Below are 144,179 nucleotides of genomic sequence, written 5' to 3'. Positions count from 1 at the left end.
GACTCATGTACTGTTAATATATGCAGTGATGTGGTCCCATGGCAGATCAAGGAAGGGTGTGTCATATCAATAAGGGTGTGTACACTCATCATAGCCATGGTATGGTCTGATAGTTGTCAGTGTAATAGTATTGGATTGGTCATACATGGTCCGCTGATGTTGAGATCTGTAAACCAGACATCAGGCATTCACAAATGACATCTGTCCACATATCATCCCATGTATGTGTTGCTGAAAAAGATATGGGCTGTGAGCATTAGAGCTGAAATAACTGACACAGTACTACACATTCAGCAATGGGTTGTACACCTGTGAGGTTTGGTGCACAGTACATGGCAGAGTACAGAACAGGTGCACAGCAATACTGTGTACATAGGTGCGGTGGTATTCAGGGGAAGGGGCATCAACTACTAACACAGCCCATGCATCACACACATGCATACTGTTGCTAGCATGGATTGACTATAGCTGCACTGCATGCTGTTCTGTACCATATGTTATGCATGTTGACAGATGGGTAATAGGAAGACTATGTGTACTATCTTTGTGCAACCTCACCTGTGGGTGTGTGTGTGTGTGTGTGTGTGTGTGTGTGTGGTTATTTTGTCTGTAGGGTCACTCTGGTGAAGTGGAGGGAGGTTGATGCATGTAGGATGTGTGTATGCATGCATGTGTGTATGGGTGTCTTTGTATGCACATGTGTGATTGTGGGGTTGTTCATATAGCAGTACTGCCCTTTGGGATCATGCAGTACATGGACATGGACTGACACATGACACACCAGGAATACTTGTCTGATATGTAATCACAGGACAGCCGATAGTATAATAAGGTCTGTAGCATGGAACATGCTTTGTGAGAGAAAGTAGACAACAGGTATACCCTTAATATTGCATTCAGCAGAGAGGTGACTGACAACCCACGTATGCAGCACTACAGATGCATTAGGGAATTACTAGACAACACCAGGGAGTGTATCCATATATTACAGTTGTCACATGATATGTTGATTGAGCAGCATATCTGGCATGTACTGAGCAATACATACACATGACACTCCAATGTATAACATTATGGAGTGAACGTAGTAGCCGCCTCACATATAGGGGCCATGCTCAAGATGTCCAGACATACACAGAGTGAACACTGAATGACAGCAGTGAGGCCATGTAAAACCACTCCACTCAGGTCAAGGAGGTAATGGAGTAACAGATCTTGTGTTGTGATCACTTGTCTAGGCATTTAGAGGAATGATATGTTAATGAGTGGTATTAATGAGTGTATGTTACCAAGTGTGATGCAGGATGGGGAATGTATGGGAATAAACATGAGACTGTCTGTAAAGTCACGGACAGGTAGGTATTAAGGTGGAATGTGTGTGCGTGTGTGTGTGTGTGTGTGTGTGTGTGTGTGTGTGTACTGTTATGCAATGCTCTACAGGTATTAAAGTGTGTCTCTTGTTTTCCTCCACAGGTGGCGAGGTGGGTCAGGGTCCCTCTTGCATTTAATCTGATGTTGGTATCCATACAAACACCAAAGATGATGATAGTACTCTTGAGGCACAGGTGGGGTTGTCAGGGGCCAAAGCAGCACCATCATTTGACAACCCTCTCTTAGCCACCCCAACCCCGCACACAGTTTCAGTGCCTATACATAACCCGTCACCAGTGGCCATAGTGGAGGGACAGCTGGCGGTTGGTGGCAGTACACAGAAGAGTGTGGTATCCATGCCTACTGTGTCTGGTCACAGCAGGCATAGCCAGATGTCCAGCAGGGCACCACATAGGCAGATGTCCCAGGGTGCTTGTGATAGAGCCACTGGTCATCATGCCCCTGGCAGACGCCCCACACCTGGTACCACCAGGCGCATGTTTCAGGCGGTCATGGGGGTGCAGGCACATATGAAACTGTACACCAGACAGGGCCAGAGGCTGCAGAGGGCTGCTCTCACATCTGCAAGGGTCAACTTCCATGAATTGTCTGGTGCCCTCTGTGCTCATACCAAAGTCATGGATAGATGGTTTGGTGAGATGATGGTCCTCATCGACCGGGGTTTGTCCATGCTTGAACATGTGGTGGGAGTGCAGCGATGGCTGTGTGGATGTTGGCCAACAACAGCAACAGCTGGCAGTCAACGTGGACATGCTAGGACACCAAGGCACTCCTGTAGTGGCAGTACCAGCCTCATCACTGCAGGGGGGGCACCTGTCCACACCACACCACAGCAGGCCATGAGCATGTGGTCCTGACTAGTTCCAGGAGGGACCTGGTTCCAGCAGACATCTGTCATCATCAGGGAAGATTAGCACATTGAGGCCAGTACCTGGATGTGCCCATGGAACCCCTGGCAGGCACAGTCTACGTGTCCATGGCTGGAGGAGGTGAACTGCACACCCTATCAGGTGTGGTCTGCAGCAGTCCATAAACACCTGTATAAGGCAGCCACATGGCAGAACTGTGTGCATGCATACCCACACAGTATATGAACACACCTAGGCCAACCCTATACCTACACACACACATCACCATGCCCAGTTCAACTCATTACACCCCTCCCCTGCACACATGGTGTCAAATGTATGACCCACACTCGGCCTCTGGCAAACCAGCAACACACCCTGTGCATATGATGATACCTGTGCCACATCCCTGTCATCCATAACATCGATGCAAGGATAGGCTAATATGGTTTTGATGCACACGGTGACTGTACTACAGTGTACCAAAGTATTGCAATGTAACATGTTGTCAGGAGTAATGTTTAATGCATACATGTCAGGTAGTGTAGCTGTCCAGAAATTATGCATTATAGCTGTTAGTAACACTGGTTGATTGTGGTCTCCATAATGATATCCATTTGTATTGTAGGTAAACATGTGTCAGCAGGAGGATGGTCTGCTGTCATATTCCACAAGGGGTATGGCACTGTGGTGACAGCATGACTGTGACATATCTGATGTACAGTTGAACACATGTCACAGGTTTGTATAATAGTTATTGTCTGTACCAGATGGACAGGTGACCCACTGGGACGTGTATAATCTGCAACCTGATGTAGACCCATCCACATACATGCACACTCTTACTTGGCAACACTGGGACTAGACCCTTACCTAGGTATGTAGTACTACTGAACTGTGTGGCTTTCATTGAACACACCACACAGCATTCAGGGTGAAGTGTGTTCCAGGTTACATGTTGCATGCAGAACATCCCCAGACATATACAGTATACTAATGGGGGATGTAATGGTTGTATATGGACAGTACATAGTGTGACATACCGTCATATATACATTAACAGACACATAACAGGCAGACACACATCCGAGAGATCTGGGCATATTGGTGCTAACTAACTTGCTCGTGTGTCCAATGTGTTACAGGTAGGCTGCACACAGCACATGCATAACTGGGCTGGATTATGGTATCAGTTACTTGTATGGTTGATGGTAACAGTGGCCACTATAAAGCGGTACATGGGACATATACCAGGTGTACCATGGTGTAATGACAGTGTACACAGCACCCCCATCCCACAGTGGATATTGTACTCCCTGGAACCCATGATGACACTCTGACATACCCACCATCACACATTGCCCATGACTGCGATACAACCCATTGTATATCCCAACAGTGGCACTACAGGGATATGCATCTAATGCACATGCCACAGGCATAGTCGAATGTTGCATTGTCATGCCTCACCTATGGGTAGCAACAACACTATCTGGATTATTGTGTGGCAATGCATATTATAATAGGGGTATGTGGCCTCAGAATGCTGTACCCTACAGATATACAGACATGCACACATACATACACTTGTCAGAACTCAATGGGTATCCCATGCCTATTGACCCATTTGTACAACACTGTTGTGCTGGTACTGCAAGGCTCGTATAGCCGGCAGGGAGAGGAGTGTAACATAGTGCATGTAATATCCAATACAGCAGCAGCCACAACTGACTATGGCAATGGGTGTTGCATTGGTTGTGAAGGCCCTCATGGAATTCCCAACTACAGGCGTACTAACACACATAGACACTGCTATCCTCATTAATGCACACATACACATGTGTCAGTACTGGGGTGCATCGCTGCAGGTGGTCATAGCTGTGTACCTGACTATTGTCCATGGAGAGATTGGTTGTGAAGGGGATGTGTGTACAGTGGTATCATGCCACCTGCCATGTGCCAGCAGGCAATCTATCGACAGACACCACTGTAGTGACCCTCAGGGTGAGAGTGACATGCATCAGCCAATCTTCTGGGTGCCTCCTGCACATGGCCACTGAGGTGATCCATTTGACATGTATGCAACATATATTACAACACATGGTTAGTGTCTGTGATGGAGACCTGTGCCCAAGGATGTCTGTTGACTGTGGTAGTGTAGTGGAGGTAACCATGGTATGTGGTACATACAGGGTGTTGTCTCCTATATGTGCCAGTTATTACTCAGCTGGGCAGATATGTCAGTGTCAAACAAGCATAGGTTGCCTGTACATATCCCAGCTGGATACCTGCCATCTGCGCATCTGTACAGGGACTGACAGTCATCAGCTTGGCAAGTACCTATGCAGTAGGATGTATGTGTCGACAGATAGATGTTTGACAACAATATGTATGCCGTAAGTACATGCTGGAAGCCCTCACTAACATGTACTGTACAGACGGTAGTCTGCAGTTACATTCCACATAGATCATTATCCAGTAGGGGATATATACTGCGACACAGCTCACACACCAGGAACACAATAGGGAGGCTTCAGAGTCCAGCTATGCCTGCAGGTGTGCTTGTTGTCAGTACTACATCTAGCTCTCTTCTCTTGCCTGGAAAAGCACTGTCAACAGTATTACCACCATGATACACTACATGCCAGTGTGACAGCATGGACCCTGGGTTACTACCCCTGCATGTCACACATTCACATGGGCAACAGTGCTGTACAGGTCTCATATACTTGTGTGTCCCAGACTTGACACTCACACAATTGCTACTGTAATGACAGCACATAGCCACATGTATTGTACATGGCATTACATACACTTATTACAGATGTCATTACCCTGCTATGTTATCAGACTGGGTGGCGAGAACTGGTTACCAGAGCTAAGCCATGCTTAGCAGGTGTCAACATTGCTCCAGTATAACAGCTAAGCAGATTACCGCACTGGTAAGCGAAGCCTACATGGTGTAACCACCCATAAGTTTAACCATACGTTAGTACCACTTAGCTTCACGCAAACCTGTGCAAACTCACTTAAAGCTGCTCAAAACTGCCTTAACCACTCTGTATCCGACAGCCCTTGTTCTGCCCCACAACAAAATAAGCAGCCCTTGCAGGTCTTAAACCCAGGACCCTGCACACTATACTCATAACAGTTAACCACTACACTATGATCACTGTGAAGACAGTTGCTGTTTTCCAATATATCTTTCAATACACGTATTGATTAGTATTGAACAATTGCTTTTACTTCCACAATTATGTAGTACTTGTTATTGATATTACTGTTGCATCACATGTGTTGTTATATCATAATATACAAATATCAGATACATACGGTGAGATACATCTAGGAAGATATACACAAATGTGATGTTTACACATGACAGGTATATGGATATATACATATACATATGTTAATATATGTCTACATGTACATACACCTGTATATTCATACATATGTCTCTCTCACATCTGTATAGTGCATCATATATGTGGCCATGTGTAGATCTCTTTGTATATACATATACACACACACACACACATATATATATATATATATATATATATATATATATATATATATGTGTGTGTGTATGTATATATATATATATATATATATATATATATATATATATATATATATATATGTATATACAGATATATATGCATGCATATCCTATGTGTACAGCTATATCTATTTATGCTGATATATTTGTAGATATCTATAACTATATGTGCATACATATCTATTCAGATATACCTATTACTGTTGATATATATGTAGATATCCATAAGTATATGTGCATATGTATCTATATCTGTATATGTGTAGACATATATTGCTGTGTATATGTATATATCTGAGTGTTTATATGCATATATATATATATATGTACATATATATCCATCTATGTATGTCGATATGTATATGTGTATATATCTACATAGATATATGGATAAATATATATACATATATGTTCACCATATGTCCAGAATATGGAGTGGAGTCCCAACCTCTTAGTGCAATGGGATGTCATGTATGTATTTCAGGTATATATATAGACTGCTGCTACTGTAATAGGGGTTGTCTTCTGTGTATGGGAGGTCACACCTGCTTTTTACATGTGCGCCATTGGCTACTGACAGACATCCTAAGGACATCATAGTACAGTACCACTGCAAGTACAGTAATGATCCTGTGGACTACAACAGAGATATGACCAATATATGTGGGCAGTCTGGCACTCTGTGGTCAGTACAGAGGTGTACACATATCCCCTTCATGTGAGATGTGGACCACATCTCCCAATGTGAATGTTAATAGCCATGTACATGGGTATAGCACATAAATACTGGACTACATATGCCCACACAGTTTATGCATGCACACACGCCAGTCTGTCCTGACACATAATACCTGGTGGTGCAGGGGTCACATGGCCACATACTACCCAGTAGTTAGTGACATACATCTGTACAGAATCCCACTGCTTTGTCAGAAATGCACAACAGTTATGGTGGCCTGGCAGCAGTATGTCTTGCAAATAACTGGACATAGCACACTGGGTAATTACACTAAGTTGCTAGGCATGTCACAAAGCACTGTGCAAACTACAGGTAGACTGCCACAACACTGGACTACATTTTGTATGGGGGAATACACATGTACCTGTGATTATAATGGGCTCTACACGCATGTCACAGCACAGAGTAACAGACACCTGTATGAAAGTACATTCCCACTACCAATGTAAACACAGCCTCAGCCACATATGGTACACAAGCTTAATATGACACTGTATGGACTGTCTGATAAACATCATCCTCATATGTGCCACTCACACACTGACCTTACATACACTGGGTCATGGCACTGTGTGGTCTGATGGCTGTCTGTGGTATGGGACACGTGTGCCTGGTGCTGCAGACATGTCAGACAATAGGGTACCATACACCAGAGCAGCATGTAACATCAGATAGAACAGGACCGACAATGGCATCTACCACAGTCTGTGCACAGCCCAAGGTGCTTATGTGCAATACACATACTGTTGACAATCACCCTAAGTACACAGACCCCAGTACTGTGCACACAACTGCAGAATGGCCAAGCTATGTCCTCAGAAGCAACCCCTACTATACATAACATTGCTAGCAGTCTGATATCTGACTGGCTTGTTATCAAGTATGATGTCAATAAATAATGGTGTACAGGACATATGCACCTCTTACTGCATGACATATGTACAAAGGTTGACAGACTTGTGGCTGGAGCTATTAACACTGCCCCAATATTGGCATGTTGCTGTGATAACCTCATACATTTACTGTTGTACCAGGGTTTGTTGTGACACATGTCCTATGAGGGATATGAAGTCAGTAACTCTCATGGCTGTCACCATGTACTTACTGCAATCCTCACACTATGCTTCTGCAGTTCTCAGATAGGTGTTCTGTGAGTAACACAAAAAGCAAAAGGCTCTACACACTGCCCAGTGTGCAGATGACCCTACAGATGGGAGTTTCCTCAAAAACATAGCACTGTCATGACATGTATTAAAACATACAGTCCAGCAATATCCACACACCCCCTGTTAAACCGACATTACTCCAAATGCAGAATAGCAACACTTGCATTCTGTAGTCATGTCAGGCACATCCCCCTCCTGTGTGTTGACCTGTTTCCACAGTGCATGTTGTAAGAGGTAAATCCCAAATCCATCTGTGATGCTGTTTGCCAAACACCAGATCTAGGTCCTGCTCACAGTGAATGAAAAGGCCCAAAACCAACATGATGTTCCAAGATATTGGCGTGTGTTTCCATGCAATTGGCTATGGGAATGTTACCACAGCTGTTCCACATGCAATCAGCTAGAGGAGGGTTGTAATTCATGCAGAGGCCATCGGCTGATCATGAGCATCACTTACAAGACACAAGCTGCTGCCTAAGCAAAGCAGGTGTAGTTCTCCACATCCACCATAGAGGGAGTAAGAGAGACAGACAGAGACAAATTAAGTCAGGGAGGGGGTGGGAGAGTAAAACCTAAACATGTTTGTGTCACACACCTACAAGTACAGGGTTTCAAACCCCTGACTGACTATGTATTGCTATCACATCTCTATGCAGTTATTGCATGCGCCACATAGCTTACATGTTGAGGAGTTGTCAAAACGTATATCTGATGGTGAGTGACATCTGCAACAATGATATGATAGCGATACAGTGGGTTTAGTACATGTGCCTGTCTACATGAACAGGTGTCATTGTCAACACAGCCACAGTCTCTCAGAGACTCACACACATTGACACACTTGGCAGGGTCAGGAATACACTTCCTAACTAGTTAGTTTGCCACAATACAGTTATGTGCAGGTATCACATGCACCGCAGGGGTTATCTGGAGGTTATAAGGATAAAGGATATGTAAAGGTGTCTGACATCAGACAACATGCTTCAGTATTCCAATGGGAGTTATAGTGAGTGTGAATGTGGTTGAAAGCAGCATACACCACACACACAGACACAGGGTTCCAGTACTGACATGCATGGTTGCATTGCTTCACGGGTATGTAGTGGTTGACTGTGTCAGAAGGTTATACAAGGCTAGGTGAAGGGTATACCTTGGCATCAGGTCACATGACAATAGTCTGCAGTGTGGCTCAGGGGTGTAGTATCTGGATTGGCCCACACAGGTGGATATTGTATTCACCATCCAGTCACCTGGGTAACTATTGTTTGTGGCCATTGCTGTGCAATGCTTGCCATGTATGTGTTCTGTAGTCCATGACATGGACAGTGTCTGGGATTTGCACACATCCTACATGCATGTACAGTGACATGTGGAACTGTACCTGGGCTGTCTGGCCCATGTTGTGTACACAGATTTTTTTCATCAGATGTGCCAGTCCTGGCCTCATTTGGCAGGAACTGGTAATGAACAGCAGGTTGACCCTACACCTACATTGATAGCATGATGCAGGTATTCTCTGGTGTCAGTGGCATCTGTCCATACAAGGCATGTGTTTAAGGCATGGTATGTCCTTTGTGGGTCACATTTAATGGCACCACATGTGTTGCAGGCATCCAGTGGGGAACATAGTGAAGGTGCACTGTCTGCATGTACATGCTGATTGTACTGATGGGCAGGGTGCCATGCCCTCTGTAGTCTACTGCAATCACACCATGGTTACTATCTGTGGGCAATATGCAGAGTTCTACCAACATAGCGGTTGTTGCCTAGGCAAGTGTGTTTGTGTATTAAACATGGGTTGAGAGTGTTCTCTGGGTAATACAAGGGTTGCTGACTTTGTTCTCCAGGTCTTGATGTCACGTGTAGGGGTATGGATTGGCACCACAGCCTCTTTGCTATTTCACATCTGTTATTCTTGTAAGGTGGAAATTGTGACATATGATAGGGCCACTATATAAGAAGTTTGCAAAACCCACTCCACAATGAGTTCAGTTGTTACACACTCAGCCACCTCCACACAGGATACAAATGACAAAGACACACACACTTGCCATGTCTGGGATTAGAACTCCTACCTAAATAGTTTATCACACTACAGCATTATGCAGTTATAGGATGTGCCATGGAGATTACTGGGCTATTTTTTCCCCAAAGGTGTATTTCATTGGAAATGACATCAGCAGGCTTGTCAAAGAAGGTCAATGGAGGTTGTAGTGACTGTGAATGGCTTCAAAAGCATTGCACCCTATACAGACAAAGAAACACACACACAAACATCCACACTTGCCATGTCTGGGAATAGAACCCCTACCAAAGTACTATATCACACTACAGCATTACGCAGTTATAGGATGTGCCACAGAGATTACTGGGCTACTCATTTCCCAAAGGTGCATTTCAAACTGAATGACATCAGCAAGCTTGCCAAAGTAGGCATTTGGAATATAGTGAGTGTGACTAGCCTAAAAAGCATTGCTCCCTACACAGGCAGACAGACACACACACACACACACACACACACACACACACGCACATGCACACACTCACACACACGCACACACACACACAAACACACACACATGCACATACACACACACACAGTTACTATGTCTTGGATTAGAACTCCTACCTAACTAGTTTATCACACTACAGCATTACGCAGTTATAGGACATGCCATGGGGATTTTCCAAAGGTGTATTTCAAAGTGAATGACATCAGCAGGATTGCCAAAGTAAGGCATTTTAAAAGTAGTGAGTGTGACTAGCCTAAAAAGCATTGTTCCCTACATAGACAGAGACACACACACAGTTGCCATATCTGGGATTAGAACTCCTACCTAACTAATTTATCACACTACAACATTATGCAATCATAGGATGCACCACAGACATTACTGGGCTATTCCATTCCCAAATTTCAAAGTAAGTGACATCAGCAGGCTTGCCAAAGTAAGGCATTTGAAATGTAGTGAGTGTGACTAGCCTAAAAAGCATTGCTCCCTACACAGAGGCACACACACAGTTGCTATGTCTAGGATTAGAACACCTACCTAACTAGTTTATCACACTACAGCATTACGCAGTTATAGGACATGCCATGGTGATTTTCCAAAGGTGTATTTCAAAGTGAGTGACATCAGCAGGCTTGCCAAAGTAAGGCATTTGAAATATAGTGAGTGCGTCTAGCTTAAAAAGCATTGCTCCCTACACAGACAGAGACACACGCACAGTTGCAATGTCTGGTATTAGAACTCCTACCTAACTAGTTTATCACACTACAGCACTACATAGTTATAGGACACACCATGGAGATTACTGGACTACTCCTTTCCCAAAGGTGTATTTCAAAGTGAATGACATCAGCAAGCTTGCCAATGTATGACATTTGAAAAGTAGTGAGTGTGACTAGCCTAAAAGCATTGCTGCCTATACAGACAGAAACACATACACACACAGTTGCCATGTCTGGGATTAGAACTCCTACCTAACTAGTTTATCAGACTATAGCATTACACAGTTATAGGACATGCCACATACAATACTGGGCTACTCCTTTGCCAAAGGTGTATTTCACTGGGAATGACATCAGTAGGTGTGTCATAGTAAGGCTATGGGGAGGGCAGTATGTGTGCATGAGCCATAACCCATTCATCTAGAGGTATAAACACCACACTCAGGCACACACAGGTTTATATTCTGCAGGCATGTGTATACAGCTGCTAGATGACTACTGCCTTGTACAGTCATGTTGCACACCTAGCACTTGCACCACAGAGTCTGTAATGCTGAGGGATACCAGTGGCTAATTTCTACCGTGAGTGACATTTACACATCATGTGGTTGTAGCCATTTGGCTGTGTGCTGGGTGGGACAGGCCTCATGATGGAAGGCTCTTTGTCACTGTCATTCTCTTCCACACAGTCTATGTATGTGTACTTTTGGCATATTATAGTGTGTTGTCCTTGGATATATATGTGTTTTCCTATCCAATGTGTGTGCAAAGCATGACTGGTGCATACTGAGGAGTGTATGCACTAACATCTGCAACTGTCAGATATGTATGATCCACTGTTGTTGGCAGACATGGGCTTCATTTGTTTGAGTGTGTGAGCATGCCCAGTATGTCCTTTCAGTATTTTGTTGTCTAACATTGACTTCATTTCTCTGTGTGTGTGTGAGCATGCCCAGTATGCCCTTCTGTATTGGATGTGTGGATCCATTCCAGGTAGTTTGTACTCCAGTGCAGACCTTTGTATTCTACACCTACAGCTAGCAAACTGTTTCTGCAGGATATCTGTAGATTAGTGTGCAAGAGATAGTGTGTACTGTAGGTGATTGTATCTGTGCTGCTTCTACTACATGGTATTGGTGTTAGCAGAGATATTCAGGCATGTGTACTGTTATACACTGTGATGTTTTATGTCCTCAAGTACTGTCAGGTGGACATTTTTGCTCACAGTGATGTCCTGGGGAACACAGGGAGAATGCAACTGTGTCCAGTATTGTGGTTAAATGCCTACATATTCATGGAAAGTTATGCCATTCTGGAGGGGGAGCTGCAGACACTTGCTGCTAGGTCTGTGTATCCAGTTCAGCACCTTGGTACAGTGATGGCAGAGGATTCCATACTTGACATCCATCAACGTGGCAGTATGGCCTTATCTTGCAGTGGCAATGCCTCACAGCTGTACAGAATCACACAGGTTACCCAGAGGCAGGGGTCATAAGTCAGGACATTACCCCTATTGTGGTGTATGGGCAGGTTTATAGCCACCCATTTTTGTATTTGCAGCCAGGGGTAGTATGTGCACATGGCTGTGTGTCAGAGTTTGCACATTCTATGCTGCCCATGCTCCCACCCCCCCTCTATTATTCTATCCTCTTCCATACATTATGCATACATTTTCTGATACTTTCCCTATAGTTATCACCTATGGCTTATGTGGAGTGTGTGATGTTATTTGGGTGTCCATGACATACCATACATTGGCAGTACGGTTGAGATGCATGCCTTTGGCAAAGGCCTGTAGGGCATTTGGTGGTGATGCAGGCCAGCTGTAGCAGGCCATTGCATTCTGTCAGTCCTACAGTCCAAGACTGCCATACAGTATATTCCCCTGGGGTGACAGGATAGGTGTGCTAGGTGTTCATGCCAATACTTTCTATCAGTATTGATCAGGTGGTGTGGATGCTGGCAGGGTGCTTCTTACAGCTAGGGACACACCTGCATGGGACACTTGCACTGCATGCTGCATTATTTTGCTATTGCCATACACAGGTGGGAGTTATACTGTACCCATTCCAAACAGCAGAGAGAAGAAAAGAGAGGTACCTGTGGGTGGTGTTTCGGTGAGCTGGGTGCATGTGTGGTATGGATACTACTTGCATCTGACTCACAGATTTGCATGAGGCATGCCAGTTATTCTGGCTTGTGCAGGGACATCAGCTGTTTCCCAGTACATCAGTCCTATCACCTTTGTGATCTGGGAGTGTTCGGCTAGACAACATCGTTATTCCGTACTACAAGCCCAGAAAATGTGATGCATACCTGTATGTACAATTCCAAGGGTGTGTCTATTTCATGGTTACACATTATATACTGTATGTCTGGGGTACTTTTCCCTGTGTACTGCTTGTATAGCTAGCCTAACAATCTTGCCATGTCCATCTTTCAGATGGCGACATATATTATTGCCATCCATTTACAATGGCTTACTGCTAGCATGTGCTATACTGGTGAGCATTGTCTTTGGCACTGCAGTTGTGAGGACTTGGCCCTGTCAATGGCAGTAGTGGGCAATGGCCACCAGGTCAAACCTCAACATGCATACATACTGACCACTCTCACACAATATTAAACACACACCAACCTAACACACACATACCTGCATATTGTACTAATGCTACAATCTATCCTGCTACCTTCACCACCTCAGGTCATCTGTGCTCCACTGGTATTATACCTCCACATACATGTTACTACATGCCTACATCAGATTGGAGGGGGGGGCACACTTGACTGTTACTACATTTCTACATAGGACTGGGGGGCACATCTGACTGCTACAACGTGTCTACATCAGATTGGGGAGGTACACCAGACTGTTACTACATTTCTAAATAGGATTGGAGGGGCACACCTGACTGTTACTACATTTCTACTTAGGATTGGGGAGCACACCTGACATTTGTACACATTTGCTATGACTGTACTGGTATGTCAAGTACTCCATTTCATTCTCTATTCTAACCTACCATGCTGACTAGAGGCATATCAGTGTACTACAGCTCTTAGGTTTGATTGACCTACATATCAGTTTCTGACTTACTACCCTTCAGAACTAACATCCCACTGCCTGACCTGCTGTGGTCTGTGTAGGCCTGGGGGATTACTCATAGCCATCATTCAGAGGCCTTAGCACAACCTTTGTTTGTGTTTCTCTACACCTGTCCTGCTGGCTGAGACTGTTGTTGGGTATGTGAACCTCTCTGACTGGCATGTGTGTGTCATATGGACACACATGTGGCCCAGCAGATTTCCTGCAGTGGGTTTTGTTGCCATGTGTAGTACTGGCTACTATGGTGACACCAGTATTTGTTACAGATCTCATGCTGCCACTATAGGTGTCTACTATCTTCTGGCATCCCATTCAGCCTCCTGATTCCCTTGCATGCTCACATCCATACCATAGATACAAGTAACAACACATACTACTCCATTCGGCAATTGGTAAGGAGAGTGACTTACCTTGTGGGTGTGCCAGTATTGAGGATGGTGCTGTAGGGCTGCCTATGTCAGATGCACATAGTACACTCCCTATACATGGTTGAGCACAGGTAGTGTGATGTTTGGCATCTCTTTTACTGTATTTGCAAGTCAGAGAGTGGTGTCATTCCCTGGGTCCCTCCTGTGTCAATGTATGTGCTATGCGTTGCCTCTTTGCCAAGGCCAGGGAACACTGGGCACACCTCCTTCTGCCTACTAGGGCAGACTCAGGTTGCTCCTACTCCGAGTCACTCTGTGCCTGTACAAGCCTTGGCAATGGTGGGGGGCTGTGTGGCCCTGTCCCATGCTGTTCATGCTGCAGCTGTTTCTGCAGGATCATATTGTGTAGCATGGTACATACGATGACAATTTGAGTACATGTAGCTGGTGAGTACTGCAAGGCTCCACCGGATGTGTCCAGGCACTGGAACCGTGACTTGAGCATCCCAAACACATGCTCTATTACAACTCTGGTCTGTGCGTGTGCCTCATTATGGAGTTCTTGTTCGGGCGATGCCCAGGGCATAATAATGAATGTGTGTGCTGGCTGTCCTGGAAGCTATCACGATTCTCACATCTGGCATCTGATGCAGCTGTACCAGAGATTTGCCAGTGGGGACATCCCTTACAGTAACCTAAGTGAGGGATGCTAGTTAGGTACTGGGGGCGTGGCTGATGACACACATCAGAAATGCACACACACCCGAACAAGAACACCATAATGAGGCACACGCACAGAGCAGAATTATAATAGACCATGTGTTTGGGATGCTCAAGTCATGGTTCCTGTGCCTGGGCACATCCGGTGGAGCCTTGCAGTACTCACCAGCTACATGTACCCACATTGTCATTGTATGTGACATGCTACAATATGATTCTGCAGAAACAGCTGCAGCAGGAACAGCATGGGGCAAGCCCACACAGCCCCCCACCATTGCCAAGGCCTGTACAGGCACAGAGTGACTCGGAGGAGGAACAACCTGATCCTGCCCCAGTAGGCAGAAGGAGATGTGCCCAGTATGCCCTGGCCTTGGCAAAGAGGCAACGCATAGCACATACACTGACAGAGGAGGGACCCTTGGAATAACACTCCTCTCTGACTCTCACATAGAGTAAAAGGGATGCCAAACATCACACTACCTGTTCTCAACCATGTGTAGGGAGTGTACTATGTGCATCCGACACAGGCAGCCCTGCAGCACCACCCTCAATACTGGGACACCCACAAGGTAAGTGACTCATACATGCCAGTCAGGGAGGTTGACATACCCAACAACAGTCTCAGCTAGCAGGACAGGTGTAGACAAACACAAACAAAGGCTGTGCTATGGCCTCTGAATGATGCCTATGGGTAACCTCTCCCCCAGGCCTACACAGACAGACTACAGCAGGTCAGGCAGTGAAATATAAGTTCTGAAGGGTAGGAAGTTGGAAACTAATATGTAGGTCAATAATAGCTAAGATCTGTAGTACACTGATATGCCTCTAGTCTGCATGATAAGTTACAATACAGAATGAAATGGAGTACCTGACATACCAGTACAGTCATAGTGTAAAAGTGTCAGGTGTGCCCCCCCATCCTACATAGGAATGTAATAACAGTCAGGTGTGCCGCCTCCCAACCCTGTGTAGAAATGTAGTAACAGTCAGGTGTGCCCCCCAATCATGTGCAGAAATGTAGAAACAGTCAGGTGTGCTTCCCCCAACCCTACCTATTTACGTAGTAATGTCTGGAGTGCCCCCCCCAATCCGATGTACACATGTCGTACCAGTTAGGTGTGCCCCCCCCCCACAACCCTATGTAGAAATGTAGTAACATGTATGTGGAGGTATAATACCAGTGGAGCACAAATGCACAGAGGTGGCCAAGGTAGCAGGATAGGTTGTAGCATCTGCACAATATGCAGGTATGTGTGTGTTAGGTAGGTGTGTGTTTCATATTGTGACAGTGGTTGGTATGTATGCATGTTGAGGTAAGACCTAGTGACCATTGCCCACTACCGCTGATGACAGGGACATGTTCTCACAACTGCAGTGGCAAACACAACACCCACCAGTATAACACAAGCTAGCAGTAAGCCACTGCAAATGTATGGTGGTAATATGTGTCACCATCTGAAAGACTGACATGGCATGGCTGTTGGGCTAGATATACAAGCAGTACATAGTGGAGATTCCCCCTAACATACAATATATATTGCATTACTGTGAAATGGACACACCCTTGGAATAGTACATTCAGGTATGCATCACATTATCTGGTCCTGTGAGTGTTACTATGTCTCTGTAGGGAATAATGCATTTTAGGGTAGCCACACTCACTACACTTCAAATGCCCTAGTTTGGCATTCCTGCTGATGTCATTCACTGTGAATTACACCTGTGGGGAAGGAGCACTCCAGTTCTCCCTGTGGTGCGTCCTGTAACTGCTTCATGGTGTAGTGTGATATAGAACTCTGGTAGGGTTCTGTCCCCATGCATGGCAGTTGTGGTTGTTTTGCATTTGTTATCATGTCTGTGTAGGGGGCAATACATTTTAAGGTAGTCACACTCACTACACTTCAAATGCCCTACTTTGGCAATCCTGCTGTCATTCACTGTGAATTACAGTTTTGGGGAAGGAGTACTCCAGTTCTCGTGGTGTGTCCTGTTACCACTTCTTGCTGCAGTGTGATATAGAACTCTGGTAGGGGTTCTATTCCCACACATGGCAGTTGTGGATGTTTTGCGTGTGTTACTATGTCTGTGTAGGGAGCAATGCATTTTAGGGTAGTCACACTCACTACACGTCAAATGCCCTACTTTAGAAATCCTGCTGATGTCATATACTGTGAAATACACCTTTGGGGAAAGAGTACCCCAGTAATCTCCATGGCAAATCCTATAACTGCATAGTGCTGTAGTGTACTAAACTAGTTAGGTAGAAGTTCTAATCCCAGACATGACAGGTGTGTGTGTGTTTGTGTGTGTGTCTATGTTTGTAATTCGTATCCTGTGTGGAGGTGGTTGTGAGTGTGTAACAACTGGCCTCAATGGGGAACAAGTTTTGCAAATTTTTTAAATGGAAGTCCTAGTAAATATCACAATGTCCCCATACAGGGATAACAGATGTGAAATAGCCGAGAGGCAGGGCTGCAAATCCATACTCCTACATGTGACATCACGGCCATGCAAACAAAGTGAGCAACCCTAATATTATCCAGAGAACACTCTCAACCCATGTCTCATATACACACACACACACACACACACACACACACACACACACACACACACACACACACACACACACTTGCCTAGGCAACAGCCGCTATGTTGGTAGTACCTTGCATATTGCCCACTGATATTAACCATGGTGCGATTGCAGTGGGCTACAGTGGCGATGGCACCCCGGCCATCAGTCCAATAGGCACATACATGCCGACAGTGCACCTTCCCCAAGTTCCCCAATAGACACATGCAACACCTGTGGTGCTATCAAATGTGACCCACAAAGCACATACCATGCCTGAAAACATGCCCTGTATGGACAGATGCCACTGACACCAGGGAATACTGGTATCATGTTATCAATGTAGGTGCTGGGTCAACCTGCCTTCCATTAACAGTTCCCGCAGTATGAGGTCAGGGCTGGCACATCTGATGTTAACACTTTGTGTACACAACATGGGCCAGACACCACAGGCACAGTTCCACATGTCACTGTACATGCATGTGGGAGGTGTGCACATCCCAGACACCATCCATATCATGGACTAAGGAACACATACATGGCAAACAATGCACAGCATTGGCCAGATGCAAGAGTCACCCAGGTGACTGGATGGTGAATACAATACCCACCTGTGTCATCAATTCCAGACAATACACCCATGAGCCACAATGCAAACCACTGTCATGTGGCCTAATGCCAATGTACAGCCATCTCCTAGCCTTGTATAGCCATCTGGCACAGTTGACCACTCCACACCCGTGAAGCAGTGCACCCACACATGTCAGTACTGGCACCCTGTGTCTGTGTGTGTTGTATGATGTGTATGACCACATTCACACTCACTGCAACCCCTTTGGCATACTGAAGCATGCTGTCTGGTGTCAGACACCTCCACATACCCCTTGCCCATAAAACCTCCGTATGACTCCTGTGGTGCATGTGATACCTGCATAGTAATGTGTTGCGGCAATGTCACGAGTGATGTGTTGTATTCCTGGCTCTGACAAGTGTGTCAATGTGTGTGCATCCCTGAGAGAGTGTGGTTGTGTTGATGCTGGCACCTGTTCATGCGGACAGGCAAGTGTACTACACCTACCGTATAGCTACCATATCCCTGTTGCAGATGTCACTCACCATCACATATATGTTTCAAGGGCTCCTCAACATGTAACCTATGTGGTGCATCCAGTAACTGCATAGACATGTGATAGCACTACATAGTCATCAGGGGTTTGATACCCTGTACTGGTAGTTGTGTGACACAAAGATGCTTATGTTTTACTCTCCCACCCCTCCCTGACTTTTCTTTGCCTCTGTCTGCCTGTCTCACTCCCTCTCTGGTCAATGTGGAGACTTACACCTGCTTTGCTTAGGCAGCTGCATGTGTATTTTAAGTGTTGCTCATGATCAGCTGATGGCCTCTGCATGAATTTCAGCCCTACTCTAGCTGAATGCATGTGGAACAGCTGTGGTAACATTCCCATAGCCAATTGCATGGAAACACACTTCAATATCTAGGAACATCAAGTTGGTGTTGGGCCTTTATAGTCACTGTGAGCAGGGGCTTGATCTGTTGTTTGGCAAACAGCATCTCAAATGGATTGGGGATCTACCTCTAACAACATACACTGTAGAGACAGGGTAACACACAGGAGGGGGATGTGCCTGACCTGACTACAGACTGTAAGTGCTACTATACTGCATTTGGAGTATTGTTGGTTTAACAGGATGTGTGTGGAGATGGCTGTCCTACATGTTGTAATGGCTGCCATGTCAGTTCTATGTTTATGAGGAACCCCCCATCTGTAGGGCCATCCACAGACTGGGCAATGTGTGGTGCCTTTTGCTTCATGTGTTACCCACAGAGCACCTACCTGTGAACTGCAGAAGGTAGTGTGAGGATTGCAGTCTGTAGATGGTGACAGCTGTGAGAGTTAAAGACTTCATAACCCTCATAGGACATATGTTGCAACAAACCCTGTTACAACAGTAAATATATGAGGGTATCACAGCAACATGTCAATATTGGCCCTGTGTATGTGCCTCCAGCCACAACTCTGTCAAGCGTTGTATATATGTCATGCAGTCAGTGGTGCATATGTGCTGTACACCGTAAGTAGTGTCATCATATCTGATAACAAGCCAGTGAGATATCAGACTGCTACACGTTTGTATAGTACGGGTTATATTTTATGATATAACCCAGGCATTCTGTGGTTGTGTGTACAGTACTGAGATCTGTGTACTCATCATGATTGTCAACACTGTGTGCATTGTTAATATGTACTTTGGCCTGTGTACAGACTGTGGTAGATGTCATTGTTCTTGGTCCTGTTCTATCTGATGTTACATGCTGCTCCACTGTATGTTACCCTATCAGCTTGGTTTGTTGGGCCATACACACACATGTCCCATACCACAGACAGGCTTCAGACCACACTGTGTAGTGGCCCAGTATATGTAGGGTTAGTGTGTGAGTGGCACATATGAGGATGGTGTTGAACAGATAGTTCATATGCTGTAATATTATGCTAGCTTACCATATGTGGCTGTGTTTACATTGATTGCGGTTATGCACTTTCACACAGGTGTATCATACTATGTGCTATGACATGCCTGTAGAGCCTGCTATACATGCTGGTACATGTACATTCCCCCATAGGAAATGTAGGCCAGTGTTGAGCCAGTCTGCCTGTAGCCCGCACAGTACTTTGTTACATGTCTAGCAGCTTAGTGTACTTACCCAGTGAGATGTCATGTCCAGATACTTGCCAGATGTACTGCTGCTGGGTCACCATAGCATTCATGTATTTCAGACAGAGCAGTGGGATGCTGTACAGATGTGTAATATCTAGTGGGTAGTATGTGGCCATGGCACCTCTGTAGCAGTGGTTATCATATGTCAGGACAGACAGGGGTGTGTGAATGCATAACCTATAGGGGCAAATGTATACCAGTAGTTACGTGTTATACCCATCTACATGGCTGTGAACATCCACTTTGCCATGCTTGGTCCACATGTCTTGCTCTAAGGGGTTATGTGTATACCTCTGGACTGTCCAGAGTGTGTCAGACTGTCCACATATATTGACCAATATCTCTGCTGTAGTCCACAGGAGCATTATGTGCTAGCAGTGGTGCTGTACTATGATGTCCTTAGGATGTCTGTCAGTAGCCAATGGCACACATGTTTAAAGCAGATGTGATCTCCCACACACACCATGTGTAAGCTGCCTTAAGGTATCTGGATGTACATTACCATACAATCCACCTTGGGTAAATGCGAGCCTACCGCCTCTTGCCATACAGATTGTTCTGTTTGTCAGAGTGCTTGTGATGGTGTCAGTTATGCCTTGTTATGTAACAGTTACATCCCATTGTGTCAGCTGAGGGCTTTACCCCCTAGGGATTGTGTACAGAGTGTAGATAGAGGCTGCTGAACTTTACATTTGCTGTGGCCTGGTCTGTCTTCACTATTGTACTACTTGAAGGCCTCGGCTTGGGCAACAACATTTGCAAACCTTTCCAGACTACTGTATTAGTATAACTGTTTCACAGTTGCATCACTCTGCTTATATGGATGTCAGTGTCTACACAGTTATATGACATGGCATATAGAACTGTAATAGTACACAAAAAAGCTTTCCTATTTATGCAAACCTGTGTGTGGTGTTATATCCTTTTACCTCTCTGTGGGTATATGTTGCAGGCAACAATTGACATTTGTATGGGTGGTTCATACAGTGTCCAGTTGTTAAGTTGGTAAATGTAAGCATAGTGGCTGTTCCATATTGTGTGCCCCTTCTACATATGTATCTTACTATACATATCTCTGCGTGTGTATGTGTAGTTACACATATATCTATATATATGTATATATATAGATGTATATCTGTATCTGCATATATGTGTCTGTGTATATGTATCCTAGGAATGTTGATAGCATCCACAGTGTACATCCCCTATGGGAGCCAGACTATACTGCATGATATGTTACCGATACCAGCCTGACATCATGCAGGTGGGATCGAGTACTGTTAACATCCTGTGCCCATGTTGTGTCAGGGCCTGGTTATGGGATCTGCAACAGTTGGTAGTGCATTGCAGGGCAGACATGTTTGGCTGTGGGGGGAGTATACCTATTTGTGCAAGACATATGTTGATTGGGGTCTCTCAACCCCATTAACGGTGCATGCGGACATATATGCTTTTATTATGTTCCCATTGTTATCTACAGATGTATGTCCATATATACCTATATATATATATATATATATATATATACATATATATATATATATATATATATATATATATATATACCTATAGATGTAGACATATATATCTATAATATGTTTATATATATATATATATATATATATATTACTATAGATATATATATATATATATATATATATATATATATATATATATATATATATATATATATATATATATATATATATTACTATATATATCTATATATATATATATATTACTATATATATATCTATATATATATCTACATATATAGATATGTTATACCTGTTTAGATATTAATATATATACACATACGAAACATATACATGTTAGAATACATTCCCTGTACTGTTGAATGACTGGACTGGATGATATGTTTGTGAATACATCAGGATAATGTATATCTGACATAGCTTAGTGATAAATCACTTTGCCTATGGTGTGCAGGGTTCTGGGTTCAAGTCTTACAGAGGCTGTTTATTTTTTTGTTGGGCAGAACAAGGGTCGTTGGATACAGAGTGATTAAGGCACTTTTAAGCAGTTGTAAGTGGGTTTGTGCATGTTTGCACGGAGGCAAGTACTGCTAATGTCCGGTTACAGTTTCTAATACTCAGCTACTAAATTGCTTAACCTTTGTAGGCATTGCTTACCCCCAAGCAAACAGGCTTAAACCCACTTACTGCTGCTTAAAAGTGCTTACTCCCGCTTACCCCAGCGCTAATTTCTTTAAATGAAAAGAAAAAAGGGTTGATAGGAAAGTGGTGAAAAAGGGGCACAAAGAGGGAACGACAGTAGGAAAAATAGCTAGGGATGTGCAGGAAAGGTGTTGGGAAGGTCCATAGCTGCCCATTTCTTCTACAGCAACAGCTGTGCATATACACTGAATTTGGAGGTAGATTTGGACACTCAAACCCCTGGGATAGGGGTGAGGACAACAATAATAAGTTGTGATGCCAATTACATGTGCCTAGTGGACACGTGTGTGAAATAGACAGCTATTTATGGGGTGAGATTTTTTTTTGGGAACATATTGCCTTTTTTTCATTTTTTTTTTTCAGGTGAGAGTGGGATGTTGGGGAGAGATAGTAGGTATATTTGGGGAGGTAGGTTGGGTAGGTTAACAGACAAGACAAACAAGATGCATACAGGGGTGGTATATGACATACGTGGTGGGTAAACACCTTGATGGGGAGGGATGTTGGGAAATCAGAAGCCTGTGAGCCCCCTAGTGGAAACAGTGGGACTGCAACAACTGCAACACTCACATTTCCATATGATACCAGAGTAAACAGTACCAATACAGGGTATCAAGGTTTTTATTTCTCGGCACAGTGCTTGTATCCGACGTACCTGTGGGAGCAATGTTTGTTAGCACTACCTGAATGTTGCCACACAAAGTTCCAGATTACACATTAGTATTATGCACATACATCTCACTCTGTGACTGTACAGACTCTAGTCACAGCTTGACAACATGGGGGTGTAGATAGGACATACTTGGCTTATTACTCTCCTAACAGTTTTGGGAGTTGCTACAGTGACAGGTTTGTTCACATAGATGTTGGACAATCACTTGTATTCCCTGTGTGCTGGATAAATATCTGGGATCATCCCACAGACTTACCAGGGGGACAGGGGGACATGCAGCAGATATGGGCCCATATACAGGACATTCTGGTCTCATCTGTACAGTTGTGGAGTATGATTCTGTAGGCAGCCTACTTCCACTCCCAGGATTCAGACCATGGCTGTGTCTGCTACAAGTTAAACACTGTCCATCAGAGTTGTGTGCGCTATATAGATACTGCTGTATATCTCCTATCTGCTTTCTGTCTTATAATTCTCCTGTGCTTTTGCATTCTGACCTTGTATTATGACATTCATACAGATTTCCTCGACAGTTATATTTTGTAGGACAGTGTGGCTGACAGTGATGCGTAATACCTCATAATTCAGAGCAATTGCATCACTCACAGTGCCATACAATACCAAAGTAAATAGTACCAGTACAGGGTATCATTCTTGTATTTCTGGGCACAGTGTTGGTATCTGACAGACCTGTGGGAGAGATGCTTGTTACTACTACCTGATTGTCCCCACACACAGTACCAGATTCCACATTACTATTATGCACATACATCTCACTCGGTTACTGTACACACTCTGGCCACTGCTTGACAAGATTAGGGTGCAAATGTAACGCGGCTTCTTAGTCTCATAATGTTTTGTGGACTTGCTAGTGTGCCAGCTTTGTTCTCATAGATGTGTGTCAATCAGTTGCATTTCCTGTTTGCTGCCTATACATCTGGGATCATCCCACTGATTTCCCAGGGGGACAGGTTGACAGGCAACAGATATGGGCCACTTTACTGGACATTCTGGACATATCTGTACAGTTGTGGGGTATGATTCTGTATGCAGACTACTACCACTGGCAGGATTCGAACCATGGCTGTGTGTGCTAAAAAACAACAGTTAATATCTCAGTTGCATGCGCTATTTGGGTTTTGTTGTCTGCCTTTTCCCTGTTTTCTGTCCATGTGTTCCTCAGTTGTACTAAATGGCCTCTGGGGATTACACCAGTCATATACAGGCATTCCTACACATTCTATTTATGGTGCACAGTCTGGGTAACAGTGCTTCTTACAACAGTACTATTATGTGAATGCAAATCTACATTACCATATGATACCAAAGTATACACATGCAGTCCAGCAGTTAGACCTTTATTGTCAGGCTATTACGCTTTTATTTACATACATACTATATGAGTCTTTTCCTGCTATATTCTCCAGTGTATGCAGTACTTGCCTTAAACAATACAGGTTTTATACAGTCAATTAAATTACTAATAATTTTAGATTTATTTCCTATGACAGTACATGCAAGAGTATTCTGACCTGCCTTGAGTTGCAACCTCTCCAGGCGACTGCCATGGGCCTCCTGTTTCACGGCCTACTTGATTGCAGCTGTGGAGGATATAAGAGGAATATTTAGCCATACCTATCCATGATATATATGAGCTGGCAATTATTAAATAGGTAGTGGACTGATACTTGAACACAGCTGGAACATCCCCTGCCATTCTAGCCTCTTGGCTCCACTAGTCCAAGAGGTCCCCCTTATGCTTCTTTAGGTCAGCATAGTGATGCCTGACCTGCTCACCAGTTTGGGATATGCCAGTGGCACTGGTGAGGTCATGGGCAAGACGGTCCTAGGCATCCTCCTTATACTGGGAGCCCTGGTACTGGCCCTGCAGCAGTCTCTGTTCATGGTCTTTGACAAGGAGTCCTGCCATGACTCTGGACTCCTGGATGCACCAGCACTGTGCCTGAAAGTGCACACCCTCTCCCCTTCCTGACATAGTGCCTGCAAGGGAAGCTACAACCAGTTATGAGATGTATTCCTGTCTCTTGGGTTTAAGTAGGGCCAATTTTACGCACTTTTTCGTGATTGGCCGGTTTTGAAAAGGCTAAGCTATGGGCAAACCTGCTTACCTAAGGGTGGCATTGTTTAAAGGGATATAACACTGGGCACATTGTGTTAGCTGGCCTACATATTGTTTACACCTCCTAAGCTGGCAGTGCAATGCTTAGCATTGCTTACATTTCACTTTGCATTATATTTCCTTTTTGACATTGAATTATTATTCATTACATCTTATATGCCTGGTATCCATGATTCATGTGTATGTACACTGTATGAGGTCTTTGTGTTTTATTGGGGACTTCAACACTCTATTACAGTTGCACCTGACTTCTGCGCTTACTGCTGTACTTCAGTTCACATATTTATGTTATGTAGTGGGTTATGGAACATATGTCTGTATACTGATTCCTTTCACAGGTTCAGTTTGATTTTAGTATAGTGAAGACTTGTTTGCTGATACCTCATTCTTCTGTACTGCTGTGAAGGCTTGGTGGTTAACTACTGTGACTATAGTGTATAGGGCCCTTGGTTCAAGACCTGCAAGGCTGCTTATTTTATTGATGGGCAGAACAAGGGCCATTGGATATGGAGTGATTAAGGCACTTTCGAGCATTTGTAAGTGGGGTTTGTGCAGGTTTGCGTGAGGGTAAGCAATGTTAACCTCCGGTTACATATGCTTACAGAGAGTTAGCTTCAAAATTGCTTAACCTGTATGTGCATTGCTTACCCTCATGCAAACGGGCTTAAACCCGCTTACTAGTGCTTATATATGCTTACTATTGCTTATTGGTGCGTAAACCTGCTTACTAGTGCTTTATTCATTATGACACTGACACCTCACATTTGCATTTACTGCAGTACTCCAGTTCATAAATATATGTTATTTAGTGGGTTAGGCAACAAAAATATTGGTCAAAACATGCTTTGCCATGGAAAGTGCTGCAGTGGGACTCGAACCGAGAACACCTGCTCATAAGGCGAATGTTCTGCCCACTACACTATTGCTATGCTGTTTCATTTGCATATAGCTTCCTTGTTATCCTCTTCAGCCATTTAAGCTGCATTAACCGTAGCCTAAGCGTTGGGCACCCTTGCGCACCTACGGTTAGCTTTAATCGGATTTTTAAAAAATACAAAGGGTTTGTTCATTTTATTGCTATATACTTGCTGTTGTACATGGGGGACTGTTGGTGGGGTTATGCGGACACCTATGAGCGGTCTCGCTCATTTCTTAGCTCTTTATGCTGTTCTTCATTGTGGGCGCGTGTATATTCTCAGAGCTCTGCTGTCAGACACACCCCCTGCACTCTTACACGCTCTGTGTAAAATTAGGAGCTCAGGCAGCGTGCCTCATTAATATGCATGGAACGCTGCCATCCTGGTCCTAAACGGCCGCCTCCGTGCAGGACTAAGCTAGTCCTGCACAGAGGAATAGTAAATCCAGGGGATAGTCTAAAATGAGGGTCTAAGCTATTTATAATATTTTTGTGAAGAGGATAACAAGGAAGATATATGCAAATGACAGCTAAGAAATGAAACAAAAAAAGCCATATTGTTAGACAAACAACATTTTTACTTTGAGCTCCAACAAACCCACTAAAATAAACTGCAAAAATTCTAGTCAGGCATCAATAACTCTTACACCCAGGTCTTTCAGTCACACCCATCCCTTTAGGCTCTGATCACGATAATCCCAAGCAAATAGCCAATACCTTTAACACTTTCTTCATAGAGACCATTCAGTCTCTTGCCAATCAGCTATCCCCTGACACGTCATCATCAACCACCACCTCCGTCACTAACACCCCTCCGTCATTTCACTTTCAACCTGTTCCTACATCCCTTGTCTGTACCCTTATACAAAAGCTTAAACCTACCACCCTCTCTGCAGACCTACTATTTGCAGAATACCTGCAAAAAGCTGCAAAAGCCATAGCCTATCCAATTTCCATCATGATTAATAGAACTATTACAGAAGGAACTATCCCATCAATCTGGAAAATTTCACACATTATTCCCTGGCATAAGTGTGGAAACTCAAATGAATTATCAAACTATAGACCTATAGCAATATTATCTCCACTGGCAAAAATCATGGAGAAATGCATTCATAAACAGCTGTTAAGCTACCTAATAGAAAACAACTTACTAGCCAACTGCCAACATGGTTTTAGGCCATTTCATAGCACCATCTCTACTCTCTTATCTTTCTCTGACTGCATTAATAAGAATCGCAACAACAACTCTCTGTTCTCAGCCCTCTTCATTGATCTTTTGAAAGCCTTCGATATGGTTAACCACCACATACTCTTAAACATACTCAAAAACCTTTCTCTAGACACACTGGCTTTTCAATGGTTCCAATCATACTTAGACAATAGACAGCAGGCTGTCCTATCGAAGAACAACTTATCCTCCCACCTCCCAATTGCCCTTGGTGTCCCTCAAGGCTCCATATTAGGCCCTCTCCTATTTTCTATTTTTATAAATGACCTATATTCTGTTAGACCTCGTGCTACTTGTATCCAATACGCGGATGATTCCACGTTAATATGCTCTGCCACCTCACCATCTGACCTACAGTCCCTAACCCAAAACGTGTTTTATACAGTTAAGAAATGGCTTCTACATCGATGTCTCATCCTGAACACAAAAAGAAAAAAACAAAACAAAACTGCTATTATTTACTCCCACCCATAGGGTCTCCCTACTTAATTTTACTGTGACATCAAGCAATGGTACTATTATATCTCCTGATTCTACTACTAAACTTCTTGGAGTACTAATTGACAACAACCTTACCTTTGATTCCCATATTTACAGTACTATAAAAACAGTCAACAAAAAATTAGGATCCCTATGCAGGATTAAACCCTTTTTGACTCCACTAGCCAGGACCACCATTGCCCGTACCCACTTAATCTCTACCCTTCTCTATGTCTTGCCTATATATACACTAAACTATGTAAAAACAACCTGAACAAGCTAGCAATCTCCTACAATAATATTGCCAGATTTGCAACTGGGTCTGTCTTCAGAACCCATCATTGCGATAATCTTAAGCAGCTAGGATGGCTAGAATTGCCAAATCTACTACTATTTAGCCAGTTAATGGTTGCCCACAAGATCCTGTACTAACCTACTAACACAACAATACTTACTAAGCTAATCACCCCTATAACAACCTCAAGACCCTACGCTCATCAAATAAACAACTTGTACAAATAGGTAAAGCTAACAATTTGGCTGGTGTCTCCTTGTTTGCTAACACTGTCGGCAAAACCTGGAACTCCCTCCTCAGAGACCTAACCTCCCTTACCTCAAGAACACTGTTTAAAAGCAGATTGAAACTATACCTTAAATCACAGTGGTTATGCCTTTGTACTAACCCTGACTAACTACCTCAATTTCCTCAGGGTACTAATCACCATACCTGTATAAACTAGTTACTTTTCTGTTAACTACAAAAAGAATGTATAAGCTAGTTACTTTTCTGTTAACTACAAAGAGAGTGTTCTCCTATATTTAAAAATGCTATTAGCTAAATATTTGAATGGCTAACCATAGCTGAAATGTACCATGATTATGTTGATAGAAATGCAACAAAATGCAATGAATGGCAAAATATCTGTAAATGTAGCTGCATTTTGTAAATGTCACATAGTATAATCAGTGTGTTACTTTTTGTGGAGCTTTTCTCCCCGGGCCTCTACTGAAAATGGACATATATCCAGTTGGACTAGCCCGGTCAACAAATGTAAAATAAAATAAATAAATAATAAAATTGTGGATGCCAAGCAAGACCCCTGTTATAGGATAGCTGATTAGAAAGCTGCATGATCCACCAATTAACTGACCATTGTGTAGCTGTAGACAGTCAAGAACTATATGCTTGTAAACCAAATGAATAGTTCTCCCACTCACCAATTCATCCATTTGTACTCTGATGGTGGGTAGAAACCTTCTCTTTGAGAGCTGCTGAGGCCTTCAAGACTAAGCTTTCCTATTTCTCCACCTTTATAGCTCTAATATTTTGTTGATTCTTACCCAAACCTTATAGACTGGTTGAGTTAAAAGCTAATGTCATGTTCACACAGATATATATATGTGTGTGTGTGTATTTATATATATATATATATCTATATATATATATATATATATATATATATATATATATATACATATATATATATATATATATATATATATATATGTATATGTACTGTGTGTGTGTATTTATATATATATATATATATATATATATATATATATATATATATATATATATATATATATACACACAAGTGTCTCGTGAAATATTGCATGTTCATAACAGTGAACATATCAAGAGTGACCATTTACAGTGAAATTCAAATTACTGAAAATATGGAACACTAAAATTATTTTTGCTGGGGCAAGCCCACCTGCACCTTTCTCATCCCATGCTAATTATATATATATATATATATATATATATATATACTAATTACATAGCAGAGGAGTAAGGGCAAATTCCCTTACCCCTCTGCAACACAATCCCATGCAAGCGTCTGTTGACAAAAACTTCATTTGAAGGAATGTTTGCTCATACCAACATTCACTTGTGTGTTTGCTCATATGAGTGTTTACTCTCTCAAATTTTAACCGTACACACACACTCACACACACACACACACACACACACACACACACACACACACACACACATACATGCAGATATATATATATATATATATAAAATATATTTATATTGCAGTTGATGTATATATATATACATATATATATATATATATATATATATATATATATATAGATAGAGAGAGAGAGAGAGGCAAAATAATCTAGCACTGAGCAAATGTAACTTTCCAACTTTAAAGGTAGTGAACATTTTTTTAAGGAAGAACAAAACACAAAGGGGAAATCAAAATGTATAGTAACAATTATTCTTGATATCAGTATATGAATTATTAAAATATATTATTGTCAAAAAAAACTTCTCAAGTAAGATGCATATCATAGATCAATCTGGATTTTATTGAAAATAAGAAAACAGGATTCAAGCTGACATAGCTTGTTTAAACCACAATTTAATAAGTTAAAACATGAGATGAGCACATGCTAGTTCCATTGGAACGGTCTCCCATACCAAACTTCTTGGTGTAAGTGTTGATGAAATCTTCAGATTTGATCTTCATGTTCAAAATGTTATAAGAAAAAAAAATACACCAAAAACTTGGAAGTCTGTACTGAATTTAGTCATTTGTAGCTGATTCTGCTAGAAAACTTATAGCATATCCACCCAGCTTATACCCAGTCTCTCCTTAGCCAGTTATACATTGACCAACTTAATTCAACTTAGATATCCAAACTAGAGTAACAATATCATTGAGGTTTCCAAATTCACTTCCAACTCTTCCCTCTAAACCCATCACTGTAATGTAATAAAACAGCCCAGTTGACTTAATACCTAAATGCAATCAAACTTTATCAGATAAACATTCTCACAGTATCCTATATATCCCAAAAAAGTCCTTCCTTGACATCCCTTATGGAATGCTACTCTCCCTTCATAAGCTTTGTTCATCCAAATATCTGTCAAATATTACCCCTGCTAATAACTCCCATGGTGATGTACTCTACTCCTGCAACATAACTACAGAACTTGTTCCCTCTTTACGGAAGAAAAGTAAACAATGTACAGCACTTTGAAGTTCTTTTAAAAACATATCTTCTCAACAACTGGATTTGTTACTGTTTCATCCCACATCACTAGTTAATCTCTTAACTTTAATTTTCATGTCATTATATTTTCTTTTTATCTGCTCTACAACAGACTCTAACATATATCTCTGTTATAATATTTATGCTCATACCTCCAACTCCTTAATTCTGTGCATATATTATTCTCTAATCATTTCTCCCTTCTTTTCTTTTCTGCAATCCCCCTCCCTCTGACCATATCCTGCCCTTTACATATCCTTAGTTAATTTATCTATCTTCCCACCGATATATTGCACAATCTTTACACTATTCCCACACATTTTGTAGCTGTATCTCTATCAGACTCTCTCCGTACATCTATATATTGTACATTCTGTACACTGTTTCAATACATTTTATATCACACTCTCTACATACATGCATTCTGGCCACTATTTCCATACATTTTATATCACACTCTTTACATACATACATTCTGTACACTGTTTCCATACAGTTTATCTCTATATGTATTTCATCACACTCTCTTCTTCTCCTCTTCTCTTCAGAAATGTTCCACTTCTTCTCCAGCCAAGCTCATGATTTCATAATTGCCCATAAAACAACAATATTATTAAATATTATAACATTAATATTTGTAATTCTCAAGCTGTAACTTAATATTATTGTTTTTTTTACTGCCTTATCTGCCTATATTTCAACTTTCCAAATAAGAAAACATTACTTACATTTACACAATTTCATATGTATTTGAATCTTGTAACACTTTTATTTATATCTCTGTAACACACACTTATGACTTCAACTTTGAGGGGCTACGAGTTTGCAGAACTGCATAGGGGACCAGCTAGCTATGGTTCTATGTCTGAATCCGTGTTCACAGTGATTGGTGATGATTTCTCTCTTCTTTTCCAGTTTTCTGAGTACGTATGGGTGGAAATACATACCCTGGGATTCAATAAAGTAATTTTTCCATGCAAGAACAGTGTAGCCACTCTTGCACGGAAAAAGACAGCTGTGCGATTCAGTAAACTACTGAATTAGTGTGCAGGAGCCTCTCTACACTGTTCTTGCACGGAAAACCATGCAGCATGCTAATTATCAAATTTGCTGGTGAAAACAATGCAAATGAGGTTATTTAGCAATTCAGTAAGCTGCCAAGTCTCCTTGCAAGAACAGTGTCAGTGGAGAAATGTATTCGGTTAATAACCGTGTACATTTCTGCAAATAACAAAATGGAGGCATGACAGCTCATAAAAAAGCATGTATTATGTTCATTAGGCATGCTGATGGCCAAATCTAAGGCCATTGGCATGAAAAACTGTTTAATTTTTATAAAAATCTAATTTTTTTGCCTATCACGGCTGTTTAAGCATAGGCAGTGGCGCGCAAACAGGGTCGTGCTGAAAATAAAAAAAAAGAGAAAACCTAATTTTAAGGGAAATCTGAATTTGGAATAATAGTGTATGGCATGCAGAATGAAAACAATACCAGGGAACAGTGGTTGTCATGGGCAAAGGGTCCGTTTTACTGCAGTAACTATGGACTAAGACTGAGGGGTATGCAAATGAGGGGAAATTTACTAAATCACAAAATATTCTAAGTCCAAAACCTGCACCTAACTGTGTAGGTGCTCTAACATGATCGTGTAGGCAGGAGGAACAACTAACATGAAAAGGGTGTGTGTCATGCTTGTTGTAAGCACATTGGAGCTCTGTGGCCTGTGTTTATGCTTAGATAAGCACATCTAAGCAAGGGGGTATGTCTGAGGCTGTATACCTCTGTTTACATTGCCTAAATGTGTGTGTGAGGCGCTCACTGGGTCTTAAACAAAAAAAAAAAAAAAAAAAAAAAAAAAAACAATAAATGGCAGCACTTTGTACATGTGGGTAAGGGGGTGTGTCCGAGGTTGTATAGCCGTGTTTACCTTTCCTAAATGGGTGTGCACAGTGCGCACTGGGACTTAAACCAAAAAAAAAAAAAAAACAAACCAAAAAAAAAAGGAACTAGTGGAACAAGAAAAAATAAAAGGGAAATAGCAGAATACAGCCAGTTAAATGCAAGTAATATAGCTGGCAGGTGAAATGTATTATAGTCAGCCAGTTACACAGCCAGCAGCTCTAGCACACCACTATAAACTATGCAAACACCTTTCAGTCTGTTTTTTTTCCCACAAACTCTACACCACCGGTGTACACAGATGGGGGATTTTTAACTGGCAAAAATAACTAAATATGTTAGAGACTGCTGCTGCTTTACTCCATCAATATGTGCTAGAGACTGAGGGTGGTGAGGAGGAGAATGCTGACAACTGCCCCAGACTTATGAGGAGGAGGAGAAGAGTGTTCAGGCCCAGGGTAACCAACCAGGGGCTACATGATCTGGAGATAGTAGAGTGCTACAGGGTGGACAGGGACCTACTTCAGTAAATCATTGAGCTGTGCCGGCCTCACCTCACACCCAGAGACAATAGAGGGGAACTATTCCAGTGGATACCAAGGTATGTGTAGCCTTAAGAATACTAGCTACAGGTACCTTCCAAAGGCCTACTAGGGATATCATGGGGGTCTCACAGGCATCCACATCCAGGATACTCCACCAGTTCCTGGACACCATGCGACCACATGCAGCTGAGCACATTCAATTCCCCACCACCTGTGAGGAGAGGGCTAGCAATATGCATCTTTTCCACCATGTAGCAGACTACCTGGTGGTACTGAGTGCCATAGATTGCATGCATATCCACATCAAAGCACCACCCGGTGAGCGGGGTAGAGTCTACATAAACTGCAAAGGGTTCCAATCCATCAACTGCCAGGTTGTGTGCAGTGCCTAGGGCATTATCATGAATATGCGTGCTGGCAGCCCTGGAAGCTACAATGACTCCCACATCTGGCATCTCTCACAGCTATTAAAACAAAAAATGAACAACAGAAATGTTCACTAATTTAAGTGATAAAATCAAGTACAAAAAGGAAAGCTTTCAGGTTTCCCTTTCATCACTGCATGTTGAATGACCATCTAAAACCATTTTAAATTCAAACATATAGCATAGCCAACCAATCATAATGAAACAACAATTATGTGAATTAGATGAATCAATGTAATACCATTTGTTTCTTTTGTAGAACTGGTTTTAAACTCACTGCCCCATTTAGCCCTGGGGGCTTATCCGCATTAGATTCCAGTAATCATGCAAATTCAGCATTTTCTAGCTTGTTATTAGTATCTCCACCCCTTATTCTCTTCTGTACCACTTTTATAACTCTAAATTTAAACCTATGTGCAATACCTTTATCCAATATATGTTTTGATAGAGCATTTGTTTCCACTTTCCTTCTAATTTCAGATCTATGCTCTATAATGCACTCTTTTAAGTCACTAGAACATTTTCCTACATAAAAAGCAGAGGATAGTATGCATGTAGCTAAATATACTATATGTGTTGTAGTACAGTTAGAACAGGTATCAAAGGTATATCTTCTTTCATTAAGAGGGTGTATAAAGCATATATCAGTGATTATATCTTTACAGCAGCTACATCCAAGACAGGGATAAGTCCTCTTTCTAGAACTAATATTCTGCTGCCCCCCTGTCATCAGTTCCTTATAACATAATCTGCTCTTAAGATTTTTCTCATTTTTATATGCAGACATAGGAGTATCATTTAAAATACCTTTCATTTCAGGCATAGACAGTAATATACTCCAATACTTTTTAATAATTTTCTCTATATCCTGAGACCTGTTGTTATAATTTAATACATACCTCAGTTTATTATCAGCCATATCCCTCCCAGTATAGCTTGAAGGGACCCAACATTCCCTCCCTATTTTAAAATGGCAAGCTGTTCTAACAGATCTTTAATTCACAACTTCATTCATTATCTGATAAACCATACTGGGTCCATAACCCCTCTCAATAAATTCCAGTGCCATCTCATTCATCTGTTCCAAGTTTGTGCCCTCAGTATAAGGAACTGATGACAGGGGTGTAGCAGAATATGAGTTCTAGAAAGGGTATTCATCCCTGTCTTGGATGTAGCTGCTGTAAAGATATAATCACTGATATATGCTTTATATACTCTGTTAATGAAAGAAGATATGCCTTCAACACCTCTGTTAACTGTACTACAATGCATATAGTATATTTAGCTACATGCATACTACTCTCTGCATTTTATGTAGGAAAATGTTCTAGAAAGTTAAAATAACATATTATAGAGCATAGATCTGAAATTAGAAGAAAAGTAGAAATAAATGCTCTATCAAAACATATATTGGATAAAGGTATTGCACATAGGTTTAAATTTAGAGTTATAAAAGTGGTACAGAAGAGTATAAGGGGTGGATATGCTAATAACAAGCTAGAAAATGCTGAATTTGCATGGATGCTGGAATTGAATGCAGATAAGCCCCCAAAGCTAAATGGGCCAGTGAGTTTAAAACCAGTTCTACAAAAGAAACAAATGGTATTACATTGATTCACCTAATTTGCATAATTGTTTAATTGTTGTTTCATTATGATTGGTTGGCTGTGTCATATGTTTGCATTTAAAATGGTTTTAGATGGTCATTCAATATGCACTGATGAAGGGGAAACTTGAAAGCTTTGCTTTTTGTACTTGATTTTATCGATTAAATTAGTGAACGCTTCTGTTCGTTTTTTGTTTTAATTTTGTCTCTACTGAACACAGTTTCCTGCAGTATTTTCTTTTTGATTTTATTTTTGGATTGTGGTGAAAAGACTGCAGGCATTTCATTGCAGATATGACACAGCCATTATCTCAGACTGATGATTCATATGCTATGGCAGTGAATAACAGTGGTCCGGGGAATGGCCACACTTTGAGGAATATCCTACATGGAAATTATAATCCTTTATTGGCCTTTGTGAACCTGCCTCAACGTGGCCGAGTGGAAGCCAATGCCCATGAGTCAGAGGAGCTGAGTAAGCTGATTTCATCTTTGGAGAAGAAGGCATGATCCTATAAGACACTCCAGTGGCAACGGCTAAGTTTTTCAGCTTATCTGGAGTTGAGGATAGTATCTAGAGACCTTAGGATATTAAAAATGCCTAGCTATATGGACACTTATCCTGATTTATTAGCGAAATGGCAGCAATTAAACCTTAAGCTAAGCGCTGATTATATGGTGCTTATGAATGACTTTTTTTCAAACATTGAGGTTGAACTTGTGGAGGAAATTGTAAAATTGGAAGATCGGGTTACGGGGAACCCTGCCTTTAACTCCTCATTAATGATTTACCAAAATACATTAGATAGATTGGCAAATTTAGATAAAAATCTGGAAAGCACTGACAAAGGTAAGCTGATCAGGGACTTTAATGACTTTAAAAAATGGCCAGATTTTTTCGTGGCCGAAGGATCAGCTTAATACATATTCTAACAGGGTGAAATGAGCTCCGTTAGACTGGCTGGATAGCCTTATTAATGGAGGTATGGAACTAACCAATAGTAGAACTGATGCTGTGAAAAATAATGAATCAACATCTCAAAGTTCAAGTTCTGCTATTGGCTATTAGAGAACCAATAAGGAAGGAGAAAATGTTGTGCCTAGCAAATTAATGATGTCTGAATGTGTGGAGATGATTGGAGATGATACAACTAGTCCTAACCAACAGGCTTCCTCTCAAAGATAACAAAGGTTGGAATACCCCACAGCACAAGTTACGCACTTGGAAGGAGGCGGTAATTCAAGGAATATTCTAGTGAATAGACATGTGAGAATGAAGGAGGATTTTTCCAAGCTTTTCAAGGCAGTGGTCATGAAGCTACCGGAGAAAGTAGAGGTGGAAGCCAGGTCAAGTTCGAGGGGCAGACAAGGCCAATGTTCGCAATCCCTGAAGCGGAAGAATTCCAGCCCACAAGGTAGGAACAAGATGACATGTCCAAAGTAAGTATTCTGCAAAGGAACATTGTGAACATGTCAAACTTTGATTTAACACCTGATGATTTAAATATTTTGGAAAAGGTTCTGCAGTTTATACCTAGTTGGGGTTATAGGGTGTCTGATGCACTTATCGACGTAAAGCTATTCACCAGGAGCATGAATTTGAAAATTATGTTTAAAGACTCTGATGTAAGTTCTGATAAAGTATGTAAGAGGGCAAGTACTTTTATTCCATACAGTATACCAGTTAGTTCAGAGTTTCAGGACTTGTGTGAAAGAGAGATCAGGGTGTTATATAATGAAGTTAAACCACATAGGTTTTACAGTGTGTCCTTTAATGAACAGGTAGCTGTAAGGAAGTTGGAACTTGAACAAGGCCTAATTATTAAACAAGCTGACAAGGGAGGGACAATTGTTTTATTCAACAGGAATGATTATATGCAATGTATGTTTGATTTTCTAGATGATGCTAAGATTTTTTCATAGAATTGATTTTAATCAAGTGAAGAAACGTATTTCTGACATAAATATAGAAATTTATGAAATGCAAACTCAGAATGAGATGTCCTTAGAATTGTTTAATTTCTTCACAGTACCCTGTCCAATTATACCTTTCATCTATGGTCTTCCAAAGATACATAAGTCCTTGTTCAACCCCCCCCCCCGATGCGACCTACTGTCTCAGGGCGGGGCTGGATAACAGAACCCCTCTCAAATTATGTGCAAAATGTTCTAAGTAAGTATCTACAGACCTGTAAAAGCTATATAAAGGATTCTGCTGATTACTTAATCCAACTGGCAAAATGGTTTAAAGACTATAATCGTACTGGTTTTCTATTTGTTTGCTTAGACATCAATTCTCTATTCACAGTAATTCCCAGCACTTATGGGTTGGAAGCGATATGAAAATTTTTCAACTCGGAAACTAATATGAAGCATGGTGAAATAGACAATATTTGTTGTATTATTGATATAATTTTAACAAATAACTTTTTTTGTTTGATGGGAGACCATATCTTCAAGTATCAGGTGTTGCCATGGGTAAGCCCATGGCGAACACCTACACTAAATTGGTAATAAGTCAATGGGAGAAATTTTTAAGGATGAAGGTTATATCAGTTCTAGAATTTTATTTTATAAAAGGTTTGTAGATGACTGCTTCCTATTATGGGAAGGGGATGAAGTGAGTCTAAGAGACTTTGTGGATTATATGGGGAAAAGTACAAATTTTCTTAGTATCAAAATGGAATGTTCCTCTGAAATGATCACCTACCTAGACATAAAATTGGAAAAGAAGGATGGTGATATTAAAACCAGTACATATAGGAAAGCTATGCATGCTGATAAATACACCCATAAGACCAGTATACATTCCCACATAATTGTAAGGGCATAGTAAAAAGCTAGTTTTGTAGGGTAATTAGATTGAATATTGATGAGGGCACACACTTGGAACAGATGAATGAGATGGCACTGGAATTTATTGAGAGGGGTTATGCACCCAGTATAGTTCATCAGATAATGAATGAAGAGATGAATGAAAGATCTGGTAGAACAGCTCCCCGTTTTAAAATTGGGAAGGAATGTTTGGTCTCTTCAAGCTATACTGGGAGGGATATAGTTGAAAACAAACTGAGGTATGTATTAAATTATAACAACGGGTCTCAGGATATAGAGAAAATTATTAAAAAGTATTGGAGTATATTACTTTCTATGCTGAAATGAGAGGTATTTTAAATGATACTCCTAGGTTTGCATATAGAAAGGAGAGAAATCTTAAGAGCAGATTATGTTATAAGGAACTGATGACAGGGGGGCAGCAGAATATGAGTTCTAGAAAGAGGACTTAGCCCTGTCTTGGATGTAGCTGCTGTAAAGATATAATCACTGATATATGCTTTATACACCTTTTAATGAAATAAGATATACCTTCGACACCTTTGCTAACTGTACTACAATGCATATAATATATTTAGCTACATGCATACTATGTTCTGCTTTTTATGTAGGAAAATGTTCTAGAAAGTTAAAGGAACATATTATAGAGCATAGATCTGAAATTAGAAGGAAAGTGGAAACAAATGCTCTATCAAAACATATATTGGATAGAGGTATTGCACATAGGTTTAAATTTAGAGTTATAAAAGTGGTACAGAGGAGTATAAGGGGTGGATATGCTAATAACAAGCTAGAAAATGCTGAATTTTCATGGATAATGGAATTGAATGCAGATAAACCCCCAGAGCTAAATGGGGCAGTGAGTTTAAAACCAGTTCTACAAAAGAAACAAATGGTGTTACATTGATTCACCTAATTCGCATAATTTTTTAATTGTTGTTTCATTATGATTGGTTGGCTGTGTCATATGTTTGCATTTAAAATGGTTTTAGATGGTCATTCAATGGGATCATTATGGATCCCCGAATGGCAACATCACTGAAACAGATTTGGCTGGGCATACGTGCGTGAAAGTGCTTTTCCCCAAAGAAGCACTTTTGCGTAAGTATGCTTGTTGCGGAGATTGCACTACAGTGCGATTAAGGGAAAATTCCCTTTTCCCCACTGTAGTGCGACCTCGGAGTGAGAATATTAAAGTGAGGGGTGTGGGGGGTGCACCCCTGCAGAAACGTAAATGTAATTTTTTTTAACACACTTTAACAAAAGCGCTTTTTCGGTAAAAGCGCTTTCGTTAAAGTGTGTTCGGTGATTGTGCATTCGGACTATTGAACTTTCGTTCAATAGTCCTAGATCCCATTCAATATGCACTGATGAAGGAGAAACCTGAAAGCTTTGCTTTTTGTACTTGATTTTATTGATTAAATTAGTGAACATTTCTGTTCGTTTTTTTTGTTTTAATTTTGTCACTACTGAACACAGTTTGCTCCCGTATTTTCTTTTTGATTTTATGACTCACAGCTGTACCAGGCATTTGCCAGTGGGGACATCCCATATGGCCATCTGGTGGGGGATGCTGGCTATGCACTGGAACTGTGGCTGATGACACCCATCAGAAATGTGCACACACCCACACAGGAACTCCATAATGAGTCACATGCACAAACAAGGGTAATTTTAGAGCATGTGTTTGGGATGCTGAAGTCACGGTTCCACTGCCTTGACATATCCGGTGGAGTCTTGCAGTATGCTCCAGCTACATGTGCAGACATGTTCATAGTATGTGCCATGCTACACAACATGATCCCATGGAAACAGTGCAGCAGGAACATAACGGGGAAGGGCTACACCCCCCTCCATTGCCAAGGTTACCACAGGCACAGAGGGACTCGGAGGAGGAACATCCTGAGCCTACCCCTGTAGGCAGAATGAGACATGCTCAGTATATCCAGGCCTTGGCAAAGAGGCAAAGCATAGCACATACACTGACACTGTAGGTTCCCAGGGACTGAAATCTTTCTCCAACTCACACAAACACTAAAATAGATGCAAAACATCACACTACCTATACCTTATCATGTATAGGCAGTGTGCTGCATGCATCCAACATAGTCAGCCCTCAAGCACTGTCCTCACAACTGTCTCAGGCACAAGGTAAGTCAGTTTCATTACAATAAAGTAATGGTGTACAATGTTCTTTATAGGTTTAGGTTCATAGGTTAGTACTTGGCTAATTGCTCCTTGTGGGCCATTTTAAGCCAAGCCATTTACCCCATGTGAGAATCAAACCCTGCACCTTGTGTTTGCCAGGTAAACACCTTAACCATTATGCCATCCTCCCACCCTGTTCTGATAGCATATCTAAGGTATTGATGCAAGCATGCAAGGGAGTGGGGTGGCTGCATGGGATAGCAGCAGACAACTGACAGGTATAAAGGACAGCAAGGATTGTATGCACAATACTGGCTTCCCCATACTATGCAGTACCACTGTAGTTAACAAAATGTCCACTGCAGTATATGTGGTGAACCAAATAACTGGGGGGTAATAGATCACATGCATGCATGCATGTCAAAGTGGGGGAGCCATACTCACCCCCAGACTCTCCAAGCAGGTCAGCTGTTGAAAGCCAGACAGAAATGTCTGGCAAAGGGTCTCAAATGCCAAAAGCCATGAAATGTCCACCTATAGACTTGTACACAGTGATATCATGGCAGGTCTGCTAGTGGCAGTATGGATCTGAATATTAAGAAGCCCCCAAACTAAACATGTGTATGCAACAACAATCTCACCTTTGATCTATACCGTTATCTAGTTATCCTGTATTCTCAAAGATAGGGCACACCACTATGCTAAATGGAACCAAAGTGTTAAGCAAATAGCAGCACAGTCTGTGCAAATGTATATTGTGGGCATCTGTGCTCCCCTCCCCACACATTCCCATAGAAATGCAGTAACATGTCCCTAGCTGTAAGCAGCATCCAGCTATCAGCCAGAGTGATGGCTGAATACAAACTGTAACAAGTGTCAATAATGCTCAGTCTGGTGCCATCCCAAGGGTGTCCCCTACCTTGTAGCCTGGGAACATATGCTCATCAGAATGCACTGCCTTGCTACAGATAGCCTACATCTGCCACACCTGGCCTACAGGCCTCTGGCAAAGGCCCCATGGTTCACACACAGTGTGCTTTCAGGGAGTGTCATGGAGTCCATAACACCAATATAACATAGTCAACAAAATGCAGAGAAAGGCCATGCTGCTAATTGCTAGGAGCATACCTACCAAACTCAGAGAGACCCAAATATCTGGATAAAACCACAAATAATGGGGTGATAAAAGTCCAAATAGCAGGGCACATGTGAAAATCAGCTCTAATAATGTAATAAAGTTGATCGAGTGGAAAAGTGTTGTATTGTCATGGAATGTCTGAAGGGTATGAAGTCTGAAACTGCGAATATGCTGTAACTAATATCTGACCTCAACTCTGACTGAGTTGCAAAACACTAGCTTGAAAACCACACCAGTATGGGTAACTTACCAGATATATGAGTCATGAATCTGCACATTCTGTGAAAGCAGTCGAGAGGTATGGCTAGGAGTCTAAACAGAGGAATGCACACACTTCACGGAGTCCTAACCCTGGAAGATGGTGACCTGTGTGCATCCACAGAAACCTGGCCCACAGCTATGTGTAAAAACAGAAACCATCCCTGATCACTCATCCCATACAACATGACTCAAAAATGTGGGCAAACAAGCAAAAGGATGTGGGAGTATAAATATATGTAAGACAGACACACACCTCCAGTCTGGTCAAACAGTGTGAGACACACAAAATCCCCAAGTGTGGTCAACCCTTAACATGACCACTATGCAAACAGTTGGTAGCTACAGGCCAACATATCTGACCCAGCCCCACCCAACACATATCTTACCCTTGACAAATTGATCTGGAGTCCACATGTCACCCTGATCCTGCCTGACTTGTATTACCCAACCATGTACTGGTAACCAAACCATGTCAGAACAGAAATTCGCACAGCTTCCCACATTCTAGTATATCACCAAAGTGCTTGAACATTTCCACAGCATCAGCAGTCAATTGTCTGTAACCACACATCTCAACAGGCTGGATTGTGCAAGAATGCCTAGCAGTTGGCTCATAATATTTGCTTGTGCATCATCCAGGCTGTATTACTCTAGTAAATCATTGTGATGATCTGAGGAGGTATGCCTGGAGGCACTGCAACAAAAAATGATAGTGTCAAACTTCAAATATGGCAGACAAAATCTCTGCCCAAACAAACCCTGCAACCACGGCACCTCAGACATTAATAACAGATATAGTCACAATCACCCCCTATGTATGGCCTAATGTTCCCTTATTTAAATAGGCTGTCTCCACATATCATGCACTAACAGGTGGATATGCATGGCTGTAGTGCATAAATCCCTGGACTGGAGTCCAACAATCTCTGGAATGGAGTCCCACATGTACTATAGAAGGTCACACTGGGCATGCTCATACACTTAGAGAAATGTCTGTAAGACGTGGGCAATAACAAGCCTTCTCAACCCAGTACACTGCCCATTGCCCTACCTTAGCAGGCCTGCAGATGTCATTCACCTTAGAAGTACCTGTCAGCAGTCCTAAGCCTTATAAGCTCTGTGGCACGTGTGATAATTGTGTAACACTATAGTATAAATAACTAGTTAGGTAAGAGTTCTAATCTCAGTCCTGGTAAATGTACGAGTGTGTGTGTGTGTGTGTGTGTGTGTGTGTGTGTGTGTATAGAGTAAAGCATTTTATGAAATCTCTCACCCACTACATCACTCATTGCCATAATTTACAAGGGCTGGTGATGTTCCACACTTTAGAAGTACCTTGGGACAACATCCACCCTATAAGCTCCATTGCACATGCGATAAATGCGTAACACTGTATTAGCAACACATACACAGGTAGGGGTTCTAATCTCAGTACTGGCAAGTGTGTGTGCATGTGCATGTGTGTGCTTGTGTGTGTGTGAGTGTGTGTGTGTGTGTGTGTGTGTGTGTGTGTGTGTGTGTGTGTGTGTGTGTGTGTGTGTGTGTGTATATATATATATATATATATATATATATATATATATATATATATATATATATATATATATATATGTGTTTGTTACTTAAATATTTTGAGTCTATTTAAACCCAATACACTTCACAGTGCCTTACTTTAGCAGTCCTGCAGATACCGTTCATCTTAGAAGTACCTTTCAGCAACCCTGAGCCATGTAAGCTCAGTGGTGTGTGTGGTAACTGCTTAACATAAAAGTACAAAACCCTAGTTAGATAGAGTTTCTAGCCTTAGTTCTGGCAAATGTGTGTGTGTGTGTGTGTGTGTGTGTGTGTGTGTGTGTGTGTGTGTGTGTGTGTGTGTGTGTGTGTGTGTGTGTTTGTGTGTAGGGTAAAGTATTTTATTAAATCTCTCGCCCATTACATCACTAATTGCCATAATTTACAAGGGTTGATGATGATTCACACCTTAGAAGTACCTTGGGACAATATCCATCCTATAACCTCCGTGGTGCATGTGATAAATGTGTAACACTGTAGTAGCAATACATAGATAGGTAGGGGTTCTAATCTCAATACTGACAAGTGTGTGTGTGTGTGTGTGTGTGTGTGTGTGTGTGTGTGTGTGTGTGTGTGTGAGTTTGTGTGTATAGATGTATATATATATGTTTGTAGCTTAAAGGTTTTGTGCCCATTTACACCCAGTACACTTCACAGTGCCCTACTTTAGCAGTCCTGCATATATCATTCACCTTAGAAGTACCTTTTGGCAACCCTGAGTCATGTAAGCTCAGTGGTGTGTGTGGTAACTGCTTAACATAAAAGTACAAAGCCCTAGTTAGATAGAGGTTCTAGCCTTAGTTCAGGCAAATGTAAAAGTGTGTGTGTGTGTAGGGTAAAATATTGGGACAACATTCACCCTATAAGCTCCATGGCACATGTGATAAATGTGTAACACCATAGTAGCAATACATAGATAAGTAGAGGTTCTAATCTCAGTACTGGCAAGTGTATTTATGTGTGTGTGTGTGTGTGGGGGGGTGCTGGTGTGATTGTGTAATAACAGGATACATTGGGGTGGATTTTGCTAAATTATTATATTGATGAACTAGTATATGTCCCAATGTCCATATTACAAGGCCAACAGTTATCAACCACTGTAGAGGTAGGCATAGACAATCTACAGTCCTAAAAGTGTTGTGCCATGTGCAATGACTATGTGACAGTATGGAATAGGTAACATGATAGGCAGCCCTTCTAATACTCAGAGACCACTGTCAACTCAGGAATCATACACAAACACACTTGGCTAGGTATCAATCCCTATATCATTAGTTGTCTCACAAACTGCTTCTCAGACAGAAACCACGGAGTGAATTGCAGTGGACTCCATGTCAAACTGATGACCAGACATGAGTGGTGTCCCACAGTGTGTGGACCTGTGTTGTCTCATGTTTGGGATCTACGTCTCTGAGGTGCAGACCAACACAAAGGCACCCTGGCTGACAATGCTTGCATGCAACTATAAGGTGGGTGCTGTCATTACCCCCCATGTGATGTTGATATCATGCACAAATGCATCTCTGAGACTTATGACTGTTTTCAGAACCCTGGACATTAGCTCAATGCCAGGAGATATGCCACCATTAACTTTGGGAACAGCATGGCTTACATGAAGTAATACATTGTTGGTAGTCCACTGAACAGTGACATTGTTATAACAGAATGGAGAACACAAGTTGACAGTGAGCTGCCTGTTGACCATAACAGTGCCACTGACATCAAAAAGTTCTCTGATGTGTTCCATCTCCTAAGTGTGTGTTATCCAGCAAGTAAAAGGCAATGGTCACCCTGTACCCTCCCCTCAGTAGCCCAATGAATGTGTACAGTGGCCCTTTACACCCAGCATTGCCATTCCTCACAAGGACATGTGATGTTTTTCACCGTACAGGTACCTTGTTACATTCCTCACACTAATAATTCCATGCCAACAGCCATACTGCATAAATGCATGTGTGTGTGTGTGTGTGTGTGTGTGTGTGTGTGTGTGTGTGTGTGTGTGTGTGTGTGTGTGTGTTTGTGTGTGTGCGTGTGTGTGAATAGTAATCTCAGTGTGTTTGGTTGATGACTATCCCCTGGGGTTGTGGTTATTAGCAAACGGAGGTGTATCAAACCCACTACACTTACCATTCTCCACTCTACAACAGATGATGTCAATCACCATATACATATATACAACACTCAGCCCTATAAGCTGTGAGGCATATGCAGTCACTGTTATACAGACCTGGAAAATCAGTGCAGATACAGCTGTACCTTGCCTATGACATGGCTGATGTGTTACCACACTGCCATACACCTTGACCTTGCTGCAGGGCCACATCCTGGTGACACACAGATGCCTAGAACACAAACAGGATACAGCATGTGAGAACGCCTTCACTCAGCATTACAAATAGCATTAATGCATCATGGCTGAAACTGTACACATACTCTGATGTGTACCCCTTACAAATGCCAGATGACAGCACCTTACACAGCATTACATGGCTACAATTTAGTAAGTTCAGCCTGTGCATCAGACCCATATTTGCATGTCCCTGCATCAATGGTTTGGATGACAGGGATCTGGCATAGGTTTCATTATATGCACAGGGTGTTATGTTGTTTTTGCCAGAGGCCTAGGCTGTACCATTCAGTTGACATTAAGTGTGTGTGTTTGGGGTGTGGGAATGACATGGCCTGTGCAGGTGTGGTGCATGTGTGTGGAGGTGACTGTGTGTGTGTGTGTGTGTGTGTGTGTGTGTGTGTGTGTGTGTGTGTGTGTGCATCTGAATGCACACAGTCACGCCATGTGGCTGCCCTAGACTGTTTTTTGGACAGCTGTGGGCCGTATATGGAAGGGTGTACATTTCACCATCTCTGGCCACGGACACGGGAACTGGACCTGTCAGGGGTGTCACTGGCACCACCAGGAACAAGGCCGAAGACAGTACTGCTCCCTGATGGTGACTGATGTCTACTTGATCTGCATCCCTGTTGGGACCGGCTAGGACCACGTGCCCATGGCCTGCTGGATCTTGGCATGGACAGCACACCACCCTCAGCAGTGCTGGTGTTACTGCTCCTACAGGAGGGTGATGATGCATGGCCACATGGACCTCCAGCTGATGTGGTACTAAGCTACGTCCACATGGCTGCTGCCTCCTCTCTGCCAAACATTCCAGCACAAATACTCCACGGTGGAAGAGTGCCACAACCTGACCCCACCATCTATCCACAATCTCATTGCCCTCACGCATGACTGCAATAAGTTCACACAAATTGCCATGGACGCCAGGGAGATGTTCTTCCACCAGCCTGCACACGTCTGTTGTTACGTTCATTATGTGCCTATGCTTCTATTACGGGCCGAAACATGCACCTGGTTGCTGCAGCAGTGGCACTTTCAACATGGGCTGGACAGGCAGCCACCCTCCTCTGAGCAGTCCTGCCTGCCTGTTTGGGACCTTGCCAGCACTCTGGCTATGGCTAGTGCCTGGGCACTCACTTGCCATAGTCACCACACTTGTATGTTCTGTCCCAGGACCCAGCTGTCCTTCAATTGTGGCCACTGGTGATGGGGAATGTATGGGCATTGTGACTGTGTGCGGGAAAGGGGTTGACAAAGGTGGGATGCCAACTAATCACACAACTGCAGCCCCTGACAACCCAACCTGTGCCTCACTACAGGCATGATCATGGACAGAGTCACCAAATAAACTAACACCACTTACACAGCGGGAGGGACTGCGACCACCATATCCACCTGTGAGGAAAGGACAACATATGCATGTTACTATCAGCACTATAAGGTTTGCTGGTACACTCAAACACACACACACATACACACACACATACACACACACACACACACACACACACACACACACACACACACACACACACACACACACACACACACCACAGACCTCACATTAGGCAACAGATGACAGCCATGACACACACTCAGACCAAAGCAGAAATACTCTGGATAGGCTCTTAACATCAAGCAGTACATACCTTCAACTTACTGTTGCTACTAATTTACATCACTGGGATATGTGCGTGTTTTTAGTTGGTGGTCAGCCTTCACCTAGAACACATTGCACCCATGTAAACATTGCTGCTGTTCACCTGTATAGCACTGTGGCTAAACTACAGAACATACCTACCAACTGTATAGAGTTTCCAGGAATATCTAGATATGTGGGTCATATTTCCCCTCTGCTGCTCATACCTCCTGTGTTTATCTGATACATTACTGGTTTGACCAGTGGATTGGTGAATCTATGTCATGTCATACTGTGATTTGCAGATGTTATAACCTGCAGTACATGTATGTAAAAACAAGGGTGGTTACTCAAACAACTTCCCAAGCTTACAGTGGATATAGTAAGTGTGCAAACCCTTTTTAACATGCAAGGATTTTGTGACAGATCACATGAGACACCAGTGATATTGCAATAACATTTCCACCATTTCGTATGACATATAACCTGTGCATTCCAAATAAAGAACATACACATCAGGTAGGGTTCACATATAGTACATGATATGACTGCAATAGCTGGGTTGATCTCACCACAGCATTCAGTCATCTTGGGAATGTGTGTATCAGCATAGCACATCTTGACATGGCAATGTTTGCACACTCTCCCTTGCAAGACACCTCCACATCTGTCAGATTGCAAGGCCATCCTCTGTGCACAGCGCTTGTCAGGTCACCACACAGATTGTGTATTGTATTATAGATTCATAGGTAGGTACTAGGCTATCTGCTTGGGGGCATTTATAAGCCTAGCCAGAGTGTGTCTGCTTTCGCCTCCCCATTGATTAATTAATTGAGCCTCTGTCAAGAAGAGCCAATGAAGTGATCCCAGAGGTGTATTTTCTGTTACCCATCCACTCGTCAAGGTTTCTCTTGAAGAGTGTTAGTGATGGGCTCTGCCTAATGTAGTTAGGAATTTTGTTCCAAAGCATGGGGAGTCTCTGTGACAGGAATCTATCCCTCCAGAATGTTCTATTTATTGTTGTGGTGAGGTTTAGCTCACTAGAGCGAGTGGCTCGCAGTGGCTTGGATTTCTTTAGTTGGAGCATGTCCATCTATTCTGAGTTGGACATGTCTTTGTAAGTCAGGCAGAGATCACCTCTGAGTAAGTGATATGCGACTGAGTACAGTTGGAGGTTTCCAGTCGGGCTGCATAGGACATATGTTTGAGGCCAGTAATCCTCTTGGTGAGGTACTTTTGTGGTCTTTCCAGCTGTTGGAAGTGTCTTGTGAGGTACATCCCAAATGGGGCATTGTACTATATGATGGGTCTGATGAGTGATGAGTAGAGGGGCACTATAACCTCTTTATTTCTAGATGCAAACCCTTTAGTAATTAGATGGGCTACATAGAAGGATTTCCTAACTACTTTGGCAATATGATTGTCAAAGGAGAGATTACTATCTAACTGTGTCCCCAGATCTCTTATTACCTCTTCTGTATTAAGGGGGCTGCCAACTATGTGGTAACTCATGGGTGTTTTGTTTTTCCCAAACGGGATGACTATGCATTTTTTGGCATTTAGCTTGAGACCATGACTTTGACACCAGGTATCCGTCTCATTAAAGCCTTTTTGGAGAATGTCCGTGTCATCCAGAGAGTCAATTATTGCTCCCAGTTTGCAGTCATTGGCGAACTTGTTTAGCCATAGCCCTCCTGTGTTTGTCTGTACTTCTAAGAAGTATATGCCGAACAGTAGGGGTCCCAGGACCGAGCCTTGTGGGACACCACTTGTGACTGGTTTAGTCGGACCTGGAGCCCGCTATTCTTACCGTGTGAGTTCTGTCTGTAAGCCAGTTGGCAACCCATCTCGTGATGTAGAGGTTTATGTTCAGGCTGGTGAGTTTTCTATAATTCCCGAGTGGGGAATGGTGTCAAAAGCCTTGGCGAGGTCAAGGTAGGCTGTGTGAACTACCTTCCCCTCATCTATGGCCTTGGTGACTGTCTCGAAGAAGTCAACCAGGTTTAGTAGGCATGATCTGCCCTTAACAAAGCCAAACTGGGTCGGGTCAAGTGTTTGGAGGTTCCCAATGTCTTTGTTAATGAGTTCTATGATGAAGCGCTCCATAGCCTTGCAGACCAGGCTAGTCAGGCTTATAGTTACCAGGGTCAGTTGTGGCCCCTCCTTTGTGGAGCAGAATAACCATTGCTGTGTGCCATTCTATGGGCACGTAGCCTGTGGAGAGGCTGAAGTTGAACAGTGTGTTTAGGTGGGGGGTTAGTTCGTTCTGTAGTTTGTGCAAGATGCAGCCTGGGACACCATCTGGCCCCATTGACGCTGTGCTTTTGGCTTTTGAAAGGGCTGTTTTCACCTGTGTGTCTGTGATTTCCGGGACACTAAACTTTTCCGGTATTGTTGTGGGCCCTTTTGGGGAGGAGAGGGGGTGAAGTTTGCACTGAATCTATCTGCCTGGATGTTGGCAATATCAGTGGGTTCAATATATTCTATCCTATTCTTCACTAGAACGCCAAACCACTCGACCAACAAAAAATAGTTTAATGTATCCTTTAAGTGCACTCTAATACATACACTTTTCATCAAAGTAATAACTCTGACTTCTTCAGAAGACATACAAACGTACTAAATGCTTGGCCAAGTGTTTAGTATGTTTGTATGTCTTCTGAAGAAGTCGGAGTTATTACTTTGACGAAAAGTGTATGTATTAGAGCGCACTTAAAGGATACATTAAACTATTTTTTGTTGGTTGAGTGGTTTGGCGTTCTTGGATCCACTTCAGTGTTGTCATCGGTTTGTTTCCAGTCCTTCTTAGTTTGTCTATTCCTCACTAGCTCAGAGCATATCTGTGAGTTGCCACTTAGATTCTTGACATAGCTAAAGAAGGCTTTGTGGTTATCTTTCGAATTCTTGGCTATTTTTCTTTTGAAGTTAGCCTTGGAGGATTTTATGAAGGACCTTAGTTTCTTACTGATACTGATCAGGGATGTCTTTCCTTCTTGGGATTTGCTTTTTTTTTCTGAACTAGTTTCCTCCTTCTATTGTATAGCCTGTTTATGGCAGGCATCCACCAGACTGGTTTCCTTCTCTTAGGGGAGTGAGTCTTGGTTTTGCTAGGGATGGCATGATCCATGCATCCTTGTAGGTGCCCATAGAGTGCATTTGTAAAGGTTCCTGCATCTTGGACACTGATATCCTTTAGCGTGGGGGCTGTGAAACTTACCACCTCTGTCTTAAGTAAGGTGAAGTTTGCTATAGAAAAGTTTTTCACTGTGGTTTCCTTGGTTGGGGGTGGTGGCGGGGTGGGGGTGTGTACATCCAGAGTGATTAGTTTATGGTCTGATCTAACCAGTGACAGGTTGACCTCTGGTGCGGAACACCTGTTGCCCATGTTGGTGATGACCAGGTCCAATATGTTTTCATCTCTGGTAGGGGAGTTTACCAGCTGATCCAGGGCATTTGAGTTGATAAATTCCAGGAAGCGCTGGACCTGGGAGTTTGTACTTGAGTAGTTTTCCCAGTTATCAGTGGGGTAATTGAAATCGCTCAATATCAGGGTGTTTGGTAGGACCTTCATGTTTTCCAGTGTCTCCAAAAAGGTGGAGTGGTGGTCTTGGATCATGGAGGGTGATCTGTCATAGGCTACAATTTGCATTGCAGATTTGCCTGATGTTAGTTGCACATGGATGATCTTGGAGGTATCATGCTGAGCCACTAACCTGGAAGTTTAGTTATCCTTGATGAATATGGATACACCCCCTCCTTTTGTGTTTTGGTCCATGTTCTGTGGCCAAAATGCGTGGTATGAGTTGTAGCCTGGTAGTTCTGGGGTGCTCTGTGAAGCCTTGAACCAGGTTTCAGTTACTGCACAGATGTCGACGTTCTCCATACTGAAGAGTGCTTTGAGCATGCGCATTTTGAGATTTAAACTCTTGGCGTTGAGTAGCATAACCCTCATTTTTTCATTTGTGCTGTTTACGGAGTTGGGTTTGACTTTTGAACCTTGCCTTAAAAAGGCACTATGGGGGCAGCAAGAGCCTTGGCCAGTATTCGAAGGCCTAGGGTTGACATGTGCAAGCCATCTCTTCAGAAGCAACGAGTCTTGTCGATCATGTCATCCCAGGCTGACAGACACTGAATCCCCTTTGAATGACACCAGAAGCTTAGCCAATTGTTGAAATTGATCACTTTTTCTTTATACTGCGGTATCATTCTTGGTGAGGGCAGGATGCTACTCAGGGTCAGAGTAATACTCACCTGGGCTACATGATCAGAGAGCTCTTCCATGTCTTTTTTCATGTAGTCCAGGAAGGTACGTCTCAGGTCATTCACACCAACATGAACAATGACAGTCATATATGTATTTGTTCTGGAGTGACCTGAGTGCTTGAGTTATGTGGCAGATTCTGGCTCCCGACAGGCAGTTAACAGTAACCTTCTCCTTGTCCAGCCTAGTGAGTGGGACGTCAGTGTGCCTGACTTTATAGTCACCTATTACTAGTGTGTTAGGTATGTTATTTCACCTTAAGGGCTGTGATGGTGCGGCACACTGATATTGTGTTTTATGTGTTGTCTGGTTTGTGACGGGAGGTGCAGGTTTTTTGGGTGTCTGCTTTGGAGGTCTGTGATGCTTTTTCAGGTTTTTATTTAGAGCCTCCGAGTATGATTTTGTGTATTTATGTGTATTTTTGCCAGTGCTGGTTTAATATGTCTACGTGAGGCTGGAGGTGTGGTGCAAGTGTTAACCTTCTCCTCATGACTGCCTGTTCCAGTCTTGGGTGGAGAGAGCTTAGCCTCCAATTTAGCTATATAATTGCATCTTTCGCATATGTTAATGTTTTGTGGTAGGAGGAGAGGGTTGTCTGTGTACATGAGGCAGTTGTAACATTGCCTCAGGATACCCAGGTTCACCAGCTGGACTGGAGAGTATACCTGAAATTGCCCTTTAATCATGTCTGAATAGTAGGGTGAGCTGCTTAGTCACTCGGTTGGTGAGGGGTGAATAATGAGCCTTGCCCTGCTGGGCAATCAAGTGTCAGGGTATATTAGTGCTTGCTATTAGGTCTGAGCAAGTGCTGGACTGTAGGATGCTTTTTAAGTTCTTAGGTTGAGAGTTAGACTACTTTCAAGGGAAAAACTGAAGAGGAGACTTGGTGGAGCGGGGATAAATTTAGCCCTAGCTAACCGGCACTGCCCAGATGTGCAAAACCATGCAAATGCATTTTTTACAGCAGGGAAATGAAAGAGATAGAAATTAGCCCAAAATGGCCTATAAACTACTAACGTCTGGGCTGGAACCACTCCTCCAGGGACAGATGGCTGCTCAAAGCTCCCTCTCTCACAGGTGAACAGGGAAAACCTCTCTCTATCCAAGTAAGGTATGGGCAACTCAGAAAATTGTAACACAGCCCTGAAGTCAGCACTAGCCTGAAAACTGGGCTATACTAGCTTAGAAAAGTGGGAAACAAGGAAACAATTTTTTTGAAAAGATAAGGTAAAAACAGAAAAAATACACTTAAAACAGCTTTAAATGACTACAAACAGTAAAAAATGCACTTAAAAAAGCTTTAGACGACTACAAGTAATCAGAAAAGGCTTTTAAACAAATTGCCCAATTAACCAGTAAAAAAATCTCAAAACTGAGCCCTGTTCCTGTAGTCTTCAATCAGAGAAGTTCTAACTGCACACTCCTGCCACTGGGGTGCAGGGGAGCTTTCTCCAAAAAAGAAGACCTGGATTAGTGCTCAAGTTATACAAAAAAGCTAGATTCAGCCTGGATCTAGTCTATGCTACAGCAAACAAGGTGCACCAATTTCAGTAAGAAACAGTTCAAATATGCAGGCACTATAAGCCTTTAACCAGAAATTCCCAGCTCAGAAGGGCAGAGTCCAGCCTCTCGTCCCACAAGAGTGCAGACCATGAACCTTCTTAATGTAAAATAACTTGCCTGAAGCCCAAGTGCTTAAACCAGAACTAATACACTTTTAGAATAACAGACACTGAGCCTTCAATCAGTAGTTCCAAACTTAGAAGCTACCTGTCCTGCCACAGCAGTGCAGACCACAAACCTTCTTAATGTAAAACAACTGGTCTGAAGCCCAAGTGTTTAAACCAAAAGGCTTAGAATGATAGCTACACTTTAATCAGGTTACTACCAAGCAGTAATAAATACAATTGAATACTTTTAAGAAGGCCTGGTTCAGGTGTGGAATCAGGATTAGCCACTGCAGACTGTTGATTGTGTTCTTGTGAAGTCATCCTGTTGTTCAGTTGGATGTAAGGTGTGAACCCTTGTTGTGTGCAATGTTGGAATTCCTCCCCATCCACTGCTGTGTGGCAGACACCAGAAGGATTATAGCCACAAGGGACCGGCATTTGAAACCGGTCATAATACACTCCAAATCGGCTACAGATCAGTTCAAGCTTGTGAACAGCAAACCCAAAGCAGGACACTGTCATCACCCTGCTTCACTGTGTGGGTAGTGTTGTTCTGCTGTTGTGCAGTGCTCTTATTGGGCCAAACTAACATGACCAAATTGTGGACTAAGAGAGTATAACCTTGGTCTCATAACACCTTAACACATTTCCACACATGCTTTTTGAAAATCTGATGTATTGTTGTCCAGACCTTATCCAGGACTGGATGGTTGTTGTGTGGAAAAGTTGCCATCTTCCAAACACACCCTATAGGCAAGACATGTAGTACACAACCATTGTATTCTCAACATACATTTAGGGATGTCCACTTCTTTACAATGTCACTGTTGCACTATATCTTCAACACCTTTTGATGACTATCTACATTGTGTTCCATGGCATATGCAATGCCGTGGGTATGTTTCTGTACCCTTCTCCAGGCTGATACCTTTCTAAAATGTGATCCCTTTGCAGCATGTTAAGCTGTATGTGAACCATGACTTTTGCTGTAGCAGGCGACTGTGGGTCTATGTTAGGATATTTTTGGTATATGAGCTGACTGTTATTTGCAGTTAATCCAAGGGTTTGTAACTGATGGCAGGTGAAGTCATCCTTTTGTTCAGTTGGATGTAAGGTGTGAGCCCTTGTTGTGTGCAATGTTGGAATTCCTCCCCATTCACTGCTGTGTGGCAGACACCAGAAGGATTATAACCACAAGGGACCGGCATTTGAAACCAGTCATAATACACTCCAAATTGGCTACAGATCAGTTCAAGCTTGTGAACGTCAAACCCAAAGCAGGGCACTTCCATCACCCTGCTTCACTGTGTGGGTAGTGTTGTTCTGCTGTTGTGCAGTGCTCTTATTAGGCCAAACTAACATGACCAAATTGTGGACAAAGAGAGTTTAACCTTGGTCTCATAACACATTAATACATTTCCACACATGCTTTTTGAAAAGTTGATGTATTGTTGTCCAGACCTTATCCAGGACTGGATGGTTGTTGTGTGGAACAGTTGCCATCTTCCAAACATACCCTATAAGCAAGACATGTAGTACACAATCATTGTATTTTCAACATACATGTAGGGATGTCCACTTCTTCACAATGTCACTGTCGCACCATATCTTCAACACCTTTTGATGACTATCTGCATTGTGTTCCATGGCATACGCAATGCTGTGGGTATGTTTCTGTACCCTTTTCCATGCTGAAATCTTTCTAAAATGTGATCCCTTTGCAGCATGTTAAGCTGTATGTGAACCATGGCTTTTAGAGCCAAGAACCAACAATCCAACCAGAAAAACAAATTCACGGATAGACTGAAACGTTTAATAAAACAAACAAATAGTGTAGTATACAAAAAAATTCCAGTAAGTGCTTTCGTTTAGCTCCTGCCAAACTTTCTCCAACTGATGTAATACATCACTTCCTGTGTATTAAATGGCTTTTGCTGTAGCAGGCAACTGTGGGTCTGTGTTAGGATATTCTTGGTATATGAGCTGACTGTTATTTGCAGTTAATCCAAGGGTTCGTAACTGATGGCAGGTGTGTATCCAATATGATGTACTGCTGCTGTTTTATCAAATGTTGCTACACCATATTATGAGGTTTACCCTGTGCACACATATGCATCTAGTTTTTTGGGAAAATTTTCATGTCACATACTTGTTCCCCTAACAGATTTGTTTGTTTCACAATTGCATTGTACAGATTATAAGTCACATGAAAGAGTGGATGGATTTGGTGTTGTGCATTGTGCTCACATTGTCATATATCATAAATACCTGACATTCTAACAGGTGTGTACACCTTTTATATGCACTGTATAACACTAATGTATACAATATGTCCCCACTTTTTGCCCTTTATTGCCACATTTTGGCAATCGTAATCCAGATGTCCTGCAATGAGAAGTTTGTCAGGTATGCTACAGACATGTGACATCTCATGCAAATAGGCCCCCATGATATCCACTGTCATATTATGCAGTGGACCCCACCACAAGTGATCATGCAGATATTGGCAAATGGTTGCTGAGTGTAACAGTTGTATGCATGGTCACATGCATGACCTTAACATGCCTGGAGTAGTGGTGAGACACAATAGTAAAATCTCATACTCACTGGCTTCAGGCTACTGTACCTTGTGTAGACAAGAGGGACCTAGGTAGTAGGGAGGGAGAGGTATTGTCAGTAGATTCACAATAGGCATTGGTCCAAGATTAATGCTACGTGTATGCACAAGTACAGTATAAACTATGATATTACACAATTCACTGTCCTTCACCATAGATGTGCACTTGTGTGCATTACTAAACCCCACTCACTATTCTAGTTTGCACTCACATATGCATCTAAAGACTCTATAGAACACAGTTGTAATGCTACCTCAGTACGTTCATGTGCAAGTTTTTCCTTACCTGGATGCTCCTCACCTGTTGCCTGGGTGCCACCCACCTCCACGACTGATATTTCCTGTGTAGATGGTCATGTGGGAGCTAACCCTAGGTTGGCCAGGAGCTCCTCCATTGCCGTAAGTGGGGTCTGTCTGTCTGGCCCCCACTGGTAGCAGCATGGTCCCTAACTATGGCAGCAGCCCTTTGCCGGGTACACCGAATCAGCTCAGTTGCTCTGTGCCTGACCTAATCGTACGTGCGTCCATGGTGGCCCAAGGTGTTGACTCTTTGGATTATATCATCGCATACGGCAGTCCTCTCCCACTGATGTTGGTGACCCCAACTGAAGAGGATGTCATAGTTCTGCAGGATGGCCTCTGTTATGGCTGCAGTCTCCTGTTCCAAATAGGGCGGTTGGCGTTGCATGACACCTGAAAGATATAAACAGGGAAACACATCACAGGACCACAAACATTGCCCGAGTTCTTTACAGAGACAGCACATGGCTAATGAGTATCAGCCACTGCATGGAAAGACATCATACCCCATACCCAGCATCACTGTATGAACACGCATTCTACTCCTGGAACTGTTGTATCATGTTCCCCCCATTGAGGGCCAATGCATTTCATAAACAACCATTCACATTTGTGTAAAGTGGTGACAGTGTTCATGTTCCTTGCAGATGTGATGTCAATGCTGCTCAGGCTTGGCTTGCTTACAGTGTGTAATGGAGCTGGAAGCATATGTCTAGGTTCTTGTAGTATGCAGACAGGAGTGTTATCAGTCCCCAGGGGACTTGCTATTTTTACATTTAAGTAGGCAGTTTGCACCTGATCCATGATGATGAGGGTATGGGTGCTTGTGGTGTGCATATCCACCTATACTGATGTTGAGGCAGGGAGGTGATGTGTGGCCTAAACGTGTCTTCAGAAATTTGGCTGTAGCTGTGGTGTATGTGTGTATGTGCTGTGACCAACCACCATTACAGGGTGAGTTGGGTTGTTGCCTCTGAGACTGCAGACATATGTGAAGATGGCCTTCTGGTTGCCCTCAGTGGATATGTCTGATTTGTACTCATAGTCAGCCTTACAGTAATCCACCTGAGACTTACTATGGTCATTCAGAAAAAGGATGACATGCTGGCTAGTTGGTGCCTACAGTTACTTTTCCCTGTACAGCCAATATAGCATCCCATTATGTGCTTTGTGCATTACTGATGTCCAGCAAAGGGGTTTACTTTACTTTGATGGAGACAGGTTGTACAAGTAAGGTATTGCTGAGGCCATACAGCTATGTGGGTGAGAATATAACTGTTTGTAGTAGGCATGGACATGAGGTCATAACACAGTTGGACAACTCTAAAATGTCTACATGATACTCCTGCTTATGCTAGTACCCATGTCTGTGTCAGAGCATTGCAAATGTCTGTGTCAGAGCATTGCAACAACCATTAGATGTAGAAGTGTAACTCTGTTGGATACACAGACAGTAAGATTACACATGTGTACAACATGTACAACTCATTTATGTGATGTTCTGCATCCCATGTCAGGAGTTATGAGGCAGCCAGGTATACCTACCCATACATGCATACATCTGCACAGGTAATAAATGCTATACATTTCTGTTCTATGTCAGTATGGCACACTGTAATAACACTTTTGTTGCTCAGTAATTCCTGTCAACCTGGTAGAGCAGGACATCTGGAGGATGCCGCACATACATGGTGAGCCATGGGCCAACATTAGTGAGACTATCTTCATATAGCTGTAACACACATTCATCATTGGGTAGCCTTTGCATTCACAGTCATACCCTGGAGGATGTGGAATGCTCCTATGGCAGGCAGAGAGGGGAATGGCTAGGAGTGTGGTAGTAAGTGCTAGGAGCTTTTACTGTTGCATGTATGGCTGGTATTGGTATTGAGCTAGTTGATATGATGGATAGATGACAGGTGGATATATTGTGTGTGCCACAGACCAGATGGAAGGGGGTTATGGCTGGGTGTATCATACTCCGGTACAAATAATTCTAACATGGTGTGTATGTGAGGGGAAATGGTGTAGGTGTTAACCTAATGGAGCATTATGCCAAGAGTGTGTTTGGCAGTGATAGGAGTGTTGGGTAGAGCAAGGTTTGTGCGGCTGGGAATTAATGGTGTAATGATGGCAGTTGTTAGTGCATATGATCCACTAGTTGAGTATGTGAGGGATAAGCATGATGTACTTTGGACTGGTTGGATGAAGTGGTGATGACTGTACTCAAGGGTGAGAGAGTGGTGATTAGAGCAGATTTCAATGGGAAAGTTGGTGAAGGGGACAGAGGGGATGCAGACGTGATGGGCAGGTATGGTGTTAAGCAAAGGAATGCAGAAGGTGAGATGATGTTGGAGTTTGCAAAAGAGGTTGGACATGGCAGTGGTAAATACATATTTTTACAAGACCAAGGGGCATAGGGTGACACAAGAGTGGAGGAAGATGCACACAGGGGGATTATCCCTTATGCAGGTGGGTCTGTTTGAAGGAGATTGGAAACTGTAAACTGGTGACAGGGGAAAGTGTAGTTAGGCAGCATGGAATGTTGGCCTGTGGGATGTTGTTGGCGATCAAGAAGAGGGGGAGGAGTGTGAGGGCAGCACCACAGATCAAATGGTGGGTACTGACAAAGGGTGATTGTGAGCTTGAGTTCAGGGAAGAGTTACGACAAGTAGTGGGTGGCAGTGAAGAGTTACCACATATTTGGTTAAACGTATCTGAGCTAGTAAGGGAGATGAGTAGAACAGGGCTTGGTGTGACATCTGGACAGAGGAAGGAGGACAAGGAGACCTGTTGGTGTAATGAGTAAGTACAGGGAAGTATACAGAAAAAGAGGTTGTCGAAGGAGAAGTGGGATTGTCAGACAGATGAAGGAAGTAGACAGGAGTATAAGGGGATGGGGTGCATGGCAAAGAGAGTGGTGACAAAGGATGGGGAATCTGGTTGTATGTAATGTTGGACACCAAGGATGGAGAATAGGACCTGTACCAATTGGCTAGACAGAGGCACATAGCTAGGAAGGATGTGCAGCAAATAAGGGTGATAAAGGATAATGGGGGAAACATACTCACAAGTGAGGAGATTGTGTACAGCAGATCGAAACAGTACTTTGATGGACTGTTGCATGAGGAGAATGGGAGACAGAGATGAGGTTGGATATGGTGAATCAGGAAGTGCAACATATTATCTAGGTGGAAGTAAGGATAGCTATGAAGAGGTTTAGGAATGGAAAGGCTGTGGGTCCAGATGACATACCTGTGGATGCATGGAGGTGTTTCAGAGAAATGGCAGTGGTCTTTTCAACCAGATTGTTTATTGTAATCTTGGAAAGTGAGAAGATGCATGAGGAGTGGAGAAAATGTCTTTTGGTACTGCTTATGAGAATAATGGTGGTGTGCAGAGCTCTAGTAACTATAGAGTGATATCATTGATCAATCACGGCATAAGGTAATGGTAAAGGGTGCTGGAAGCTAGGTTAAGAAGTGTGGTGAGGATTACTGATCAGCAGTATGGTTTCATGCCAGGAAAGATCAGTACAGATGCAATGTTTGCTCTGAGATTGTTGATGGAGATGTACAGAGAAGGTCAGAAGTAGCTGTATTGTGTCTTTGAGGACTTAGAGACAGCATATGACAAGATGCCTAGAGAGGAGTTGTGGTATTGTATGGGGAGGTCAGGAGTGGTGGAGGAATCTGTAAGAATGCTACAGGATATGTAAAAGGCTAGTGTGACAGCGGTGAGTTCTGCATTGTGAGTGACAGGTGCATTTAAGGGGGAGGTGGGAGTACATCAGGGATCAGCTCCGAGTCCTTTCTTATTTGCAATGGTGATGGATAGGTTGACAGACATGATCAGACAGGACTCCCTGTTGACTTTGCTGTTTGCAGATGACATTGTTGTCTGTAGTGGGAGTAGGGAACAAGTTGAGGAGATCCTGGAGAGGTGGAGTTATGGTCTGGAGGGGGGGGTGATGGTCAGCAGGACTAAGACAGAATATATGTCTGTGACTGGGAGGGAGGATAGAGGAATGGTGAGGATGCAGGGAGTACAGTTTGCAAAGGTGGGTAAGTTTAAATACTTGGGAACAACAGTTTAGAGTAATGTGGAGTGTGGGGGAGAGGTAAAGAAGAGAGTACAGGCAGGATGCGGGTGGTGGAGAGGAGTGTCAGGAGTGATTTGTGATAGGTACCATTAAGAGTGACAGGGAAGGTCTACAAGAAGGTAGTGAGACCAGCTATGTTATATGGGTTGTAGACAGTGGCATTGAAAAGAAAGGCAGGAGTCAGAGCTGGATGTAACTTCTGGTTTAAAAGCCCGCATTTGCACTTGTTTCCCACTTTTCCTGTAGGTAGTCTAGTCCAGATACAGATTTGCTCTACCCAGGACTGAGTGTAAGCTTCTGAGCCCCCACAAGCCTTTCTGTGTTGGAGGGAAGCCTTCTAGCTTATCAGTGGGAGTGGTAAGCACTAGGTAGCCTATCTACCACAGGAGTGGTTTCTGGCCAGAAATTGTAGTTTATTGGCTGTTTGGGCATTTTTTTCCATCTCTTTCAACTTTCTGGTTTAAAAGCCCACATTTGCACTTGTTTCCCACCTTTCCTGTAACTAGTCTTGTCCAGATACAGAGTTGCTGTATCCAGGACTGTTTGTAAGCTTCTGAGCCCCCCAAACTTTTCTGTGTTGGAGGGAAGCCTTCTAGCTTATCAGTGAGAGTGGTAAGCACTAGACAGCTGATCTACCACAAGATCCAGGTACAGATTCTTAGTTTTAGCACTTGAATTTGCTTATTTGTGCTTAGCACTTGTTCAGAACTTGTCAGCACTAAATAAGCTAAAAATTACTACAGCACTCAACCTTCCTCTTTACCTAGAGGGAAACAGTTTTTGTACTTACTTTCCTCACTTGCTTAGAGAAAAACAGCTCTTATACTCACTTTCCTCACTTGTCTAGAGGAAAGTAGTTTTTTATTCAGGCATGTCCAAGGGTCAGCTCCCAGTATTCTTTCCTGTCTATCTGATAAATCTGGACATCTTGGGGCAATGTAGCAATTGCCTCATGTACACAGACAGCCCTTTCCTCCTACCACCCAACACCACAACCTGTGAGAGATGCACTTATCTAGCCAAACTGGAGGTAAAGCTCTCTCCAACCAAGGCTGAACTTGACAGTCAAGAGGAGAAAGTAAACACTTGCATCACACCACACTCATCACATAGTCCCATTAAACCTACACCACCAAAATCCATACATAGAAACACAAAAACATTTGTGAAGGCTCTCAATAATAATATGCGCAAGCAACAGAGACTTCCAAAGCAGAAACGCAAGCAACCTCCACCCCCCAACACAACCCAAATGACACATAGCCCACAGACTCAGTGTGCCACTCAACCACAGCCCATAAGGTAAAACAATGTACCCAACACACTAGTCATAGGTGAGTCCATAGTCAAGCACACTGATGTCCCACTCACCAGGCTAAACAAAAATAAGGTTACTGTCAGCTGCCTGTTGGGTGCCAGGATCTGTCACATAACCCACACACTCAGGTCACTCCACAACAAGTACAAATATGACTCTGTCATTGTCCATGTTGGTGTGAATGATCTGAGACATACCTCCCTGGACTACATGAAAAGAGACATGGAAGAGCTCTCCGATCTTGTAGCCCAGGCAGGTATGACCCTAGCCCTGAGTAGCATCCTGCCATCGCCCAGAATTATACCGCAGTACAAGGACAAAATGATTGACTTGAACTATTGGCTAAGCTTCTGGTGTCATTCTAAGGGGATCCAGTATCTCTGCCTGGGGCGACATGGTTGACAGACCAGGATGCACTGCCAGAGATGGCCTGCACCTGTCACCCCTGGGATTCCGAATACTAGCTAAGGCTCTTGTTGTCCCTATAGTACCTTTTTTAGGCAAGGTTCAAATGACAAATTCACCACCATAACAGGATCAGGCAAGCAAAAACTGAGGGTAATGCTACTCAATGCTAGAAGTCCAAACCTCATAATGCACTCCCTCGAGGAGAACATCGATATCTGTGCAGTGACTGAGACCTGGTTCAAGGCTCCAGAGAGCACCCCTGCATTACCAGGCTATAACTCATACCACACTTTTAGGCCACCTAACCTGGAACAGAACACCAAAGGCGGAGTTGTGTCCATATTCATTAAGGATATCCACACCTTCAGGCTAGTTGCTCAGCATAATGCATCTGAGATTATCCAAGTGCAACTAACTCTGGGCAAAACTGCAATCCAAATTGTAGCTTACTGCAGATCCCCCACCATGCCCCAGGATTCCTACTCCTCTTTTCTTGATATACTGGAAAATATTAGGGTTCAACCAAACACCCTAATAATGGGTGATTTCAACTACCCCTTCATTAACTGGGAAAACGACTCATGTACCAACTCCTTCGCTCAATGCTTTTTGGAATTCATCATTTCCAATGTCCTGGATCAACTTATCTACATCCCCACCAGGGGCAACAATATCCTAGACCTAGTCATTACCAACATGAGTGACCAGTGTCCCACACCTGAAGTCAACTCCTCGTTGGTCAGATCCGACCATAAGCTAATCACCCTAGGTATCCACATTCCGCTCACACCCCCATTAAGGAAATTATGGTAAAAACTTTCTCCAAAGCCAACTTCATGTTTCTTAAGACAGAAGTGGTGAACTTCATGACACCCATGCAGATGGACAATACAGTTATGACTGCTGAACCCTGTACTCTCTGTAAGCACTTACACGAGTGCATGTATCATGCTATCCCAAACAAATCCAAGATGCTATCTTCCAAAAAAAGGAAGCCAGTCTGGTGGTCCCCTGACATAAACAAACTCTAAAACAGAAGGAAGAAACTGTTGCAAAAGAGAGTAAAATCCAATGTGTGGAGGAGTTCCCTAGTCAGCCTCAGTAAGAAGCTAAGATCCTTATAAAATTCTCCAAAGCTAGCTATGAAAACAAAATCACCACTGATTCTAGGGACAACCACAAAGCATTCTATAGCTATGTCAAGAATCTCAATGGCAACACCCAGATCTGCTCTGAGTTACAGCACAATGGCATGAAAATTACAGAATCAACTGATATTGCCAACATCCTGGCAGATAGGTTCAGTGCTAACTTTACCCCCCTCTCACCCCCTAAAGGGCCTATATCTATACAGGAAGAATGCAGAGTCCCTGTAATCACAACTATGGAGGTAAAAGCTGCACTCTCTGAAGCCAAAAACACAGCATCCATGGGACCGGACAACATCCCAGGCTACAATTTACACAAACTTCAGAACAAACTAGCTCCCCACCTAAGCACCATGTTCAATCATAGTCTCACATCAGGCTTTGTGTCCACTGAATGACAAACAGCAACAGTTATCCCACTCCACAAAGGGGGAGCCACTACTGATCCCAAGAACTATCGCCCTATTAGCCTGATGAGCCTGGTCTGTAAGGCCATGGAACGTATCTTCATGGAACTCATAAACAAAGACATTGGTAACCTCCAAACTCTGGACTCCACGCAATTTGGGTATGTGAAAGGCAGATAATGCCTCCTGAAACTGATTGACTTCTTTGAGGCAGTCACCAAAGCTGTAGATGAGGGTAAGGTGGTTCACACAACCTATCTTGACCTCGCCAAGGCTTTTGACACCATCCCCCATTCTGGAATTATAGCTAAACAAAGAAAACTAGGTATAAATCCCTACATCACAAGGTGGGTTGCTGACTGGCTCACTGACAGAACCCACACTTTAAAAATTGCAGACTCCAAATCTGACTTCAAACCAGTGACAAGTGGAGTACCACAGGGTTCAGTCCTGGGACCTCTCCTGTTTGGTATCTACTTCTCTGAAGTACAGGCTAACACAGAAGACCTTTGGCTAATGAAGTTCATAGGTTCATAGGTTCATAGGTTCATAGGTTTATACTAGGCTATCTGTCCTAAGGCATTTATAAGCCTAGCCCAAATTTTTGTGGCTTACGCCACCCCTTATATGAAAAAATACTGTGCCCATTAGTTTGTTGTGCCTCTGTCCAGCAGTGACACAGAGATGATTCCCGGGATAAACCTACGATCTCCCATCCACAGGTCAAGATTTCTCTTGAACAGAGCCAGCGAGGTGCTCTGCCTCACATGGACCGGGATTTTATTCCACAGCATAGGGAGTCTCTGAGTGATAAATCTATCCCTCCAGCACATCCTATTTATATCCGTGCTAAGGTTTAAGTTGCTTGCTCTAGTGGTTTTAGTGGATTTGGATTTTTTGAGGTCGAGCATGTCCATTAATTCCGGGTTGGACATGGCCTTGTATGTCAGGCACGTCACCTCTGAGCAGACGGTATGCAACTGAATAGAGCTGGAGTTTCTTCAATCTGGCAGCATATGACAGATTTTGGAGTCCCTTTATCCTTTTGGTGAGGAACTTTTGGGGTCTCTCCAATTGCTGCAGATGTTGGGTGCGATACATCCCGAATGGGGCATTGTACTCGATCATTGGTCTGATAAGTGAAGAGTACAGGGGAACAATGACCTCACTAGATCTGGATGTGAATCCCTTCATGATCAGGTGGGCAATGTAGAAGGTCTTTCTAACCACTTTAGCAACGTGAGTGTCAAAAGAAAGGCCACTGTCAACCTGGGTCACCAGGTCCCTGATAACCTCTTCTGTGCTTAGTGGATTGCCACCTATATGGTAGCTTGGGGTTACCTTGTTTTTCCCGAAGGGTATGACTATACATTTTTTGGCATTTAACGTCAGGCCATGGCTCTGGCACCAGCTATCAGTTTCCGTGAGTCCCTTCTGAAGGATATCCGTGTCCGATGCACTTTCCACTATGGCGCCCAGTTTGCAGTCTTCTGCAAACTTTGTCAGCCAAAGTCCTCCCATGTTGGCCTGCACTTCTGAGAAGTAGATGCCGAACAATAGGGGGCCAAGGACCGAGCCCTGTGGGACACCGCTTGTGACCGGCTTGGAGTCTGACATAGCGCCAGCAACTCTAACCCTGTGGGTTCTGTCCTTAAGCCAGTTTGCAACCCATCTTGTGACATATGGGTTTACATTTAAGCTGGTAAGTTTTTCTACAATACCCGAGTGGGGTACTGTGTCGAAAGCCTTTGCAAGGTCAAGGTAGGCTGTATGGACTGCCTTTCCCTCATCAATGGCCTTGGTGACTGTTTCAAAGAAGTCGACCAAGTTCAAAAGGCATGATCTGCCCTTGACGAAGCCAAACTGGGTCAGGTCCAATGTCTGCAAGTCCCCTATATCTTTGTTTATGAGCTCCATTATGATCCTCTCCATAGCTTTGCAGACTAGACTTGTTAAGCTTATGGGGTGGTAATTACTAGGGTCTGTAGAGGCACCGCCTTTGTGGAGTGGGACCACAGTTGCCGTACGCCACTCCTTGGGCACGTATCCTGTGGTAAGGCTGAGATTAAACAGCTGCCTTATGTGCAGGTTTAATTCCTCATTTAGCTCGTGTAGCACACAGCCGGGAACACCATCCGGTCCCATTGATGCCGTGTTTTTAGCTTTAGAGAGAGCAGCTTTCACCTGCGCATTTGAGATGTCTGGGAGGCTACACTCTGCTGGGATAGTTATCTCTCCTTTAGGGGGGGAGAGGGGGGTGAAGTTTGCACTGAACCTGTCTGCCAGTATGTTGGCAATGTCGGTGGGTTCAGTGATTTTTGTATCATTTTGGACTAATTCTGAGCATATCTGGGAGTTTCCACCCAGGTTTCTAACATAGCTGAAAAAGGCCTTATGATTGTCCTTTGAATCCATGGCAATTTTTCTCTCAAAATTGGCCTTAGTTGATTTTATGAGTGCTCGTATTTTTTTACTAATAATGATTAGGGGTGACTTCCCTTTTATGGATTTTGTTCTATCATGTAATAGCTTTCTCCTCTTATTGTAAAGTTTATTAATGGCTGGGGTCCACCAGACTGGAACTTTGCCCTTTGTGGAAAGAGTCTTGGTTTTATTTGGGATTGCCTGATCCATGCAGTCCTGGAAGTGTTCATAGAAGGCATTTGTAAGGGCTTCCGCAGCTTGGGTTGTGGTTTCCACTGGCTCAGGGGCCTTGAAGGATACCACACCAGTCTTGAGTAGTGTGAAGTTTGCTTTAGAGAAGTTCTTCACTGTGGTCTTTTTTGTTTGGGGTGGGGGCGGGATGTGGATTTCCAGTGAGATTAGTTTATGATCAGATCTCACCAATGAGGGATATACTTCCGGTGTGGAGCATTTTGTCCCCATGTTTGTGATAATGAGATCTAGTATATTTTCTCCTCTCATGGGAACAGTGACTAGCTGTTCCATGGCATTTGAATTTATGAACTCCAGGAACCATTGGGCTAGAATGTTAGGGCTTGAGTAATGTTCCCAGTCTATATTCGGGTAGTTGAAGTCACCCAATATGATGGTGTTTGGAGATACATTTATACCCTCCAATGTCTTCAGGGAGGCTGTGTGGGGTTCCTGAGTTTGAGAGGGTGGTCTGTAGCATGCTACAATTTGTAGAGCAGTTTTGCCTATGGTTAGTTGCACCTGGATGGTTTCCGAAGCTTCGTGCATTGCCACCAACCTGGAGGTGTGGGTATCCTTTATGAATATGGATACACCCCCTCCTTTTGTGGTGTGGTCCGGGTTTTGGGGCCGGAACACATGATATGAGTTAAAACCTAATAGTGCCAGGGTGCTCTCAGGAGCCTTGAACCAGGTTTCAGTTACAGCACAGACATCAATGTTCTCCATACTGAGAAGGGCCTCGAGTGCGTGCATTTTGAGATTTAGACTTCTGGCATTGAGCAGTACTACCCTCAGTTTCTTCCCATTTTTGTTTTCTAGGGTGGTAGGTTTAGAATTTGAGCCTTGCCTAAAAAAGGCACTATGGGGGTGGCAAGAGCCTTAGCCAATATCCGGAATCCCAGGGGTGACAGGTGCAAGCCGTCCCTTGCGAAGCAGCGTGGCTTGTCAAGCATGTCATCCCAGGCAGACAGACACTGGATCCCCTTTGAATGACACCAGACATTAAGTCAATTGTTAAAGCTGATCATCTTGTCTCTATATTGTGGCATCATTCTTGGTGAAGGAAGGATACTGCTCAGGGTCAGGGTCATACCTGCCTGGGCTACATAATCAGAGAGCTTCTCTATGTCTCTTTTCATGTAGTCCAGGGAGGTACATCTCAGGTCATTCACACCAGCATGGACAATGACTGTGTCATATTTGTACTTGCCGTGGAGTGACCAGAGTGCTTGTGTTATGTGACGGATTCTAGCGCCCAATAGGCAGCTTACTGTGACCCTCTCCTTGTTCAGCCTGGTGAGTGGGACGTCAGTGTGTCTGACTATGGAGTCACCTATGACAAGTATGTTTGGTGTTGTATTTGGCCTTAAGGGCTGTGACTGCTTTGCACACTGCTTTTGTGGTTTATGTGTTGCTTGTGGGGTGTCTTGAGGTAGCAGTTGTTTGGGTGTCTGCTTTGGAGGCCTCTGCTGTTTAGGTAAATTTTTACTCAGAGCCTCTGAGTATGTCTTTGTGTGTTTATGTGTTTGAGTCAGTGGTGTGGTAGCATTATGTGAGGCTGGTTTTGTGGTGAGTGTAGTTGCCTTCTCCTCCTGTCTGGTCTTGCCAGTCCTGAGTTGAGAGAGCTCAGCCTCCAGTTTGGCTAAATAGCTGCATCTCTCGCAAGTATTTGTGTTATGTGGGAGGAGGAGAGGGTTGTCTGTGTACATGAGGCAGTTATGACATTGCCTCAAGATTCCCAGATTCACCAGCTGGACCGGAGAGGAGATTGACAACTGACCTTTGGACATGCTAGAATAATATTGGGAATTCCTTAATAATTGAAAACAAGGGCCAGTGGGGAGTGAGGGTGTAGTGCTTTTAATTTTTAGTGCTGACTTATGTAATTGCTTTAGTGAGCAAGTGCCAGGTAACTTGAGTGCAATGTGTTACAAGTAACTAAATGCAAAAACGACAAACAGTAACTTTCTTTCAAGTGAAACAAGGAACTAGTACAGTAAGCAATGCAGATATCACTAGTGATTCACAGATGACTGCAAACTAGGAGCCATAGTTGAGTTCCCAAATGATGTGGACATCCTACAGAAAGGCCTCACTGAGACAGATGCCTGGTGTCAGAGCCATGGCCTCAAGCTCAATGCCAAAAAGTGCATTGTCATCCCCTTTGCTAAAAACTCTGTACTCGTGAACTACCACATAGGTGGCAGTCTAGTTAATGCTGAATGTGTGATAAGACACCTGGGGACCCAGGTGGACAGTAGTCTCTCCTTTGATAATCACATCACCACAGTAGTCAGGAAATCCTTCTACATGGCACACCTCATTTCAGAAGGGTTCTCATCTGGGAAAAAAGAGGTCATTGTTCCCCTCTACTCGACACTCATTAGACCCATTATAGAGTACAATGCCCCTTTTGGAATGTACCTCACAAGGCATCTGCAGCAGCTGGAAAGGCCACAGAAGTACCTCACAAAGAGGATTACTGGCCTCAAACAGATGCCTTACACTGACCGTCTCAAAAAACTCCAGCTTTACTCCATAGCATATTGCCTACTCCATAGCATATCGCCTACTTCGAGGTGATCTCTGCCTAACATATAAAGCTATGTCAAATCCAGAGCTGTTGGACATGCTACACCTAAAGAAATCCCAATCTCTCTGAGCTACACACTCTAAAGACCTAAACTTTATCACCACAATAAACAGGACATGTTGGAGGGATAGATTCCTATCCCAGAGACTTCCCATACTCTGGAACAAGCTACCCATCTATGTCAAGCAAAGTTCTCATTAGCACTCTTCAAGAAAAACTTGATAAGTGGATGGGAAATAGGAAATACACCCCGGGGATCACTTTGGTGGCTCTGCTCAATAGGGACACAGGAACATAACTTTCTTGGATGACATAAGCCAGGGGAACCTTGTTGGCTAGGCTTACTTAGGCCCTTGGGCCAATAGCCTAGTACCTACCTATGAACCTGTGACCCTATAATGACATTAAGATTTGCACTGTGTGTGACGAGGGGGCACAGGATTAGGAACATGTATGTTAGGGGGTCAGCCCAGGTTGGACGGATTGTGGACAAAGCTAGAGAGTGGCAGGATTATGTTGGTTTGGACATGTGATGAGTAGGTATGATGAGTATATTTGTGAAAGGATGAGGCTGCCAGGTAAGAGGAAAAGAAGAAGGCCTAAGATAAGGTGTATGGATGTGTTGATACCGAGCATTCAGGTGGTTGGTGTCACAGAGCAGGATGCAGAGGACAGAAAGACATGGAGACAGGTCATCTACTGTGGCAAGCCCTAACAGGAGCAGCCAAAAGAAAGAATAGGAGATGTAATGTTGTAATGTCACAGGTTGCCAATTATTTGCCAGACATAACACAACTCTTTGAGTAAATGAATGCAAATATGAAGCACACATTTGGCCAGTGTGCGTAACACTGGACAGTTGAATGGTGTTTGTTCAGTATATCACATACAATTCAACACACACAGCTGTGACAGTATTTCACTATGCAAATACCCTGTACATGTCTTTCACATTTCTGAGACAAGCATGTATACCATATTTGTATTCACAATTACTATATGAATATCTACGACATCGCAGTAGCTGGCTTAGCAGTGTCACAGTCATTATTGTTCAACACACACACTCCAGTAGTAGTCATATGTGAGTCATCCTTTCCTGGGATGGCTCAGGGGTTTGAGCTGTAATCTATGTCACTGCAGACAGACACAGATGCTATAGCCATAAGTTATGATCATCAGTATATTAGTACAGCAAGTGTTGTTGAGACATATTTGTTGAACTTCATATTTACCACTATTACATACCCCCTACTACATTCTATTTCATGCATACTTGTTTGACCTACCTTTTTTTTCAAGGTGTGGATGGATAGATGGCTAGCTGGCTGCCTGGCTAGCGGGCTGTATCTGGATGTGGATCCCGATGCATTACCTGTGTCTCTCTCTGTCTCTCCCAGATGTAGGGTATACATCTGTTTTGCATAGGCAGCAACTAGCCTTTTGTAGGTAATGTTCTTGAGCAGCTGGTGGCCTGAGCACCAGTTGCAGTCCTCCACTTGCTAATTGCATGCAGAACAGCTGTGGTATCATTCCTATAGCCAATAGCATGTAAACGCACTCCTATAATTAAGTACTTCATGTGGGCGTTGGCCCTTTACTTTGCCTGTGAGGTGACCTTCATAGAAGTGTGTCAACAACAGCAACACAGAGGTTGTTTAGAAATACCTCTTAAAGCCCAACAAACATGGGGAGAATTGATGTGATCAATTTATTTTCTGTAATTCACATGTTAAGGGTGTGAAGGTATTTGAAGAATGTTTAATTGGATCTGGCATGCTTCCTAATGATAAGATTAATTTTTTAACCAGTTTGATGGAAATTGTACTGAATAGTAATTTCCTGTTTTTTGAAGGCGAGTATTACCACCAGACCACAGGTGTCACGATGGGAGTGAAATGTGCTCCAGTTTTTGCAAATGTGGTCTTGTTGCAATGGGAGAAGGAAGTGGTGTTTAGATCCAAATACATGCCTAAGATTGTCAAATACTTGAGATTTTTGGATGACATCCTGATTTTGTGGAATGGCCCTATATCTGGAATTGATGATTTTGTAGCCTTTTTGGATTCTAGCACTGACTTTTTGTCATTTACTTATAGACACAGTTCTGACGAAATAGATTATTTGGATATATTGTTAAAGAACAATGATGGTAGGTTGGTCTCCATGAATTTTAGGAAACCAACTTACTCAAATGGACTGTTGCATTACAGCAGCTGTCACCCTCCCCATCAGAAATGTGGAGTGGTGAATGGCCAGAAGTGTGGGCTATTTAGGCTGATTAGTCAGGATGATGATTTCAGTAAGGAATTGTACACACTCATAGGGATGTTTATCAACAGAGGTTATCCACTCAGATTGTTGCTCAACACCAAGAGAGAGAGATCTGGAGAAAGAGGTCTACACTCTATCCACCAATTTTATCATTAGAATCTAACATGGCTGACTCGGTAAGAAACATGCAGTGAGGCAATAATGTTATGGTATTAAAGTATAATCAGGATTACCCCAGGCTTGTCAGTGTTTTAAACGCAGCTTGGAAAAATTTCTTTGCTGATGATCTTAAACAGAGTTTAGGTGTAGCAGCAAAGGTGGTATACAGTAGATAAAGTAATTTCAAGGATATTCTTGAATTGAAAGAGATAGATCAGGACAGAGGGCATGTCTCTAGAATGTACAAGTGTGGTTCTTGCAATTATTGCAAGTATATCAACGATGGCCCTTATGTAGTTGTGGATGGCTATCCTCGCACTTTATTATGTCCTGGTAGGGGAACATGTAATACTACAAGTGTTGTATACCTAGCAACATGTTCCACATGCTCGGCATTCCATGTTGGCAAAACCATACAGAGATTGAAAGATAGAACTGCCGAGCATGTGAGGGACATTAAAAATAAAAAGACAAGTAGTGCCTTTTATAGACATTCTGTCATATGTCAGAATTTTAAGAGGTTTCTTTTTTTCATTATTGACATAGTGAAGAAAAGGGGAAGAGGTGGCAATACTAAAGTGATTTTAGAACGAAGAGAAACAAAATGGCAATTGACATTAAATGTTAAGAATTCCCCAGGTATTAATGACAATATTTCTATTGTACCCCTTCTCAAATGGAAGTCTTTTAATATTTAATTCAGCTAGCGTGCATTCTTTAATTATGTCAAAAGGGTGGTTTACAAATTATTTTAGTATGTTTAACATGCTTAATACAGGTTTTATATTCAATACAATTATACTGCACAGGATTTTAAACTAGAATTGCAATGATTGAGTTTTATATGTCTGATGTCATGTGTATTTTAATGTAAATAGGAAGTGAGGTATATGTTGAGTGACTTTGATGATGTCATGTGTATTTTACTATAAAAAGGAAGTGATGTGTATGTTTAGTGACTCTGATGATGCCTAGGAATTGAAGGTGAAAGCGCTTGTTCACGAATAAAGCTGGTTGTCTTTCCTGCCACTGTGCTGTTTTCTCCATGTTTTTTATTTTTTATTTTTGGTTTTATTAGTGATTTTCACCCCTGGTGAGGTGGAATTTGTGTGTTGGATTTACTTGTGGAAGTCTGCTTTGTGGCATGGGTTGCTGGACCTGGGTTTTATCAACTTGTTCACTTCACTTTATCTACAATGGAAGCCCTAATTAAGGACCTTACAGATGCAGTTTCTAAGCTGAGAGTAAGTTTAGCTACACCTTCAGCACACAGTCAGCGTAACACCAATGGTATTGCGTGTTTGCCAGCTACACAAGATCTATGGGTGTTAACTTTACATTCTGTGGGTGGAATAGACAATTCAAACCACGGACCAGAGGGAGTTTGCATCCCTTCAGGATCTAGGGGGCTGACATTGGTTCTCCAGTCCTGTTTAACATTTTAATGAAGACGAGCAGGAAGGGCTGGTTTTGGGAACTCTCAATAACCAGCTGATGTCTTTTGAAAAACTATGTCACAAATTTCGTGGCCTCCAGCTGGATAACACGTTTCTACTGGAATCTATAAGACTGAAGCAAGTGCCTAAAGGGCTCCAAATTAACAAGTTACCAAATGGGATTTCTGAGGGCAGCAATGTGTTTAATTAATTAACTGAACTTTATAACAATACAGGACTAGAGGTAATGTGAATTTTAATTAAGGATAGCAACATTAAGTTGGATAACCTTAAAAAGGACATTGTTACATTAGACACTAGTATTACAGCTGATTTATTATTTTCACATTATAAAATGAAATATGACAAAATTTTGTTGGACTTGGAGAAGTATGTGACTGAGAATTCTGCTAAAAAGCAGGTTAAATTAAAACATGATAGAAATTAAAATGTAGCTAAGAATGCTTACAACATTAGTACGTATGTGAATGCTGGTAAAGTGGATGATGTTGATTATGATGAATGGGGTAGTTTGAATGTTAAATCTAATGATGTAGTAACCAAAACTACGTTAACAATGTAAGTAACATTAGAAACAATAGTAAGGTAAATGATGAGCTTTTTTTAAAACCCCCTCCGGAAGTAAGAAGATCACAACGCCTGAAAAATCAGGTGAACAGGAATGGTCCTGGTTTTCAGAACTGATGGCATTACAACAACAGAGGTTGGAAGGGGAGGGGGAGAGAGAACCAATACTACTGAATGATATGTATAGTCCTGAATTATCAATTATTGATGATGACTTGCATGGCATGTAACAAGATGTTGTCAAAATCCTTAAAAATGGAGATTTTATTTTATATAATTTTACCAACAAGCCACTGACCTCTATGCATTGTGAATTATTGAAAAAAGTTTTTTCTTTTGTACCATCTTTTAAAACTGATATTGCCACTTTAATTTTAAACCTCAGGTTGTTTACAAGACATTTAAACCTGAAATTAATATTTTTAAGTGATGAGGGGGATGTTCGCCCAGCACTAAAAAGGAGTACTACTTTTATTCCTTCCTGGCATAGAAAATTTGGACTTTTTGAGTTGTTTTGTGAATCAGAATTTAGGGCTCAGCTGCAAAACAACAACATGGGGAGTGGCAATCTCAGTAGACAGGAAAGAAAGATTTTTAGTGAATTAAAAAGTGATAAAACAATTAGGTTCATGAAACTGGATAAAGGCGGGGGATGGCATTGATGTCGAAGTTTGACTATAGTTGTAAAATGTTTACTATTTTGAATGACCCTGCCACTTATTCTAGAGTTTCATTGAATGAGATCAACCACGCTTATTCTAAGATTGATATAGAGTTATTTGACGCTTTTTCACAGGATGTTATTAATAGTGTTGAATTGGACTATCTGAGTGTGGATGACCCAGTTATCCCAGTGATCTTTGGAATTCCTAAGATCCATAAGTGTATGCATGATCCTTTTTTTAGGCCAATTGTGGCTGCCAAGGGTTCAAAGACTGAGCCCTTGGCTGCCTGTATTGTCCACTACGCTAAGCCTATTATTAAAAATGTTGATCACATTATGAGAGATTCTTGGCATTGTTTGGAGATGTTGCTTGACATTGTCACATTAGAAAATGTGAGCTTTTTGGCCATTGATGTGATCAATTTATTTTCTGTAATTCCACATGTTAAGGGTGTCAAGGCATTTGAAGAATGTTTAATTGGATCTGGCATGCTTCCTAATGATAAGATTACTTTTTAACCAGTTTGATGGAAATTGTACTGAATAGCAATTTCCTGTTTTTTGAAGGTGAGTATTACCACCAGACCATAGGTGTCATGATGAGAGGGAAATGTGCTCCAGTTTTTGCAGATGTGGTCTTGTTGCAATGGGAGAAGGAAGTGGTGTTTAGATCCAAATACATGCCTAGGATTGTCAAATACTTGAGATTTTTGGATGACATCCTGATTTTCTGGAATGGCCCTATATATCTGAAATTGATGATTTTGTAGCCTTTTTGGATTCTAGCACTGACTTTTTGTCGTTTACTTATAGACACAGTTCTGAAGAAATAGATTATTTGGATATATTGTTAAAGAACAATGATGGTAGGTTGGTCTCCACGAATTTTAGAAAACCAACTTACTCAAATGGACTGTTGCATTACAACAGCTGTCACCCTCCCCATCTGAAATGTGGAGTGGTGAAGGGCCAGATGTGTAGGCTATCTAGGCTGATTGGTCAGGATGATGATTTCAGTAAGGAATTGTACACACTCATAGGGATGTTTAACAACAGAGGTTACCCACTCACATTGTTGCTCAACACCAAGAGAGAGATCTGGAGAAAGAAGTCTACACTCTATCGACCGATTTTATCACTAGAATCTAATGTGGCTGACCAGAAAGAAAGAATGTAAGAGGTATTTCTTAAAAAAATGTAAGAAACATACGGTGGGCAATAATGTTATGGTATTAAAGTATAATCAGGATTGCCCCAGGCTTGTCAGTATTTTAAACACTGCTTGGAAAAATTTCTTTGATGATGATCTTAAACAGAGGTTAGGTGTAGCACCAAAGGTGGTATACAGTAGAAGCAGTAATTTCAAGGATCTTCTTGAATTGCGAGAGATAGATCAGGACAGGGGGCATGTCTCTAGGATGTACAAGTGCGGTTCTTGCAATTATTGCAAGTATATCAACAATGGCCCTTATGAAGTTGTGGATGGCTATCTCTGCACTTTGTCATGTCCTGGTAGGGGAAACATGTAATGCTACAAGTGTTGCATACCTAGCAACATGTTCCACATGCTCAGCATTCTATGTTGGTAAAACCATACGGAGATTGAAAGAATTGCCAAGCATGTGAGGGACATTAATAATAATAAGACAAGTAGTGCCCTTTATAGACATTTTGTCATATGTCAAAATTTTAAGAGGTTTCTTTTTTATTATTGACATAGTGAAGAAAAGAGGAAGAGGTGGCAATACTAAAGTGATTTTAGAACTAAGAGAAACAAAATTACAATTGACATTAAATGTTAAGAATTCCCCAGGTATTAATGACAATATTTCTATTGTACCCCTTCTCAAATGGAAGTCTTTTAATATTTAATTCAGCTAGTGTGCATTCTTTATGTCAAAAGGGTGGTTTACAAATTATTTTAGTATTTTTAACATGTTTATTACAGGTTTTATATTCAATACAATTATACTGCACAGGATTTTAAACTAGAATTTCAATGATTGAGTTTTTATATGTCTGATGTCATGTATATTTTAATGTAAATAGGAAGTGATGTATATGTTGAGTGACTTTGATGATTTAATGTGTATTTTAATGTAAATAGGAAGTGAGTGTATGTTTAGTGACTCTGATGATGCCTAGGATTTGAAGGTGAAAACACTTAGTCACGAATAAAGCTGGTTCTCTTTCCTGCCACTATACTGTTTTTTTTCCACGTTTTTTATTTTTTATTTTTGGTTTTATTAGTGATTTTCTCCCCTGGTGAGGTGGAATTTGTGTGTTGTTTATAAATACCTCTTACAGCCCAACAAACATGGGGAGAATGTCCAGACATAGGGATAGAATCTAAGTATTGCTGTTATAAAGTTGAATTAATGCTAGTATGATAGAGTTTGTGTGGACATGACTTTTCTGTGTTAGTTTAAGTCTGATAGTGTTATGTGGTTGACATAACTCAAAACTGTAGGACTATCCACAGACTGCCAGAGTTTGGACACTTATGTTTGGTGTGTTAATCACATATGTTTAGTCTTTGGAAAATCAGTAGTATACTCTAAGGCTTGCAGTCAGCGAATGGTAACATCCATTTGTGTTTCTGACTTCATATCCATCAGGACAGATATGTTACAGCAAACCCTATGCACATGACTACGGCTCAATGGTTAAACGATGTTAAAAAGAAGTGGATAAAACAGATTGTAAAGGCTGGGGATAGCACGATATCCAAGGGGGTTGCAATAACAGTTAAAAAATCTTTCAAAGGATCAATAATAACTTCTGGTTGGGACCCAAATGGGAGATGGTGCTATCTAACCTGTTCTATACCGTCCTGTAAAAAAGAAATACTTATATTAAATGTTTAGGGCCCCTGTATACACCAATCATTGTTCCTTTATGAAATCATCTTGCTCATTGAAAAATTTAACAATCGTCTTCTGATCCTGTGGGGGGACTGGAATACTACAATCAGACCGGATTTAGACAGAACCTGTTAAACCAATAAACAACCTCTAATTATTACTAATACTATAAGAGATATGATCGAAGTCTACAACTTGTTTGATCCTTTTGAACTTTTTGGGAATGTCCCTAACATTAGTAACTACACATTCTTCTCTGCCTTCCACAAATCCTGGTTCAGGATAGACTTCTTTTTAATATCAACTTTTTTTGCCTCCTATGATATAATATACAGTATTGACCCCAGAACTATTTCTGATCATGCCAAAATTAATCTACATTTAAATACTTGTAAATATAACCATTCGAATTCCATCCCTATAAATTGGTCTCTTAATCCAAATCTACTGAACAACATGATTATCCATAGAGAAATTCAAGAATTTTTGTCCCAGACATTTACCTCTTTTGATATGTCTGATATGCCTATAGATGTTCAATGGGCGGCTGCCAAAGTTACTTTAAGGGGCACCCTTATTCAAAAATCCTCCCTAATTAAAAAACAATCTAACTCCCGTACTTTGGTGACTAGAAACAGAACTAAAAAAAATAGAATTAGAACTCCAAACTAAGTTCTCTCCCAACATTGAAAAACGAAGATCCACCATTCAAAAGCAACTCCACGAACTACACCTCAATCAATACTCACTTATGGAATCTAGACTTATTCATAAGTATGCTGAATGGGTGCAAACCCCTTCGAAAATTCTTACTAGGATTATAAATATCAGACCCCCACCTACTAAAATAAATCATATTATTTACAAGGGTCGATCATATTTCACAGATAAGGAAATCATTTAGGTCTTCCAGGAAGTATATGAGGAAATATATGACCCCCAAATACTTGATTCACCAGGCCTTCAAGACTCATTCCTAAATGAGTTACATTTTCCAAAAATAAGTAAAAATCACTTTAATTTACTTAAGGCACCTATGACCAGAGATGAAATCTTGATGGCCATAAGCAAACTAAAGCTAGGGAAAGCCCCAGGTTCAGATGGTTACATGTCAGAAGTCTACAAATCCTTCAACCAAATGCTTGCCTCCATTCTGCTTAAAGTTTACAATCACATTATTCAATTCGGCATCGCGGATCTATATCTTAATAATTCTAACACCATTTTTATACCTAAATCTAATGACAACATTACTAGCACAAATGACTACTGTCCAATTGCCTTAATTAACATCGATATAAAGATTTTATCCTCTATCTTAGCAAATAGACTAAAAAGCGTATTACCACATATTATTTTGCAGGACCAGCTTGGTTTCATGAACAATAGGCATGTTTGGGACAACACTTTAACCATTGAAGCAATAACATATATAACAAATCTCGACAAATCCCCCAAATATGCTCTTTCTGTTGATGCCCAAAAAGCTTTTGACCGGGTAAACTTAAAGTTCCTCTTTAAAACCTTGAAATATTTCTCCATCCCTGATGAATTTATCAAAATAGTTAAAACCCTCTACACTAATGCTTCCACTTTGCTAAATATAAACAAAAAAACTCCATACCAGTTCAGATTATTAACGGAACAAGACAGGGCTGTCCGCTCATACCCTACCTTTTTAATATTTATCTTGAAGTTCTACTGTTAAATCTAAGTCAGAAAACATTCCACCATTCAATTTACTTATATAAATTACAAGTGAAATACACTGCTTTTGCAGATGATTTAAACATCTATTTAGAACTTCCCTCAACAGAACTTGTAAAAATTCTCTATAGACAAATTTTCGCAAATCTCAAATTATGCCATCAACCCAAACAAATCAATAATCTTTCCGCTAAATCCCCTCGGACACAAAGAATTTTTCATTCCAGAAATATCAATCAAAGTTAACTATTCCCTAAAATAATTAGGTATAACTTTTGCTCACCCCCAACAAGAGCTAATAAAGTGTAATTTGTACAAAACTTGGACTAAAATCACTGAGGATCTCACAAGATGGAAGAGTTCAAATCTTTCTCTTCTCTCAAAGGCAGCTATTATAAAAATGAATATTCTCCCCAAACTTCTTTTCCACTTCTTCACTCTTAACCAAAACATCCCAAATACTTTTTTTTCAAAAATAAATGTCGCACAAGGAAAGTTTATATGGCACCCTAAAAATGTTAGAATCAGCTACAATAAACTTATACTTCCCAAAGATAGAGAAGGATTGGCCCTTCCGGACTTTCTGTCATATTACCATATAATTAATGCCAGTCGTATTATACACATTGCTAACTTTCAACAATCAAACAAGGACTGGAACCCCTTATGGGTAAAATTGTATAATGCCCATATAAAAGCGTCTAATCTCAATCCTAGAGCAACTCTCTTTCTTAACAATAAAACTCTTAAAGAGCATAACATTCATCCTATATTAATAAAAAACATAAATGGGTTCCAATCACTGATAACTTCCCTTGTCTTGCGACACTCCCTAACGATGGCTCAACCAATCCATCTTAATCCAAACCTTAAATTGGGTAACAGCAAGCTAAATCTTGATAATTACCCTCTCATTAAGAGCTGTACAGTCTGGGACTTCTACTCAGTTAAAGACTTACCATTTAATGAAATCATGTCCTCTATGGCAGTGACCAAGAAATACTATATAATAATAAAACAAATATTTTACCTAATTTCTTTGATCACTGATACAAGGTCAGTTACCCCCACAGAGTACCATCTTTATCAATCTCTAATAACCCAACTTCTATCAAGGTCTAAAATGCTTTCCAAAGTTTATAGTCTAGTAATAAAAATAAAATACCAAGACAAGTTATTAATCTCTAAATATTGGGATGGAAAAAACAAGGAAATTACACTTAGCCAAAAGCTTGATGCGATTGATGCTACAATAAAGTTAACCCCTTTCAAAAAACTAATTTATACCCAGTTAATGAAAAACAATAACGCATATCACACTCCAGCATTCCTAAATAAAATTAACCCAAATACCTCGCCTTTTTGTCCAACTTGCCCTAATTCTGTTGCAGATATACTCCACATTTTTTGGTCCTGTAAAAATGTGTATAAACTCTGGTGCTCCTTAAGAGCACGACTGGAGAAAATAGGTTACATGAAGTCAACTCTATCCTGGGAAATGACACTTTTAAATATCTATCCAGGTTCATTTAAACCTGAAATTAAACGTATCATAGTGACATTGTGTGCGATACTCAAAACTTACATTACCTTAAACTGGCTAGACAGAGCCAAAATGTCCTGGAAAGACTTCCACTCGATGGCTGTAAAATATGTTTTGGCAAGTAAACTAAAAACTACAAGCAAGAAAAAGTTAAGTTACTTTCAGAAATATTGAAATAACCTTCTAGATGTTCTTAATCAATATCCTACTTAGGTTGTCCCCCTTTTCTCCTCCTATTATCTGTAATTTCCTCTTCTCTTCATTATTTATCTCCAGGAAAACCCTTGAAAGACTACAATTATCGTGACTCTTTATGATATAATTTTTTACATTTGTACAGGCACTATACTCTAGTTTCCTTACACTAACTCATTACTTAGTGACAGTTGCTTGTATATATTGTATATAGTTAAATCAAATAGGTTTTAGGAGTACTGATATACCTTCACACACCTGCATTAACAAATACCTCCCAGCAAATCCTGTCTATTAAAATATGTTAAATAACTCTTTTTGTTATATCAGTACTGAATGTACCTGTTCTTAAGCAGGATTATATGAAGATTTTTCACTTATCTGTTTTGAACCTATTTGCATTGTGTGAAATATTGCTTTGTTTTTGTATTTGTGTTTTTAAAAATTCTAATAAAAAATCAGATTGCAAAAAAAAAAGATATGTTACAGCAAACCCTGTTACACCAGCTACTTTCTCAGTTTATGACAGCAATATGTTAATACTCCCCCTGTATTTAGGCCTTTGTCCCCAAGAATGTCAGGCATTGTTCTGATGTAATGCAGTAAGAGGTGGATAGGTATGGTATATCATTATTTAGTGATGCCATTCCTGATATTGTCCCAGTGATGTATCAGACTGCCAGACAAGTTATTTGTGAGAGACTTTATACATGACGACAAAGCCTGGACATTCTGTGTGACTCTGTAAAGTTAGGAGATCTGTGTATTTCTGGCATTTGTTGACAGAATGTCAAAATTATGTAGCAGTGCAGTGTGAATACATTTTGCCTGTGTAGGGAGGGGGTACATGTATGTCTTATGGGCCCTTTTCTATCTGACTTTGCATGCTGCCCCAGTTTCTGGTGCTCTGTCAGATGTATATGTTTGTAGGGGCAGACTGAGACATGTCCCATACAAGTCAGGCATCATACTACACTGTGAATTGGTCCAATATATATATAGGGGTAGTGTGTGAGTGGGAAACATGTTGATGGTTTTGTTCTTACAGTCATTATACTCTACTGTTAATTTGGCTTACCAGTATGTCACTGACTGTAGTGAAATTGGTTGTGAGTATGCACTTTCACCCTGGTGTCTGTTTAATACTACAAGTGTTGTATACCTAGCAACATGTTCCACATGCTCGGCATTCTATGTTGGTAAAACCATATGGAGATTGAAAGATAGAATTACCGAGCATGTGAGGGATATTAAAAATAAGAAGACAAGTAGTGCCTTTTATAGACATTCTGTCAATGTCAGAATTTTAAGAGGTTTCTTTTTTTCATTATTGACATAGTGAAGAAAAGAGGAAGAGGTGGCAATTTATTTATTTATTTATTTATTGCAGTTGGTTTACCAGGATAGTCCATTGGGCCATTGAAGAACCCGTTTTCAATGGAGTCCTGTGGAGAAAAGCTCCAAAAAGAAAAATAAATGTACATTACAGTAATTATTAGGTACATGATATAAAAGAACATGAGCTCCAAAAAAGAAAATAAATGTGCATTACAGTAAATATATATGTACATACTATAAAAGAACATAAGCAAAACATAATTGTACTTAACATTTGACAGTGACATTCTTGGTACAGGCTAACGAAGGAATAAAAGCAAAAATATAAATGCATTTTAATGAACAACATAGTAGAATAGAATAGAATGGTAGTACAGGGAAAGGTAGAGTTGGTTATGAGGGGTGGGTACAAGAGCATTCCCATTGAGATGCTAGGTGTAAGAAAAGTGACTTCTTGAAGGAAGAGTGGTTGGAAGTAGTGCGGATGTTTGGTGGTAGTGAGTTCCAGAGGCGAGCAAGGCTGAAGGAAAGGAGGTTTTTGCCTGGGGGATGATTTGGTTTGTGGACCTGTAGTAGATTTTGATTATTAGACCTTAGAACTCTATTTGGATGGTGCATTTTAAAGGCAGAGGAGAGGGAGGGACAGTTGGAGGGGTTTAGAATAAGCTTGTGGGCTAGATTTAGTTGAGTATAAGCAAGATAGTTGGGAAGTTCTAACCATCTTAGTTTATGGAGGGAGAGACAGTGGTGAGTGGAGGACTTATGGGTGGTAGCGAATCTAGCTATTTTGTTATAGCAAGAGGTGAGCTGTTTTTTTAAGGAGCACTGAAGATTAGTAAGTAGTGGGGCACCATAGAGGAGGGAGGGAATGAGGAAGGAAGTAGCTAGAGTGATTTTAGTGGTAGGTGTGAGGTAGGCATTTTGTCTATATAGCATGCCAAGTTTTTGATGTGTTTTTTTGATGTTCTTTTGTAGGTGGGAATTAAATTTGAGTTGGTTGTCAATGTGGACCCCAAGAAGTTTGGTCTCTGACACTATTTCAAGAGGAGAGTTATTTTGACTGGTAACTAAGAGTGAGTTTATGTTGGGGGGAGGGAGTTTGGAGGGAGTAAATAACATTAATTTGGTCTTGGTGGCATTGAGAGCTAGATGATTGCAAAGCATCCATTGCTCTGTGGAAGAGAAGGCGTCTTGAGTAAGTTTTGTAGGGTGGAGATAGAAGAGGCAGAGCAGATGATAGTAGAATAATCTGCATATTGGATAATGCTAGAGAAAGGGATAGATTTGTGGAAGTCATTGATAAAGATGTTGAAGAGAAGAGGGCCCAATATGGAGCCTTGGGGACTCGTAGGGTGCTTAGGAAGGAGGAAGTTGCTTTCTTCCATTTTACAGCTTGATTTCTGTTGGATAGATAGCTAGAGAACCAGTTCAGAGAGGAGGAGGATAGGTAGAGTTTGGAGAGTTTAGTTAAGAGCAGGTTGTGAGAGATAGTGTCAAAGGCTTTGGAAAGATCAAGAAGTAAGGTGGAAACAATTTGTCCAGAGTCTCGGGCTTTATTTACTATTTCAAGGATGGAGAGAAGGGCAGTCATGGTGCTATGATTGGGTCTGAAGCCATGCTGTGTGGGGGTTATCAGGTTGTTGTCTAGGAGATGAGGAAGGAGTTGGATTTGCACACATTTTCAAGGATTTTGAAATGGGGACAGGATGGCTATGGGTCTAAAATTGGTTGTGTTATTATTGTTACCTCCTTTGTGTAATGGTATAATAAAGGCTTGTTTCCAAATTTGGGGAACTGTGCCTTCTAGTAGGGAGCGGTTAATTAGGATGCTAATTGGGTAGGCCAGACTTTCGGCAGCAATGCTAAGAAAGTAAGAAGGATATTATCAGGAGCATTGGTACATGGTTTCAGTTTATGGAGGAGTTTCTTAATAGTAGTAGTAGGAATGGGATTTAAAGTGAAGATAGTGCATTCGGGTGGTGTTGAGTTTTGGGGTGATATGGGTGAGGATAGGATTTGTGTGGAAGAGGAATTGGTGGATTGGGAGTAGGGAGTTGATGGAGAGATTGTGGGGTGAGTGATGGAGTATTAGAAGATGGGGAGGAGGTAGAGAATGAAGAGGTTAGTTTTGAAATAGAGTCAATAAAGAAGGTATTAAATTGGGTGGCTAAATCTAGTTCTGGAGCATTTGGATCTGGGGTAGGAGTATCTGGTTTGCTGGGGTGGAGGAGAGTGGAGATTCCTTTCCAGAATTTTTGAGGGTTATTTTTGTTTTGGTTTTGGAGTGTAGTGAAATAGTTTTGTCGATCAAATGAGATAAGTTTCTTAGCTTTATTGCGGAGCAGTTTGTATTCGTTGAGGAGTGGGGTTGTCTTATGTTTTTGGTAGCGTGCCCATACTTTGTCTCTTTGTCTCATGAAGGATAGAGTAGTTTTAGATAGCCAGGGGGCTGATTTGGTTTTTATTCTCTTAGTCCGTAGGGGAGCTTGGGAGTCAAGTAATTTTAAGAATGTAGAGTTGAAGTATGAGACTGCGTTGTCTAGAGGTAATGTTTTTAGACAAGCCCAGTTTACTGCATTTAGTGAGTTTGAAAAGGTTATTGGGTTGAAGTTTTTTTGATTGCGGATAGTAATGATGTTGTGGGTCCGTTGAAGGATAGTTGGAAGTCGGTGGGTAAAGGTGGGTAAATGATCACCTAATGGGTCGGGAAGGGTGCCACTTTTGGTAAAATAGTGAGGATGGGAGACTAGGATCCAGTCCAGTATACTCCCATTAGAGGGTTTTTGGCTGGATGAGTAGGCAAGTTGATCAGTTGTGAGAAATGGTAGAGGTTGATATTAGTGTTGTTTGAAGGAGCTTGGATAAGGGTCCAGTTAATGTTTACGTCTCCTAGGATTATGGTTTCATTGCTAATGTTACTGGATAGCCAAGAAAGGATAAGTTCAAGTGTAGAGATATTGTCACCTGGAGGGATATAGAGGGAGGCTATACATATTTGTTCATGGTTATTGATTTGTAATATAGTAAGGAGAAGTTCAGCGTTGTTGAAGTGTGGGATAGGTTTGTTGTAGGGAGAAACTACTAGGGAGGAGGAATATATAAGGGCTACTCCTCCGCCTTTTTTGAGAGGTCTGTCTTTTCTTATGATGGAGTAGTTTGGGGGAACTACTTCAGAGTCCTTAATATGTGGTTTCAACCAGGTTTCAGAAATAGTCAAAATGTCCGGTTTGTTGTGTGTAAGCCAAGCATGAAGGTTGGGGACTTTGTTAACGATACTTTGTGAGTTTAAGGAGGTGAATAGTAAGGATTTAGTTGTGTTGGTTATAGTGGCAGGGCCTGGGTTGGGATGGATGTCACCTGATAAGAGAGTACTGATCAGGTGTTGTATGTAATAGTTTAGGTTAATAGACAGCAGGGTTGTGAGATTGGGGTTTATTGTGAATTGTGGGGATTTGCTAGTGCCTATAGGAATTGAGATAGTGTGATGGGGGATAAGTTTGAATTGAAAAAGAAGTAGGTTGTCTGAGTGATAAAGATAGGAGGAAATGGGTGAGTATGATTGTAGCGGAGGTGAATTGTGGTGGTTGGTTATATGAAAGGAATGGGAGCTGAAGCAAATAGTAGGCTGGGAGAGATGGTGTAAGTAAGATAAGGAGAGGAGAAGTATTAGTGAAGGGAAGATGGAGGAGTATTTAGAGAGCATGTTGTGAAAAGTAACAGTAGCACAGTGATAGAATATGATGTTAGTGTAAGGGAGATAGTATTATATAGAGAGAGTGTATGATATATAAGAAGTGAAGGAGAGTAGTATTAGATATAGAGGGTGTGGTCTAGAAGAGGGAGTGGAGTAGGATTGGTTAATTAGATGTGAATGGGGAGGAGAAAGAAAGTTAGTGACAATACTAAAGTGAGTTTAAAACGAAGAGAAACAAAATGGCAATTGACATTAAATGTTAAGAATTACCCAGGTATTAATGATATTTCTATTGTACCCCTTCTCAAATGGAAGTCTTTTAATATTTAATTCAGCTAGTGTGTGTTCTTTAATTATGTCAAACGGGTGGTTTACAAATTATTTTTGTATTTTTAACATGTTTAATACAGGTTTTATATTCAACACAATTATACTGCACAGGATTTTAAACTAGAATTGCAATAACTGAGTTTTTATGTCTGATGTCATGTGCATTTTAATGTAAATAGAAAGTGATGTATATGTTGAGTGACTTTGATGATGTCATGTGTATTTTACTATAAAAAGGAAGTGATGTGTATGTTTAGTGACTCTGATTATGCCTAGGATTTGAAGGTGAAAATGCTTAGTCATGAATAAAACTGGTTCTCTTTTCTGCCACTATACTGTTTTTTTCCACGTTTTTTAGTTTTTTATTTTTGGTTTTATTAGTGATTTTCACCCCTAGTGAGGTGGAATTTGTGTGTTGTTTAGAAATACCTCTTACAGCCCAACAAACATGGGGAGAATGTCCAGACATAGGGATAGAATTTAAGTATTGCTGTTATAAAGTTGAATTAATGCTAGTATGACAGAGTTTGTGTGGACATGGCTTTTCTGTGTGAGTTTAAGTCTGACAGTGTTATGTTGTTGACATAACTCACAACTGTAGGACTATCCACAGACTGCCAGAATTTGGACACTTATGTTTGGTGTGTTAATCATACATGTTTGATCTTAGGAAAATCAGTAGCATTCTCTAAGGCTTGAAGTCAGCGAATGGTAACATCCATTTGTGTTTCTGACTTCATATCCATCAGGACAGATATGTTACAGCAAACCCTGTTACACCAGCTACTTTCTCAGTTTATGACAGCAATATGTTAATACTCCCCCTGTATTTGGGCCTCTGTCCCCAAGTATATCAGGCATTGTCCTGATGTAATGCAGTAAGAGGTGGATAGGTATGGTATATCATTATTTAGTGATGCCATTCCTGATATTGTCCCAGTGATGTATCAGACTGCCAGACAAGTTATGCGTGAGAGCCCTTATACATGATGACAAAGCCTGGATATTCTGTGTGACTCTGTAAAGTTAGGAGGTCTGTGTATTTCTGGCATTTATTGACAGACTGTCAAAATGATGTAGCAGTGCAGTGTGAATATATTTTGCCTGTGTAGGGAGGGGGTACATGTATGTCTTATGGGCGCTTTTCTATCTGACTTTGCATGCTGCCCCATTTTCTAGTACTCTATCAGATGCATATGTTTGTAGGGGCAGACTGAGACAAGTCACATACCACAGTCAGGCATCATACTACACTGTGAATTGGTCCAATAAATGTAGGGGTAGTGTGTGAGTGGGAAACATGCTGATGGTTTTGTTCACACAGTCATTATACTCAGCTGTTAATTTGACTTACCAGTATGTCACTGTGACTGTGGTGAAATTGGTTGTGAGTATGCACTTTCACACTGGTGTCTGTTTTTCAGTGCTGCTACATCCCTGTAGTGCCTGATATATTTGCAAATACTTGTGTAGTTACCCATAACAGATGTGGGTTAGTGTTGGGTCACTCTGACTATAGTGTGGACATTGTTTGGTGACATGCTTAGCAGCTCAGTGTAGTTTCCTTAATGTGATGTTATGTCCAGATATTTGTCTGATGTGCTGTTGTCTGGCCCCCATAAGTGTTGTGTATTTCAGACACATCAGTGGGATGATGTGAAGATATAAGTCACTAACTAGTGGGAAGTAATTGGGTTTTGGACTTGTGCTATTCCTGTCAATATATGTTAGAACAAACAGGAGGGTGTTACTGCATCAACTGTGTCAGCTTATCTACTCCAGTATTTGAGCTATTTCCCCATTTTCATGGCTTTAACCCCCCCCCCCACTTTGTCAGGTTTGGTCCAGATTTGTTGCACTAAGGGGTTCAGAGCACACATCTTCGACTGGTCAGATTGTTTCAGACTGTCCAGGTTTATTGCTCATATTTCTGGTCTGTTACACAGAATCATGTTATTTTCATTTTTCTGGTAAATCACTATGATGATGTTAGGATTTATGTCAGTAAATGATGACATACATTTCAGTTTCAGAACTCACATCCTTCTGCACATGTATGCTGACATAAACCCTATTACTGTAACAACATTTTACATTTATAACTGCAGTACTTACATTATGTCCCTAGTCTTGACCCATTGTCCCCCCATTTTGACAGCCTTTGTCCAGCATTCTTGCAGTAAGAGGTGGAGAGGTATAGTGCTGAGGTTTGACTGCACTACATGTTATGAGCATATATCTGTATCTCTCTCTCTCTCTCTATATATATATATATATTTATATATATATATATATATATATATATTTATATATATATATATATATATATATATATATATTTTTTTTTATATATACATATATATATATATATATATATATATATTTTTTATATATACATATATATATATATATATATATATATTTTTTTATATATATATATATATATATATATATATATATATATATATATATATGTATATATATATATGTATATATTTCTATATATATATATATATATATATATATGTACAGAATTCCTTTTTATACATCTACATCTATAGTTCTATAAATATTCTATATGTATTTGTTTCATATGTATATCTTGATATATTTGATATATATATTTTTTCATATTTATCTATCACCATACACATCTATATGTGTATATTTATATATACTAAACATGACTGATTCCACAGTTTTCTACCTACTATTTACTACCTGTACTGAATGATATATTTTAAAAAGCAACAGAGATTCTTTCAGCTCGGATGATGTAGTGGTACATTGCTCTGACTATGGTGTACAGGGTCCTGGATTTGAGACTTGGCAAGGCTGTTTATTTTGTTGCTGGGCAGAACAGTGGCTGATGGAGACAGAGTGATTAAGGGAGTTTTAAGCAGTTTTAAGCAGGTTTATGTGAAGCTAAGTGATGCCAACACATGGTTAAACATAAAAATGCTTAATCTTTGTAGGCATCGTTTAGCGTCACGCAAACTTGCTTACTGCCACTTACAGCTGTTTACTGCTGCTTACTCCCACTTACCCCATGTAATTTCCTTAAAAGAAATGAAAAAGGGGGTGACAGGAAAATGGTGAAAAAAGGGGCACGCAGAGGAAAAAACAAGATGAAAGATAACTAGGGATATGCAGGACGGGAGTAAGGAAGATCCATAGCTGTCCATTTCTTCTACAGCAACAGCTGTGCACTTCTACAACATTTGGAGGTAAGTTTGGACACTCAAACCCCTAAGAGAAGGGTGAGGACAGCAGTAATGTGTTGTCAGGCCAATTGGACCGGATTACATGTGTCCAGTGGACACATGTGCGAAATGGACAGCTATGTATGGGGCATGATTTTTTTTGGGGGGAACAGATTGTCCTTTCTTTTTTTTTTTAAGGTGAGAATGGGATGTTGGGGAAGGAATTGGGGAGGTAAGTTGGGTAGGAATACAGACAAGAACATAGGCAAACAAACAAACTTCTCAAAAGTCCAAAAAACAAAGAATGGTAAACAAAAGGCAGAGGACAAAGTAGATTCACTCTATAACCTTTTACTAAAGAAATACATGATAAACATGAAGCACTTTTCATCTTGTTAAATACAAAGACTTCAGATGCAATAAAACCTGTCTTAAAACATTTTAAATAGATGAATACTTTGTCGTGTGATCCCAACCTACCCAGTAAAATCCAATTAAGGATCTATGCATGTTTTACACTTAAAGACGTCAGTCCTATTTTACACTTTAGTGCCATTGCTTCTTTCAACAATGAAGAATACATCTTACCCACCCCACTTATTGTACCATACAATGAGTAGTACATTCCCTTTGAGCAACAATTACTGTCAAGGACACAAAAAATGTAGAAAAAATGAAAACAATATGAGGAAAATAAAGTAAAATTCTCATTCTAAGTGGAAACAAGTAGTCTATGTTACAATAAGGAATCATGCTATTTACAATAAAACAACCAGGAACAACTTTAACTTGAAATATGCACCAGTTAAGTGATGACCTTATCACTCCCAGCACTTGGTCACAACTCATATGTGGTTAAAGTTAAAGTTGCTCCTGGTTGTTTTATTGTAAATAGCATGATTCCTTTTTGTAACATAGACTACTTGTTTCCACTTAGAATGAGAATGTTACTTTATTTTCCTTGTATTGTTTTAATTTTTTCTACTTCTTTTGTGTCCTTGACAGTAATTGTTGCTCAAAGGGAATGTATTAATCATTGTATGGTACAATAAGTGGGGTGGGTAGGATGTATTCTTCATTTTTGAAAGAAGCAATGGTACTAAAGTGTAAAATAGGACTGACGTCTTTAAGTGTAATACATGCATAGATCCTTAACTGGATTTCACTGGGTGGGTTGGGATCACATGACAATGTTTTCATCTATTTAAAATGTTTTAAGACAGGTTTTACTTGCATCTGAAGAAGTCTTTGTATTTAACAAGACGAAAAGCGCTTCATGTTTATTGTGTATTTTTTTAGTAAAAGTTTATAGAGTGAATCTACTTTGTCCTCTGCCTTTTGTTTGCCATTCTTTGTTTTAAAGAATACAATCAAGACAGACAAGGCAGCAGACGGGGCAGTATATGACATGTGGGGGTAAACGCCTTGGATGGGGAGGGTGGTTGGGAATCGGATGCACATGAGCCCCCAAGTGGTTACAGTGGGACTGAGGTCCATATCCATAGGCAGTCACCACTACACCTTCACGTCCCCAAAGGTGTTTGTGGTGGGGGCTGAGCAGGAGGGGCAGGCTGACCCTCAAGATGCACCATGCGGCCCTCAATCTGGCATAGCTGGTCTCCGAACTCCTTTGGAGCTCCCTACACACCAGACCCTGGACTTGTGTATGGGTGACAGATTCCTGTCCATGCCCACTCCCAGGGGAGGAATGAGCCCCATCCCCTGTGGGAGTTCCACCTGAAGATGGTGCAGGACCAGCAGACGAGGAGGTCCCAGGGTGGGTCCCAGACATGCTGGGGCCTGATGCCATGGCCAGATGAGGTGGGACAGGTGGATCCGCTGGGTTAGCCTTGCCAGATGTGCAATGGTGTTGAGGTTTTATTAAATATTAGAATGGCTATAATATAAAAAATACAATATGATATATAAATATTTAATATTGTTAGTTTTGAACCACACATTTCATGATTAGTTATAACAGCATGCATGGGTGTTTCAATTGACCCGATATAACAAGTTTGGAACAGTTGCAAAGCAAACAAAACACATGCATATATGGAACCACAGTGGACATTCTAACAGCATGCAGGTTACATTGATAGAAACAGGCCACCAATTATAATATTTAAATAAGGAACATACATTTCAAACATTTAAGAATTTTTTGAACAATAGGGGACATGTCCCAACAATAGGTTTGGTGAAAAACATACCCATTGATTTATGTGTATAGATTATTGGCACAGATAGGGTGGGGGAGAGAGAAAATTGCAAATTAACAACTAAATAGGCTTCAATTACTAACAACTGTAATGATTATTACTCTACTCATTACTCTCCAGGTATGACCTCACTTTACATCTACATATGGCCTTGGAGTTGGGCAGTGGGTGTTTTACACAGTGTATAAGTACAACCTTCTTACAACACATATATACCTTTTCTTACCTGGTTCACCTGTGGAGAAAATTTTGTTAACACTACCTGACTGTTTCTACCTATATTCACATAGTCACAGTTACATATATGTATATGCACTCATGCTCTGCCTTGTTTTTATCAGTCATCCTGAGTGTTGGCAGCAATGACCACTAGGTGTGACAGCATGACACTTGTGGGACATGTCTTGGAGGGGACTACTTGGTGTATGTACTTCTCTTGCTGTCATTTGCAGCCTTGGGGTTGGACAGTGGGTGTTATACACAGTGTATAAGTACAGCCTTGTTACAGCTAATATATACCTTTTCTTACCTGTCAGACCTGTGTAGGAAGTTTCTGTTAACACTACCTGACTGTGTCTAGCCATATTCACATAGTCACGGTTACATTTGTGCACTCATACTCTGCCTTATTTCTATCAGTCACCCTGTGTGTTGGCAGCAATGACCACTAGGCATGACAGCATGACACTTGAGGAACATATCCTTGAGGGGACTACTTGGTGTATATACTTCTCTTGCTGTCATTTTCAGTCTTGGGGGTGGACAGTGGGTGTTATACACAGTGTATAGGTGCAGCATTGTTACAGCTAATATATATATTTTCTTACCTGTCAAACCTGTGGAGGAAGTGTTTGTTAACAATACCTGACTGTTTATACACATATTCCTGGTTGACATTATGTATACAGCTTACTACCACTCCAGAGATTCAAACTGTGCCTGTTTGTGCAAAAAAAGTATATGTCTGTGTTTCATCACAATGAGCTATTGAGGAACTGCTGTCTTTTGTTTGACTGTTTTCTGCCTACTACTCTCTTGGTTGTACAGTTTGACCTTGTAATTCTGACATTCATGTATTGCTGATAGGTCTTATACTGGGTATTCATACTTTTTGACCTATGACACCCTGGGAAACAATGGTTAACACAACATTACTATTCAGAGATCAAGTCTTTGTGCATGGAACATTTCTTATAGTTAATCTCCTTTTTTTAACACTCCACAATCTTTGTTAGATGAGCCACATTTATTTAATGCTTTCAGAGCCATAGTTGCTGTGCTGAAAATATACACATTTGTAGATTGATAGCACCAAATAGCAAAGTAAACACAACAGTCTGGGGTTTTCAGTTTTATTGACAACTACTGACACTTTTATTGATATATACCCTGTAGATCAGTTGCAATATGCTAATTTGTCATTTATTCAGTACCAACAATACACATTTTAAAATAATGACAGGTGACATTCTACTCCTTTTTATTTATTTGGTGGAATACTTCAAGCTGGATTTGTATTAACCAGCCTCGCAATGCAACCTTACAACCTCTTGGCATGCGCGCCCACATTTGCAGCCCTCTCATCTGCAGCTGTACAGGAGATAGAGAAACATTTATGCATACCAATCCATCACATACACAGGCTGGACTCTTCATTAAACAGTACTTGATACTGATACTTACACACAGCTGGGACATTCTGTGGCTGAGCATCTTGGATCCACTGGTCCAAGCGATCCCTCTTCCTATGCTTAAGGTCATCAAAATGGTGCCAGACTTTGCTCACCAGTCCAAAGGATGCCAGTAGCACTGGTGAGATCATGGGCAAGATGGTCCAAGGACTTTGCTTTGTATTGAAAGCCCTGGTATTGGCCCTGTAGCAGTCTTATTCATGGTGTTTTACAAGGAGTCTGACCATGACCCTGGACTCCTGAATGCCCCAACAATCTGTCTGAAAGCATGATCCTTCACCAACTCCAGCCATGGTCCCTGCACTGATGAGCTACAATGGGCTGAATTCCTGCTTATGGAGTTTAAATAAGGTTGATTTCCCACCCTTTGCCATCACTGGACCATTTTGAATATGCTGAGCTAAGCTAAGGGCTGCACAAACCTGCTTAGCTAAGGTTGGCAGTGCTAACATGGTCAGGGCACTGCTTACCAATGAGCAAATCTAGTTAGCTGGACTACTAATTGCTTACCATTCATATTTAAGCAATGCTTACACCAAGTAAGCATAGCTGTGCACTGCTTAGCATTGCTCAAATTGTATTTTGTAGACTATCAGTTTTATGGGATTGTTCATTATTACTGACATATTATAATTTTATGTTTACCTTCTCTGACATCCCCCTATGTGCTTTCATTACATTTATTTTTGTGTTACTATACTGTATGAGTCACTTGTGTTTATATGGTGGTTTTACATCTTTTCTGGACTGACACCACGTTTGGACCTGATACACTACCCTGGGTGATAAATATTATTTACTACCTCATTTATTAAAGCATATATTTTTTACAACTGCCTTCACATGTAAAAGGCAACAGACTTCACTGGGGCTCAAACCATGAATGCCTGCAAGCAAATTGGAAGTTCTAACCACTACACTATTTTGGCTTACTCGTTTTGCTTATATATTTCAATTTAGCTCCCTCAGATATTTCAGCTATGCTAAGCACAACTGTGCGATGCGCACACCTGCTCAGCTATGCTTAAACTTTACTTGGGTTAATAAAAAAAAAAAAAGAATTTAAATGGAATTTAACTTTTTCTCACTTTAGGGGTATGCACATACCTCCACCCTCTTTTAATATGACATCTGGACAAAGTCAGATGTAATGGGGGAGCAAGGGCACAAAACTACAGATGATTTTAGCATTTTAAAAGTGCATAGGATAATTATAATTAAAAAAAAAGAATTTAAATGAAATTTAACTTTTTCTCACTTTAGGGGTATGCACATACCTCCAACCTCTTTCAGCATGACATCTGGACAAAGTCAGACGTAATGGGGGAAAAAGGGCACAAAACTAGGGACGATTTTAGCACTTTAAAAGTGCATAGGATAATGTGTTTTGCATTAGCATGTATTTTATTGAGGTGTATGAAGTCTGGAAACTCAAGCATGTAATTGATAACTTTATACATTTATTTATTTATTTTTTATTTATTTAACATTTGTTGACCAGGAAAGTCCGACTAGGTCGGAGCCTATTTTCAGCAGAGGCCTGGGGAGACATGCTCCAGATGCATGTCTGTGGAATGCATTCTGTGGATATCTGCACAGTTGTGCAGTATATCTGCATACAACTCTTTTTATTTACTTTTAACAATGCCATAATTACATGTGTGGGCACTTCTATAATACGCCCCTTGTACTCGTTCGTGGATCGTGTCCATGTAGGTGTGACAGCAATGCGCCTTCATGAATATGCAAGGCCTGCTGCTGTGCTGCACGGAAATGATCCATTCCATGCAAGAATAGTTTATTGCATGGAACTTTATTGAATCTCAGGGATATTGTTACATGTATAATCTAAACAATATCTTGTTTTCACTAATTATGCTATTAGTTTCCCAGCTGTGTTTTGTTCACGTGTATGTATGCTGCTTGTGTTTGTTTTCCTTTATTTTTGCATGTAGAACATGTCCTGAAACATTTCAAAATGCTTGCAGTTTACCTTTGGACAGCAGCATACAGTTAATTATTTTTGAAATGGCATGCATTCGATTTTTTATGACCAGTTTTAGGTGACATCTGTTTCCTACTGCCACCAACATCTGATCACTGAAGCACAGCAACCTTAAACAGTGAATTCTTGTTTTGGATACAGCACAGTGAATTTGCAATTCCATTTAATGATACTTAGTATTAATTCATTGCTGCACAAGACCAGCATGAGCAAATGATGTCTCTCAACATTGTGATATAAGGAATGATATTTTTGTCATTTATAAATGTTGCACCTTCATCCTTGCTTTAACAGCAATGGAGATTTAAAAAGGCTTGTAGCTTACTATGTTGTAGAATTGCAGAACCTACACCTGCTGCCTTGAGTACCTGACATTTATTAAGGTGCTCAACATGCCAGTGAAAGAAAAACAACTTTCTAAGTTGCTGCTCAGTATTCCTTTCATTTTCATGTGTGGAACACTGTGTGTATATAGACAGATAGACAGATGTATCTGCTTATGAATCACATATCTGTCAGTACTGAAGCCAGGATGTTTTCTGCTCTTGGTTAGGAAGACAGTGTGCAAAACATCTGTGAATCCTGTTGTGTCTTTCTTTATAAAATCTATCATGCTTTTTTGCCATGGCAGGCTTCCATTTTATTTTAAGCACTGATTTAATTTAGTATTTTGCTATGACCTGTTTTATTATTAAACTATAGCACAGTGGTAATTACGAAAGCATTCCATGTTTCCAAGGTCATTGCTACTAGTTATCCATTTAATTTTTAGAATAAGTTTATTTGCTTGTTGCTTATTTCAGTATTAGTGATTTGAATTATATCAATATTAAAGGGGCTAGTAGCATAGTAATCTGTATGGGATGTCTTTATTTCATAACTGTTCAGAGGGCTGGATACGTCAACAGTTCTGAAGTTATGTCTGACAATTAACTCAGGTGTGTCCCGGTCTTTTCATTCATGTTGATGTGTCTATTGCTACACAAATCTGGCAGTAATAAACCAATACTTCATCCGATCTCATTAAACAGAAGACAACAAAAAACTTAAAATATGACTATTTATGCTATATGATCAGAAAAGAACATGTGTTTGTATTTTAATAAACATATAGCTCTGTTTGTAAGGAATATGTACAGTATGGGAAAAAAATGCTACTATTTCTCTGTATGTGATGCATTGCAACAATTTTTTATCCCTTCAAATGATGCTGCATATCTATTTCCCAGACAGGGGACATAAGATATACACCAGCTGTTCAAACCATGTAGGACCTATAAGGTACCAAGCAATAACTACAGTAAAAATCCAGGCTATCCAGTAAGAATAGGCATAGCAGCTATAGCTAAGTATTATAGACCGTCACTTTCAGAGAATGTTATGGAAGGAAAGAAAGGCTTGTGAAAGTATAAATTATAAGCTCTAGGGCATAAAAACACAAAGTAGGTAGTATCAGATCTAATTACTGTAAATACAGTAGGACTTTGATTTGTAGTTCTGTATCATGTTTCAGGAACAACATATTCACACAAACATTTCAATGCTTATTATAGCTGTGAAGAAAATGAAAACACTGCCATCTGTGTGAGCATGTCTGGCAGGAGATTTGTGTATATTCTCAGATTAAATTGTTTTGTATGCCAGCATGTCTAATTGTGAAAATGTAAATACGTTTCTAAAATGTTGAGTATTTCCCTGTTTATACAAAATGTTTAAAGACTCTGTCAGTGTTTTGATACATTTCTAATTGCACATTTGTGAGGGAGATTCTAAAGTACAAACTGTCTGTAGGGAACCAGCTGATCAGTAGGTGATGTCATTAGAATGTTCCTGGTTGCTATGTGATTATTTGAACAGATGATTGACAGGAAAAATAACTTTTTCAAACAGCTGATTGTTATTTTGAAAGTAAGACAGTTGAGACTGTTAACCTGGAATATAAAAGAGAATGCTGAATTCAGTTGAAGGGCAGTTAGTTAAGAGTTGCAGTCAGTTACAGTGCTGTGCAATAGATACAAAAAAAAGGACTCCTCAAAAACTGTAAGCCTGTCTTTGCCTTGCTGTTATTTTTTAGATTAGATCAGGGACACTATTATTTAGTTAGATTAGGAAAGTTTAGTTATTTGGAGTTTTTCTAAGATGCTGGACTTCTACAGTTTAATTTTATATATCTGGTGACTGAATTCAGGTGCTTATTGAAAATTATTGATTTACATTCTTGTAATTATTCTACTTATTATTAAATGTTTTTCATTACTTTACATTGTGACTGGACAAGTGTGTTCCTTAGATATTAGAGAGTGTTTATACTTGTTTAATATTTCCTGGGTCACCTCGAATGCCTGGCTGCTTCTGGTCATAGTTATCTTTATTTTGATATTTAATTTGTAATAATTGATCACCCTTTGAAGGGTGTGTAGATCTGTCTGACTCTGGTGGCAGCATTTACCATTTGTACTGGGGAGGGGACACCGCTGGAAATCTGTGTCAGGCTTCCCATAAGTGTTTGAGTGTGTGAGATTTAAATTTATGTTGACTGTGAGTGAGTCAGAGGTCTTAAACTGAAGCACATTGCTCTGAAGTGTATAATAAGGGATTAAATTTGGGGTGGACAAAAGTATATAGCCCAGTCCCAGGAAATAGAGTATGTTCCTGTTGTGTGCTTAAGGGAAAATGTAGAATTTTTCTCTTATGTGCTCTGTGCTCTGGTATTTTCTGTGACACTCCTACACTGGAGTCATTAGTGAGGATTGAGGCTCCTTAATTACTGACCTGGATTTTACATGGGGGGATGTCACAATAGTGAAACTTTTAAAATATTTTAAGTGATATGTGCTCACAAAATGTCTGGTATTTTGGCAATGCATGGCACTAATACTGCAGTTAAGAAGAAGAAGTAAAAGCCTTTAACAATGAAATTCTTTACTCAGCTCACAGACACCTTAAAGGGTAGGTGACTGTACATTTACATCGAAGATACCATTTTGAGTTAAGTGAATTTTTTTTGTTTAAATTGCTTTTAATTACAAGCACATAAAGTTTATATGCCACCCTTCAAGAGAATAATTCTGCAGGCTTCAATACTTTAAAAAATTACCTGCCACTAATAGACTTGAAAATGTTCAACCAAAAAATGGAAACGTTTCCCACAAATGAAAAATGGACTTAAATAATTTCCACTAATTTCATCTTGAGCACATACAATGCTTGTATTACCTAATGTTTCTTTTTTAATTATGCATTTCATACATGAATAAAATATTTTTGCAGTTTTCCCATCACATTACTTGTGGTTTATAGATTTTCATTCTCCTGAGGCAGGTGCAGATAGATGCAGAATACAGAGCCATGTGATCTTGTTGTTTCTCAGTAATAAAAGAAATGAGCTGAAACCAACCACTGAAATATCCTTTCATTATTTTATAGCAAGATAAACATTTAACTAGAGCCATCTCATACGTCTTTCTTATCAATTTTTGTGTTTCAGTCAACAGAATTATTTAACCATGTTATACTCAAGTCAAAAGACAACAGGCCCACTTGTATGTAAAGTACTACATTTCATTATCTTCTCATCCTAATATTATCATTTAAAAGTAAAACAAAATCTACAACAAATTCACTTAGGCTAGACCAAATATCAGAATGTGTGCTAAAGTGAAGCAACTAGAATACTGTCTGTTTATTTATTTGTAAACAAGGCAATTTGACATCACAGAAAGGGTCATTTTCTACCATGACGTGGGATAGGCAGACATACCAAATATTCAAAAAAATATTTACTAACCTAAGGTAAAATAATTTACACAAGGTGAAAACAGAAAAGCAAATCCCAAAGCATTTTTTAAGTAAACCAGATGACATAAGCCAGAAATATAATTTCAAAGATAAACTAATCCTTAAAAATATTATGTACAGAAGTAATTACTTGATTTGGACCTGAAGTATTAATTAGAGATAAACACCTAGGTGATTAATTTTTCCTACCACAGATATTAGGCCTAAAAATAGGAAATTGTAGAAAAGTTGCCCAGAAAAGATAGCAACAGCAAATTTATTTGGCAGTAACTCTTATTTCAAGTTAGAATCCCTTGCATAGTTCATTTAGTAACTATAGAATAACCCACCACACTATTAATTTAAGTCCAGTTAAATCTGCTTGTACTTATTTTTGATGTGTGAATTAAACAAATGAACTGGTTTGAAGAACCCTTTCAGCCGAAAATAGAGCCGCATGTGTATACAGCTAAAAATGGAGAATTCTATTATAAAAAATGCAATAATATATACAACAATATTTCAAGTGTTCAGAAAAAAGTGTAGCAAATAGATAATAGAACATAGATATCAATGGATTAAATTAAATTTGTGTATAAGGCACAAACATTTAAGGCACATATGAAACAGCTTTTGTTGTAATGTGGGAAAGGAACTTGATTTAGAAACTAGTGGGATCTGCATTTTTCTTAGGTTCATAAGTTCATAGGTTTATACTAGGCTATCTGCCCTAAGGCATTTATAAGCCTAGCCCAGTGTTTTGTGGCTTATGGCCTTATGTTAAAAAATACTGTGCCCATTAGTTTGTTGTGCCTCTGTCCAGCAGTGACACAGAGATGATTCCTGGGTTAAACCTATGATCTCCCATCCACCGGTCAAGATTTCTCTTGAACAGAGCCAGCGAGGTGCTCTGCCTCACATGGACCGGGATTTTATTCCACAACATAGGGAGTCTCTGGGTGCAAGGTGTTAAAGAATTTTAGACAGAGGATCAAAAGAGGAAAATGCTTCCTGAGAAGGGGTAAAGGTAAAGTTGTCTCAGTGAAGAAAGGTGTTTACTTCATCCTGAAAATGCCTGACTAATTTGTAGAGGTTAGGGGGAGTTTATTTCAAGCACAGAACAGTAGTCTTGCTCAGCTTGTATATGAGTATGTCCAGGGGCGGCTCATGCTATAGGACTGCGGAACTGCAGCCCTCCCACCTGTGCATGAAATAAAGTCCCCAGTCCCCGCAGAACATATAAAAAAATGTAGAACATATAAAAAATATAAATAAAATCTCAGACTGCATGCATGCATGCTTAGTTCCTGGCTGCTGTGTTAGGCAGACCAGATCACCAAAAACGCATGCTCAGGCATTCCTGAGCTCCAGATTGCTCAGTTAGGCAGTCCGGATAGGGAAGGGAGTAAACTCCTGCCTTCCAACCCAGAGATCTGTGTGGTGACGACCGCACAAACCAGACGGTCACCAGACTGCATCGCCCACAGTCTGGACCAGTAGCAGGAGGCTCCAACCTCCTCACATCTCACGAGAGACCAAGACCAGTAGGCAGGGGCTAGGATTACATTTGTTGCCAGTACAGGATCATGCCAGCATGGAGGACTGAGATCGGGGAGCTGCAGGATGGATTTGTCGCCAGTACAGAAGACCAAGGAGCTGCAGGATGGACCAATCACACCAGCATGGAAGACAGAGTACAGGATCGTCTGGCCGTGAGACAGGTGTGTGTGTGTGTGTGTGTGTGTGTGTGTGTGTGTGTGTGTGTGTGTGTGTGTGTGTGTGAAATGCCCCATTTGCTTCATGGTGGTGGGTAGAGAATAAGGCTTGACCCCTGTACCTTGGGCCCAAGTGACAAGAACCTGAATCCCCTACCCACCACCATTTCTAAAACATTTGCAGATTTTTGCTTCATATTTGTTCTGTTCCTCATAAAACCTGCGGTTTCTGTATTTTTGCTACTTAAAACAGACAGTAGTGCAGTGGTGCAGTGTTGCTTGACAGCTATGGGTTGTCTGGTTTGATTCTTGGCTGGGGTGCCTTCTGTGTGGAGTCTGCATGTCCTCCCTGTATTTGTGTGGGTTTGCTCTGGTGTCCTCAGTGGATATTTGTCCCTATTTTTTGGACTGTATTCCCCCATTATTGACTTTGTCCAGGTTTTTTGTGCCAAGGTTGAGAGCTATGGTGATAACTGAACTCACTGAATATGTTTGGGGGCTGTATACCCCCATTGTTGGCTTTGTTCAGGTGTTTTGTGCTAAGATGTTGACAGCTATGGTGAGAACTGAATTCACAAAATGGTAGCCATTTAAGTTTCAGTCTTCATTTCTTTCATAAAAATAGATGATTTGGCATAGAGGTATGTTGCTCTGGCTGTTTAGCACAGGGACCTGGATTCAATACTTGGCAGTGAAATGTATGGTGGTAACACTGCATTTTATTCTAGCAACTTTCCAACATTATACAAGCAATATTTAAAATGTGTCCCTGATTTTTGGGCTTTTGTCCCCCCCCCAAATAAATTTTGGCTTTGTCCAGATTTCTTGTGCTGCAAAGTTCAGAGATAGAGCTGAGTGTTGAGTAGATTTTACAAGGAGCTGAGAGCTGCAGGGGAACAGAAGTTTAGTGCTGCTTATGCCGAGTCTGCTTACATTGTAAATAGCACAACCGGTAGTGTACTTGCTTTTGATGCAGAAGGCTGTGGGCTCTACTCCCACAGTAGGTAGATCCATTGCTGATACTGTACTCTGTTTTAAAGGGGATGGATGCTGCAGTCCTCTTTGGCAAAGATACCTAGTAACTATGAACCTGTTATCAGTTTGCCATCCATTCCCTATTGCGATATTACTAGCATTATAAATTTTTTGAATGCAACATAAGCAATTTATTCCTCAAGGGCAACAGGCACTTTATTTGTAGATGAAACAATGACATATAAAGTTGTTTGCTAGCAGTAACCTCTTCATTAGTTAACAGATTTCTTTAATGTGGAATTATTTAGATGGCGTTTACTTCTTCAGAGATCATGCATATTTACTGACACTGGTGGACTGTTGAAGTTTGAGTAGACTTTTATGATGGAAATGTTCTGAATTGGGCAGTTGAACTGTACTGTATTGTACAAAGAATATAATTTAATACAGTCAGGAAGGTGTATCAAAGAGCATGTGTATGTTTCGTGTTCAAGGGGCCTATGAGTTGGAAACAGCCCAAAATGAATCTTTATCTGCCACTGGCAAAATGTATTTTCTTTGAAAGCGGGTTTCAATGAATGTGAGTTCAAGGGCAGAGAAGTTTTAATGCTAAGTCTATTTTCATTGTGAGACTGCATTGCTTTGTTTAGCAGATATCTATTAGGGTTTATGCTGTAAAATATAAAATAAAACTTTCAAATGAAATCCATATCATCGCAGAAGTAAAGCAGTATGCATATTACAGTGTTTATGGCAAATGGGGCGAAATAACCAAGGAATGGGACATTGGAATGGCTGCAGGGGGGATGCTCCATTTGACCATGATTTTGTGAGGGGGGGGCAGCAAACTCAGACAGCCCCGGCTGAACTATACCTCTCAACTGTCCAGACTTTTGCAGAATTAATAGATTTTTGCTTCTTATTTTTGGTTTGTTCTTCATAAAATTTGTGTTTTTCTGCCAAATCATTTAGGAATTAAGTCACTAAATAATGACAGACATTGAGTTTTAGACATCATAACCCTCAGAAAAATACATGCTAAAGCAAGACCTGTTATTCTATCAACTGTCTTTTTAGTACTGTTTGTATGTTCCCCCAATATATTTGGCCATATCCAGATTTCCTGCATTAAGAGGTTGAGAGGTACGTGTAAATAAATCGCTTTATAGAATTAGGAATATCCAAACCTCTTAACTGTCTCCAGTTTTGGCTCAAAATGCTGCTCTCCCCTTAATAATCCCACTGCAAAATGGCAATTCTGGAAGAAAATGTGGAGGGTTTACAATTATAAATAACTGTAATGATTAAAGTTATAGATTACTTTTATTTCAGAAATGCATTTAGATGCTCTTATTTTCTCAGCTGCTCAAGTTAACAGTACTAATTTTAAAAAGGTGTCCCTTCTTTGACAGGTTCCCAACTGTATTGTGTGGCAATTTTATATTTTTGCATAACATATTTGGTCTGTTTTTCATAAACTTGTGGTTTTCTGGCAAATTAGCAAATCATTAAAGACTGAAGTTAGAAAATAATGGCAAACATTTGGGTTTCAGATTTCATACCCTTCAAAAATTCATACTAATGCAAGACCTACTACTATTCTATTATCTTTCTAAGTTTATAAGAGCAGTATTTAAAAATTGTCTTTATTTATGGGCCTGTGTCCCACTTCTATCTATGGCTTTGTCCAGATTTCTTGCTCTGAGATTGAGAGGTATGAGTGTCAGAGCCATCACCGTCAGCCGGAGACATTTCAAACTGTGACCTACTTGTTGCACTCCACTCCCCATTGTAGTGGCTCTGGATGTGTCCAAGCAAGGCAAGGAGCAGTTATGCAGTATAAGTGTGCAGAGTATTCCCCCATCCAAGGTAGACCACAAGTATGAATGAGACTTTTCATCTGTCCTTGATTTTGCAGAATGTTTTGCTTTTCTGTCATATTTTTATACTGTTGATTTATGCTTCTTATTATTCAGAAAATGCATGCTGTTGCAGTGCCCTGTTGCTCTGTATTAAAGTAGCAATGCTTTAATGACCATCAGGTAAGCTTGTCAGAGATTGTAAGATGCAAGTAAGCTTTAATAAGCATACTGTTAAATAATTACCAACATTGAAAGCCTTTTCATTGTTGCCATGCAGAGAATATTTACATAACTAGATAAGGAATAAGCCTTAGGTATTGAAATGCATATGCTAGTATTTGTAATAAAGGACAAGACTATGGTGTTTTCAGAAGCTCATTACATTTGTTGGAGACTTGCAGTTTCTTTGCAGGCTTTACCCGTAAACTAAACAGAATGCCAGTCTATCATGTGTGGTCCATAACTTGTGCAGTAATCCTTTAAGCAATTTATCTTGAGCTTGTTTCTTGTTTGCTGCTCATTTTTTACTTTGATCATGTGTTCTCCATGAAACAAGTAGATAGTTGTTGTCAGGCAGCAGGTGTTTTTTGGATAAGAAACATTTTTACAAGTGGGGGTATCACAGAGATTGTTACTTTCAGCATGTTACTTGGTAATTTTATACAGCTGAATATAAATTATAATTAGAACTGCAGTACAAGGAGAAGTGGTTTGAGCTGAGTGCTGCTTGTTTTTTTTATACTTGATTTTGACTGGCATTCCAGTAATGTATTTAAAAAGCAATTTATTTTTTATGCCTCACAACCTTTGTGTTTCCATCTAGATATTAAGTAAGTTGTCATGTAGCCAATGCATTGAAATATTTTTTTCTTCTACACTTCATTTTGTCTTGATTGGACTCTCGTAATGATGGTTTGACACCCAGGGCAGCGTATTTAATTAAAGTTCCAGTTATTGTGGTTTTGAGCATAGCTCCACCCCTTTCTAGTTGGTCACACCCCTTCCCATTGGCCCCACCCATTCAGCTGTCTTGCAGCCCCCCCATTTAATTTGAAGTCACCAGCCACCACTGAGTATGTCTATAGGCATACTAGTTGAAGGGAATTGCACAGCTGCACTAGAGCTTCTTCATGTCCAAATAACCATCAGAAAGGTCCTGCACCATATATTAACTAACTAGTTGACCTCCTTCTATGATCCAAGAAAGCCACAACACCTATCTACAGGAACTAGAATCATTTAGTATTAAAGCCAATACCATTTTCCTAGGTAATTTAAACTTTCAAACTATAGACTTGGAAACCTACACCGTCATTATTGCACAAACACATAGATTCCTGGACTTTATCAATACAAATGCCTTGGAACATTTAGTCAGACTACCCACTGGGGAAGCAACATTTTGGATGTTGTCCTTATTAATATGTGGGCATCTTGCACTATCCCTTCCATATCTTCATCATTTGTTAGGTCTGACCTTAAAGTCATATTCTTCTAAATAAAATTAGGCATACTATATGATCATCAACCATGGGATAGGTTAATTCAAGCACCAAAAGGGAAATTGTCTATGCTTAAAATGGCCTGCAAAGGCAGCTAGCTTAGTTTTTACCTATGATCCTATGGAAGGATATGGTGAAATTCTCTTCAGTAGAACAGAGAGGTAAACTTAAATGTTCAAACTATTTTTCATGCATTAGGTGTTAGGAGAAAAAAAGTCTAGGAAGAAGAAATGAGTCACATATTGAAGACAGGACATCAAAATCAGAGAAGAAAACAAGTTTAACCCAGACTGCCTTTTAAGTAGCTTTAAGTTGCTTGATAACTAAGCTATGAATCTAATCACCGAAGAGGTTAAATGAAAGATGATAGCCTAGCCAGTGGCCAGTATGTCTGAAAGGCGGAATGAGACACTAGGCTATGGCTAAGATGAACAGTGAAGGAAGGTTCAAAACTGGTTTGCAGGTAGCAAATGACAGGGGTTGTATTTGGGCTGTATTTATAAAAAGGTTTTTGGGAGTGAAGTCATTTTAAAACAAAAGGAAGCTCTTCAGGTAGATTCAGCAAAGCATGTTCATCTTGAGAGGAACAGATAATTAGTATTAAGAGTAATACTGAGGTACTATTATCTTTACAGAGATTGTTTATGTAGAAAGAAGGCAGGATTAGACCCAGCATAGTCACAGGGGATATCAGGCTACACTGCATCTGCACTGTAAAATGTTTTAAAAAGTTCAGTATGGTCTATTATGTACAAGCTGTGCTTTAGCTAAACACAGAGTGCAGTGGCAGATCCAGGAATTTGCAAAAGAGGGGGTGCAGTCTGGTTAGTTGACTACTGAGGTGGAAGCGGACAAGTGGGACACAAGGTTTGGTGGTTATGAAAAGATGATGCTAAGAAGCTCTGACATGTGGAAAGACATCAACTTACATTCATCTGCACATGATTTTGCTGTGGATATGGTAGTAGAAACAGGTAATTCCTATGCAACACACAGCACATGTACAGACAGCACACGTATTTTCAATGCATGCCTGGAAAAGATGATTAGTTGCCCATACCAAGTCACATTCTCCTTCCATGTCATGTGGGCATATGCACTGTTTTAAACTTGGAAAGTAACACTCTGAAAGTGAAAATAATTGCAGCAAAATCTATGTTATTGTTATGCAACATAAAATATGCACCACAGGCACAGATGTTTGGACAAATTAGTAAAATCTTCATTTAATGGATGTACCAAATAATTAGATTCATAATACTTTACTAAGCAGACCATGTTTTTGGATTGTTTACTATTCTTTCTATGGCTTTAAGCACAATTAATTTTCTTTTATTAGTGTTTTAAAAACAAAAGTCCTACTTCACCTTTTCTCTCCATTCAACAAACTTTGGGTGTGGGAGGAGGAGGCAATGCTGGCCTCCAGGGGTTCAAAAATACCAATGTTGGCGGTCTTCTTTCTCAAGTCAAAGACAATTGAATTGTTTTTACTTTAATGTTTTCCAAGTTTGTGGTCATCTGATTTTGAGTAATATTCTTTTCCAACACATCTTCTCTGACACTGAACTTCTGTCATGTTGAACTTTCACTCAGCTTGAATTGCAGTCACCCTAACTGCAGCACTGGGGAAATAATTCTCCTAATTTGGGGAAATGCAGTACTTTCTACAAGTGTGATTTATAATTGGAACAGTTGAGCATTTTGGGGAATTGAATATAAAATTTCATTTTCCAATACAATTGCTGCTGTCTGTTTTTCACAGCTGCTGGTAACTTAAATGCAGCAGTGTTACACTATCATTTTGCAGGATGTTGAACTATTCAGCTGATGGTTTTAGCCTTATTAGCAAAGCTTTCTAGTGTCCATCTAACTTCACTCATCAGAATGTTTGGCTGTAGTTTAGAGAACACATCATAGTACTTGTTAGTGATGTTGGTGTTCTTGTCAACGTAATATGTTGTCTTTGATGCAACTGACTTCTGTAGTGGTACTACTCTGACTGAATTCTGTGATCTTTTCTCTTCTGTTTCTATCAGGTTGTCTTCCATTTTTTGTCTTTAGTCATGTCCATTTGTGCCTGGAAGTTTCCCTTAATATAATTCATGTTCTTGAACATATCTGTTGTTGTTCACCTTTTATTGTCTTCTTCTTGTTCTTTGCATTGCTCATTTATACATCCCTCATGAACTACTCTTGCTATTATCTATGAAACTCTGCATTAAAATTTTTCATAATGTACCCTATCCTCATTGTCTTTAGATATCCTTCTTTCCTCAGCCCCTTCTAAAGCCTTTACAGGCAGTCATTTTGCCTTCTTAATCTTCTAGATTTAGAATTATTTTTGCCAATTCCTGGTTAATATTTCAAACTTCTGTCCATAGTTCATGTACTCTGTCCATCATGGCTAATCCCTTATATCTATTCTTCATCTCCAGTAGAAGTTCATTTAGGCTTATAGGTTCATATGTGTTTACTAGGCTAATGACCACAAGAGCCTTTTTAAGCCTAGCCATGCATCCCAAATCTCTGACAAGTTCTGATACCCTTGATAAGTATAAGCATGAGCCTGGGAGATGAACCATTTACAGGTTGCATGTGTTCATTAGAGACACAGGTGCCAAACCAGGGATGAATTTCCTGTTCCCTATCCAGTTGCCCAGATTGCACTTGAATTGGGTTAGGGGGGAACTCTGCTTCACATGGATGGAGAGCCTGTCCAGAGATGGGTAACCTCTGGGATACATACCTGTCTCTCCAGCAGGTCCTATTTATACCACAGGCAAGATTTAAGTCTTTAGAACACGTAATTCTGGTGATGTTTGTTTTGCAGATATGCAGGAGGTCCATCAGAGTGGGGTCTGACAATGCCCTTTATGTCAGACATAGATCTTCCCTCAAAATTCTGTAGGAGACAGAATACAGGGGCAGAGCCTTGAGGTGGTCTACGTAGGACATTTTACTTAAGCTCTGCATTCTTTTAGTGAGGAGCCTCTGTAGACATTCCCGTTATTGGATGTGCCTGGTTAGGTACATACCAAAGATGGCACTGCACTCAATGATAGGTCTGATGAATGCCGAATACAGTAGAACAATGACTTCCTTGGACTTAGATGCCATAACTTTGTTTATAAGTTGCGCAACATAGAATGATTTCCTCACTACTGTAGACATGTGATGGTCAAAGGCTCGATTACTGTCTGTGTATGTCCCTAAGTCCCTGACTACTGGATCAGCTCTAAGGGATGTGGTGTCAATATGATAGTTACCAGGTGTGGATTACTTCCTGAAGGACACTACTATGCTTTTCTTGGCATTTAGTTTTAGTCCATGGCTCTGATACCAGTTGTTAGACCATGTCAGCCCCTCCTGGAGAACATTGGTGTCAGTGTGGGATTCAATGACTGCTCCTAATTTGCAATCATCTGCAAATTTAGTCAGCCAGAGACCATTGACATCGGCCTTGACTTCAGAGAAGTAAGTGCCAGAAAGAGCAGTCCAAGGCCTGATCCCTGAGAGACTCCACTTGTGACTGGCCATTTTGTAGAGGTGGATTCCCCAATTCTAACTTCCTGGGTCCTGTCTCTGAGCCAGTTGGTTATCCACTGGGTAACATATGAGTTTGTACCTAACCTCATGAGTTTGTCAACAATGCCCGAGTGGGGTATTGTGTTGAATGCTTTGGCTAGGTTGAGGTAGGCAGTCTGAACCATTTTTCCCTCATCCATTGCTTTGGTGACCTTCTCAAAGAAGTCCACCAGGCTGAATAGGCATGATCTGCCCTTGACAAAAATCAGACTGGGTTGGGTCCAGTGTCTGGAGGTTTACTATATCACTATTGGTCATTTCTGTAATAATTCTTTCCATGGCTTTTCATATAATACTAGTGAGACTTCTGGGTCTGCAGTTTCCAGGGTCTGTAGATGGCCCACCTTTGTGCAGAGTGATGACTGTTAAATAGCAATTCCAGAGGCCCTGATAGGTCATGTTTCATGCTATTTAGAAGGCATCCTGGGACATTGTTTGGGCCCATTGATTCAGTGTTCTTGGCTTTAGAGAAAGCATTAAGGACCTGTTCACTAGTGATAGCAGGGGAGTTATGGGAATTTCCTGAGGGAAGATTGGGAGGGGGAAAAGGGGAAAGTCCGAGCTGAATTTATCGGCTAGTAGGTTTGCCATATATTTTGGCTCAGTATAGGTGGTCCATTTACAATGAGCTATGTACACAATTGTGTATTATGCACTGTTGATGTTTTATCCCTGATAGAACCAATGCAGATGACTGCTGATTCCATGACTGGCCATATATTCATTCACTGCTGTAGTCCAAGTAGGTTAGATGCAAAGATTATGTTCGCCACAGAAAAAAAACTGGCCATGAGAGGTGGATGTCAAGCAACTGAAAAAGATATGCATGTAACAGCACTCGAAAGTGGCAAAAACATTCCCTTCAGAAAGCAAAATAGTACATATATTAGCACTACAAATCTTTCAGGGAACTGTGATGAATGTGTGACTATTCTACTGCAACTTTGAAGGTAAGGAATTTTGTGCAAATTTAGTAGGTGAGGAACAGTCTTTACTGATTTTGAATGGATCTTGTACTTTTAAAGGCGCAACCTCACTGAGTGTTTTGTATGAGGAACAAACATTTGTGACACATACAGATGCATGAAAGAAGTGGCAGTTCAGAGATGGGAAAAGGAAGGATAAAGAAGGGTGTGCTTTGTCAGGTGGAGACTACATTACAGGTTTACTTTTAGAGCATTTTACTCTTTGCTTGTTTCTGCAGATTGTCACTAAAGGCTGCAACACTTTTATGCCAAATAATACAAAAAAATATTTTCTGGACTACATCATAGGAGCTGAGAATATTCAGAGTGGGTCTAGCATCAACATAACTTCTTCTGATGAGTATTAGATCACACTTGAAAAGACGGAAGTATTAACACAAAATGAAATGTTTGTCTATTGTATATAGTCCCTATCAGTTTTACTATTTAGTTTTAGTTCTGCATTCAGCATTACACTTCACAATGCATTAAGAATTATTTCTTCTTTGGATTCATATGAATATATATTTATTCATTTATTTATTTACTTTTTTTATCTGTCTATTGTTATTATGTATTATACAGATGTTGGTTTTAACACATATTTATATATATATATATAAAAAGCATCTATATATGGGATTGTTATGAAGTGTTTTAATATAGAGGTTGTGAGTGGGATGATGGTGCTTTAACATGTAACCAGCTACAGATCTTTGGCTGATGTGTATATAGGCTACAATATGATTTGTATATAATCTAAGATTAGTATTTTTTTAGTGAGTAGATTATGCATATACTAAACTTTGTTACGTAGAGGCTGTGCATAACATGGAGCTTTTCCACCAGATCCTAATGATAGCTTTATTTAATATAAGAATAATGTATTTAATGGCTGCAAGAATAGGAAATATTTCTCTGTTTTACAAGAGTGGCATTTTGATTTGTTTCTTTTTAGAAAAGTATGTAGTTAATTAATCTTGGGCTACACCCTGCCATAACTAATTGAAGAAGTGAATAACCATTACTATAGGTTAATTAATTCCTAATTTCAATAATGCTTGTGGATATAAGGAATGTGTTTTTACTATTGTTCATTGAATCTGAAGAAGCGTGCCTTGTGGAAGCACGCGAAAGCGCTCATTCTGTTTTTTAAATAAAGAAGATTTTATTACGTGGTGGTGCTCTCCAGTTTTTACTACATTCTTCTGATGAGAATGCTGCTTCTAGATAGAAGACTACTAACACTTCTGGTGCAAAAGAGTCATCCATTTCTGGGTTTGGTAAGAAGTCATTTTCTTGACTTGAATTCACTAATTACTATGAATGAATTACATACCTTACCCTGTATATAAGTTGTACAATAATGGTTTTAAATTCCTGAATAAGTGCCAGGGATGTAGAAATGATGGCTTAAGGATCAGCTGGCACACACCCTTATATTCTCAGAGGCTCTTAAGCATATTGGAATCTCCAAAGTCAATAAGAGATGTGCCAAATGCCTCCTAAGTGTTGGTTTCTACTTTGATATAGCAAGCTAACAAAACATATGAACCTACAACACACAGCATCAATTTCTTCTAGCAACTTTTCTGGGGTCATTTAATAGCTGCTGTACTTAGTCTCTCTTAATGTCAAACAGAACATTTATGCAAGATCAGGTCATATCTTTAGTGCAGCAATCATATCCAAAGGTGTCAGCAGCCAAAACCGTGTAGCTTGTACAGACCATCCCAGAGGAACAAAGAATGTCCATCAGTGCCACCTGCAACCTGCGTATGATTTCTGCACCCAAAAGTGAGATGAATGGCTTGGGTGTGAGGTAATCAATGATCCAGAAGCTAATTCACATTTGAATGGTGGGAATCACATGCCACTGTAATAGCCACTAATGGTGGCTGGAGGTTTCTAGAACATGAGAGTTAACAACAAGAAGCATGTGTGTGTGTGTGTGTGTGTGTGTGTGTGTGTGTGTGTGTGTGTTACTTGGGCTTCAAATATACAGTGTATGCCTGAAGCAACACAGCACAGGCTCACGCACTGACACTCAGTTTGTGATTGTGGCCTGACATTCCTGCTCAGGGATCTGCTGAGCTCTGAATAATTGCGCTAAAAAGGTAATCTGTCAGAGTGTGGTGCGAAGTAATCCAACAAGGAAGGCAAAAGAAAGAGTAAATGTGTAAACAGAAAATCTAGTCTAGTCCAGATACAGATCTGCTGTATCCAGGACTGTTTGTAAGCTTCTGAGTACTCCCAAGACTTTCTGTATTGAAGGGAAGCCTTCTAGTTTATCAGCGGGAGTGGTAAGCACTAGGTAGCCTATCTACCACAAGAAGAGTGGTTTCTGGCCCAGAAATTGTAGTTTATTGGCTGTTTGGGCAGTTTTTCCATCCCTTTCAACTTTCTGATTTAAAAGTCCATGTTTGCGCTTGTTTAAGCTCCATGCAGCGGTACAGAGCTGAGATAAACTACTACTGGTGCCAGAAAGTCTGCTCTTCAACTTTTCCCTTAGATCTTGCTAGTTCTTTCTCTCTTGCACTTCAAATAGCCTAATTACTTTGCACTTCAACAGGTTTTTGAAGCTATTATTGTAGCACACCTAACTGCCATCAGCACTAGTCATTCTTCATGGAAATAGCTCTAGTACTTAATAGTTATGAGCACCCTCCTGGCATGATTAAAGGGCAGTTCCATGTGCTTTCTCCTATTAATCTGGTGCACTTGGGCATTCTGAGGCAGTGTAGCAACTGCCTCATGTACACAGTCAACCCTCTCTTCTTATCTCCCAACTCTCAGACTTGTGAGAGATGCACTTATATCACCAAATTGGAAACTATGCACTCTCCAGCCAAGACCAGACTAGCTGGTCAAGAGGAGAAGGTCAACACCTGCACCACACCACATGGAACACATAGCCATCCAGAACACCCACTATCACAGCTCTCACATAAAAACACAAACCACACACCCACCTTCATGGCGGATCTCAATAGAAATTTACACAAACAGCAGAGACACCCAAGACAGAAATGCAATCGACCACCACAACACAGCACAATCCACAGGACACATAGCTCACCTCCACAGTGTGCCCTTCAACCAAAGCCCCCTAAGGATAAACACCTTGCCCAATACACTAATCATACGTGATTCAATAGTGAGGCACACTGATGTCCCACTCACTAGGTTGAATAAAAACAGTCAGCTGTCTATTAGGTGCCAGAATCTGACACATAACACACGCACTCAGGTCACTCCACAACAAGTACAAGTATGACCCTGTCATTGTCCATGTGGGTGTGAATGACCCGAGATGCACCTCCCTAGATTACATGAAAAGAGACATGGTGGAGGTCTCGGATTATGTGGCCCAGGCAGGTATGACACTTGCCCTGAGCAGTATCCTACCATCACCCAGAATGATACCGCAATACAAACAAAAAATGATTGACTTCAACAATTGGCTAAGTTTTTGGTGTCATTATAAGGGGATCCAGTATCTATCTGCTTGGGATGACATGATTGACAGACCTTGATGCTTTGCCAGAGATGGCCTGCATCTGTCACCCCTGGATTTCCGGGTACTGGCTAAGGCTCTTGCCACCCCTATAGTGCCTTTTTAGGCAGTGTTCCAAAGACCAAATTACCACAGTAACAGCAATAAATAAATGCAATCTGAGGGTCATTTTGCTCAATGCTAGAAGTCTAAATCTCAAGATGCACTCGCTCGAAGCACTCCTCAAAATGGAGAATATTGACATTTGTGCTGTAACGGAGACCTGGCTTAAAGTGGCAGAAAGCACTCCTGTGCTACCAGGCTATAATTCATTCAACACCTTTTGGCCCTGAAACATGGACCAAAGCTCCAAAGGCAGTGGTGTTCCCCTATTCATGAAAGATATGCACACCTCCAGACTAGTAGCCCAGCATAACGCATTTGAGATACTTCAGGTAAAACTAACATTGGGTAAGATGGCGATCTAGGTCATAGCCTGCTATAGGTCCCCAACCATGTTCTTAGACTCTTACTCCATGTTCCTAAGCACCCTGGAATCTATCAAGGTCCAACCCAACACTCTCTTACTAGGAGACTTCAACTATCCCTCCATCAACTGGGAAAACTACTCAAGCACCAATACACTGGCCCAACGCTTCCTGGAATTTATCAGTTCCAATGTCTGGACCAGCTCATTCTTACCCCCACTAGAGGAAGCAACACCCTTGACTTGGTTATTACTAACATGGGCGACCATTGCTCTACACCAATAGTCAATCCTTCCCTGGTCAGATCCGACCATAAACTAACCACCATGGAAATCCTCATCTCACCCACACCCCTTGCAAAGGTAACCACCTTGAAAAACTTCTTCAAAGCTGACTTTGGACTCTTAAAAACAGAGGTGGCTAACTTCATGACACCCATGCCAATGGAAAATAGCTGCATGACTGTGGAATCATACACCAATGCGCTGTACGAACATGTACATAAATGCATGGAACTAGCCATACCCAACAGAACCAAGATGCTCTCCTCCAAAAAAGGAAGGCAAGAAGGAAGAAACTGTTGCAGAAAAAGGTGAAGTCCCAAGACTGGAAAAACTCCCTTATTAGCCTCAACAAAAAGTTGAGATCCCCTCATCAAATCCTCTAAAGCCAGCCATGAAGGCATAATTGCAGCAGACACTAAAAACAATCAGAAAGCCTTCCATAGCCATATCAAGAAGGCAATACCCATGTTTGATCTGAGTTACTGCACAATGGTACTGAGCCAACAGATATTGCCAACATACTGGCCAACAGATTCAGTGCCAACTTTACCCCTCCCCCCAAAGGACCAATCACAATACTGGAAGAATGCCAGGAACCCAGCATTACTGCAGCACAGGTTAAAGCTGCATTGTCCAAGGCCAAACATACAGCTTCCATGGGACCCGATAATATCCCTGGCTGTGTTCCACATGAACTACAATGTGAACTGGCACTACAGCTGTATGCCCTGTTCAGTCACAGCCTCAACTCAGGCTTTGTCCCTACCGAATGGTGCACTGCTACAGTCATCCCTCTCCATAAAGGGGGGAGCGACTACAGACCCTGGGAATTATCACGCCATTAACCTGATGAGTCTGATATGTAAAGCTATGGGGCGCATCATCATGGACCCGATTAACAAAGATATAGGAAATCTCCATACTCTAGACCCCATGAAATTTGGCTTTTTGAAAGGGAGATCATGCCTGCATAACCTGTTTGACTTCTTTGAGTCAGTCACCAGGGCTGTGGATGAAGGTAAGGCAGTGCATACAGCCTATCTCGATCTGGCCAAGGCCTTTGATACCATTCCTCACTCAAGAATTATTGATAAACTCACCAAACTAGGTACCAATCCCTATATCACTAGGTGGGTTGCAAATTGGCTCACAGATAGAATACACAGTGAGAAAGTAGTGGACTCCAAGTCAAACTGCCAACCAGTCATGAGTGGTGTCCCACAGGGATCAATCCTGGGTCCTCTCTCATTCGGCATCTACTTCTCAGAAGTCTAGGCCAACACAAAGGGACTCTGGCTGGCCAAGTTTACAGACAACTGCAAGCTGGGAGCCATTATTAACTCCCTAAGTGATGCAGACATCCTAAAGAGAGGCCTCACTGAGACCAATGACTCGTGTCTTAACCATAGGGTCATAGATTAGTATTAGGCTAACTGCCCTTTTGAGCCATTTTAAGCCTAGCAGTTACCCCATGTAAGAATCAAACCCTGCACCTTGTGTGTGTAAAGTAAACACCTTACCCATTAAACCAACCTCCCATCCCCAAAAGACAAAGCTGCCAAGTAGTGTTCCTAGGACCTTCTAAACTACGGTCAGAGAAACACACCGCTACACCAAATCAGGCCATGGTCTTAAGCGTAATGCCAAAAAATGCAAAGTCACCCCCTTTGGAAAAAACTCAGTTCCCACTAATTACCACATTGATGGGAGCCCACTGAACTCTGAAGGTGTTATAAGAGATTTGGGGATGCAGGTTGACAGGAAACTCTCCTTCCACCATCACATTGCCACTGTGGTCAGAAAGTCCTTCTATGTGGCACATGTCATTACCAATGGTTTTGCATTCAGGAAGAAAGAGGTCATCATCTCTCTGTACTCTTCCCTCATTAGACTAGTCATCGAGTATAATGCCTCATTTGGCATGTGCCTCACTAGATACCTGGAACAGCTGAAGATGCCACAGAAGTACCTCATGAAGAGGATCCTAGACATTAAACACATGTCCTAAATGGACAGACTCAAAAGACTTTAGCTATTCTCTGTCTCATATCGCCTAGTTAGAGGTGATCTCTGTTTGACTTACAAAGTCATGTCTGACCCAGCTCTGTTAGAAATGCTACATCTAAAGAAATACCAATCTCTCTGCACCACATGCTCCAGAGACCTCAACCTCATTACCACAATCAACAGAACATGCTGGAGGGACAGGTTCCTCACCCAGAGACTGCCCATGCTCTGGAATAGACTCCCCATACATGTCAAGCAGAGCACCTCACTGTCCCTCTTCAAGAGAAATCTTGATGAGTGGCTGGGTAATTCGAAAGTTTACTTGGGGATCACTCCAGTGGCTCTACTTGACAGAGGCACTGGGAACTAACGTTGGGTGGCACAATGCCAGGGCACTTCTATGGGCTAGGCTTGTAAAGGCTCCAGGGCCATTAGCCTAGTACACACCTATGACCCTATGAAGAATCTTGGGTCTGACAGACTTGTAGTCAATTGATCCAGAATAAAACGAATACTGTACTAGAAGTCATCACTAAGACAAATATGTTAAGGGGGGGTCTCTGATCAACAATGACTTAACCCTGATGGTTACTAAACAGTTGGACTGTAAAGACAAAGAAATATCCCTGGGGGCAACATACATTTTATATGCTCTTTAAGAAAGGTATTCCCTATCAAAATGTTCACAATCAAAAGTAGGGGATTATGTTTGCAGTGTTGGTAGAAGGTTCTCTTTAGATAACAGCATATTTAGCTGGAAGAGGAGTAGATTTATCTAATAATGCACATTCTCAGTCAGCCTCCTCCTTATTTTCCTATATTATTTTGGAGGAATAGATGCTGGTAAAGAAGAAAGTGTCTGTCTATTTTTTAAGTATGCAGTATTACTCAGCATTTAAACCTGTTTCTGTTCTTCCACAGAGTTAGTGGAGAGCCTCTTACTAGAATATGAAGTGGATTCAAAGATGGCTGCCATGCTGTAAACACTGCTAAACTGCAGCTCTTCAATTAACCCGAGGAAAATCTCTGATCTGAGTGGATATCAGGAGGTTTAAACATCAAATTGACGATAAAAAGTTGCATTTATACTGACCTAATCTAAAATCAGTTAAGAAAGTGGGAAAAAAAAGTATTTATCCATCAGGATTACAAGTGATTACTTTGCTCTGAAGAGAGAAACAAGTAAAGGACCGTGTGCTTTCTTTATTCTGCCTTTCTGCTTGGGGAAAGAAAAATCTTGCAACAAGGAAGAACCATGGAAACAACTACTACTAAGACAAAGTTGTCAGAACTACAGTCGCCAGTAAAGGATGGAACTGCGAAAAAACAAAAGATTACTAGACAGCAGGAACAACAGAAACCAGAAACTAGATCCAGGACTGATCAGCCACTAAACATGGAGGATATCAAACATGCTTTACTACCTATGCAGGAAGCTCTAAAGGACTTGACCTCACAAATACAAACATTTGGAGTTTTATGCAATCAATTGCTTCAGAGAATGGACAAAACTGAGACCAGAATTTCTGAAATAGAGGACAAAATTGACATGCTGGAGAAAAAATCAAAGGTATGTGATGTGGATGTACAAACCATGCAAAATAAACTTATTGATTTAGAAGCAAGGTCTAGAAGAAATAATATTATTATAAGAGGAATCCCTGAAAACATCCAGTATGCAGAGCTAATACCAGCCATAACACAAATATTTGAAATCCTGTTAAATGATGCTGATGGGGTGAAACAGATTGTAATAGAAAGGGCACACAGAGCTGAGAGAGGTACAAACTTCTACTATACCTAGACCTGTATATGTTAATATATTGAACTTTCAAGATGTTAGCAAAATACTGTTTACTGCAAAAAAAAAAAAAAATGGTGGCTATGTTATGTGGAAAAATGTTAAAATATTTCTGGCTCAAGATTTACCATTACAAGTAAGGCAGGCTAGACAGTCTTTATCTGCTTACTGTAAATTTCTGATTGATAAACAAATTAAATTCCAGATGAAATACCCCAATATGCTTACATTTATGGTGGATGGCACTAAATATTCTGTTTCCAATAAAAATCAGGCAAAAGAAGTGTTTCTGAAAGTTTTTAAAGTTCTACCTGCATCAGAGGGCTGAAAAGAACTTCAGCTGAGACTGGCATGTTCCTGTAGTCAGATCCAGCATGTATTTTACCTCAAGGCTTTTCTAATCCTTTGTTTCTTCACTAAACTGTTCAGGCCTCTGAAAAAGCAATAAAACTGTTTGTTTATGCTAATCTGAGGGTCTGCTGTCTGGTTTCCAGACTTTTATGGCCTCCAAGGTCTATTTCCATTGTGTGGTAAACAGGAAATGCCTGGATTTCAACTGAGAGTGTCAATTTGGATGTAATACTTCCTGTGGTCCTGCTGTGAAAGAGGTCCCCCGTTGTGAGTATTTCTGATGGTTTCCTGGCTTGAGAAGACAAAGAGAACTGAAAATAATATGTTAATGTTCTTTTTATAATGAAATAACATTACAGTATGTACTTAAAGCACATAATAACATGTACCTTTACTATTTTTTTCTTCTTTTATAGGTGTGAACCAAAATTGTTTTTTTTTACTATATGCAGTGAGTGGCAGGCACTGTGTAGGGTACAGATTTAAAATGTAGGATGCATTTTTTTTTCTCTCTCCTCTCTTCTGTAAAAAGTTTATGTACATAATGATTGCAACAAAACAGATACTTAAGGTAGGATAAAATAAATACCCAATCTACTAAAGCTTTCCTTTATACAGTAATAACCTTAGAAATGAGATTTGTTTAACTAATAGTTAAACCAAAGCTGTAGTTAAGTAGCGGTGTTTGGTAGGGAATGTGTAGTTTAGACTTTGATGTAGATATGCTAGAATATATAGGTTGTATGTTTAGGAAATGTTTTAAATGTTATTAGCTGAAGTTTTTCAATGTGTTGGTGTGTTTAACCTTGTTTATATTTTCTCTTATACAAGACCTATATAAATCCTGGTCCAGGGGTAAAGTGGGTAAGCACTGGTTAGGGACAGGATGTAGGAAATGCTTCCAGATTAGATATAGTGTACAGTCAATACATGTCAATTTGATAATTCCCCTCTTATATTGTTATTTGATACCAAGACCTGCGAATGTGGGAGTTGAACTCATGGAATGTTAAAGGGCTCCAGAACTTGAAGAAGAGAAAGCTGTTGCTACACATATTATTACAGGACAAAGCACTGTTTGTATTTCTACAGGAAACACATTTGATGAATGAACAATGGAATGATATTAGAAAAAGAACTGGATTAGAGAGCTAGTGACATCAGAAGGTAAGACAAACAGTGCGGAGTGGCTATAATTATCAAAACCCAATACAAAGATAGGATTTTAGACTCCAAAGTGGATCCAAATGGGCGATGGTGTTATGTGATTTTATCGGATAATGCATTTGATAAACCTATCCTACTTTTGAATATATATGCCCCATGTAATGATCAACACAGTTTCATAGCATCATTATATCCAATATTAACACAATATGATGGTTATTATTTTGTTGTGGGTGGGGACTGGAATACCTATCAAAATCCAAAGTTGGATAGGTCTTGTCCACAGAGAGCATTTAATAAGCAGGCCAGGATAGCATTAAATGATTTTAAGGAAGATTTTCAATTATATGACCCCTTTTCTTATTCACAAGATATTAATAATGCAAATAAATACACCTTCTATTCACCATGCCACAAAATGTGGGCTAGAATAGATTACTTTTTGATATCTAAAGCACTAATGAATTTAGAACCAGTGGTGGTTATACATACTCGTCATCTATCAGATCATTCAAAAATTTTGTTAAAATTTTCTAAAGATTTAAAAGACACAAGAAGGCATAGGGGTTATAATTGGTCACTCAACCCAAATATTTTAAGTAAAAAAGAGATAGCAGACGGAATTATAAAATATTTGAAAGAATTTACAGATAGCTTGAAGCTCCAAAAACATACTCCTGACATTGAATGGGCGACAGCTAAAGCTCAAATTAGAGGATTTCTTATACAAAAAGCCTCATATTATAAGAAAATTCTTAATAGTGATATTCAAAAACTAGAAATAAGAATAAAACAAATTGATAATGAGCTAATTCAGAATTTTAACACTCAAACTGAGGAGGAAATGTTGAAGCTTCAAAGGGATCTCTTTTTGCTTCATAATAATAAATTAACACTTCAAGAACATAGGTGTTTAGTGAAATATGCTAATAATGTTCAAATACCATCAAAAGCACTGGCAAGGATTATAAATCAATCAAAAACAACTGGATATATTTCGGAAATTCAGTATAACGACACAATATATTCTAAAACTGAGGATATTGTTGATGTTTTGGGGAAAATCTATACTAAGGTGTATGAGGGGCAAACTGATAGGTCTCTACATAACCAGAGTAAAAGTTTTCTGCAAAAAATTAACTTTCCAGAATTAGAAGAGAGCCTGCAAAGTGACCTGATTAAACCTATTTCTAAAGAAGAAATAGTATATACAATTCAACATATGAAAGCACATAAGTCGCCAGGGCCTGACGGTATTACAGCTGAATTTTACAAAGAGTTTGCTGATAGTTTGGGAAAAGAATTGTCTCATGTATTTAATTATATAACTAAAAACAAAATTAGTGACCCCCACCTCAATGCGTCAAAAACAATTTTCATACATAAAACCAACTCAGATCCCCTTAACCCAGATAATTACAGACCAATAGCACTAATGAATGTGGATATGAAAATTTTAACATCAATTATAGCATCGAGACTAAAGAAGGTTTTGATATATCTAATTTCTAAGGAACAAGCTGGATTTATGGCAACTAGACAAACTAGTGATAACACACTTACACTGCATAATATGATGACGTATGCTAAACAAAACAACTTTAATATCTATGCTCTTATAATAGATGCCCAGAAAGCATTTGATAGAGTAGACATAATTTTTTTGTTTGATGTGTTACCCTATTTTAACTTGCCCCAAGAATTCATTCAGATACTATAAATATTATATAGTAATCCATACACTACGCTATACATCAATAGGACTTATTCTAACAGAATACAGATTAAAAATGGCACTCGTCAGGGTTGTCCCATGTCCCCCTTATTGTTTAACCTATATCTAGAACCCCTATTTTTATATATCAAGCAAAATTTGTATCATAATGCACCAATAATTTATAGGAATAAAATATTAATGTCAGCATTCGCCGATGATCTTATTATTTATTGTACAACCCCAATTTTGGACAGTGAAAAGATATTAAAGCTCATAAACGAATTTTTGGTAGTTTCTAATTATAAAATTAACTTACAGAAAACTAATATCTTCCCGTTAAGAACCCCAAAACCTTTTTCATTAATGGCCCTAATGGGGAAGTTAACATGTAAAGAAAATATTAAATATTTGGGTATCAACTTCTCTACGGATAATAAGGACTTTTATAACAATAATGTTAAACGAGTATGGGAACACATAATAGTTGATTGTGACAGATGGAAGAATTTAAAACTACCGGTATTAGCAAAAGTATCAATAGTGAAAATTAATATACTACCACGAATGTTATACATATTTAGGTCTGCCCAATTATCAATTTCAAAAACAGTTTTTAAACAAATGCATAAAGATCTAGCTAAATTTATCTGGAACCCAAAAGAACTAGAATATCTTATGAGAAATTAATGACCCTAAAACAAGAGGGGACTTGAGCTACCAAACTTTGAAGCATATTATTTGATTGTAAACGCTAATAAAATTTTAAGAATTGCTAATTATGATGTAATGAATACAAAATGGATACCAGCTTGGGTGGTCTTGAATCATAAGCATATTTTGGATAGGAAAATAAATCCTAAAGCATTGCCCTTTATGGACAAAATTAGTCTGATAAAATATGGGGTCATGGACCACATAATAACCTGTGTCTCATCTTTGCAAACTTTATTTCAGTCCATAGATTTATTGCAATATATGATGGTTCTTCAACCTTTCCACAGGAATCCTAATTTTAAACTAAATAATCAGCTGATCGATCTCAGCAAATTTCCATTAATACTTAATCTGACTCTATTTGATGTTTTTAATAAACTTGACTTATCGGCTTTACAAATTAGACAGGAAATGAATCTACCTAGAAGTTACATTGTTATAATGAGACAAGTTAAAGAACTTGCCTTGAGCTACTTTAGGAACTTTAAACCTGCAGACGGATTTGTGGATAAGTGCTCTGAATTGTGGCAAGCTATCCAACAAGACACTAAATTTATAGCAACTGCATACAAATTAATTAAGGATTTGAAATTTCAGGACAAAATTTTGCTTTCAGAGTATTGGGTGAACAAAGTAACAGTAACAGACAATCAGATATTAAAAGCAATTGATATAACTAGGAAATCAGTTTCTTTTCAAAAACTGATGTACACGCAATTGATGATTTGGAACAATGCATATTACACACATCTTAGATTACATAAATTTAACCCTAGGAATTCTCCAATTTGTCCATACTGTGCAAATCAAACAGCGGATCTTCTTCATATGTTCTGGAGTTGTAAATGCATATATAAACTTTGGAACTCTCTTAAAGTACAACTGCAAAAGATGGGTTATCAAAGTTCTACACTGTCATAGGAATTTATGATTCTACACATTCCTCCAAGAGAGCTTTCCAGATCGCAAACTATTATTTGTATGAATATTTTTTTGCTGATGAAACTCTATATAGCCACAAATTGGCTAGAACCACATAAGACATCATGGAATAATTTTAAGCTTGTGGCTATAAAACATATACTAGCACATAAATTACTTCTGAAACAAACTAACAAAAATATTAATAACCCGAAAATATGGGAAAAGGTCTTCAATATTATATTAGCATGATACTGATTTTAGGAATATATTAAATATAGGAAGCATTTCATGTAGATATTGTATAAATGGTTTGTAGTAGTTATAGTGTATTATGTGTGTGATGTTTATTGTATTTTTGTAATGTTTTTGGAAAATATATTTCAATAAAAATTTATTATGGAAAAAAAAAGAATATGAAGTGGAAGACTCCTTGCTGTTTGCTTTTTTTTTACCTCATCTTACTTACTGTTACACTACTTCCTTTTTCTCAGACTTTCTGCACTTAGAACTCTTTTGGCAGAATCTTTCTCCAATGATCTCAACTGCTCCCCAGTAAGGTATTAAGACAAAGATTTTAAATGCCTTAAGTCTAATATCTTTATTAAATGTAAGAGAATTCTCACAGCATTCAAGTTAATAATGTAGCCACAAGCAAAAAAGCACTTTTATATTAACTCTTAAGAGGGAAGACAATTGCTTCTGATTATGTCTTAATGTAGTTGCATTTCTTTATAAAATTATAACTCTGCAAATGGTACTCCACTGAAATAATAGTGCAGGGTAGACAGTGTTAGCGACTATGTTCTTATTTTCCTCAGGGATAAACTGAGAGAACATTAATAAGTCAGACAGAGAGAAGAATAGAAGAGAGCAATGAATAATGCGTATGTTTATATGGGAGTCTAACACCTTCAGCATTGCTACCTTCAAGGACATGGGTCCTCACAGGGAAGAAACACAACTAGAAAAATTCAGCCTTCTCGTGAGTTAAAAAGGTGGTTAAATCCAAAATTAAGGTGGATAAACAAGTGTTATGATTTGCTGTTACAGTGACCCTGTAAGTTAAAATTTTCACATACATTACAAAGAGTATGCTTACAAACCACAGTACATTAATGCTCACATTCAGTAGAAATGGAAAAGGATGGTACACATATGCAATCTATTACATCAGAGTGCCTGAAGTTTGACAAAGAGAAAAGCTGTACACCGTGCACATTAAGCATTAATGGAGGGAAATCATTCCTCTCCTGAAAAGCAGTGAGATGCTGTATTGTGCATTTGACATTTTCTGACTGAAATAGGGGAAATTAATTATTCTGAACAAAACATTCCACATGGAAATTTACTCTGTGGTAAAAAACTTTCATTTTATTCCCACCTTCAATCTTTCTTATCTAAAAAAAAACAAAATTTATACTACAATTATGTAAAACCAAGAAGGTGGTAAAAATATTAGGTTTTGTTAACCATCTTAAATATAGACTGGGTTTTCTACAGTGTACGTGCAGCAACGGAAATCTTTTATTTCAGTAGGTTCTGATGACTTCTTTAAATTAAGACACTGCAATTCCAGCTTCACATTTACTGTAAACAAACATGACGAATATTACCCCAGTCACTCGCCCCTCACACTTTAGTTAGTCACTGTTGTTCCATCATTTGGAAATTTTCAAATTAAATAACCTCATCATCTAGACAGGAGTAAAGATTCCAGAAAACCTGGCTGCAACAAAATACATTCATGGGATGGAATTCTGAGCCATAATGATATGTACCACATAATGGACCAAATTTAATGAAGGAGCAAGCAATGAATTTGAATAGTGTGTTCTTTAAGAAAACTGCATAAATTAAGGTGTAACATCAGGTTACTTGCATGTTGAACTAATCAAATTTTGGTAAGCATAAAAAGAAATTAAAAAAGGATGTCAAAAATATAAAGAATGCATATAATGTAATAAACAGCCTTGACAAAAGAATTACTGTATTAAAACACTGATTAGTTATTAAACTAATCAGCAAACATGCCCTCCAGTAACATTAATGCCAATCATGTTTATGCATTAAAATGAATCATTAGATGTCTTGCCTATTAGAACTATTTCGGATGTAGACTCTGTGTGCAATTTACTTTATTAATGTTTTCAGGTTGCTTATTGCTTGTGAGAGCGCTATTCAAAATATTTCCTGCTAATGAGGAAGCAACCATGATTAACATGTAAGTTTATACTATAATTACCAATCATAACTAGTTATGCTTTTGAGAAATGGATTCTAAGAAATTCACCTGATAGTGAAACACAGCCAGGTAGCAAGGATAACTCTGGAAACTCAGTTATGAAAGTAACCTCACACAAGACCAAGTTTTTTTTTTAAGTGTTATCTTAATGAACAACTAAATCTATATCTGAACTTTGAACCAAATGGCAAAGGTCTATGCTAAGGAGTACTACTTCATAAGAATCTTATAATATTTCTTCACCTCCCAGAAGGGCACAGTCCTCTCTTCAACAGTAAAATTCTGGCCAGAGGATGTGTAGGGCTGGGAAGCAAAGAAATATAACTTTGTTTTTTATGAGTTTGTAAACTGTGGTTGTGCAACGCAACCTCAGTTTCCAAACCCATAAAAAACAAAGTTATATTTCTTCGCTTCCCAGAAAGACACAGTCAGTGGGTCCTGTGTTATTGGTGTCAAATGTGGTGGATTGCAGAAGACCACACAATAAGGATACCATGAGCTAAAAAATGCTTATCATGCACTAAGGTAGAGCAAGGAGTAATGTGTAGCCCCAAATGGAGGGAATTTGACAGTTACATTAAAAAGAGATAGCTACCCAATTAAAACATGACGTGAAGCATCTCACACTGAAAAGAATGAAAAAACAGCTAGCACTTAAACTTCACTTTTTTACATCCATAATTAAGAAAACACAAAATGAATAACAACAATCAGAAGAGCAAATGTCATATTTATTAACAGTGCTTAAGGGGAGAACTAAAATCACTATCTGCGGTCAGTTCATACAAAGAACTGCACATACTCTGCCAGAAGAAAATTGTACCGTGTCTTTGGCACCTTGAATTGGTAATTCAGTAAAATAAAAGAATTAGCAAATTACCTCAAAGCAGATCACTTCTTCACACTCGAAGACCAGCTTCCGGGTTGTTTGGTATTTTTATTTTAGGTTGTCTGACAAAAGGCTTTTACTTGACAATACTTGACAATTCTCACCAACACACCTAAATTACAACAGAGATGCAGTTGGAGGAGGATCACTATAAAAAAAAATCATCGTACTACAACCTCCAATCACATCTCCAATGTATTAGGTGCATTTGGTGACAGGATTCTTTGGGAAGATGTACCTGATTTAAAAAAAAAAGAAAAAAAAGTTTAAAAAGGGGCCAGCACATGCTCCTGTGCCCCATGACTGAATCCACCACTGGAGTGCCTATCAGAAAATAGTCTTTAATATGTAAAATTGTAACATGAACTGTTATAGTATATAGGGTAGTGAAGGTAATGTACCCTGATTAGGAACTATGCTGAGTATGGAAGTTGTAGCCTTGCCTATTAATGAAGATGAACAATTGATTGTAAATTAACTTTGTAAATTCACTTCTCTAGGAATGTTGTAACCACAGGAAAGCTGGGTGTAAGTATGAAATATAAGTAGGATTTTGGTTACAAATGTTTGTAAAAGGGAAAATGAATGTGTACTTTTGTGCTGCATCTGTTTCAGATACCTATAATTATCAAGGATAATTAGGAATCATGCCTTTTTCCATGTTTTCTGAACTTTGTCTTTGTTTCTCATTGTTGCTTTATTTTTAGTGGTGAACAAAAAAACTGACTCTACAGGCATCCCTGGTATTAAGACAGTCCTGAATTTGAAGAGATTCCTGCAAAACTGTCTCAGGCAAAGGTTGTCTGATTGCAGGGCTGAAGTAGGATCTAATCAGTTAAAGCCATTGTCTGAAGGAGATAACGCTTCTTTAGTACAGAAATTAATCTACCAGTGAAGACAAGGGAAGACATGTCTTTTTGACAGACCCATGTGAAATACTAAGACAGTGCACACTGAGTCCTTAAGAGAGGATGGAGATGAGTCTCTTCTGGCTCATGAATTTGTCACAAATCAGTCAGGAAACTTTTCTTAAAGCAAAATTGAGTCTTGTAAAAAAAAAGGTACCAGCATGGTGAGATCAGTGTAACTGTATAGCACATTTGACTGCAGATCTGCCTCCCTAAACCAAATAAGATCAATCTCAGCAAGGATAATAATGCTGAATTTGGAGACATAGAACATGAAGATGTCAAACAAAGAAGAAAAGGACTGAGACAGATAAGGAAAGTGGGATATAGCCTACTACAGTGTAGAACTTAGGGTGCCTACTCATATTACGCAAGCCATTAGGAGTGTACTCATGAAAAGAAGAAAAAGAAGACATAGTTAATGAAGAATAAAACATATTCTTCTTCAAAAAGGCTAAATCACCACTAGCGTGTAGCCCAGCATTATCACATCTAAATATTGTATAAAAGTTTAAGATAAAGATATATGTACACTGAAGGATGTGAGCCAAGATTTAGACAAGAATATCAGATAGTTCAGTGGCTACCCAAGCTCCCATCTTTTTTAATCTGTTCTTAATTCTCCCAGGATTTAGGACATTTTTTATTCCAGAGTGTTGTAGGATATAAGTGAGAAAGATATTGGCCAATAATTTCTGCCCATATCTCTAAAGGGACAAAAATGAGTATAAGAAAGAAACAATACTGTAGATTTTTTGCATTTTTAGGGGGTGGACTTGGACATGGAGAGGAATGAGTCAAGGGAGTATATCTAATGGGGAATGACAAGGGATTAAAAAAGTGTGTGTATTTTATAACAAAAATCAAAGTAGTTAAAACAATATGATGTTATGGATAAAAAGTGTTGTTCACTGATCCAAGTCATAAAACACATACCAGATTGACTTTTTGACCTTTTATTAAAGGATTGTAGGAGGCTACTAGGCTATCGGACCCGAAGGTCATTTTAAGCCTAGCCGTTTCAACCCAATGTAATACCGTAGAGGTACTAGTCCCTACCCAAGATTGCATTTAGTGATGACTGCCCATATCCAGGAAGGTTGTGGGCACTATCCCTGGTAAGAATTTACAGTGCCCCATCCACTTGTCCAGGTTCCTCTTGAATAGTGTCACAGAAGTGTTCTGTTTCACATGAATTGGTAGTCTGTTCCAAAGAACAGGCTACCAATTTAGTCAAGGACAACCAGCACTGATGCCATAAATAATTCATATGCAACATATCAACAAATACCATCAAATGATCAACTCAAGCCAGTTGGTGTAAACCCACCTGTTCCCACTGCCACCTCAGAGAAAACTGGGTGCGTATTTCTAGCTACCTCAGAGGTGCTGGCAAACCCATTTAACTTGTACTTACAAGCCAGTTAACTCTTGATGTGGCCATTGGTCAAATTTGGGTCCAACCTGAGGACAGCCAAGGCATTTGAACAAAACAGGGGGGAATATAGGTTCATAGGTTGGTACTAGGCTATCAGCCCTAGGGCCTATACAAGCCTAGCCATAACAATTCCCTGGCTATTTCTTCCCACACTATTTACTTCCCCGGACCCCTGTCTAGCAGGGCGACTGACGTGATCCCCGGGGTGAATTTCCTTTCTCTCATCCAATCTTCAAGGTTCCTTTTGAAGAGGACCAAAGAGGCACTCTGCTTGACATGTATGGGCAATCTATTCCAGAGTCTGGGGAGTCTCTGGGTCAGGAACCTATCCCTCCAGCATGTTTTGTTTATTGTGATGACAAGGTTTAGATCCCCAGAGTGTGTGGCTCTGAGGGATTGGGATTTCTTTAAGTGTAGCATGCCCAACAGCACTGGGTTTGACATGGCCTTGTATGTTAAGCAGAGATCGCCTCTGAGTAGACGATATGCGACAGAGTATAGCTGGAGGTTTTTAAGGCAGTCAGCCTAGGGCATCTGCTTTAGGCCTGTGATTCTTTTAGTGAGGTATTTCTGCGGCCTTTCCAGTTGTTGCAGATGTCTTGAAAGGTACATACCAAACAGGGCATTGTATTCTATAATGGGTCTAATGAAGGATGAGTATAGTGGGACAATGACCTCCTTTTTCTGGATGAAAAGCCCTTAGTGATGAGGTGTGCCACATAGAAGGATTTCCTGACTGTTGTGGCAATGTGGTTATCGAAGGTGAGACCACTGTCCACCTGTGTCCCTAAGTCTCTTATTACACTTTTGGTGTTTAGTGTACTGCCACCTATATGGTAATTCATGGATACATGCTTTTTCCCAAAGGGGATAACTATACATTTCTTGGCATTGAGCTTGAGCCCATGGCTCTGGCATCAAGCATCTGTTTCTGTAAGGCCCTTTTGTAGAGTATCCACATCATTTGGGGATTCAGTAATGGCTCCCAGTTTGCAGTCATCTGCGAACTTTGTTATCCAGAGTCCCTTAGTTTTGGCCTGTACTTCAGAGAAGTAGATGCCAAACAAGAGCGGTCCCAGGACTGAACCCTGAGGTACTCCACTTGTCACTTGTCTGGAGCTGGATTTGGAGTCAGCTACTTTTACAGTGTGGGTTCTATCAGTAAGCCAGTTAGCAACCCATTGGGTGATGTAAGGATTAATGCCCAGCTTAGTAGGTTTATCTATGATTCCAGAGTGGGGGATGGTGTCAAAGGCCTTGGCAAGGTCTAGATAGGCTGTGTGGACCACCTTACCCTTGTCCATTGCTCTGGAGACTGATTTGAAGAAGTCAGTCAGGCTCAGGAGACAAGATCGGCCCTTTACGAACCCAAACTGGGTGGGGTCCAGTGTTTGAAGGTTGCCAATGTCTTTGTTTATAAGTTCCATGATAATACGCTCCATGGCCTTGCAGATAAGGCTTGTCAGACTGATGGGACGGTAGTTTCTGGGATCCAAGTTGGATACCCCCTTGTAGAGTGGGATAACTGTAGCTCTGCACCACTCAGTGGGCATGAAACCTGAGGTGAGGCTATGATTAATCATGACACTTAGGTGAGGTGCCAGTTCATATTGTAGTTCATGTAGTACATAGCCCGGGATGTCATCTGGTCCCATGGATGCTGTTTTCTTAGCTTTGGAGAGTGCGTTTTTTACCTGTGTGGCCATTATTACCAGAATTTGGCAATCTTCCGGTATTGAGATGGGCCATTTAGGGGGTGAGGGGGGGGGTGAAGTTTGCACTGAATCGATCTGCCAGGATATTGGCAATATCGTTGGGATCAGTTTATTTAATGCCATTCTGTTTTAGCTCAGAGCAGATCTGAGCATTGCCATTTAGATTCTTGACATAGTTATAGAATGCCTTGTGGTTGTCTTTGGAATCTTTGGCAATTTTATTTTCGTAACTAGCTTTGGAGGAATTTATGAGGGATCGCAGTTTCTTACTGAGGCTGGTAAGAAAGTTTTTTGCATCCTGGGATTTTCCTCTTTTCTGCAACAGTTTCTTCCTTTTGTTGTAAAGTTTGTTTATGGCAGGGGACCACCAGATTGGCTTCCTTTTTTGGATGAGAGCATCTTGGTTCTATTTGGGATGGCACGATTCATGCATGAGTGGATGTGCTCGTACAGTGCCTTAGTGTAGGATTCAGCAGTTGAACTTTCAGTTCCCGTCTGCATGGGTGTCATGAAGTTTGTCACTTCTGACTTGAGTAGCATGAAGTTGGCTTTGGAGAAGTTTTTATGGAGGTTTCCTTACTGGGGGGGGGGGGTGGGATGTGGATGTTAAGGGTGATTAGCTTATGGTCAGACCTGACTAACGAGGAGGTGACCATAGGTGTGGAGCATTGATTTCCCATGTTGGTAATGACAAGGTCTAGGTTATTGGAGCCCCTGGTGGGACTATGGATTAGTTGATCCAGGGCGTTGGAATTTATGAATTCCAAGAACTGTTGGGTAAAGGTGTTGGTACATGAGTAGTTTTCCAAGTTAATGACAGGGTAGTTAAAATCACCCAGTATTAGGGTGTTTGGTTCTATCTTAATATTTTCCAGTATGTTTAGAAAGATGTAGTGAGAATCTTGGGGTATGGTGGGGGATCTGTAGCAATCTACAATTTGGATTGCAGTCTTACCTAGTGTTAGTTGCACCTGGAGAATTTCAGATGCATTGTGTTGGGCAACTAGCCTGGTAGTGTAAATATCCTTGGTGAATATTGACACTCCTCCACCTTTAGTGTTTCGGTCCTGCTTTGGTGGCCAAAAAGTGTGGTAAGAGTTGTAACCTGTAGCAGGGATGCTGTCTGGAGCCTTGAACCAGGTCTCAGTTGCTGCACAGATATCGATGTTCTCCATTTTTAGGAGTGCCTCGAGAGAGTGCATTTTGAGATTTAGACTTCTAGCATTGAGTAGCATTACCTTCAGATTTTGCATGCTTGTACCTGTTACAGTGGTGGTTTTGTCCTTTGAACTTTGCCTAAAAACGGCACTATAGGGGTGGCAAGAGCCTTAGCCAGTAACCTGAATCCCAAGGGCGACAGGTGCTGACCATCTCTGGCAAAGCATTGTGGTCTGTCAGTCATGTCATCCCAGGCAGACAGATACTGGATCCCCTTTGAATGACACCAGAAGCTTAGCCAATTGTTGAAGTCATTCATTTTGTTCTTATATTGTGGTATTATTCTGGGTGAAGGAAGGATGCTACTCAGGGCTAGGGTCATACCTGCCTGGGCCACATGATCTGAGAGCCCTTCCATGTCTCTTTTCATGTAGTTCAGGGAGGTATGTCTCAAGTCATTCACTCCAATATGGACAATGACAGAGTCATATTTGTACTTGTTGTGGAGTGACTTGAGTGCATGCGTTATGTGGCGGATCCTGGCACCCGACAGGCAGCTGACTGTAATTTTCTCCTTGTTCAACCTGGTGAGAGGGACATCAGTGTGCCGGACTATAGAGTCACCTATGACTAAAGTGTTAGGTACATTGTCTTGCCTTAGGGACTGTTGCTGGGTGGCACACTGGTGTTGTGCACTATGTGACACTTTGGTTGTGATTGGTGTTTGTTTGCATTTCAGCTTCAGAGGTCCTTGTTGCTTGGGCAGATTACAGTTAAGGGCCTCTGCATATGTGGATTTAGTGTTGCTGTATGTGGGTGTTGGTAGTGTGGGTTTAGAAGGGCTATGTGTTGCTTGAGGTGTAGTGTGGGTGTTAACCTTCTCCTCTTCAGTGTCTAGCACAATCTTGGGTGGAGAGAGCTTTGCTTCCATTTTGGCTATGTAAGTGCATCTCTCACAGGTTGTAGTGTTGGATGGTAGGAGGAGAGGGTTGTCTGTGTACATTGAGGCAATTGCTGCATTGCCCCAGTATGCCCAGATTCACCAGGTGGACAGGAGAAATCACCGGAAGCTGACCCTTGGACATGCCTGGTTTGGTGCTTTTTTTTTTTTTGTTTGTAAACAAACATTAAATGGGTGAAGCTGTAAGGCTGCTTCCAACCTGGCATGCTGTGCCATTTCCCCCCAATTTGATGACTTTGCAAGTAAAGTCTGGGCTATGACTATGATAAACTTTGAACAATTTCTGAATTGCAACAACCATATCCATATTAAACAAACCAAAACCCATGTTATTCAAATGAGCATTGTTCAAATCATAGAAATTGGGCCCTAGTCTGTCAATATCACTGTGCTCAATCACCTGTTAACCAATTTGGCTAAGGGCCCACTTGACTCTGATTGATAAAATGCCTATTTCTCTCAATGGCATTAGGCCTTGTGGTATCCTTCCAGTACAGCCTACGGATGATGGCAGACCAGGAGAAAACTACATTTGGATATAGCTGCTGCAAGTGGCTCATGTCAGATAAGATTCTGGCCAACAGATCATTTTCCCAGAGATAAATTAACACAATGTTGGGCAAGGCTTCTTCCATGGTAATCTTACATCAGATTTCCCAATATTGAAACAAACTAAGACCAGGAGAAAGCAAAAGAATGAACTGTCCACCGTTTACTGTGAAAGGAACTTGAGTGACCAGCTGAGTATGCCAAGGCTCGGATTGATGTTCTCTGAATAAAAGAATGGCCCAAGAGCCAAATAACCTCCTTCCCTGCAACAGAAATAAACACTAATACCTGATATATGAAAAAAGGCATCAGAGACCCACCTTCCCATTCTTTGAATGACCTGCACAGAGTGCCCTTCCATTCCCAAGTCTGAGGTACAACCTATCCGAAAGGAATGTGAAGAGTAACCTTGTGGGTGAATTCCTTTTCCTGGCAAGGCCTGCCTAAGAAATGCATTAATCTCTGATAGGTTAAAAGGACTGCCTGAGGTCTGCAGGAAAATCAAGCCCCACCTTTTCTCTGAGGGGAGTAATATTGAATAGCAAATTGACCTAATGCATGGAGCAAGTGACATGCCCACTGGTCTTGTCCAGCCACACCTGCTGACCATTACCAATTTGATCAGTCTTGGATTTCTTTAACCAAATCATACAAACTCCATGTGGATGACAAGATCCTCCCAAAAAAGGTAAAGGGGCAGTTCAATAGGATTGGAAGCACCCACATACAGAGATGTGAACAAAACAGCTATAGAGACAAACAAGTGAAAATCTCCCATGGTCCTATAAAGACCTTGAATAGCAAGGGGAAGGAATTGTCTTACAATATGGTTTTCTGGAATCCTGAGAAGATCCTTGCATACTTTCTAGGCCGTTAAGTATCCTCCCCATAACCCAATGTCCTGACACAGCCTGAAGGCCTAAAAATTGCTCCAGCCATCACAAGCTGAAAAGTGTACTGTGAGCGATTTAGGCGAATCCTCTGCAGCAGAACTGGCCACTAAATTTTGCAGGAACAATTGTACTCCCCATGGCCTGAAACCAGGGATCAAAGACCTGTAGAATGCCTTGGAAACCTGGAGGGATGATGAATAAGCATTCCTAGTGTTGCTTGCCCAAGAATTTGCCAAAACCAGTAATGCTAGTCTTCTCCAATTAGCCAGACTCCCACAGGAACTGGGGTACACTTTGGATCCAAATGCTTGGCCAAGAGGGGAAACCTGGCAAACTGAAACTGGGAGAGACTGTCAACTATAGGATTAAGATGACCAGGGACATGAACACATGAAAATGACAAATTAATCTTTAGGCTCAGCAAAACTAAAAGCCTTATGACCAAGTGGACCCACCTGGAAGTGCAAGAACATTTTTTTAGAGTGAGAACGACTGCAATATTATCTGAGTGAAAAATGATTCTCTTTTCATGTAATCTGTCCTTCCATACTAACACTGCCATCCGAATGGGAACAATTTCTAAAAATATAATGTCCCTCCTCCTCTGCCCAGACTATCTTTCCAGCCACCTTTCAGAAAACCAGCTCCCCATGAAATAAACTCCCCCCCAGCCACATCAGTGAAAAGCTCAAGGTTGGTGGTAGTGGTCCAAGGAGACTGAAAAAAAGAAACTCCATTGAACTGGCACAAGAATGTGAACCATAACTGAAGGTCATCCTTAACCCATCTGGTCAGCTGGGCCAGGTGGTGCTTGGGCCTGCTACTTTTCAACAAGTCAGATATGGACCATAGTTAAGTTCTGCCTGGAGAAACCACCCTACAGGCAAAGTTTAGCAAACCATATAACTGCATGATGTCTCCTACCCAAACCCAAGAATCTCTAAAGTAACTGTGGACTTGTTTAAGTTTGGGTGGAGGAAGCTTGATGGAGTTATCAGTGGTGTCAACTTGTAAACCCAAAAAAGTCAAGACTTGACTTCATCCTTCTGACTTGTTGACCAAGGGTACCCCCAACTTGGTGCATAGCTGCTTGAAAAGGGCATACCTTCCAAGGCACCATCCTGACCCTCCCCCTATCAAAAATTCATCTGTGTAGTGTACCGATGACTGGTAGGGGGTTCTTTTTTTGTCAACACCAATGTAAAGCTGTGCTAAATAGTTTGAATGTTGCACAGGCTATAGCACACCTCATTGGCATTGCCATGTCAAAAAATATCTTCCCATTAAACTGAAAACCTAAATAAAGCCAGTCTTCTTGTCTCATGGGAAAAAGATGTAAAGCAGATTGGATATCCATCTTACAGAGCCAGGGGTCAGTATAGCCCCATGATGACCTCTCCTGCCTGATCCAAAGCAGAGTTGTGCACTTTGGTCAGTTTAGTGTCAATAAAGTCATTGACTGAACCCCCAGCTGGGTGAAATAAGTGATGGATGAACTTGAACTCACCCTCTTGTTTCTTGGGAACCAGGCTGATAGGGGACATTTTAAACAAAAACAAGGTGGGCATGAAAAGAGGCCAATTGCTCTTTCTCTATTAGCCTAGTAGCAATGTGTTTATGTCTTTTGATGGCCAACAAATTGTTAACCAACTTGGAATCTAATGGGGCTGTGGAGTGAATGGGAAAACCTTTGGAGAAGCCTTTGAGAAGGGTGGCTGCTGCCCTATGATTGAGGCAATGTGACAGTATGCAGGATAACCTATCTAGACAAATGGAGGAATAAGCCCGCTGTGGTATGTTCAGGTTCACTATGAAGGCCCCCTCCTATGTCCATGGAAAGGTGTCTTGCAGGAAAGGAAGTGTTGTGCTGCCTACCAATCTTTTCATCTGCCTGAGAAGTAGTAAAGGCCAACCTGTTCCAAGGTAACAAGTCACAACACCTGGAAGCAGGATGACCTTTCCCACACCCTGAGCACAAATTAATGTATTTGCAAGCAGGCCAGACATATTTTCCATGATTGAATGCCCAGCAAAATGTATTTATTTATTTACTTTTATTTTACACTTGTTTGCTGTGAGTGTTCGACTGGGCTAAAAGCCCATTTTCAGCAGAGGCCCAGGAGAAAAGCTCCATTACAAAAATTTTAAAATCATATGTAGAAAAGTAACACATGACAAGTCACTAATATAAGCTTTCTTAGTTACTAATTGTTATGCAACAATTAAAATAGCGAAAATATATAAAGTACTAATAAATAAGTTAACATAAGCTGAAGTAAGTATAAACTTAGATACAATATGGTAATTTGATTGGCATGAATGAAATCACAAATCACACATCTGTACCACTTAATAGTCATTGAATTTTATGTAAATATATATATAGCAAAGGTAGTATAGAAAGAGATCAGGCTTGAGTTATACTGATGGGAAAAGTAAAAACTTAGAAGCTAGGTGAATGTGGTACTATATAGAGCAAGGATAGGTCATCTTGGGGTAGTGCAGGAGCAGAGCCGCTTATTGGTTAGGTGCTCCTTGAGGAGCAGTTTGAATTTGGAAGAGTTATCAGTGTTAATTATGTGTTGGGGAATGGAGTTCCAGGTCTTTGATATTTGGTAGCAGAACAGGGAATCCCCCGAAACTGTTGTTGGCTTTAGTGACCTTTAGTAGAAGTTTGTTGGTGGAGCACAAGAATGTACTATTAGAATAAGGTTGAACTACGTTTTTGAGGGCAGGACAGTTGTCTGGTTGGTGAATAATGGTGTGGACAATTGTATGTTGATTGAAAGATAGAAGATTTGGTAATTTTGATCCACTTTAGTTGGTGGACAGCTGTGCAGTGGTGTGATCTATTAGGGTGGTTTATAGTACATCTGGCTATTTTATTGTACTAGGCCCTTAATTTGTTTAGGTCTGATTTTCTGAGATTTGTAAAAATGGGAGAGGTGTACAGCAGAGTGGATAGTAGATGTGTCCTGGCTATAGACTGTCTGGAGGTGTGAATGAGGAATAGATTGGCTCTGTACAGTGAGTGAGCCAAGTTTGATGCGGACCTTTCTGATAGATAGGGCCATGTGTTTGTCATATTTTAGGGAGTTGTCAGTTGTGATGCCTAGCAGTTTGGTATGGTCAACAGGTTCAATTCTGGTATTGTGAGAGGAGTGGATGATAAAAGGGGAGGGGAGCTCAGATGTTTTGTTATTTGAGATTAGCATTAGTTTTGTCTTGTTTGGGTTAAGTATGAGTTGGTTATCAGAAAGCTACTGTTCTATATCTGTAAAGGATTTTTGGGTTCTGTATAGGAGCTCAGGAAGGAAGGGAGCTGTGCAGCCGAGGGAGGAGTGACCTGCATATTTACAGTGGTAGCTAGGTGGGTGGTGGTACTAAGTTTATTAGTGAAAATAGTAAAGAGTAGTGGCCCGACAGTAGAAACTTTTGGGACACCAACAGAGGCTGGTAGTAGGGACGAGATCTCATTTTGCCACTTGACTGATTGTTGGTGTTCAGACAAGTAGCTGTGAAGCCATGAAATGGCTGACTGGGAAATGTTTAAGTGGGCTAGTTTGTTGAGAAGTTTTTGATGGCATACTGTGTCAAAAGCCTTAGACATGTCATGGAATATAGATGATATGAATTGACCATTATTTCTGAGTTGCTTGACTGTGTCTGTGGTTTGGTCAAAACCCATGCTGGGAGTTGGAGAGAAGGTTATTGCTTAGTAGACAGGGAAGGAGTTGTAAATGTATACTTTTTTGACAATTTTGGCTAGGGTGGCGAGTATTGCAATTGGCCTATAGTTTGAGAATGCTGCAGGTGAGTCTTCATTATGCAAGGGGATAATATGACAGATTTTCAAAAGTTTGGGAACATATTGTTCAGAGATAGAACAGTTGATTAGTATGGAAAATGGATATGAGATGGAGTTTACTGACAAATTAAGAAATTAATTGGGAAGTAGGTCTGCAGCAAGTGATGTTGGTTTAAGTTTGTGTAGGAGTTTATTTATGGAGCTAGCTTGAATTGGTCTAATAGAAAAGACTTGGTTTGAGAAGCAGACCTGGTGGGAACAATTGGTGGGATGTTGTTTAATTTTTTACTAAAGTCAGTATTGAACTTATGAAGTGTGAGTTAAATTGGGTAGCTATGGTCTTGATGATATTTGGGGAGGTGGGGGCTTGGGAAGTGCATTATCCTGGGTTTAAGATTTGTTTTATGGCACTCCATAATTTTTTTGGGGGGGTTATTTTGTTGTTTCTTTTGGATTATTGTACAATATGATTTTTTTGTCATTTTTTTATTTGTTTTTTGACTAATTTCTTAATTGGCAATACTTTAGAAGAGAAGTTTGTGTTTATGGTTATTTGGTAGTGTGACAAGGCTCTCTATCACTCTGTTTCATAAGTAGTTTAGTATATTTTTTAGCCATATGATTTGTTTTGATTTTACATAAAGTTTTCTAAGGGTTTCCAGGCTGTTAAGGGTATCAAGAACTATATTATTAAAGTATTGGACTGCATTTTCTAACTGGAGATGTTTTAGAGAAGTCCAGTCACATTGTTTTAAGAAGGAGTTGAAGATTTCAGTGGAGAAATGTATTTTGCTACGGATATATTTATATGTGATGTTTTTAGTAGAGCATATTCTGTGCTGGAGAAGATAGGTGAGCATATGGTCAGTAAGAGTATATGGGAGGCAGCCAAAGTGGTGACATAGGGAGGGCCTGCTTATAAGTAACCAATCCATGATGGAATGTATGTTACTTTGCTTGTCAGTTCTAGTTGGGGAGCAGATTATTTGAGAGAAACTGAAGAGAATAATAAAATTGGCTGGGTTATCAGAGGTACAAGTGGACCAGTCTAAGTTAAAATTCCTAAGATAATTGTTTCTTGGTGATATGTGGATGCATCCCAGCAAAGAGAATTTTCAATTATAGAGATATTGTTACTGGTGTGATATAAGCTGTTGTAATGATAATACTTTTGTTAATGTTTAGCTGGAGGTGGCAGACTAGTATTTCTGAATTTGAAAGATCGGGAGGAGGGTTGCTTTCTATATGTTGCAGGGTTAGTGTATCCTTGTAGAAAATGGCTATGCCATCACCATGTTTATGATCCCTGTCAAGTCTATGCATATTGTATCCTTGGGTTAGGATTTTGCTGTCTTTAATATGGTGTTTTATTCAGGTCTTGTTTAATACTGTGATATCTGGGGAGTATAGGGTGATGGTAGGGTGAGAATCATAGATTTTGTTAAGAATGCTTCTTAGATTCATATTTATGATTAGAAGATCAGAGCTGTTATGTGGGTGATGGAAGAGGCTTCGAAAGACAGAATTTCCAAGTGGATGGGGAGTCTGTTGTTGGGAGTTCAAGGCCTGAATTTGTGTGTATGTTCCTGCCTAGATTAAGTAAGGATAATTTGAATAGAAATACGTGCGAGAGTTTGGGTAGCAGTTTAGCATATTTGTGTAGTAGATGTGGGGCTGCCTGTGTGAGAGTGTTCTGTGTAGGAATTATTATATAGGTGTGGTGATATTACAATATCTGAGGAGATGGTGTTTGTTGGAATGTTGATTGGTTTTGTGGGAGTGTAAATATATGTGACTTGTAGATTATGGTAGGCGGTAATTAAATAGGTTGTAGTGAGTAGGCTGAGCAGAATTATTTGTGTGAGTAACATATTAGCTATACTAAGGGTAGAATAAATAATGAGTCTGTATGTGATAGAAGTTGCAAGTTAATAGACGGGGAAGCTTCTTACGGGAGGTATTAATTACTGTGTTATACGATATGAAGGTAGTAGTGGTCGGAATCAATGAGCAGATGCTTTGGATGATGTGATTGGCTAATAGGATTAGGGGTGTTTTTGTCTTTTATCTTTAAGTGTAGGATTGGTGTGGGTGGGTGGAATTTGGGGGTAGGGTAGGGGAGTGGAGTGAGTCTCAGTGCAGCAAGGGCAAATGGAGCGGGTAGACCTCAGTCATAGCTTACAAAGCCCAAAAAAGTTATCAGAGATCCTTAAATTTAAAGGTAAGCTCAAAGGCACAATAGAACTCCTAACCCTTATTATGTTACTAGGCAATGCATCTTTAAATGATAGACTGCAATGGAATAGCTAAGTGATAGAGAGTGAGGTAGCATTTAGAGTATAGGCAGCAAGTTCCTTATTAAAGAAATGCAGTTATTCAGAAATGGGGTGGGACTAAAATAGATATAGGAGAAAGCAAGCAGCTGTTGGCCCTGGCTGTGTACTAGACAGTTACAATGACTTATTTTAAAATGTGCAGTAATGTGTTTCTTTAGCATTCTTAGCATCTTGTATCTTTTGGATTAACAACCCATCGACCTCCTTGTCCATTATGGCACTGAGCCATATGTCAGGATGCCTTGATTCCCACCTGAGGGAACTATCGAGAGCTTTCAGCCTTCTGAAGCATTGATCATAATTAAACCAACCAAAACTCCCTTTCATATTGTGGGCTACCCTTATGGCAACAAAATAAGCTCATAAAGACAATGCTTGGGTGGGGTCCTTCTCGATGATCATGCCCATAAATACCACAAAACATGGAGATCAATTATCCCAGTTCCTGACTGGTGTCCTGGCTGATGTCTTCTTCCCGATGACAGGTAAGGCTGCCATCAAGCCCTTGTTAGACATGTTATCAGCATCCAGTATGCATTTAATACCCTCATTGTCCTCTAAATCGAGGTTATCTACAAACTACCCTTTTATAATCTTATCTTTAACCATGATGAGAACATGTGCTGTGATATGGCAGCCAGGTGATTTGGAACATGTAAATCTAAGAGTAGGCATAGGGGACAAGGGATGCACTCATCTATATAAAGTGACACCTCCCTCTTTGAACCCCTAAACTCTTTGGACCCCCTACGCAAGTTGGATAAAGATAACTGCACCACCTGGTCAACATCAGTACCTACTCCCACTTCCCGATACAATGCTATGGAAGCAGCAAAGTTTCTCTCTAAGGCTGATTCAAACAACCTAATTCTCCTTTCTTCTAGCAAAGAATTTATAAAGTCATCTAAACAACTATCAACAGATTGAATTAAGCCCTATAGGCCCAAAACCGACATTACCTTTTGCTTCTGTTGATGTGACAAATGAGCAGGAAGAGATGACCCTTTGGCCGGTGAGCCTTCTCAGCTAGAGCTGGTCCTTCAGCTGCACCCTACTCTGAATTCAGAGAAGGCCGTCTTTTGGAATTCAGACTCTGCTCACCCTTCCTCACTATTTCTACATTAATTAGTAAGCCTTGTGCTACCTGCGATAGATGCAACCAACTCTTGTTAATGAACTGTACCATGGCTAAACCTGAAAGGCAGAAAGAATTACTGCAGGGAAGCATACCAACCAAATAAAAAAAAAACAAAAGGAAAAAGGAAGGGAAAGGGAAATGTGACAAACTAAAAAACACACAAAGTTACAGTTAATATTAAAAGACTGGAAGTTGGGATGCTGTGCTGCTATGCTGCTGTGAGGTTCTGGAATGTATAGCCCTCAGGATGTTTCCCTGCTCATCTTTTGCTTTAAAAATGCCACTGTGCCTAAAACCATCTGAGCTGCTGCAGGGGTTCCAGAATGTCAGAACATATCCTGCACAAAACCACTCTGCCAAAATCAAGAACGTGCACAACCTTAGAATCAAATACTGAGGTAATCATTATATACTACTGGGTATCCAAACTGCCATGCCCAAAACTTAATAACGTTTGACACTGGTATTACAACTTTATTATAAAATCATTGTACCAAGATACCATTACACAAATAATTATATAATACCATTTAACCTTTGCACAACTACCACTAAAATATAAAAACAAAATTTGACTAACTTCCTCGTAATTAGCCTCCAAACTTTACCTGCATAATAAATCAGCCTACCACAAAAATGAGATGCAGCTACTGATCCAATAAGCACCCTTTACAACTGAAACATCAGTCCAAAATGCTAAAACAAGACCTGACAGGATATAAACCCCCCACTGCTCAGCCTCCCACACCCAACTTGCCCTTATTAATTAAAGTATGCTCCAAACTATAGTGCACTAAGCAACCCTGCTGAAATAAAGAAGCAAACCACATGCAGCAAAATCATTCCAACAATCATAAACTATGTACTAACATAATGTTATAACTGCACCACCACTCTTTTAATAGTACAACATGCTGTTACCATGTATTCATTTATGTAAACAATAACATTTTTTATATGAGCAGAATGCAGGAGTTTTCCCCAAAGTACCCTTAAACGTATAAACGTATTATCACCCCATCCCCTTACTATAAAAGTTACCCAGTACCTGAAATTATTTCTTATTATTATTTGTGTATATATATATATATATATATATATATATATATATATATATATATATATATATATATATCACACACACACACGCACACACACACACACACACACACACACACACACACACACACACACACACACACACACACACACACACACACACACACACACACACACACACACATACACCCTTCAGATTTGCAGTATAACAGCTTAATTAGAAATTACATACATATATATATATATATATATATATATATATATATATATATATATATATGGATCTGGACTCGAAAGCTCAAAAGTCCGAATCCATAATTACCAAACACACTTTAACGAAAGCGCCTTCGTTAAAGTATGTTAAAAAAAAAAAAAAAAAAAACATTAAATCTACTGCTATGCAGGGGGGCAAGCCCTCCCTGCAGTCCCCATGTGGAGGGCTGCACCCCACCCCCCCTACATTAATATTCTCACTCCGAGATTGCACTACAGTGGGGAAAAGGGAATTTTCCCTTATCCGCACTGCAGTACGACAGGCACAACAAGCATACTTACCTGAACAGCACTTTCGGTTAAGAATGTTCACCGATTAAGGTTTCGGTGGAAAGTGCAGATATATAAATACAGATATACAGTATATACTATGTATTCTATATAAATGTAATTAATATTTTTTAATATGTATACCAAGCTGGATGTATCTTAATATTATATAATATATCTTTTATATATATATATATATATATATATATATATATATATATATATTTTTTTTTCACTCATAAATTTTATAATTTAAAAAATCCTCCCCCAACTGCCCTGTGTGACTCACAGTATGTTCCTCTTGTTCATTTATTTTTTTTTAAATAAAATATATTGAAATAAAAGAAATGGCGAAAGCAATACCAAAATTATAAAGGACGACTAAACAGCTGCCACACAGCTGATAAGCTCTCACCATAACTTACCGACTTCCACCTGTGCATTCACTGCCAGCTGGCTTCATCTTCTGGCAGGCAGGAACAGAAGCACTCCCATAAATAGTGAGTGCCCACCTGCACCTGCCCCCCGATGACGACTCTCAGATAACAAGCCATTACAGAGATAATTCATTGTTATTTCCACTACAGACAGAACACATGACTAAGTTACAATTTTAAGAGACAGAGACATTCAGTGTCCTTATGTTTCTACCACTTTTATTATTGTAGTGGTGTAAGATCAGACAATGATCTTCTAATGAGACTGAAGATTATTTTAGAAATGGCCCATGTCAACCTGTGGCATAAAGACTTACTTGTTTCATTAAATTTGTGAGAACAATCACAAGTATAAGCATCTTGACCCACTAGAGTTTATTTTTTCATTTGTCTGCATATATATATATATATATATATATACACACACACACACACACACACATACTTGTATATGTATATAAATGTTCATTTACAGGTATGCAATAGGTCATGTTTCAGGATAATTAGGAGACATCCTGGATATTATAAGGGCCCAATGATGCAGTGCTTTTGATCTTAGAGAGTACATCTTTGAATTGCTTCTTAGTGAGAGCTTGTTTGATGGTATTACCTGGGGTATGTCTAAGGGAAAAAAAGGTGATAAAACTGGAGCTAAATTTTTTGCCCAGCAAATTTGCCATATCTTCTAGTTCTGTGTAGGTGATTCTGTTTACAATCAGTTCTGCACACGTCACTATGGTCTGCCTGTGAGGTTTTGGACATAGCTAAAGAAAGTCTTGTGGTTATCTTTTGCCTGGAAGTCTATCATTACCTCAAATTGACTTTAGTAAATTTAATTTGCCTTCTTAGTTGTCTGCTTAGATTGATGAGAGTTTTTTTATCATGCTGAGTCTAGCACTTCCTAGTTTTGGTTATGACTTTTTCCTTTGGTTATATAACCTCTTTATTTTTAGATTTCACCAGGGTTGTTTGTTTTTTGAATTAGCTCTGGCTTATTTCTGGTAGACACAGCTGTCTCTGTGCATTTATTGACATCATTGTATAGGGTTTCTGTGAACAATTCCACACAGGCAACTGTGTTCTCAAGGTTAGTAGTAGGTAGTTTGCCTTAGAATAGCTCCTAAATGTTACAGGCTTAGCCGGGGTCACAGCACTGACTTTTTTATTACAAAGGAGACAGCTTTGTGCTCTGATCTTGGCAGATAAAGCATCCATAAATACGGTATTGGGTTGAATGGTGAGAGTCTCCAGTAAGTCCAAGTCCAAGAACAAGTTATGCGTCTCTTGGGTCATAGAGGGTGATCTTTAGCTTGCAAGTATATGATATGGAACTTTGCCTATGGATAACTGGACACAGAGAATTTCAAGTGCATCATTATCTTTGCTAGTCTTGAGGTGAGTTTGTTGTTGTGATAGATTCATAACACATCCATGTTTGGTTCCTGACTATACACTAGCTAACCTGAATATGTGGAAGGCATTGTAGCCTTGCACTGCTGAGGTGCTCTTCTCAGCTTTAAACCATGTCTCAGTAACTACTGATATGTCTGCATTTTCTAGGCTAAGGAGAACCTGGACGGAGTGCAGTTTCTAGTTTAGGCATTGGGCAGGAACACCTTTAGATTCCCTTGGGTTGGTTTTGCTAAGTTATAAGATTTGTGATTTTTATCATCATTATCATTATCATTATCATCATCATCATCATCATCATCATCATCATCACCCCCCCCATTTTCTACATGAGTTTGGGGTGTCATGTCAATTATCGCCATCTCTCGCCCTATACAATGCCACTCTCCTACCTTCCTCAGCACTCATGCCTAACTGTTGCAGGTCTTCTATCACACAAACCCTCATTT

The sequence above is a fragment of the Protopterus annectens genome, chromosome 5.part0, assembly GCF_019279795.1.
Source record: "Protopterus annectens isolate FY-2018-M chromosome 5.part0, PAN1.0, whole genome shotgun sequence".
NCBI lineage: Eukaryota > Metazoa > Chordata > Ceratodontiformes > Protopteridae > Protopterus > Protopterus annectens.
This window is presented reverse-complemented; position numbering follows the sequence as displayed.